Genomic DNA, 144179 nt, shown 5'->3' with positions numbered 1-144179 from the left:
GGTAACTCTTTTTGTTTAGCTCCTTGCACACGCAGAACTTAACACTTTTAAAGTGTGTCCACTGATACCGTAAAACCATCCCAGAGGTGGGACTTCCCTTTGTAATGTGACGCAGCACACCCGTCATTCCTACCCCCTTGGCGACGTGCGCCGCCTCCTCCGCGTTGTTTAATTCTGTCCCGGAGCCAGCGCTGTTATGTTATCCCTTGGCCAGGCACACTTTGCGGTGCCCGTCTTCTGACATCATTTGGTGTCAGGCTGGCTGCGCCTGTGCAGCCGCGCTGGACGAGATCCCGCCTCGCAGTGTCTTCTGATTTAATCACACTGCGGGCCTGGGAACCATGGGCATGCGCAGTGCATATCTTCACCTCCGCCTCTCACTCATCTCCCTCCACCTTCTTCAGACTGTGCGCCGTCAGCTGATCCCTAATAGCATGCCACGGCCGTGACACCGCACAGTCTGAAGAAGCCGGAGGGAGGGGAGTGAGAGGCGAGGATATGCACTGCGCATGGCCACGGATCCCAGGCCCACGGTGGGATTACATTAGACGACACTGCAAGGCGGAATCTCGGCCAGCGCGGCCGCAGAGGCGCAGCCAGCCTGACACAAAATGATGTCAGAAGACGGGCACCGCAAAGTGCACCTGGCCAAGGGATAACATAACAGCACAGGCTCCGGGACGGAATCAAGCAACGCTGAGGAGGCGGCGCATGGCACCAAGGGGGTAGGAATGACGGCTGGGTTGCTTCACATTACAAAGGAAAGTCCCACCTCCGGGATGGTTTTACGGTATCAGTGGACACACTTTAAGTGTTTAGTTCTGTGTTTGCAAGGAGCATAATGAAAAGAGCCACCTTTTCCTTTGGCATCCTTTGTGATGCAAAAGCTGGCTCTTTCAGCTACAAACGCCTTTTGGGGTGGGGGTTAAAGGTTCCCTTTCGACTTGCTCCAATCAGGCATCGGCCTAAATGGTGTTCCTCTGCTCCTCCTGCTGTCCCTGGGCTCCAACACCGCTAGTTGGTGCCTGGAAGTGCTGTCCGCACAGTCAACAGTCACTCCTCTGTTATTGGGGTTCAGTAACGTCAGCTGCTCCCCTGCTGTGTGTGCTGCAATACCTCCTATCTGCTCCTCCTGCTGTCCCTGGGCTCCAACACTGCTAGTTGGTGCCTGGAAGTGCTGTCCGCACAGTCAACAGTCGCTCCTCTGTTATTGGGGTTCAGTAACGCCAGCTGCTCCCCTGCTGTGTGTGCTGCAATACCTCCTATCTGCTCCTCCTGCTGTCCCTGGGCTCCAACACCGCTAGTTGGTGCCTGGAAGTGCTGTCCGCACAGTCAACAGTCGCTCCTCTGTTATTGGGGTTCAGTAACGTCAGCTGCTCCCCTGCTGTGTGTGCTGCAATACCTCCTATCTGCTCCTCCTGCTGTCCCTGGGCTCCAACACCACTAGTTGGTGCCTGGAAGTGCTGTCCGCACAGTCAACAGTCGCTCCTCTGTTATTGGGGTTCAGTAACGTCAGCTGCTCCCCTGCTGTGTGTGCTGCAATACCTCCTATCTGCTCCTCCTGCTGTCCCTGGGCTCCAACACCACTAGTTGGTGCCTGGAAGTGCTGTCCGCACAGTCAACAGTCGCTCCTCTGTTATTGGGGTTCAGTAACGTCAGCTGCTCCCCTGCTGTGTGTGCTGCAATACCTCCTATCTGCTCCTCCTGCTGTCCCTGGGCTCCAACACCACTAGTTGGTGCCTGGAAGTGCTGGATGCACAGTTAACACTTGCTGCCGTGTTATTGGGGTTCAGTAACGTCAGCTGCTCCCCTGCTGTGTGTGCTGCAATACCTCCTATCTGCTCCTCCTGCTGTCCCTAGGCTCCAACACCGCTAGTTGGTGCCTGGAAGTGCTGTCCACACAGTCAACAGTCGCTCCTCTGTTATTGGGGTTCAGTAATGTCAGCTGCTCCCCTGCTGTGTGTGCTGCAATACCTCCTATCTGCTCATCCTGCTGTCCCTGGGCTCCAACACCGCTCGTTGGTGCCTGGAAGTGCTGTCCGCACAGTCAACAGTCGCTCCTCTGTTATTGGGGTTCAGTAACGTCAGCTGCTCCCCTGCTGTGTGTGCTGCAATACCTCCTATCTGCTCCTCCTGCTGTCCCTGGGCTCCAACACCGCTAGTTGGTGCCTGGAAGTGCTGTCCGCACAGTCAACAGTCGCTCTTCTGTTATCGGGGTTCAGTAATGTCAGCTGTTCCCCAGCTGTGTGTGCGGCAATACCTCTAATCTGCTCCTCCTGCTGTCCCTGGGCTCTAACACCGCTAGTTGGTGCCTGGAAGTGCTGGATGCACAGTTAACACTTGCTGCCGTGTTACTGGGGTTCAGTAACGTCCGCTGCTCCCCTGCTGTGTATCCGGCAATGTGTCATGCGACCGCCACGCTGGCACAACTAACAGACATTTACATGCCTCCAGTGCAGGCTTCGGCCTACACTATGCTCCTTCGGCTGTCCCTGGGCTCCAACACTGCTGGTTGCTGCCCGGAAGTGCTGTTTGCACAGAGCCAAACATCTCGCCAATGTGTTAGTGGGGATCAGTAACGTCAGCTGCTCCCCTGCTGTGTATCCGGCAACGTGTCATGCGACCGCCATGCTGGCACAACTAACAGACATTTACATGCCTCCAGTGCAGGCTTCGGCCTGCATTCTGCTCCTCCGGCTGTCCCTGGGCTCCAACACTGCTGGTTGGTGCCTGGAAGTGCTGTCCGCACAGTCAACAGTCGCTCCTCTGTTATTGGGGTTCAGTAATGTCAGCTGTTCCCCAGCTGTGTGTGCTGCAATACCTCCTATCTGCTCCTCCTGCTGTCCCCGGGCTCCAACACCGCTAGTTGGTGCCTGGAAGTGCTGTCCGCACAGTCAACAGTCGCTCCTCTGTTATTGGGGTTCAGTAATGTCAGCTGTTCCCCAGCTGTGTGTGCGGCAATACCTCTAATCTGCTCCTCCTGCTGTCCCTGGGCTCTAACACCGCTAGTTGGTGCCTGGAAGTGCTGGATGCACAGTTAACACTTGCTGCCGTGTTACTGGGGTTCAGTAACGTCAGCTGCTCCCCTGCTGTGTATCCGGCAACGTGTCATGCGACCGCCACGCTGGCACAACTAACAGACATTTACATGCCTCCAGTGTAGGCTTCGGCCTACATTCTGCTCCTCCGGCTGTCCCTGGGCTCCAATACTGCTGGTTGCTGCCCGGAAGTGCTGTTTGCACAGAGCCAAACACCTCGCCAATATGTTAGTGGGGTTCAGTAACGTCAGCTGATCCCCTGCTGTGTATCCGGAAACGTGTCATGCGACCGCCACGCTAGCACAACTCAAATTTAAGGGAACCTGCCCACCCCCACCCCCCCAGGCGTTTGTTACTGAAAGAGCCACCTTGTGTAGCAGTAATGCTGCAGAAGGAAAAGGTGGCTCTTTTAATTATGCTCCTTTCAAAGGCTGAACTACACACTTATGAAATGTGTCTCCTCACACCGTTTAACCATCCCGGAGGTGGGACTTTCCTTTGTAATGTGACGCAGCCCAGCCGTCATTCCTACCCCCTTGGCACCGTGCGCCGCCTCCTCAGCGTTGTTTGATTCTGTCCCGGAGACTGCGCTGTTATGTTATCCCTTGGCCAGGCACACTTAGCGCTGCCCGTCTTCTGACATAATTTGGTGTCAGGCTGGCTGCGCCTGTGCAGCCGCACTGTACGAGTTCCCGCCTCGCAGTGTCTTCTGATTTAATCACACTGCGGGCCTGGGATCCATGGGCATGCGCAGTGCATATCTTCACCTCCGCCTCTCACTCATCTCCCTCCACCTTCTTCAGACAGTGCGCCGTCAGCTGATCCCTAATAGCATGCCACGGCCATGACACCGCACAGTCTGAAGAAGCCGGAGGGAGGGGAGTGAGAGGTGAGGATATGCACTGCGCATGGCCATGGATCCCAGGCCCGCGGTGGGATTACATTAGACGACACTCCGAGGCAGGATCTCGGCCAGCGCGGCCGCACAGGCGCAGCCAGCCTGGCACAAAATGATGTCAGAAGATGGGCAGCGCTAAGTGTGCCTGGCCAAGGGATAACATAACAGCGCAGGCTCTGGGACAGAATCAAACAACGCTGAGGAGGCGGCGCACGGCGCCAAGGGGGTAGGAATGACGGGTGGGCTGCGTCACATTACTAAGGAAAGTCCCCCCTCCGGGACGGTTTAACGGTGTGAGGGGACACATTTCATAAGTGTGTAGTTCAGCCTTTGAAAGGAGCATAATTAAAAGAGCCACCTTTTCCTTTTGCATCATTAGTGCTGTACAAGATGGCTCTTTCAGCAACAAACGCCTGGGGTGGGGGTTAAAGGTTCCCTTTCAACTTGCTCGAGTGCAGGCTCCGGCCTACACTCTGCGCCTCCTGCTGACCACGGGCTCTAACACCGCCAGTTGGCGCCCGGAAGTGCTAGCTGCACAGAGAAAAACACCAGCCAATGTGTCAGTGGGGTTCAGCAACGCCAGTTGTTCCCCTGCTGTGTAGCCGGCATCATGTCCTGCAAACGCCACGCAGACACAACAGACCTAAAACTGCCTCCAGTGCAGGCTTTGGCCTACACCCTGCTCCCTCTCCTCCTGCTGTCCCTGTGCTCCAACACCGCTAGTTGGTGTCTGGAAGTGCTGTCCACACAGTCAACAGTCGCTCCTCTGTTATTGGGGTTCAGTAACGTCAGCTGCTCCCCTGCTGTGTGTGCTGCTGTAAGAGGGTGAACTGTAGTCCCACTGAGAGGGCACTAGGACCCTGTGGTTTTTGCTTGCTGCAGCAGAGGACAGACCCTGCAAAACTCCCGGAGACAATGTGTGCTGGGGGGTGGGGTCTGGTGTCTCGTGTGTAAAGTGAAACAAGGAAGTGAGAGCTGAGAGAGAGAGGCGGGAAGAAAAGGCAGAAGCTGCTGTGATATCTTAAAAAGAGACTGTGTGTGGATTTACTGCGAGTGTGTTTGGAGGAAAAGAAGCTTTTGAGAGACTTTTTGTTGCTAACGTTCCCCTGGAGAAGAGCTAACCTTTTGTTTAACTCTGTGAGAGACTTTTGTTACTAACGTTTCCTGGAGAAGAGCTAACCCTTTATCTAAGAAAAGACTGAGCCTTTATTAAAAACCCAGTACGTATTTGGAAGTCTGTGGATTCCCTGTGCATTGAGTGGAGAAACAAGTCTGGACAGACTGCTGATACAGAGACGGACGGGCTGTCGTGGAAGCATTCCTAGGAGCTACAGAAGCAGAGACAACATCGTGAGACCACTAACTAAGTCCCCGGCATTTGGGCTCGGCATCGGCCGACAAGACAAGAGGAGCTTGCTGTAACTTATTGGCGCTGAAGATATGGACTGGCTGCAGCCTGTGCAGATTCCTGCCTGAGAGGAGATCTATCTCAGGATACGGTACCATAGTCCTAGATACCCGGGTATCCCTATTCAGAGTGTTGAATCGTTACTTTAGAGGTGTATTGCATATTAGATGTGTGTAAGTTATACTCAGTGTGTCATTCCAGGGGCTCCCTTGATAACACTACATTCAATTTACACTTGTTCTTGTATTAAGTTGTTCTGTTAGGTAAATTGATTATTAGCCTGTTGGAGCCTACAGTTCTCAGGAGACCTTGGAGTGGCACAGTGACTTCAGCTGCTGCTGAATTGGTGTATCTTTGGGAGTATATCTGCCCTGGTATTCTCTATATCACCTTAGTTATTTTGCCTTTGAGTAAACAACTGTTGGAGATTTCTGCCTTAGTCTTGGTTTGTGACTCACTGGATCTTATTCGGACCTCTGGTCATTACATTTTTGGCGTAGTCGGCAGGATCCAGTGTTTGTCATGGACGAGGGCGAGGGTAGAAATGACCCCGCTGTATCCGCATCCTCCTCGGGGGTTGGGGTTCCCCTGGCAGCCGCGGCGATTTCGGGAGGGTATGTGCCTGTAGGAGCTTTACTTCAGCACATGCCGAAATACGACAGGCGCAATATGGCGTTGCAAGATTGGGCTGAGAGAATCCGGAGTATTCTGCGCATGTGTAATTTGACCCCCGCGTTACGCGCTGAGCTGGCATTAAATGCACTGGAGGGCGATATTAGACGTATGGTGATGGTGCACCCAGAATCAGAGAGGGATACGTTAGAAAAGATTTTGGAATTGTTAGAGGGGAGTTTGGGGGGCCGAGCGCGTGTGGCCCAGCTTCGGTCCCTATTCTTTAATCGTCCCCAGAGAGAGTGTGAGTCCCTGATGCAGTACTCTAATATCTTGCAAGAGACGCTGAATGAGATGCAGCGACTAGACCAGGGGGCCATGGGAGCGTTCCGGGAGGTAGACCGCTTGCTCCGGGATCAATTCATCACCGGTTTAGCTAATAGACTTCTCCGGGACAAACTGTTGGAAATGGCCCGGGCTGCACCAGAATTATCCTTCTGGCAGATTTACCGAGCTGCAGTGGAAAGGGAAGAGAAATCTGCCCATGTGCCCGAGGGGTCAGTGAACAGTGCCCAGCTGGAGGAAGGTGGGTCATCAGGATCAGGGGGAGAGGGGCTGGTGAGCGTGGTACAAGCTTTGCGTGCTGAGGTGAAGGAGTTGAAGCTGAAATTGTCTCAACTGACAGTAGATCCCGCCTCTACCCCCTCACGGGGGCCTCCTGCCCCACCCCCTGAAACGGTGACCCCACAGACGGCCAGGTCGTCCTATCAGAATGAGTCAAGCCCTCGTCCACGAGGAGCAATCACCTGCTGGAAGTGTGGGCGCCAGGGACACATCTCTCGTTACTGCCGGACGCTTGCAGCCCCAGAAACCCCGTCGCCGGCTTTAAACTTCCGGCTGCTGCCATGAGAGGGCAAGCAGCAGCGGCCCCACCTACACAAAGCCCTCGACGGAATGAGCAAGATTTGTTTGCATGTAGACCAGTGATAGAAGCAGAGTTTGAAGGGCGGAAGATGAGGTGCTTGGTTGACACGGGATCCGAATGTACTATAATGCCACTAGAAGTATATGAGAGATACTTCAGTCGACTAGTGATTCCAGAGGATGGCCGAGTGATACGACTGACCGCCGCAAATAATGGTCAACTGTCAGTCAAGGGAATCGTGTGGATGCAACTAAAAATGTTTGGTCAAGAGCTGGGGCAGAAAGGGGTAGTACTGGTGGATCACCCCTCTAGAAGAGGGATGGAAGTGACGCTCGGAATGAACGTGCTGCGAGACTTGAATCACCAGATGTATGCCAGTGAAGGACCCCGATACTGGGCCCGTGCGACAAGACACCGACCCACACAGAGAATTCTACACCGTCTAGTGCTGAGTTGCGACTTGCTGAAAAGTGCGGTCCCAGGTGGCCGGGTGGGCCGGGTCCGAGTGCCATCGAGGGCCCCGATCTTGCTGGGACCAAGACAAGAGGAACTCTTAATGCTGCCTGTGGGAGCTGCACAGAGATTGAATGGGCTTGAAGTGCTACTTGAGCCCGCCCGAGAGGGTTCCTCATTTGCCAAGGTACATGTGGCCCGGTCTCTGGCGATTGTGAAGAATGGATGAGTGCCGGTCCGATGCATCAATGTTTTAGATAAATCTGTTGCAATTCCCGCTGGAACCATACTGGCTGAACTGTTCGTGCCGGCAGAAAAGGTGCCGGAAAATGCAGGATTCGAACTGCGACCAGACCAACAGTCATCCTGGACCTTTGCAGTCGAGGTAGGCCGGACTGAGCCTCCCACGGAGGAATGTAATGGTCATGTGATCATGGAGCAGATGGGAGTGGATCGGGAGAAGCTGACCCCCGTGCAGTTGGAGCAGTTGGAGAGAGTCTTGTGGGAACATCAAGAGACCTTTTCCCGACATGGAGAGGACTTCGGGTGTACCCAGACGATTGAGCATGAGATTCCAACGGGGGATACTCCACCCATTAGAGAAATATATCGTCAAATTCCTCCAGCGCTTTATCAAGAGGTGAAGAGCATGGTGGCCAGTATGCTGGACAACCAAGTGATCCGAGAGAGCCGGAGTCCCTGGGCGGCCCCTGTAGTCTTGGTCCGCAAGAAGGATGGGACACTCTGATTTTGTGTGGACTATCGAAAATTGAACGCCCACACCGTACGGGACGCATATCCTTTACCCCGTATTGAAGAATCCCTGTCGGCCCTGGGTCGGGCCAAGTATTTCTCAACGTTGGATTTGGCAAGCGGGTACTGGCAGGTCCCAATGGCTGAAAAAGATCGGGCCAAGACGGCGTTTGTCTTGCCAATGGGGCTCTTTGAGTTCAACCGGATGCCCTTGGCCTCGCTACTGCCCCGGGAACCTTCCAACGCCTGATGGAACATTGCTTGGGCGATCTAAATTTTGAATCAGTCCTGATATATCTAGATGACATTATGGTGTTCGGAACCTCATTTGAAGATCATCTGGAGAAGCTGCGTCAAGTTCTCCGGCGGCTCAAGAGCTACGGTCTGAAAATAAAGCCAAAAAAATGTCAACTGTTACGAAACCAGATTGAATATTTGGGGCATCTGGTGACCCCGGACGGGGTACTACCTTTAGACAGTAAGATCAAGGCGGTACAAGAGTGGCCACCTCCTTGTGACCTGCGAGAAGTGCGGGCCTTCCTGGGCCTAGCAGGATACTATCGGCGGTTTGTGCCTAAATTCTCACAAGTGGTGAGTCCCTTGAATGAACTTTTGAGAGGGACAGCGCTGGGTCCTCGAAATCGCCCCATTCCATGGGGGCCCCTACAGAAAAAGGCATTTGATGAAGTGAAAACCGCCCTAACGAGTGCCCCATTGCTGGCCTACGCCCGGTTTGACACCCCTTTTTTGTTGTATACCGATGGTAGTCTTCATGGGTTGGGGGCAGTACTAGCACAGGTGCAGGACGGCCGAGAGCGAGTGATTTCTTATGGCAGCAGATCTTTAAGAGACTCCGAGCGAAATTCGGCTAACTACAGCTCATTCCGGCTGGAATTGCTGGCCCTGGTGTGGGCAATGACAGAACGCTTCGCCGAGTATCTAACAGGAGCTGAGGTGCTAGTCATGACAGATAACAACCCGCTAGCTCACTTAGAGAATGCAAAACTGGGAGCGTTAGAGCAGCGATGGGTCGCCAGACTAGCCAAGTTCAATTACCGCATTAAATTTCGCTCTGGTCGAGAAAACGGCAATGCAGATGCATTGTCAAGAGTGCCCCTTGGGTCATCAGGGGAAGATGTTGACGAACAACTTGAGGACACTGAAACTCCAGCTTTGGGGCAGATACCTATCTTCCAAAGTGTGGTACACTCAAGTGGGGTGGCCACCGGGATGCCCTGTGTCCTGGGTAAAACATCCTCAGATTGGACAAGAGTCCAGGATGAGTGTCCGGACGTTGCACTTGTGCGCCGTTGGGTACAAAACAAGGCCTGGCCCAGTGCAGAGGACAAGGCTCAGTTGTCCATGGAAGGAATTAAACTCCTTCGACAATGGGATAAATTGTGTGTGGAACAAGGTCTTTTGTATCGTAAGGTGTACCTGCCATCGGAGCAGCAGCATCGGTACCAACTGATAATTCCTGTGGGGATGGGTCCAGTGGTCGCTCATGAGGCGCATGAGAAGGGAGCCCATTTTGGAAGTGAAAAGACACTTCAGTGGTTGCAGCGAGTCCTCTACTGCCCTGAGTTGGGAGGGATGGTGGCCGACGCGTGTCGGCAGTGCCGAATTTGTGGGCTCAACAAAAGCCCTGAGCAGTGGGCTCCCACACAGTCTATTAAGACTTCAGCTCCACTGGAGCTACTCATGATTGACTACGTGTTGATAGGGTACTCTACGTCAGGGTACTCCTATTGCCTGGTGATGACAGATCACTTTACCAAGTATGCTGTAGCGGTGCCGACAAGAGATCAGACGGCCAAGTCGGCGGCTGAGGCAGTGTGCCGACATTTCTTCCAAGTGTTTGGGTGTCCGCAGAGAATACATTCAGATCAAGGGGCCTGCTTTCAGGGGACGCTGATGAAAGAGTTGCACCAGCTCTATGGTATCGAGCAGTCGAGAACAACGCCTTACCACCCTCAGGGTAACGGGGCGTGTGAGCGTTTTAATCGGACCTTGTTGCAAATGTTGAGGTCCTTAGAGAGTCAGCAACAGACATGCTGGCCTGAGTATCTCCCCGAATTGATGTGGGCTTACAATAACAGGGTGCACAGTACTACTGGTTACTCACCACACATGTTGATGTTTGGTAGACCTGGCCGAGACATTGAGGATTTGAACATGCCAGATCCCTCCTCCGCCCCCCTCGGACTGCTTCCGAGTGGGTACGAGAGCATCGGCGGCGGTTGAGGGTGGTGCATCAGGTGGTGGGCGACTGCCTTCGCCAGGTGGTCCATAGGGACACGCGACCTGTACAAACAGAGCTGTTCTCTCCGGGAGACAGAGTGTTGGTGAGGACAAAACGACGGTCAGGAAAGCTGAGTGACCGATGGGAGGCGATACCGTATCTGATAAAAAAACAGGTGAACCCTGAGATTCCAGTGTACGAGGTCGAACCGGTGGGGACAGGGGGGCCAACCCGTAACTTGCATCGTAACATGTTACAACGGTGCTGGTTTGAAGATTCGGCGCCTACCCCCCTAGAGCCAGAGGCCATGTTCCAAGGGGCGGGAACTCTGAATGATCTTGAGTTTGATGGTGTACTTACTCCTGCGCCTGCTTATTTGCCCCCTGTGACCAATCTTGAGTTTGATGGTGTGCTTACTCCTGCGCCTGCTTATTTGCCCCCTGTGACCGATCTGTCCTCGGGTGATGAGAATGTTGGGGATATGGAGGATGTTGTTGAGGAGAGTGCATCAGGTCAACTGCTTGGTCCTGAAGCTGTATCACAGGACATCGAGCCGCAGGAGGGGACAACTCCACTTGCGCCCACTAACACGACCACGGAAGAGACTTTAGCTCCCTCTAAGGTTGCACCTGTTGATGTAGGACTCAGGAGAACTACACGATCTACGGCAGGAATACCGCCTCAGCGATATGCTCAAGATGAATTTGAGTGGGAAGGTATGTCGAGGACGCCAACCTCTAGTGGGTGGCATGTAAGAGGGTGAACTGTAGCCCCACTGAGAGGGCACTAGGACCCTGTGGTTTTTGCTTGCTGCAGCAGAGGACAGACCCTGCAAAACTCCCGGAGACAATGTGTGCTGGGGGGTGGGGTCTGGTGTCTCGTGTGTAAAGTGAAACAAGGAAGTGAGAGCTGAGAGAGAGAGGCGGGAAGAAAAGGCAGAAGCTGCTGTGATATCTTAAAAAGAGACTGTGTGTGGATTTACTGCGAGTGTGTTTGGAGGAAAAGAAGCTTTTGAGAGACTTTTTGTTGCTAACGTTCCCCTGGAGAAGAGCTAACCTTTTGTTTAACTCTGTGAGAGACTTTTGTTACTAACGTTTCCTGGAGAAGAACTAACCCTTTATCTAAGAAAAGACTGAGCCTTTATTAAAAACCCAGTACGTATTTGGAAGTCTGTGGATTCCCTGTGCATTGAGTGGAGAAACAAGTCTGGACAGACTGCTGATACAGAGATGGACGGGCTGTCGTGGAAGCATTCCTAGGAGCTACAGAAGCAGAGACAACATCGTGAGACCACTAACTAAGTCCCCGGAGTTTGGGCTCGGCATCGGCCGACAAGACAAGAGGAGCTTGCTGTAACTTATTGGCGCTGAAGATATGGACTGGCTGCAGCCTGTGCAGATTCCTGCCTGAGAGGAGATCTATCTCAGGATACGGTACCATAGTCCTAGATACCCGGGTATCCCTATTCAGAGTGTTGAATCGTTACTTTAGAGGTGTATTGCATATTAGATGTGTGTAAGTTATACTCAGTGTGTCATTCCAGGGGCTCCCTTGATAACACTACATTCAATTTACACTTGTTCTTGTATTAAGTTGTTCTGTTAGGTAAATTGATTATTAGCCTGTTGGAGCCTACTGTTCTCAGGAGACCTTGGAGTGGCACAGTGACTTCAGCTGCTGCTGAATTGGTGTATCTTTGGGGGTATATCTGCCCTGGTATTCTCTATATCACCTTAGTTATTTTGCCTTTGAGTAAACAACTGTTGGAGATTTCTGCCATTAGTCTTGGTTTGTGACTCACTGGATCTTATTCGGACCTCTGGTCATTACACTGCAATACCTCCTATCTGCTCCTCCTGCTGTCCCTGGGCTCAACACCACTAGTTGGTTCCTGGAAGTGCTGTCTGCACAGTCAACAGTCACTCCTCTGTTATTGGGGTTCAGTAACGTCAGCTGCTCCCCTGCTGTGTGTGCTACAATACCTCCTATCTGCTCCTCCTGCTGTCCCTGGGCTCCAACACCGCTAGTTGATGCCTGGGAGTGCTGGATGCACAGTTAACACTTGCTGCCGTGTTATTGGGGTTCAGTAACGTCAGCTGCTCCCCTGCTGTGTGTGCTGCAATACCTCCTATGTGCTCCTCCTGCTGTCCCTGGGCTCCAACACCGCTAGTTGGTGCCTGGAAGTGCTGTCCGCACAGTCAACAGTCACTCCTCTGTTATTGGGGTTCAGTAACGTCAGCTGCTCCCCTGCTGTGTGTGCTACAATACCTCCTATCTGCTCCTCCTGCTGTCCCTGGGCTCCAACACCGCTAGTTGGTGCCTGGGAGTGCTGGATGCACAGTTAACACTTGCTGCCGTGTTATTGGGGTTCAGTAACGTCAGCTGCTCCCCTGCTGTGTGTGCTGCAATACCTCCTATGTGCTCCTCCTGCTGTCCCTGGGCTCCAACACCGCTAGTTGGTGCCTGGAAGTGCTGTCCGCACAGTCAACAGTCACTCCTCTGTTATTGGGGTTCAGTAACATCAGCTGCTCCCCTGCTGTGTGTGCTGCAATACCTACTATATGCTCCTCCTGCTGACCCTGGGCTCTAACACCGCTAGTTGGCGCCCAGAAGTGCTAGCTGCACAGAGAAAAACACCAGCCAATGTGTCAGTGGGGTTCAGCAACGCCAGCTGTTCCCCTGCTGTGTAGCCGGCATCGTGTCCTGCAAACGCCATGCAGACACAAGAACTGAAATTGAAGTAAACCTGTCCCCCCCACCAGGCGTTGGCATGTATAACAGCCACCTTGTACAGCAGTAATGCTGCATTTGTACAAGGTGGCTCATTAAGTTACTCTCCTTGCACACGCCAAACGCAACACGTCTAAAATGTGTCTCCTGAGACCATTAAACCGTCCCTGAGGTGTGACTTTCCTTTGTAATGACACGCTGCACCCCCCTTGGTAGCGCTGCCCGTCTTCTGACATCATTGTTTGGCTGGCTGCGCCTCTGCGGCTGCCCTGCCCGACACAACGCCCCTCGGTGTCTTATTTATTTTGACTGCGAGGGTGTGATTGACGGGCATGAGCAGTGCATATCTTCGCCTGTCACTCATCTCCTTCAGACTGTACGGCTTCATGGCTGTGGCATGCGATAAGGGATCAGCTGATGCCACACAGTCTGTAGCAGGTGTAAGGACACGAGTGAGAGGCGAACATATGTACTGCGCAAGGCCATGAATCCCAGCCCCGCAGTGTGAAACAATGTAAAGACACTGCTGGGCTAGGATTCATGGGCATCACGAACCGCACCAGCCGATATCAAATGATGTCAGAAGAGGGACAGCGCATGGCCAAGGGATAACGCAACAGCGCAGACTCCTGTACAGCAAAATGCGATGCTCAGGAGACCGCTCCAAGCACCAAGGTGGTATTTTTGCCAGCGGTGCTGCGTCTCATTAAGAAGGGAACTCCCTCCTCCAAGACAGTTTTGACTGTATAAGGGCCTAAATGTGGTACGTGTTTCATTCAGCGTGTGCAAGGAACAAAATTAAAAGAGCAACCTTTGACTTGGGCAGCATTACTGCTGCCCAAGGTGTGGCTCTTCTAGTTTGTAACACCTGAGGGGGGGTTAAAGGTTACCTTTAAAATTGGTTCAATTAGGCTTCGGCCTACACTCTGCTCCCTCTCCTCCTGCTGTCCCTGGGCTCTAACACTGCCAGTTGGTGCCCGGAAGTGCTGGCTGCACAGAGCAAAACACCCGCCACTCTGTCAGTGGGGTTCAGCACCGCCAGCTGTTCCCCTGCTGTGTAGCCGGCAATGTGTCCTGCAAAAGCCACGCAGACACAAAGCTGCCGCCAGTGCAGGCTTCGGCCTACACTCTGCTCCCTCTCCTCCTGCTGACCCTGGGCTCTAACACTGCCAGTTGGTGCCTGGAAGTGCTGGCTGCACAGAGCAAAACACCCGCCAATGTGTCAGTGGGGTTCAGCACCGCCAGCTGTTCCCCTGCTGTGTAGCCGGCAACGTGTCCTGCAAAAGCCACACAGACACAAAGCTGTCGCCAGTGCAGGCTTTGGCCTACACTCTGCTCCCTCTCCTCCTGCTGACCCTGGGCTCTAACACCGCCAGTTGGTGCCCGGAAGTGCTAGCTGCACAGAGAAAAACACCAGCCAATGTGTCAGTGGGGTTCAGCACCGCCAGCTGTTCCCCTGCTGTGTAGCTGGCAACGTGTCCTGCAAAAGCCACGCAGACACAAGAACTGAGATTGAAGGGAACCTTTCCCCCCCCAAGCGTTTGTATGTATTACAGCCACCTTGTACAGCAGTCATGCTGCATTTGTGCAAGGTGGCTCATAAACTTATTCTCCTTGCACACGTGGAACTGAACACGTCTAAAATGTGTCCCCTGAGACCATGAAAACGTCCCTCAGGTGTGACTTTCCTTTGTAATGACATGCAGCAAGTCCGTTGGTAGCGCTGCCCGTCTTCTCACATCATTGTTTGGCTGGCTGCGCCTCTGCGGCTGCCCTGCCCGACACAATGCCCCTCGGTGTCTAATTTCTTTAGACTGCGAGGGTGTGATTGATGGGCATGACCAGTGCCTATCTTCGCCTGGCACTTATCTCCTTCCGCCTTCTTCACACTGTGCGGCCTCATGGCCGTGGCATGCCATAAGGGATCAGCTGGCACCGCACAGTCTGAAGCAGGTGCAAGGACCTGAGTGAGAGGCGAACATATGTACTGCGCAAGGCCATGAATCCCAGCCCCGCAGTGTGAAACAATGTAAAGACACTGCTGGGCTGGGATTCATGGGCATCGCGAACCGCACCAGCTGACATCAAATGATGTCAGAAGACGGACAGCGCATGGCCAAGGGATAACGCAACAGCGCAGACTCCTGTACAGCAAAATGCGATGCTCAGGAGGCCGCGCCAAGCACCAAGGTGGTATTTTTGCCAGCTGTGCTGCGTCTCATTAAGATGGGAACTCCCTCCTCCAAGACAGTTTTGACTGTATAAGGGCCTAAATGTGGTACGTGTTTCAATCAGCGTGTGCAAGGAACAAAATTAAAACAGCAACCTTTGACTTGGGCAGCATTACTGGTGTGGCTCTTCTAGTTTGTAACACCTGAGGGGGGGTTAAAGGTTACCTTTAAAATTGGTTCAATTAGGCTTCGGCCTACACTCTGCTCTCTCTCCTCCTGCTGTCCCTGGGCTCTAACACTGCCAGTTGGTGCCCGGAAGTGCTAGCTGCACAGAGAAAAACACCCGCCAATGTGTCAGTGGGGTTCAGCAACGCCAGCTGTTCCCCTGCTGTGTAGCCGGCATCGTGTCCTGCAAATGCCACGCAGACACAACAGACCTCCAAATGCCTCCAGTGCAGGCTTCGGCCTACACTCTGCTCCCCCTGCTGACCCTTTGCTCCAACACCACTAGTTGGGGCTCTAGGAAGACAAGCTTGAATAGGTCCCCATCCTGGTTCCAGTACCGTCAGCTGGTTCCGGGTAAAGCCTTTGGCTTAGGTGCCTCCTTCTGGGTATCCGAGTTCCACCAACGTCAGGTGGTCCTTGGTAGTGCTTTCAGGCACGGGTACCTCCTGCTTAGTAACCGGGTTCCAGTAACGTCAGCTGGTCCTCGGTAGTTCCATTGGCTCTTGGACCTTCGGCTACCCATCCGGGTTCCAGTACCGTCAGCTGGTTCTCGGCAGTGTCTTTTGCTCTTGTTCCTTCTGCTCCCCATCCTGGTTCCAGTACCGTCAGCTGGTTCCGGGCAGAGCCTTTGGCTTAGGTGCCTCCCTCTGGGTATCCGAGTTCCACCAACGTCAGGTGGTCCTTGGTAGTGCTTTCAGGCACGGGTACCTCCTGCTTAGTAACCGGGTTCCAGTAACGTCAGCTGGTCCTCGGTAGTTCCATTGGCTCTTGGACCTTCGGCTACCCATCCGGGTTCCAGTACCGTCAGCTGGTTCTCGGCAGTGTCTTTTGCTCTTGTACCTTCTGCTCCCCATCCTGGTTCCAGTACCGTCAGCTGGTTCCGGGCAGAGCCTTTGGCTTAGGTGCCTCCCTCTGGGTATCCGAGTTCCACCAACGTCAGGTGGTCCTTGGTAGTGCTTTCAGGCACGGGTACCTCCTGCTTAGTAACCGGGTTCCAGTAACGTCAGCTGGTCCTCGGTAGTTCCATTGGCTCTTGGACCTTCGGCTACCCATCCGGGTTCCAGTACCGTCAGCTGGTTCTCGGCAGTGTCTTTTGCTCTTGTACCTTCTGCTCCCCATCCTGGTTCCAGTACCGTCAGCTGGTTCCGGGCAGAGCCTTTGGCTTAGGTGCCTCCCTCTGGGTATCCGAGTTCCACCAACGTCAGGTGGTCCTTGGTAGTGCTTTCAGGCACGGGTACCTCCTGCTTAGTAACCGGGTTCCAGTAACGTCAGCTGGTCCTCGGTAGTTCCATTGGCTCTTGGACCTTCGGCTACCCATCCGGGTTCCAGTACCGTCAGCTGGTTCTCGGCAGTGTCTTTTGCTCTTGTTCCTTCTGCTCCCCATCCTGGTTCCAGTACCGTCAGCTGGTTCCGGGCAGAGCCTTTGGCTTAGGTGCCTCCCTCTGGGTATCCGAGTTCCACCAAAGCCAGGTGGTCCTTGGTAGTGCTTTCAGGCACGGGTACCTCCTGCTTAGTAACCGGGTTCCAGTAATGTCAGCTGGTCCTCGGTAGTTCCATTGGCTCTTGGACCTTCGGCTACCCATCCGGGTTCCAGTACTGTCAGCTGGTTCTCGGCAGTGTCTTTTGCTCTTGTACCTTCTGCTCCCCATCCTGGTTCCAGTACCGTCAGCTGGTTCCGGACAGAGCCTTTGGCTTAGGTGCCTCCCTCTGGGTATCCGAGTTCCACCAATGTCAGGTGGTCCTTGGTAGTACCTCCTGCTTAGTAACCAGGTTCCAGTAACGTCAGCTGGTCCTCGGTAGTTCCATTGGCTCTTGGACCTTCGGGTAGCCATCCGAGTTCCAGTTCCATCAGCTGTTTCTCGGCATTTTCTCAGCCTTCTTGTACCTTCTGCTACATTTCCAAGTTCAAGACCCTAAAGACGATGACCCGGAAGACCACCCCTAAGATGACGACGACACCAGAGACGACAACCACTGAGATGACGACGACCCTGGAGCCGACGATGACATGGGAGACCGAAAAGCAGAAGAACAAGAGGCTGCAGAACAAAGAGCAGAAGAACATTAAGCATAACACTAAATATCAGAGCAAAAGATATTATCTAAATTATAAGCAGAAGAAGACTAAGCAGTGTATGGGGGTGAGTCCGTTCCTCCTTATGGTGCCCCTGGATAAAGCCTGATGCTGCAGGCCAAACTGAACGCGGACAAATGTAACTCTTTTGTGACAGGCAGAACGGAAGGTGTAATCTTCAAACTTTTATAGATAACAACTACGGGAATGCCTGTCACAAATAAGAATATGATGAAGAACTTGAATATGAAGAAGAATAATAGTTAAATAAAAAGAATATGAACAATGTAACAAAAAACAATTATAGGTAGAAGATGAAGAAGATGAATAAGGTGAAGAAGAAGTTGATGTCAAAGATGCTGATGATGATGAAGAAGAAAGTGTGGGAGAAGTAAAAAAGAGGGTGAAGGGCGTGGAAGTAGTGAAACATCAATATCTGACAAAATAAAAAAAATCGTAAGATAGTCAATATCTTTGTAACTCCGAACGTCTTTAAAAAAAAATAAAATTCCTGCTATTCTATTTGATTGGGCTAAACCTCTATGCCTTTAATGTCTCCGCCACCTCTCCCAATACATCCTACATTATTCTTAGTTGTTTTCCTTAATGTAGAATGAACCTACAAGGAAAGAAAGGGTTAATTCCGATATTTTCGTCCCATTGACTTGCATTGGTATCGGGTATCGGCGAGATCCAATATTTTGCCGGTATCGGCCGATACTTTCCGATACCGATACTTTCCGATATCGGAAGGTATCGCTCAACACTATTCGTGACGCCACCTGTGGTATTCTATCAGGGTGACCGACTCTGCTTAGGGGTCCACTGGGGTGATGTTATAGCAGCTAGATGGTGTACCTTCCCACAGGTGAAGTGTATCCCCAGGGCTTCCCAGAAGTGTAGGTGGTGATGGTGGATGATATAAGGCGCAGTGAATAACGAGGACACAAGGTTCCAGTCTCTTTACCTTTACTGAAGACTTCAGCATCCACAGTCCAGGGCACCAGATCACAGGGCAGGCAGAGTCCGGCCGGTTTGGAGGCAAATCCAGGGTTCCCTTATCCAGGTGGAAATCAGTAGCCTTCCTACTAGCGCCTGTGTGTTGTAGTACCTCACTGCTGAGCTTCTCGGTAAGGTCCTCACAACTGTTGTAGATGTTCTAGATGTTATTTCTTCCTCTCTGTCCCCCAGATGGTATGGATAGGACAAACCCGTATGACTGGTGGCCTGAGGCTTTTTACAGGGACCCTAGAGATGCCCCGACTGCCACAAGTTGCCACCGTGCCTCCTCGGGCAGCCAACTTGGAATTGACTGTCCTGCCGGTCTCTGGAGCAAGGCTTGGAGACGGTTGTTTCCTCGGTGTTCCGGCCACCGGCTTCGCGCCTCAGAAGGAGGCAGCCTTTTACAGGGCAGAACTCCTTCTTATTCATACAGCGAGAAATGTGTAAAAATAGTTTTCATATTCTAAAGTAAAGGGGAGGTGTCAGCCTCTAAGTGATGTCACCACAGGGGGAGTACCTGGGTTTTGGGCTAGGAATACCTTAGTGAGACAGCATTCCTGCAGCATCTTTGTGTCCAGGGTCTAGCTGCGTACAGATGTGATATGCATCTTGATGTGTGCATCCTACAAAGCGCATGGCCAGCCATGATGATATGAAATGATCTGAACAACTTGTAAGTGTTCTTTTCAATTTTAATCCTATTTTGTATTGTACATATGATATTGTCTTCCTTATAATATCTTTTTATACCTTGTAAACACTGCCTACCATTTTTTGAGTAAAATATAAAATTAATAGCTTGCCTCTCCATGCTCTAAATGAACTGTTGTGTCCTCTGAAGTGAATTACGCTACTGATTTGGGTTGGCTCCGGACCCATTAATCCTTGGAAAATCAGAGCTGGTGGCAGCATACTTTTTCCTGTGCAATCAAGCGTCTTTGCAGCGACCAGCGGCGTTGATAATTATTGTTCCCACCTGTGAGGGAGTAGTTATATCGCCCCTGCTGTAGCGTGCCTAATAGCCAGTACATAGCAGGCAGCCTTTCTGGTGACTAATTACCCGAGGTGTAGTACCTAGTCTGACCTGAGGGTAAGGGGGTGCCAGAGAACTGCAAGCTCCAAAGCAGAACTGGGAAGTGGGATATAGATGAATCCCCTTCAGAAAGAACCAGATGCAACCAAACAACCCCGGTTCATGACAAATTGGTGTGAGTAGTGGGGAGGATAAAGGTATCTTCCCCAGGACCCCTTACATATTGGTGGGATCCGTGACATAGTGTGGGCAGCACGGTGTGAACTGTGACATAGATAAATCCCCTTCAGAAGGAACCAGGGGCAACCAAACAACCTTGGTTCGTGACAAATTGGTATGAGTGGTGGGGGTGATAACGGTATCTTCCCGGTGAACCGTGACAGATTGGTGGGATCACGGTGGCATTCCTGACAATCTTTATCTATGATTTAGATGAAGAAATTGAGGGTACAATTATTAAATTTACTGGTGACACAAAGTTAAGAAGGATAGCTAATACTAGAGAAGAGAGGATTCAAAAAGATATAAATAAACTGGAGCAGTGGGCAGCAACTAACAGAATGTTTTTGTACAAGGAAAAATTCAAAGTACTACATCTGGGCTGTCATGATATGGTATGAAATATCATATAAGTTTAGTTCTCTTGCTAGCATGCTGTGGGCTAAGCCCCCCTTCTTGGAGTGATTCTGCAGCTTGTAGCTGCAAATTCCTGACTTTCAGCTCACAAGCCCTCACCCCCTCGCCAAGGTATTTACGACCGGCATTTCCTGTAGTGGAAAGTGACCAGCTTCAACTGGATTAGAAACTTCCAGAATCATGAAAGTCTTTTGTTCTGTTGTTGTAAGATATTAGGCAAATCATTTAAGTTAAGAACACGAAAATATATATTCAATATACATCCCAAATAGGACATATTTGATCTCACTAGAATGCCAGTGATAACACGAGATGAATGCTGGGTTTGTTAGGACTATGACATGTTTTGTAGCGGAATTACAAGTCTTAGACTAATTTAGCTTACATTTAGTTAGACTGAAAAGGTAGGAGGGTCTGGGATAGCCAGCCCTTTTTTGTGATGTCACCAAGCTGAGCTATAACTGTTTTGGCCAGACTCAAGGAGTCAGTCTGCTGCCTGAAGAACATGTGAGTCTGATCTGAAGAGCCGTACCTCATGTATTGGGATTTTTGGGAGCTCCGCCCACCAGCATGGTTTTTGCCTGAACTGATATGAACTAAGAACATGTGAGTGTGATCTTTTCTCCTTTAATCCTCTTTATGTTATAATTACCTTGTACATATTTGCAATTGTCTCATTTGTAACAACTTTGTAACATATTTTGATATAAACACTGCATAAACTTTATGAGTATATTTCATACTAGTTCGTTCTTCCTGTTCTAAACGTACCCTGTCTCCTGAAGGGAATTACACTACTGTGTTGGGTTAGCTTCGGACCCGTTTAATCGGAGCTGGTGGCAGCGATAGTGTGCAGGCTTTTGGGTGATGTGTAGCGACTGCGGCGTTTATAATTATTGTTCCTGCCTGAGCAGGAGTAGTAAATCGCCTCACTGTAGCGTGCCCAATAGCCAGTACATAGCAGGCAGCCTTTCTGGCGACTAATTACCCTAGGTGCAGTACCTAATCTGACCTGAGAATAAGGGGGGCGCCAGAGAGCTGCAAGTGTTAAGTGGAACTGTAAGCAGGATACATAAGTCCCTGCAGTTTGTGGTATATAGAAGAGCAATGGGATACCTAGAATAAGCCCTTGCTGGAAACTAAGAGGTCAATAGCCTCGTGTGTGTCTTTTTATCACATTGTGGAGTGGAGGGATAACAAAGATAAGCCCCCTGCACATGTGATAGCCGTCTGTGGGCCTAAAGTCACCCCGATCCGTGACGTAGGGGTGACGGTCACGGTGTAGATCACTGACATATTGGTGGAAGCGGTCAGGGGTTCGTGACATGGGCAATAAAACTGAGAAAGCAAATACAGAATGGGAGGACTAAAGCTAAGCAACAGCAAATGTGAAAAAGACTTGGGTATACTAATAGATCATAAACTGAACATGAGTCAACAGTGTGATGCAGCAGCAAAAAAGGCAAATTCAATTCTGGGATGTATTTACAGAAGCATACAGGCTAGATCACGTGAAGTCATTATCGCCCTCTACTCCTCTTTGGTCAGACCTTATTTGGAATACTGTGACCAGTTTTAGGCACCACATTTTAAAAAAGACATCAAGAAACTGGAGGAAGTTCGGAGAACAGCGACCAGAATGGTGACCGGTCTGCAAATCATGTCCTATGAGGAACGGTTACAGGATTTGGGAATGTTTAGCTTGCAAAAAAGAAGACTGAGAGGAGACTTAATAGCTGTCTACAAATATCTCAAGGACTGTCACATTGTAGAAGGATCATCTTTATTATCATTTACACAAGGAAAGACTAGAAGCAATGCGATGAAACTGAATGGGAGGAGACACAAATTAGATATTAGAAAAAACTTTTTGACAGGGTGATCAATGGGTGAAACAGGCTGCAACGAGAGGTGGTGAGCTCTCCTTCCATGGAAGTTTTCAAACAGAGGCTGGACAGACATCTGTCTGGGATGATTTAGTGAATCCTGCTTTGAGCAGGGGGTTGGACCAGGTGACCCAGGAGGTCCCCTCCAAATCTACCATTCTGTGATTCTACTACACTTTGTCCAACCTTCCAATATAGTGGAACTACAGCGAGTACAAAGGAGGGCAATAAAATTAATAAAGGGGCTAGGGGGTACTACAATACCCAGAGAGATTAGAAAAATTAGGATTACTTAGTCTAGAAAAAAGACGACTGAGGGGCAATCTAATAACCAAGTATAAAGTATATAAGGGGACAATACAAATATCTCTCCAAGGATCTGTTTATACCAAGGAAGGTGATGGTCACAAAGGGGCATTCTCTGCGTCTGGAGCAGAGAAGGTTTTTCCACCAACATAGAAGAGGATTCTTTATTGTGCAGTGAGAATCTGGAATTCCTTGCCTGAGGAGGTGGTGATGGTGAACTCAGTCAAGGGGTTCAAGAGAGGCCTGGATGTCTTCCTGGAGCGTAGCAATATTGTACCTTACAGTTATTAGGTTCTTTAGACGGACGTAGATCTGGGGATTTATTCTGACGGAATATAAGCTGAACTGGATGCTAACTATGTTACTATGTTTTCACCGCTTCCTCAACGTCCTCATCCACTTAGACCTCTGCCTCCTGGTTCAAGATTACATTTTTTTACCCCCATTTAGGTTCCTTTTGCAGACTTCTAGTGCTCACTATGACCATTTTACAGGCATTTTAATACACCAAAGTTTCCATTGTGATGGGTTCAAATTCTGGGTCAGATTTGCGGTCAAGTTCATATAGGGAACCAAACTTTTAACTCTAGTTTGGCTAATCTCAACCATCCATGGGTCCTTTCATCCCTACTCTTTACTGAAGTCGAGCTTGTCTGAGCCTCCGACATGCTCGATTCAATTAATAAGCACTCAAGCATTTTACTGCTTGCTCATCACTAGTTATAATATCAAAGTGGGATTATAAAATTATTATTATCCATTATTTGCTCTGATTACATTTGGAGTTTTATTAAAACCTCATCTAGTAGAGACTCAGGGTTAGGGTTAGCCCACCTGAAATAGTTATTATAGAAAGGAAAAGAAATGAGGCCGTTTATGTTCTCAAATTTATTACTTTTACAATTGTGTTCATTCATTGGATTTTTAGCAATCAATCATTGAGCTTGGCTCTTTGGAATTTCTTAGCATAAAAAGGCCATTTTCAGCCTCAGGTCACACACACGGCTTCTCAATGCCCTCCGGATAGATCTCTACTTCACATAAATTGAGCATCTCTTCGCGTTCAGGGATTACAATACTGACATAACGTCCCACCATCCCAGGACAGCATACTCTGGTGACCAGTCCAGGTTCTGTCTCAGTAATAGTGCCACATCTAAAAAGAAAGACAAAACACAAATGATACCACAAATCTCAACTAAATCTGCAGTTATTACTGCTAAATAACGTGTTGTAAAGTCGTCAAAAAAATCCTATAATTCCAGATGTTCTAGCTCTTCACTCCTAGTTCTCTGTAAGGCATAAGCTTGTATGTTAGCAGCTTAGGATTTAAATTTGGCACTTCAACCCCATACATAACACGGCTTAGAGCAATGATTAACACTGACACTGGAAGGTTAACAGGTTTCTTCAATGTGAGATCTAGACTTTTATAATCAATGTCGTTGCAAGATGCCACCAATACAATGAACACAGCCCTACCTCATCAGATCACAAAACGTGAAGGATATCACAAAACAGCAGTGCAACAAAAATTCTCACAGGTACAGGGCCAGGGCACAAAAATAATCAGGCCCACATTCACCTCAGGTGTCCTGGTGCAGGCCATACCAGTTCCATGCCGTCTTAGTCCACAAAGTCTAACAATCTAGGCCACAGTTCTTACTGAGTATGGGTTCGTAAAAAACTGGACTTGAAGGCCAAATGACCTTACCACTCTGCATAAAAGCCACACTCCCTATTATTCAGTGTCTCAGGGTGTATTAAGCTCCAGAGCCACTCTACACAAAGGCCACACTCCATATCACTTTGTGTATTAGTTTCCAGTGCACTCTACACACAGGCCACACTCCATATCACTTTGTGTATTAGTTTCCAGTGCACTCTACACACAGGCCACACTCCATATCACTTTGTGTATTAGGTCCTAATGCCACTTTACACACAGGCCACACTCCATATCACTTTGTGTATTAGTTTCCAGTGCACTCTACACACAGGCCACACTCCATATCACTTTGTGTATTAGGTCCCAGTGTCACTCTACACACAGGCCACACTCCATATCACTTTGTGTATTAGTTCCCAGTGTCACTCTACACACAGGCCACACTCCATATCACTTTGTGTATTAGTTCCCAGTGTCACTCTATACACAGGCCACACTCCATATCACTTTGTGTATTAGTTCCCAGTGTCACTCTATACACAGGCCACACTCCATATCACTTTGTGTATTAGTTTCCAGTGCACTCTACACACAGGCCACACTCCATATCACTTTGTGTATTAGGTCCCAGTGTCACTCTACACACAGGCCACACTCCATATCACTTTGTGTATTAGGTCCCAGTGTCACTCTACACACAGGCCACACTCCATATCACTTTGTGTATTAGGTCCCAGTGCCATTTTACACACAGGCCACACTCCATATCACTTTGTGTATTAGTTCCCAGTGTCACTCTACACACAGGCCACACTCCATATCACTTTGTGTATTAGTTCCCAGTGTCACTCTACACAAAGGCCACACTCCATATCACTTTGTGTATTAGTTCCCAGTGTCACTCTACACAAAGGCCACACTCCATATCACTTTGTGTATTAGTTCCCAGTGTCACTCTACACACAGGCCACACTCCATATCACTTTGTGTATTAGGTCCCAGTGCCATTTTACACACAGGCCACACTCCATATCACTTTGTGTATTAGTTCCCAGTGTCACTCTACACACAGGCCACACTCCATATCACTTTGTGTATTAGTTCCCAGTGTCACTCTACACAAAGGCCACACTCCATATCACTTTGTGTATTAGTTCCCAGTGTCACTCTACACACAGGCCACACTCCATATCACTTTGTGTATTAGTTCCCAGTGCACTCTACACACAGGCCACACTCCATATCACTTTGCGTATTAGTTCCCAGTGTCACTCTACACACAGGCCACACTCCATATCACTTTGTGTACTAGGTCCCAGTGCCACTTTACACACAGGCCACACTCCATATCACTTTGTGTATTAGTTCCCAGTGTCACTCTACACAAAGGCCACACTCCATATCACTTTGTGTATTAGTTCCCAGTGCACTCTACACACAGGCCACACTCCATATCACTTTGTGTATTAGTTCCCAGTGCCACTCTACACAAAGGCCACACTCCATATCACTTTGTGTATTAGTTTCCAGTGCACTCTACACACAGGCCACACTCCATATCACTTTGTGTATTAGTTTCCAATGCACTCTACACACAGGCCACACTCCATATCACTTTGTGTATTAGGTCCCAGTGTCACTCTACACACAGGCCACACTCCATATCACTTTGTGTATTAGTTTCCAGTGCACTCTACACACAGGCCACACTCCATATCACTTTGTGTATTAGTTCCCAGTGTCACTCTACACACAGGCCACACTCCATATCACTTTGTGTATTAGTTCCCAGTGCACTCTACACACAGGCCACACTCCATATCACTTTGTGTATTAGTTTCCAGTGCACTCTACACACAGGCCACACTCCATATCACTTTGTGTATTAGGTCCCAGTGTCACTCTACACACAGGCCACACTCCATATCACTTTGTGTATTAGGTCCCAGTGCCACTTTACACACAGGCCACACTCCATATCATTTTGTGTATTAGTTCCCAGTGTCACTCTACACACAGGCCACACTCCATATCACTTTGTGTATTAGTTCCCAGTGTCACTCTACACAAAGGCCACACTCCATATCACTTTGTGTATTAGTTCCCAGTGCACTCTACACACAGGCCACACTCCATATCACTTTGTGTATTAGTTCCCAGTGTCACTCTACACACAGGCCACACTCCACATCACTTTGTGTATTAGTTCACAGTGCACTCTACACACAGGCCACACTCCATATCACTTTGTGTATTAGTTCCCAGTGCACTCTACACACAGGCCACACTCCATATCACTTTGTGTATTAAGCTCCAGAGCCACTCTACACAAAGGCCACACTCCATATCACTTTGTGTATTAGTTCCCAGTGTCACTCTACACACAGGCCACACTCCATATCACTTTGTGTATTAGTTCCCAGTGTCACTCTACACACAGGCCACACTCGATATCACTTTGTGTATTAGTTCCCAGTGTCACTCTATACACAGGCCACACTCGATATCACTTTGTGTATTAGTTCCCAGTGCCACTCTACACACAGGCCACACTCCATATCACTTTGTGTATTAGTTCCCAGTGTCACTCTACACACAGGCCACACTCCATATCACTTTGTGTATTAGGTCCCAGTGCACTCTACACACAGGCCACACTCCATATCACTTTGTGTATTAGTTCCCAGTGCCACTCTACACACAGGCCACACTCCATATCACTTTGTGTATTAGTTCCCAGTGCACTCTACACACAGGCCACACTCCATATCACTTTGTGTATTAGTTCCCAGTGCCACTCTACACACAGGCCATACTCCATATCACTTTGTGTATTAGTTCCCAGTGCACTCTACAAACAGGCCACACTCCATATCACTTTGTGTATAAGTTCCCAGTGCTCTCTACACACAGGCCACACTCCATATCACTTTGTGTATTAGTTCCCAGTGCTCTCTACACACAGGCCATACTCCATATCACTTTGTGTATTAGTTCCCAGTGCACTCTACAAACAGGCCACACTCCATATCACTTTGTGTATAAGTTCCCAGTGCTCTCTACAAACAGGCCACACTCCATATCACTTTGTGTATTGGTTCCCAGTGCTCTCTACACACAGGCCACACTCCATATCACTTTGTGTATTAGTTCCCAGTGCTCTCTACACACAGGCCACACTCGATATCACTTTGAGTATTAGTTCCCAGTGTCACTCTACACACAGGCCACATTCCATATCACTTTGTGTATTAGTTCCCAGTGCCACTCTACACACAGGCCACATTCCATATCACTTTGTGTATTAGGTCCCAGCCCCACCCTACACACAGGCCACACTCCATATCACTTTGTGTGTTAGTTTCCAGTGCACTCTACAAACAGGCCACACTCGATATCACTTTGAGTATTAGTTCCCAGTTGACTCTACACACAGGCCACACTCCATATCACTGTGTGTATTAGTTCCCAGTGCACTCTACACACAGGCCACACTCCATATCACTTTGTGTATTAGTTCCCAGTGCCGCTTTACACACAGGCCACACTCCATATCACTTTGTGTATTAGTTCTCAGTGCCACTTTACACACAGGCCACACTCCATATCACTTTGTGTATTAGGTCCCAGTGTCACTCTATACACAGGCCACACTCCATATCACTGTGTATTAGTTCCCAGTACCACACTACACACAGGCCACAGTCGATATCACTTTGTGTATTAGTTCCCAGTGCACTCTACACACAGGTCACACTCCATATCACTTTGTGTATTAGTTCCCAGTGCACTCTACACACAGGCCACACTCCATATCACTTTGTGTATTAGTTCCCAGTGCCACTCTACACACAGGCCACACTCCATATCACTTTGTGTATTAGACCATGTTGCCAATACGCACACAGGCCACACTCCATATCACTTTGTGTATTAGTTCCCAGTGCCACTCTACACACAGGCCACACTCCATATCACTTTGTGTATTAGTTCCCAGTGCACTCTACACACAGGCCACACTCCATATCACTTTGTGTATTAGTTCCCAGTGTCACTCTACACACAGGCCACACTCCATATCACTTTGTGTATTAGTTCCCAGTGCACTCTACACACAGGTCACACTCCATATCACTTTGTGTATTAGTTCCCAGTGTCACTCTACACACAGGCCACACTCGATATTACTTTGTGTATTAGTTCCCAGTGCCACTCTACACACAGGCCACACTCCATATCTCTTTGTGTGTTAGGTCCCAGTGCACTCTACACACAGGCCACACTCCATATCACTTTGTATAATAGTTCCCAGTGCACTCTACACACAGGCCACACTCCATATCACTTTGTGTATTAGTTCCCAGCCCCACCCTACACACAGGCCACACTCCATATCACTTTGTGTATTAGTTCCCAGTGTCACTCTACACACAGGCCACACTCCATATCACTTTGTGTACTAGTTCTCAGTGCCACTCTACACACAGGCCACACTCCATATCACTTTGTGTATTAGTTCCCAGTGCCATTCTACACACAGGCCACACTCCATATCACTTTGTGTATTAGTTCCCAGTGCCATTCTACACACAGGCCACACTCCATATCACTTTGTGTATTAGTTCCCAGTGCCACTCTACACACAGGCCACACTCCACATCACTTTGTGTATTAGTTCCCAGTGTCACTCTACACACAGGCCAAACTCCATATCACTTTGTGTATTAGTTCCCAGTGCCACTCTACACACAGGCCACACTCCATATCACTTTGTGTATTAGTTCCCAGTGCCACTCTACACACAGGCCACACTCCATATCACTTTGTGTATTAGTTCCCAGTGCACTCTACACACAGGCCACACTCCATATCACTTTGTTTATTAGTTCCCAGTGCCACTCTACAAACAGGCTACACTCCATATCACTTTGTGTATTAGACCATGTTGCCAATACGCACACAGGCCACACTCCATATCACTTTGTGTATTAGTTCCCAGTGCCACTCTACACACAGGCCACACTCCATATCACTTTGTTTATTAGGTCCCAGTGCACTCTACACACAGGCCACACTCCATATCACTTTGTGTATTAGTTCCCAGTGCACTCTACACACAGGCCACACTCCATATCACTTTGTGTATTAGTTCCCAGTGCCACTCTACACACAGGCCACACTCCATATCATTTTGTGTATTAGTTCCCAGTGCACTCTACACAAAGGCTACACTCCATATCACTTTGTGTATTAGTTCCCAGTGCCACTCTACACACAGGCCACACTCCATATCACTTTGTGTATTAGTTTCCAGTGCACTCTACACACAGGCAACACTCCATATCACTTTGTGTATTAGTTTCCAGTGCACTCTACACACAGGCCACACTCCATATCACTTTGTGTATTAGGTCCCAGTGTCACTCTACACACAGGCCACACTCCATATCACTTTGTGTATTAGGTCCCAGTGCCACTCTACACACAGGCCACACTCCATATCACTTTGTGTATTAGTTCCCAGTGCACTCTACACACAGGTCACACTCCATATCACTTTGTGTATTAGTTCCCAGTGTCACTCTACACACAGGCCACACTCGATATTACTTTGTGTATTAGTTCCCAGTGCCACTCTACACACAGGCCACACTCCATATCTCTTTGTGTGTTAGGTCCCAGTGCACTCTACACACAGGCCACACTCCATATCACTTTGTATAATAGTTCCCAGTGCACTCTACACACAGGCCACACTCCATATCACTTTGTGTATTAGTTCCCAGCCCCACCCTACACACAGGCCACACTCCATATCACTTTGTGTATTAGTTCCCAGTGTCACTCTACACACAGGCCACACTCCATATCACTTTGTGTACTAGTTCTCAGTGCCACTCTACACACAGGCCACACTCCATATCACTTTGTGTATTAGTTCCCAGTGCCATTCTACACACAGGCCACACTCCATATCACTTTGTGTATTAGTTCCCAGTGCCATTCTACACACAGGCCACACTCCATATCACTTTGTGTATTAGTTCCCAGTGCCACTCTACACACAGGCCACACTCCACATCACTTTGTGTATTAGTTCCCAGTGTCACTCTACACACAGGCCAAACTCCATATCACTTTGTGTATTAGTTCCCAGTGCCACTCTACACACAGGCCACACTCCATATCACTTTGTGTATTAGTTCCAAGTGCCACTCTACACACAGGCCACACTCCATATCACTTTGTGTATTAGTTCCCAGTGCACTCTACACACAGGCCACACTCCATATCACTTTGTTTATTAGTTCCCAGTGCCACTCTACAAACAGGCTACACTCCATATCACTTTGTGTATTAGACCATGTTGCCAATACGCACACAGGCCACACTCCATATCACTTTGTGTATTAGTTCCCAGTGCCACTCTACACACAGGCCACACTCCATATCACTTTGTTTATTAGGTCCCAGTGCACTCTACACACAGGCCACACTCCATATCACTTTGTGTATTAGTTCCCAGTGCACTCTACACACAGGCCACACTCCATATCACTTTGTGTATTAGTTCCCAGTGCCACTCTACACACAGGCCACACTCCATATCATTTTGTGTATTAGTTCCCAGTGCACTCTACACAAAGGCTACACTCCATATCACTTTGTGTATTAGTTCCCAGTGCCACTCTACACACAGGCCACACTCCATATCACTTTGTGTATTAGTTTCCAGTGCACTCTACACACAGGCAACACTCCATATCACTTTGTGTATTAGTTTCCAGTGCACTCTACACACAGGCCACACTCCATATCACTTTGTGTATTAGGTCCCAGTGTCACTCTACACACAGGCCACACTCCATATCACTTTGTGTATTAGGTCCCAGTGCCACTCTACACACAGGCCACACTCCATATCACTTTGTGTATTAGTTCCCAGTGTCACTCTATACACAGGCCACACTCCATATCACTTTGTGTATTAGTTCCCAGTGCCACTCTACACACAGGCCACACTCCATATCTCTTTGTGTGTTAGGTCCCAGTGCACTCTACACACAGGCCTCACTCCATATCACTTTGTATAATAGTTCCCAGTGCACTCTACACACAGGCCACACTCCATATCACTTTGTGTATTAGTTCCCAGCCCCACCCTACACACAGGCCACACTCCATATCACTTTGTGTATTAGTTCCCAGTGTCACTCTACACACAGGCCACACTCCATATCACTTTGTGTACTAGTTCTCAGTGCCACTCTACACACAGGCCACACTCCATATCACTTTGTGTATTAGTTCCCAGTGCCATTCTACACACAGGCCACACTCCATATCACTTTGTGTATTAGTTCCCAGTGCCATTCTACACACAGGCCACACTCCATATCACTTTGTGTATTAGTTCCCAGTGCCACTCTACACACAGGCCACACTCCATATCACTTTGTGTATTAGTTCCCAGTGCCACTCTACACACAGGCCACACTCCATATCTCTTTGTGTGTTAGGTCCCAGTGCACTCTACACACAGGCCACACTCCATATCACTTTGTGTATTAGTTCCCAGCCCCACCCTACACACAGGCCACACTCCATATCACTTTGTGTATTAGTTCCCAGTGCCACTCTACACACAGGCCACACTCCATATCACTTTGTGTATTAGTTCCCAGTGCCATTCTACACACAGGCCACACTCCATATCACTTTGTGTATTAGTTCCCAGTGCCATTCTACACACAGGCCACACTCCATATCACTTTGTGTATTAGTTCCCAGTGCCACTCTACACACAGGCCACACTCCACATCACTTTGTGTATTAGTTCCCAGTGTCACTCTACACACAGGCCAAACTCCATATCACTTTGTGTATTAGTTCCCAGTGCCACTCTACACACAGGCCACACTCCATATCACTTTGTGTATTAGTTCCCAGTGCCACTCTACACACAGGCCACACTCCATATCACTTTGTGTATTAGTTCCCAGTGCACTCTACACACAGGCCACACTCCATATCACTTTGTTTATTAGTTCCCAGTGCCACTCTACAAACAGGCTACACTCCATATCACTTTGTGTATTAGACCATGTTGCCAATACGCACACAGGCCACACTCCATATCACTTTGTGTATTAGTTCCCAGTGCCACTCTACACACAGGCCACACTCCATATCACTTTGTTTATTAGGTCCCAGTGCACTCTACACACAGGCCACACTCCATATCACTTTGTGTATTAGTTCCCAGTGCACTCTACACACAGGCCACACTCCATATCACTTTGTGTATTAGTTCCCAGTGCCACTCTACACACAGGCCACACTCCATATCATTTTGTGTATTAGTTCCCAGTGCACTCTACACAAAGGCTACACTCCATATCACTTTGTGTATTAGTTCCCAGTGCCACTCTACACACAGGCCACACTCCATATCACTTTGTGTATTAGTTTCCAGTGCACTCTACACACAGGCAACACTCCATATCACTTTGTGTATTAGTTTCCAGTGCACTCTACACACAGGCCACACTCCATATCACTTTGTGTATTAGGTCCCAGTGTCACTCTACACACAGGCCACACTCCATATCACTTTGTGTATTAGGTCCCAGTGCCACTCTACACACAGGCCACACTCCATATCACTTTGTGTATTAGTTCCCAGTGTCACTCTACACACAGGCCACACTCCATATCACTTTGTGTATTAGGTCCCAGTGCCACTCTATACACAGGCCACACTCCATATCACTTTGTGTATTAGTTCCCAGTGCCACTCTACACACAGGCCACACTCCATATCTCTTTGTGTGTTAGGTCCCAGTGCACTCTACACACAGGCCTCACTCCATATCACTTTGTATAATAGTTCCCAGTGCACTCTACACACAGGCCACACTCCATATCACTTTGTGTATTAGTTCCCAGCCCCACCCTACACACAGGCCACACTCCATATCACTTTGTGTATTAGTTCCCAGTGTCACTCTACACACAGGCCACACTCCATATCACTTTGTGTACTAGTTCTCAGTGCCACTCTACACACAGGCCACACTCCATATCACTTTGTGTATTAGTTCCCAGTGCCATTCTACACACAGGCCACACTCCATATCACTTTGTGTATTAGTTCCCAGTGCCATTCTACACACAGGCCACACTCCATATCACTTTGTGTATTAGTTGCCAGTGCCACTCTACACACAGGCCACACTCCATATCACTTTGTGTATTAGTTCCCAGTGCCACTCTACACACAGGCCACACTCCATATCACTTTGTGTATTAGTTCCCAGTGCACTCTACACACAGGCCACACTCCATATCACTTTGTTTATTAGTTCCCAGTGCCACTCTACAAACAGGCTACACTCCATATCACTTTGTGTATTAGACCATGTTGCCAATACGCACACAGGCCACACTCCATATCACTTTGTGTATTAGTTCCCAGTGCCACTCTACACACAGGCCACACTCCATATCACTTTGTTTATTAGGTCCCAGTGCACTCTACACACAGGCCACACTCCATATCACTTTGTGTATTAGTTCCCAGTGCACTCTACACACAGGCCACACTCCATATCACTTTGTGTATTAGTTCCCAGTGCCACTCTACACACAGGCCACACTCCATATCATTTTGTGTATTAGTTCCCAGTGCACTCTACACACAGGCCACACTCCATATCACTTTGTGTATTAGTTCCCAGTGCACTCTACACACAGGCCACACTCCATATCACTTTGTGTATTAGTTCCCAGTGCCACTCTACACACAGGCCACACTCCATATCATTTTGTGTATTAGTTCCCAGTGCACTCTACACAAAGGCTACACTCCATATCACTTTGTGTATTAGTTCCCAGTGCCACTCTACACACAGGCCACACTCCATATCACTTTGTGTATTAGTTTCCAGTGCACTCTACACACAGGCCACACTCCATATCACTTTGTGTATTAGTTTCCAGTGCACTCTACACACAGGCCACACTCCATATCACTTTGTGTATTAGTTTCCAGTGCACTCTACACACAGGCCACACTCCATATCACTTTGTGTATTAGTTTCCAGTGCACTCTACACACAGGCCACACTCCATATCACTTTGTGTATTAGGTCCCAGTGTCACTCTACACACAGGCCACACTCCATATCACTTTGTGTATTAGTTCCCAGTGCCACTCTACACACAGGCCACACTCCATATCACTTTGTGTATTAGTTTCCAGTGCACTCTACACACAGGCCACACTCCATATCACTTTGTGTATTAGTTTCCAGTGCACTCTACACACAGGCCACACTCCATATCACTTTGTGTATTAGGTCCCAGTGCCACTTTACACACAGGCCACACTCCATATCACTTTGTGTATTAGTTCCCAGTGTCACTCTACACAAAGGCCACACTCCATATCACTTTGTGTATTAGTTCCCAGTGCACTCTACACACAGGCCACACTCCATATCACTTTGTGTATTAGTTCCCAGTGTCACTCTACACACAGGCCACACTCCACATCACTTTGTGTATTAGGTCCCAGTGCAACTCTACACACAGGCCACACTCCATATCACTTTGTGTATTAAGCTCCTGAGCCACTCTACACACAGGCCACACTCCATATCACTTTGTGTATTAGTTCCCAGTGTCACTCTACACACAGGCCACACTCCATATCACTTTGTGTATTAAGCTCCAGAGCCACTCTACACAAAGGCCACACTCCATATCACTTTGTGTATTAGTTCCCAGTGTCACTCTACACACAGGCCACACTCCATATCACTTTGTGTATTAGTTCCCAGTGTCACTCTATACACAGGCCACACTCGATATCACTTTGTGTATTAGTTCCCAGGGTCACTCTATACACAGGCCACACTCGATATCACTTTGTGTATTAGTTCCCAGTGCCACTCTACACACAGGCCACACTCCATATCACTTTGTGTATTAGTTCCCAGTGTCACTCTACACACAGGCCACACTCCATATCACTTTGTGTATTAGGTCCCAGTGCACTCTACACACAGGCCACACTCCATATCACTTTGTGTATTAGTTCCCAGTGCCACTCTACACACAGGCCACACTCCATATCACTTTGTGTATTAGTTCCCAGTGCACTCTACACACAGGCCACACTCCATATCACTTTGTGTATTAGTTCCCAGTGCTCTCTACACACAGGCCACACTCCATATCACTTTGTGTATTAGTTCCCAGTGCTCTCTACACACAGGCCATACTCCATATCACTTTGTGTATTAGTTCCCAGTGAACTCTACAAACAGGCCACACTCCATATCACTTTGTGTATTGGTTCCCAGTGCTCTCTACACACAGGCCACACTCCATATCACTTTGTGTATTAGTTCCCAGTGCTCTCTACACACAGGCCACACTCGATATCACTTTGAGTATTAGTTCCCAGTGCCACTCTACACACAGGCCACATTCCATATCACTTTGTGTATTAGGTCCCAGCCCCACCCTACACACAGGCCACACTCCATATCACTTTGTGTGTTAGTTTCCAGTGCACTCTACAAACAGGCCACACTCGATATCACTTTGAGTATTAGTTCCCAGTTGACTCTACACACAGGCCACACTCCATATCACTTTGTGTATTAGTTCCCAGTGCCGCTTTACACACAGGCCACACTCCATATCACTTTGTGTATTAGTTCTCAGTGCCACTTTACACACAGGCCACACTCCATATCACTTTGTGTATTAGGTCCCAGTGTCACTCTATACACAGGCCACACTCCATATCACTTTGTGTATTAGTTCCCAGTACCACACTACACACAGGCCACAGTCGATATCACTTTGTGTATTAGTTCCCAGTGCACTCTACACACAGGTCACACTCCATATCACTTTGTGTATTAGTTCCCAGTGTCACTCTACACACAGGCCACACTCGATATTACTTTGTGTATTAGTTCCCAGTGCCAATCTACACACAGGCCACACTCCATATCTCTTTGTGTGTTAGGTCCCAGTGCACTCTACACACAGGCCACACTCCATATCACTTTGTATAATAGTTCCCAGTGCACTCTACACACAGGCCACACTCCATATCACTTTGTGTATTAGTTCCCAGCCCCACCCTACACACAGGCCACACTCCATATCACTTTGTGTATTAGTTCCCAGTGTCACTCTACACACAGACCACACTCCATATCACTTTGTGTACTAGTTCTCAGTGCCACTCTACACACAGGCCACACTCCATATCACTTTGTGTATTAGTTCCCAGTGCCATTCTACACACAGGCCACACTCCATATCACTTTGTGTATTAGTTCCCAGTGCCACTCTACACACAGGCCACACTCCACATCACTTTGTGTATTAGTTCCCAGTGTCACTCTACACACAGGCCAAACTCCATATCACTTTGTGTATTAGTTCCCAGTGCCATTCTACACACAGGCCACACTCCATATCACTTTGTGTATTAGTTCCCAGTGCCATTCTACACACAGGCCACACTCCATATCACTTTGTGTATTAGTTCCCAGTGTCACTCTACACACAGGCCAAACTCCATATCACTTTGTGTATTAGTTCCCAGTGCCATTCTACACACAGGCCACACTCCATATCACTTTGTGTATTAGTTCCCAGTGCCATTCTACACACAGGCCACACTCCATATCACTTTGTGTATTAGTTCCCAGTGCCACTCTACACACAGGCCACACTCCACATCACTTTGTGTATTAGTTCCCAGTGTCACTCTACACACAGGCCAAACTCCATATCACTTTGTGTATTAGTTCCCAGTGCCACTCTACACACAGGCCACACTCCATATCACTTTGTGTATTAGTTCCCAGTGCACTCTACACACAGGCCACACTCCATATCACTTTGTGTATTAGTTCCCAGTGCCACTCTACAAACAGGCTACACTCCATATCACTTTGTGTATTAGACCATGTTGCCAATATGCACACAGGCCACACTCCATATCACTTTGTGTATTAGTTCCCAGTGCCACTCTACACACAGGCCACACTCCATATCACTTTGTTTATTAGGTCCCAGTGCACTCTACACACAGGCCACACTCCATATCACTTTGTGTATTAGTTCCCAGTGCACTCTACACACAGGCCACACTCCATATCACTTTGTGTATTAGTTCCCAGTGCCACTCTACACACAGGCCACACTCCATATCACTTTGTGTATTAGTTCCCAGTGCACTCTACACAAAGGCTACACTCCATATCACTTTGTGTATTAGTTCCCAGTACCACTCTACACACAGGCCACACTCCATATCACTTTGTGTATTAGGTCCCAGTGCCACTCTACACACAGGCCACACTCCATATCACTTTGTGTATTAGTTCCCAGTGTCACTCTATACACAGGCCACACTCCATATCACTTTGTGTATTAGTTCCCAGTGCCACTCTACACACAGGCCACACTCCATATCACTTTGTGTATTAGTTCCCAGTGCACTCTACACAAAGGCTACACTCCATATCACTTTGTGTATTAGTTCCCAGTGCCACTCTACACACAGGCCACACTCCATATCACTTTGTGTATTAGTTCCCAGTGCACTCTACACACAGGCCACACTCCATATCACTTTGTGTATTAGTTCCCAGTGCACTCTACACACAGGCCGCACTCCATATCACTTTGTGTATTAGTTCCCAGTGCACTCTACACACAGGCCACATTCCATATCACTTTGTGTATTAGGTCCCAGCCCCACCCTACACACAGGCCACACTCCATATCACTTTGTGTGTTAGTTTCCAGTGCACTCTACAAACAGGCCACACTCGATATCACTTTGAGTATTAGTTCCCAGTTGACTCTACACACAGGCCACACTCCATATCACTTTGTGTATTAGTTCCCAGTGCCACTTTACACACAGGCCACACTCCATATCACTTTGTGTATTAGTTCTCAGAGCCACTTTACACACAGGCCACACTCCATATCACTTTGTGTATTAGGTCCCAGTGCCACTCTACACACAGGCCACACTCCATATCACTTTGTGTATTAGTTCCCAGTGTCACTCTATACACAGGCCACACTCCATATCACTTTGTGTACTAGTTCTCAGTGCCACTCTATACACAGGCCACACTCCATATCACTTTGTGTATTAGTTCCCAGTACCACACTACACACAGGCCACAGTCGATATCACTTTGTGTATTAGTTCCCAGTGCACTCTACACACAGGCCACACTCCATATCACTTTGTGTATTAGGTCCCAGTGCCACTCTACACACAGGCCACACTCCACATCACTTTGTGTATTAGTTCCCAGTGCACTCTACACACAGGCCACATTCCATATCACTTTGTGTACTAGTTCTCAGTGCCACTCTATACACAGGCCACACTCCATATCACTTTGTGTATTAGTTCCCAGTACCACACTACACACAGGCCACAGTCGATATCACTTTGTGTATTAGTTCCCAGTGCACTCTACACACAGGCCACACTCCATATCACTTTGTGTATTAGTTCCCAGTGTCACTCTACACACAGGCCACACTCCATATCACTTTGTGTATTAGTTCCCAGTGCCACTCTACACACAGGCCACACTCCACATCACTTTGTGTATTAGTTCCCAGTGTCACTCTACACACAGGCCAAACTCCATATCACTTTGTGTATTAGTTCCCAGTGCCACTCTACACACAGGCCACACTCCATATCACTTTGTGTATTAGTTCCCAGTGCCACTCTACACACAGGCCACACTCCATATCACTTTGTGTATTAGTTCCCAGTGCCACTCTACACACAGGCCACACTCCATATCACTTTGTGTATTAGTTCCCAGTGTCACTCTATACACAGGCCACACTCCATATCACTTTGTGTACTAGTTCTCAGTGCCACTCTATACACAGGCCACACTCCATATCACTTTGTGTATTAGTTCCCAGTACCACACTACACACAGGCCACAGTCGATATCACTTTGTGTATTAGTTCCCAGTGCACTCTACACACAGGCCACACTCCATATCACTTTGTGTATTAGGTCCCAGTGCCACTCTACACACAGGCCACACTCCACATCACTTTGTGTATTAGTTCCCAGTGCACTCTACACACAGGCCACATTCCATATCACTTTGTGTACTAGTTCTCAGTGCCACTCTATACACAGGCCACACTCCATATCACTTTGTGTATTAGTTCCCAGTACCACACTACACACAGGCCACAGTCGATATCACTTTGTGTATTAGTTCCCAGTGCACTCTACACACAGGCCACACTCCATATCACTTTGTGTATTAGTTCCCAGTGTCACTCTACACACAGGCCACACTCCATATCACTTTGTGTATTAGTTCCCAGTGCCACTCTACACACAGGCCACACTCCATATCACTTTGTGTATTAGTTCCCAGTGCCACTCTACACACAGGCCACACTCCATATCACTTTGTGTATTAGTTCCCAGTGCACTCTACACACAGTTCACACTCCATATCACTTTGTGTATTAGTTCCCAGTGCCACTCTACAAACAGGCTACACTCCATATCACTTTGTGTATTAGACCATGTTGCCAATACGCACACAGGCCACACTCCATATCACTTTGTGTATTAGTTCCCAGTGCCACTCTACACACAGGCCACACTCCATATCACTTTGTTTATTAGGTCCCAGTGCACTCTACACACAGGCCACACTCCATATCACTTTGTGTATTAGTTCCCAGTGCACTCTACACACAGGCCACACTCCATATCACTTTGTGTATTAGTTCCCAGTGCCACTCTACACACAGGCCACACTCCATATCACTTTGTGTATTAGTTCCCAGTGCACTCTACACAAAGGCCACACTCCATATCACTTTGTGTATTAGTTCCCAGTGCCAGTCTACACACAGGCCACACTCCATATCACTTTGTGTATTAGTTCCCAGTGCACTCTACACACAGGCCACACTCCATATCACTTTGTGTATTAGTTCCCAGTGCACTCTACACACAGGCCACACTCCATATCACTTTGTGTATTATTTCCCAGTGCCACTCTACACACAGGCCACACTCCATATCACTTTGTGTATTAGTTCCCAGTGCCACTCTACACACAGGCCACACTCCATATCACTTTGTGTATTAGTTCCCAGTGTCACTCTACACACAGGCCACACTCCATATCACTTTGTGTATTAGTTCCCAGTGTCACTCTACACAAAGGCCACACTCCATATCACTTTGTGTATTAGTTCCCAGTGCCACTCTACACACAGGCCACACTCCATATCACTTTGTGTATTAGTTCCCAGTGCCACTCTACACACAGGCCACACTCCATATCACTTTGTGTATTAGGTCCCAGCCCCACCCTACACACAGGCCACACTCCATATCACTTTGTGTGTTAGTTTCCAGTGCACTCTACAAACAGGCCACACTCGATATCACTTTGAGTATTAGTTCCCAGTTGACTCTACACACAGGCCACACTCCATATCACTTTGTGTATTAGTTCCCAGTGCCACTTTACACACAGGCCACACTCCATATCACTTTGTGTATTAGTTCTCAGTGCCACTTTACACACAGGCCACACTCCATATCACTTTGTGTATTAGGTCCCAGTGTCACTCTACACACAGGCCACACTGTTATGACCCCAATGGCGAGGGTCTCAGAGATATTAGCAAGTCTGCAAAGTACAAAAATCCAGCTCATAGGGCAGTGGTAACTGGGTTGACCATATATCTACTCCTAACGCCAACCCTAGAAGTAGCCGGGGAACATGCCTACGTTGGTCGCTAGATGTCTCGCGCCAGCCGGAGAGCTAACTACCCCTAGAAGAGGAAAACAAAGACCTCTCTTGCCTCCAGAGAAAGGACCCCAAAAGTAGGATACAAGCCCCCCACAAATAATAACGGTGAGGTAAGAGGAAATGACAAACACAGAGATGAACTAGGTTTAGCACAGAGAGGCCCACTTACTAATAGCAGAATATAGTAAGATAACTTATATGGTCAACAAAAACCCTATCAAAAATCCACGCTGGAGATTCAAGAACCCCCGAACCGTCTAACGGCCCGGGGGGAGAACACCAGCCGCCCTAGAGCTTCCAGCAAGGTCAGGATACAGATAATATACAAGCTGGACAAAAAATGCAAACAAAAATGAATTGCAAAAAGCAAAAAAGCAGACTTAGCTTAATCAAGCAGGAACCAGGATCAGTAGACAAGAGCACTACAGATTAGCTCTGATATCAACGTTGCCAGGCATTGAACTGAAGGTCCAGGGAGCTTATATAGCAACACCCCTGACCTAACGACCCAGGTGAGCATAAAAGGAATGACTGACAACCCCAGAGTCAAATTACTAGTAGCCACTAGAGGGAGCCAAAAAGTAAATTCACAACAGTACCCCCCCCTTAGTGAGGGGTCACCGAACCCTCACCAAGACCACCAGGGCGATCAGGATGAGCGGCGTGAAAGGCACGAACTAAATCGGCCGCATGCACATCAGAGGCGACCACCCAGGAATTATCCTCCTGACCATAGCCCTTCCACTTGACCAGGTACTGAAGCCTCCGCCTGGAGAGACGAGAATCTAAGATCTTCTCCACCACGTACTCCAACTCGCCCTCAACCAACACCGGAGCAGGAGGCTCAGCAGAAGGAACCACAGGCACAACGTACCGCCGCAACAAGGACCTATGAAATACGTTGTGAATGGCAAACGACACCGGAAGATCCAGGCGAAAGGATACAGGATTAAGGATCTCCAATATCTTGTAAGGACCAATGAATCGAGGCTTAAATTTGGGAGAGGAGACCTTCATAGGAAAAAATCGAGAAGACAGCCATACCAAATCCCCAACACAAAGTCGGGGACCCACACCGCGGCGGCGGTTGGCAAAACGCTGAGCCTTCTCCTGTGACAACTTCAAGTTGTCCACCACATGATTCCAGATCCGCTGCAACCTATCCACCACAGAATCCACCCCAGGACAGTCAGAAGGCTCCACATGTCCCGAGGAAAAACGAGGGTGGAAACCAGAGTTGCAGAAAAATGGCGAAACCAAGGTGGCAGAACTAGCCCGATTATTAAGGGCAAATTCAGCCAACGGCAAGAAGGTCACCCAATCATCCTGATCAGAAGAGACAAAACACCTCAAATACGCCTCCAGAGTCTGATTAGTTCGTTCCGTTTGTCCGTTAGTCTGTGGATGAAAAGCGGACGAAAACGACAAATCTATGCCCATCCTACCACAAAAGGATCGCCAGAACCTGGAAACAAACTGGGATCCTCTGTCCGACACAATATTCTCAGGAATGCCGTGCAAACGAACCACGTTCTGGAAGAACACAGGAACCAGATCAGAAGAGGAAGGCAGTTTGGGCAAAGGAACCAGATGGACCATCTTGGAGAAACGATCACATATCACCCAGATGACAGACATGCCCTGAGACACCGGAAGATCCGAAATGAAATCCATAGAGATGTGTGTCCAAGGTCTCTTCGGGACAGGCAAGGGCAAGAGCAACCCGCTGGCACGAGAACAGCAAGGCTTAGCTCGAGCACAAGTACCACAGGACTGCACAAATGACCGCACATCTCTTGACAAGGAAGGCCACCAAAAGGACCTGGCCACCCGATCTCTGGTGCCAAAAATTCCCGGGTGCCCTGCCAACACTGAGGAATGAACCTCGGAAATGACTCTGCTGGTCCATTTAGCAGGCACAAACAATCTGTCAGGTGGACAAGAGTCAGGCCTACCAGCCTGAAATCTCTGCAACATACGTCGCAGATCTGGAGAAATAGCTGACAGGATAACTCCTTCCTTAAGAATACCCACAGGTTCAGCGACTCCAGGAGCATCAGGCACAAAGCTCCTAGACAGAGCATCGGCCTTCACATTCTTAGAACCTGGTAAATACGAAACCACAAAGTCAAAACGGGAGAAAAACAATGACCAGCGGGCCTGTCTAGGATTCAGGCGTTTAGCAGACTCGAGGTACATCAGATTTTTGTGATCAGTCAAGACCACCACACGATGTTTAGCACCCTCGAGCCAATGACGCCACTCCTCAAATGCCCACTTCATGGCCAACAACTCCCGATTGCCCACATCATAATTTCGCTCTGCCGGCGAAAACTTCCTAGAGAAAAAGGCACAAGGTCTCATAGTAGAGCAACCAGGGCCTCTCTGCGACAAAACGGCCCCTGCCCCAATCTCCGAAGCATCCACTTCAACCTGAAAGGGAAGTGAGACATCAGGCTGGCACAAAACAGGCGCTGAAGTAAACCGGCGCTTCAACTCCTGGAAAGCCTCCACGGCAGCAGGAGCCCAGTTAGCCACATCGGAGCCTTTCTTGGTCATATCCGTCAACGGTTTAACAACGCTAGAAAAATTAGCGATAAAACGACGGTAGAAGTTAGCAAAACCCAAGAACTTCTGAAGACTCTTAACTGACGAGGGTTGAGTCCAATCATGAATAGCTCGAACCTTGACTGGGTCCATCTCCACAGCAGAAGGGGAAAAAATGAACCCTAAAAAGGGAACCTTCTGTACACCAAAGAGACACTTTGAGCCTTTAACAAACAAAGAATTTTCACGCAAAATCTTGAAAACCATCCTGACCTGTTCCACATGCGAGTCCCAATCATCAGAAAAAAACAGAATATCATCCAGATAAACGATCAAAAATTTATCCAGATACTTCCGGAAAATGTCATGCATAAAGGACTGAAAAACTGAAGGTGCATTAGAGAGCCCAAATGGCATCACCAAGTACTCAAAATGACCTTCGGGCGTATTGAATGCGGTTTTCCATTCATCTCCTTGCTTAATGCGCACAAGGTTGTATGCACCGCGAAGGTCTATCTTGGTGAACCACCTGGCACCTTTAATCCGGGCAAACAAGTCTGACAACAACGGCAAAGGATACTGAAATTTGACAGTGATCTTATTCAAAAGCCGATAGTCAATACAAGGCCTCAAAGATCCGTCCTTTTTAGCCACAAAAAAGAATCCCGCACCAAGAGGGGAAGAAGAAGGACGGATATGCCCCTTCTCCAGAGACTCCTTGATATATGAACGCATCACGGTATGTTCAGGTACCGACAGATTAAACAGTCTTCCCTTAGGAAACTTACTGCCTGGAATCAAATATATTGCACAGTCACATTCCCTATGAGGAGGCAATGCACTTGACCTAGACTCGCTGAAGACATCCTGATAATCAGACAAATACGCCGGAACTTCCGAAGGCGTAGAAGTAGCAATAGACACGGGCAGGGAATCTCCATGAATTCCATGACAGCCCCAACTTGACACTGACATTGCCTTCCAGTCCAAGACTGGATTATGGGTCTGTAACCATGGCAACCCCAAAACAACCAAATCATGCATCTTATGCAGAACAAGAAAACGTATCACCTCCCGATGTTCAGGAGTCATGCACATGGTAACCTGTGTCCAAAACTGCGGCTTATTTTCTGCCAATGGCGTAGCGTCAATACCCCTAAGAGGGATAGGATTTTCTAATGGCTCAAGAACAAAACCGCAACGCTTAGCAAATGACAGATCCATAAGACTCAGGGCAACACCTGAATCTACAAACGCCACGACAGGATACGATGACAGTGAGCAAATCAAAGTTACAGATAGAATGAACTTAGGTTGCAAATTACCAATGGCGACAGGACTAACAACCTTAGTAAGACGCTTAGAGCATGCTGAGATAACATGTGCAGAATCACCACAGTAGTAACACAAGCCATTCTGGCGTCTATGAATTTTCCGCTCATTTCTAGTCAGGATTCTATCACATTGCATTAAATCAGGTGCCTGTTCAGATAACACCATGAGGGAATTTGCGGTTTTGCGCTCCCGCAACCGCCGGTCAATTTGAATCGCCAGGGCCATGGAATCATTCAGACCTGTGGGAATGGGAAAACCCACCATCACATTCTTAATGGCTTCAGAAAGGCCATTTCTAAAATTTGCAGCCAATGCACACTCGTTCCACTGGGTCAGCACGGACCATTTCCGAAATTTTTGGCAATACACCTCAGCCTCGTCCTGGCCCTGAGACATAGCCAGCAAGGCTTTTTCTGCCTGAATCTCAAGATTGGGTTCCTCATAAAGCAAACCGAGCGCCAGAAAAAACGCATCAATATCAGCCAATGCCGGATCTCCTGGCGCCAGCGAGAAAGCCCAATCCTGAGGGTCGCCCCGTAAAAAAGAAATAACAATTTTCACTTGCTGAGCGGAGTCTCCAGAGGAACAGGGTCTCAGGGACAAAAACAATTTACAATTATTCCTGAAATTTCTAAACTTAAATCGGTCTCCGGAAAACAGTTCAGGAATCGGTATCTTAGGTTCTGACATAGGATTTCTGGTAACATAATCTTGTATGCCCTGCACACGAGCAGCAAGCTGGTCCACACTTGTAATCAAGGTCTGGACATTCATGTCTGCAGCAATCACAAGCCACTCAAAGGTAAAGGGGAAAAGAAAAAAAAATGAGAGAGAAAAAAAACTCAGAACTTTCTTTCTTATAATCCCACTTCTGCAATGCATTTAACATTTAGTACTGGCCTGGCAAACTGTTATGACCCCAATGGCGAGGGTCTCAGAGATATCAGCAAGTCTGCAAAGTACAAAAATCCAGCTCATAGGGCAGTGGTAACTGGGTTGACCATATATCTACTCCTAACGCCAACCCTAGAAGTAGCCGGGGAACATGCCTACGTTGGTCGCTAGATGTCTCGCGCCAGCCGGAGAGTTAACTACCCCTAGAAGAGGAAAACAAAGACCTCTCTTGCCTCCAGAGAAAGGACCCCAAAAGTAGGATACAAGCCCCCCACAAATAATAACGGTGAGGTAAGAGGAAATGACAAACACAGAGATGAACTAGGTTTAGCACAGAGAGGCCCACTTACTAATAGCAGAATATAGTAAGATAACTTATATGGTCAACAAAAACCCTATCAAAAATCCACGCTGGAGATTCAAGAACCCCCGAACCGTCTAACGGCCCGGGGGGAGAACACCAGCCGCCCTAGAGCTTCCAGCAAGGTCAGGATACAGATAATATACAAGCTGGACAAAAAATGCAAACAAAAACGAATTGCAAAAAGCAAAAAAGCAGACTTAGCTTAATCAAGCAGGAACCAGGATCAGTAGACAAGAGCACTACAGATTAGCTCTGATATCAACGTTGCCAGGCATTGAACTGAAGGTCCAGGGAGCTTATATAGCAACACCCCTGACCTAACGACCCAGGTGAGCATAAAAGGAATGACTGACAACCCCAGAGTCAAATCACTAGTAGCCACTAGAGGGAGCCAAAAAGTAAATTCACAACACCACACTCCATATCACTTTGTGTATTAGTTCCCAGTGTCACTCTATACACAGGCCACACTCGATATCACTTTGTGTATTAGTTCCCAGTGCCACTCTACACACAGGCCACACTCCATATCACTTTGTGTATTAGGTCCCAGTGCCACTTTACACACAGGCCACACTCCATATCACTTTGTGTATTAGTTCCCAGTACCACACTACACACAGGCCACAGTCGATATCACATTGTGTATTAGTTCCCAGTGCACTCTACACACAGGCCACACTCCATATCACTTTGTGTATTAGTTCCCAGTGCCACTCTACACACAGGCCACACTCCATATCACTTTGTGTATTAGGTCCCAGCCCCACCTTACACACAGGCCACACTCCATATCACTTTGTGTGTTAGTTTCCAGTGCACTCTACAAACAGGCCACACTCGATATCACTTTGAGTATTAGTTCCCAGTTGACTCTACACACAGGCCACACTCCATATCACTTTGTGTATTAGTTCTCAGTGCCACTTTACACACAGGCCACACTCCATATCACTTTGTGTATTAGGTCCCAGTGCCACTTTACACACAGGCCACACTCCATATCACTTTGTGTATTAGTTCCCAGTGTCACTCTATACACAGGCCACACTCGATATCACTTTGTGTATTAGTTCCCAGTGCCACTCTACACACAGGCCACACTCCATATCACTTTGTGTATTAGGTCCCAGTGCCACTTTACACACAGGCCACACTCCATATCACTTTGTGTATTAGTTCCCAGTACCACACTACACACAGGCCACAGTCGATATCACTTTGTGTATTAGTTCCCAGTGCACTCTACACACAGGCCACACTCCATATCACTTTGTGTATTAGTTCCCAGTGCCACTCTACACACAGGCCACACTCCATATCACTTTGTGTATTAGGTCCCAGCCCCACCTTACACACAGGCCACACTCCATATCACTTTGTGTGTTAGTTTCCAGTGCACTCTACAAACAGGCCACACTCGATATCACTTTGAGTATTAGTTCCCAGTTGACTCTACACACAGGCCACACTCCATATCACTTTGTGTATTAGTTCTCAGTGCCACTTTACACACAGGCCACACTCCATATCACTTTGTGTATTAGGTCCCAGTGCCACTTTACACACAGGCCACACTCCATATCACTTTGTGTATTAGTTCCCAGTGCCACTTTACACACAGGCCACACTCCATATCACTTTGTGTATTAGTTCCCAGTACCACACTACACACAGGCCACAGTCGATATCACTTTGTGTATTAGTTCCCAGTGCACTCTACACACAGGCCACACTCCATATCACTTTGTGTATTAGTTCCCAGTGCCACTCTACACACAGGCCACACTCCATATCACTTTGTGTGTTAGGTCCCAGTGCACTCTACACACAGGCCACACTCCATATCACTTTGTATAATAGTTCCCAGTGCACTCTACACACAGGCCACACTCCATATCACTTTGTGTATTAGTTCCCAGTGCTCTCTACACACAGGCCATACTCCATATCACTTTGTGTATTAGTTCCCAGCCCCACCCTACACACAGGCCACACTCCATATCACTTTGTGTATTAGTTCCCAGTGTCACTCTACACACAGGCCACACTCCATATCACTTTGTGTACTAGTTCTCAGTGCCACTCTACACACAGGCCACACTCCATATCACTTTGTGTATTAGTTCCCAGTGCCACTCTACACACAGGCCACACTCCATATCACTTTGTGTATTAGTTCCCAGTGCCACTCTACACACAGGCCACACTCCACATCACTTTGTGTGTTAGTTCCCAGTGTCTCTCTACACACAGGCCAAACTCCATATCACTTTGTTTATTAGTTCCCAGTGCCACTCTACACACAGGCCACACTCCACATCACTTTGTGTGTTAGTTCCCAGTGTCTCTCTATACACAGGCCACACTCCATATCACTTTGTTTATTAGTTCCCAGTGCCACTCTACACACAGGCCACACTCCATATCACTTTGTGTATTAGTTCCCAGTGCCACTCTACACACAGGCCACACTCCATATCACTTTGTGTATTAGTTCCCAGTGCCACTCTACACACAGGCCACACTCCATATCACTTTGTGTATTAGACCATGTTGCCAATACGCACACAGGCCACACTCCATATCACTTTGTGTATTAGTTCCCAGTTCCACTCTACACACAGGCCACACTCCATATCACTTTGTGTATTAGTTCCCAGTGCACTCTACACACAGGCCACACTCCATATCACTTTGTGTATTAGGTCCCAGTGCCACTCTACACACAGGCCACACTCCATATCACTTTGTGTATTAGTTCCCAGTGTCACTCTACACACAGGCCACACTCCATATCACTTTGTGTATTAGTTCCCAGTGCACTCTACACACAGGCCACACTCCATATCACTTTTTGTATTAGTTCCCAGTGCCACTCTACACACAGGCCACACTCCATATCACTTTGTGTATTAGTTCCCAGTGCACTCTACACAAAGGCCACACTCCATATCACTTTGTGTATTAGTTCCCAGTGCACTCTACACACAGGCCACACTCCATATCACTTTGTGTATTAGGTCCCAGTGTCACTCTACACACAGGCCACACTCCATATCACTTTGTGTATTAGTTCCCAGTGCCACTCTACACACAGGCCACACTCCATATCACTTTGTGTATTAGTTCCCAGTGCACTCTACACACAGGCCACACTCCATATCACTTTGTGTATTAGTTCCCAGTGCACTCTACACACAGGCCACACTCCATATCACTTTGTGTATTAGTTCCCAGTGCACTCTACACACAGGCCACACTCCATATCACTTTGTGCATTAGTTCCCAGTGCACTCTACACACAGGCCACACTCCATATCACTTTGTGTTTTAGTTCCCAGTGCCACTCTACACACAGGCCACACACCATATCACTTTGTGTATTAGTTCCCAGTGCACTCTACACAAAGGCCACACTCCATATCACTTTGTGTATTAGTTCCCAGTGCACTCTACACACAGGCCACACTCCATATCACTTTGTGTATTAGTTCCCAGTGCACTCTACACAAAGGCCACACTCCATATCACTTTGTGTATTAGTTCCCAGTGCACTCTACACACAGGCCACACTCCATATCACTTTGTGTATTAGTTCCCAGTGCCACTCTACACACAGGCCACACTCCATATCACTTTGTGTATTAGTTCCCAGTGCCACTCTACACACAGGCCACACTCCATATCACTTTGTGCATTAGTTCCCAGTGCACTCTACACAAAGGCCACACTCCATATCACTTTGTGTATTAGTTCCCAGTGCACTCTACACACAGGCCACACTCCATATCACTTTGTGTATTAGTTCCCAGTGCCACTCTACACACAGGCCACACTCCATATCACTTTGTGTATTAGTTCCCAGTGCCACTCTACACACAGGCCACACTCCATATCACTTTGTGTATTAGTTCCCAGTGCACTCTACACAAAGGCCACACTGCATATCACTTTGTGTATTAGTTCCCAGTGCACTCTACACACAGGCCACACTCCATATCACTTTGTGTATTAGTTCCCAGTGCCACTCTACACACAGGCCACACTCCATATCACTTTGTGTATTAGTTCCCAGTGCACTCTACACACAGGCCACACTCCATATCACTTTGTGCATTAGTTCCCAGTGCACTCTACACACAGGCCACACTCCATATCACTTTGTGTTTTAGTTCCCAGTGCCACTCTACACACAGGCCACACACCATATCACTTTGTGTATTAGTTCCCAGTGCACTCTACACAAAGGCCACACTCCATATCACTTTGTGTATTAGTTCCCAGTGCACTCTACACACAGGCCACACTCCATATCACTTTGTGTATTAGTTCCCAGTGCACTCTACACAAAGGCCACACTCCATATCACTTTGTGTATTAGTTCCCAGTGCACTCTACACACAGGCCACACTCCATATCACTTTGTGTATTAGTTCCCAGTGCCACTCTACACACAGGCCACACTCCATATCACTTTGTGTATTAGTTCCCAGTGCCACTCTACACACAGGCCACACTCCATATCACTTTGTGCATTAGTTCCCAGTGCACTCTACACAAAGGCCACACTCCATATCACTTTGTGTATTAGTTCCCAGTGCACTCTACACACAGGCCACACTCCATATCACTTTGTGTATTAGTTCCCAGTGCCACTCTACACACAGGCCACACTCCATATCACTTTGTGTATTAGTTCCCAGTGCCACTCTACACACAGGCCACACTCCATATCACTTTGTGTATTAGTTCCCAGTGCACTCTACACAAAGGCCACACTGCATATCACTTTGTGTATTAGTTCCCAGTGCACTCTACACACAGGCCACACTCCATATCACTTTGTGTATTAGTTCCCAGTGCCACTCTACACACAGACTGTAGTCTGTATCACTTCATGTATTAGACCATAATGCCAATACGCACACAGGCCACACTCCATATCACCTTTTTTACATTTGGCATTGAGAAAGAAGTATTTGATCCCTCTGTACATTGTATCTGGTCATTTCATAGTCAGGTATGCATTTACACTATAACCCCTGGTCACTTAGTGGTCATGTGTACACTTACACTAACTTAATGGTAATATCTAAACTTACACTGTATTTAGTCGTTTAGTGGTTATGTGTATGCTTACATTTTAGAAAAACCAAAAGAACTTTGTATCCTATGGCATCACCTTTAAGATAAAACTTAGTATTTATTTATTCACTTAAAAACATTATACCATGCTATCAACATGCAGACAACCGTGCTAAACTGAATCTACCCCTCACACTGTTAATAATAATAGAACCTGCCTGACAGTGGAGGTTGGCAACCTACAGTATTCACGAGATAGGCGCCCCCGCTCCACGGCGGCTGTCCCTGAAACTTCTATCTGTCAACTATGAATAGTGTGATACCAAATAAGCCACCATTCAGACATGACAGGAAAATGAAATGAACATAATGATAAACGGCAATCATTAGACGGTGTGAGAGAGAGTGAATGACATGATAACACAAAGTGAAAAATTGCATAATTATCACATGGTACCTCACTACTAGAGAAAGCGCCTCTTAAACATCAGAAATGATGAGTACCCCGTTTTTACATGTTATCTTTTTGATGCAAAATGAGACCACACTCTTATATCGGTACTCTGTAGTTATTTGCTTTAATTGTATTCATCCTGTCCGGGACTAGCTACTATGACCACCATGTTTGGGCCTAATTGGTTACACCCTTTTCTATATTAGCTTATCCGTATGGTTTTTATTAGGGTGAGCCATCGAGGAGTAGGGTGCCAACCTCCGCAGCTAAGCAGGCTGACAATATCAGCAGGGAACAGCTGTAGTGAGGTACTATGTGACTATTATGCACTTCTTCACTTTGTGTTATCATGTCATTCACTCTCTCTCACACTGTCTAATGATTGCCGTTTATCATTATGTCCATTTCATTTTCCTGTCATGTCTGAAGGGTGGCTTATATGGTATCACACTATTCATAGTTGAAAGATAGGAGTTTCAGAGACAGCCGCCGTGGAGCGGGGGCGCCTATCTCGTGAATATTGTAGGGTGCCAACCTCCACTGTCAGGCAGGTTTAGTTAGTTTTAGGCCATGTGCACACGTTCAGGATTTTTTGCGTTTTTTTCGTGTTTTTTCGCTGTAAAAACGTGATAAAAACGCGAAAAAAACGCTAACATATGCCTCCCATTATTTTCAGTGTATTCCGCATTTTTTGTGCAAATGTAGCCTTTTTTTCCGCGAAAAAATCGCATCGCGGAAAAAAAAGCAACATGTTCATTAAAATGCGGAATTGCGGGGATTCCGCACACCTAGGAGTCCATTGATCTGCTTACTTCCCACACGGGGCTGTGCACACCATGCGGGAAGTAAGCAGATTATGTGCGGTTGGTACCCAGGGTGGAGGAGAGGAGACTCTCCTCCACGGACTGGGCACCATATAATTGGTCAAAAAAAAAAGAATTAAAATAAAAAATAGTCCAATACTCACCTTCGATGTCTTCCCGCCTCTCCACTGCACGCTGTCGCTTCGGTTCCTGTAGCTGGTGTGCGGTGAAGGACCTGCCGATGACGTCGCCGTCTTGTGATTGGTCGAGACCGGTCATGTGACCGCTCACGTGACCGCGACGTCATGGAAGGTCCTGCGCGCACACACCAGCTATACGGAACGGACGCCGGTGAGGAGATCAGCTGTCTGTGGGTGAGTATAAGCATTTTTTTTATTTTTTTTATTATTTTTAAACATTCTATCTTTTACTATAGATGCTGCAAAAGCAGCATCTATAGTAAAAAGTTGGTCACACTTGTCAAACGCTATGTTTGACAAGTGTGACCAACCTGTCAGTCAGTTTTCCAAGCGATGCTACAGATCGCTTGGAAAACTTTAGCATTCTGCAAGCTAATTACGCTTGCAGAATGCTAAAAAAACCGCGAAAAAAACGGAAAAAAAACGCAAAAAAAAAATATGCGGATTTCTTGCAGAAAATTTCCGGTTTTCTTCAGGAAATTTCTGCAAGAAATCCGGACGTGTGCACATACTGTTAACAGTGTGAGGGGTAGATTCAGATTAGCACAGTTGTTTGCATGTTGATTGCATGGTATAATGTTTTTTAAGTGAATAAATAAATACTAAGTTTTATCTTAAAGGTGAAGCAATAGGATGCAAGGTTCTTTTGGTTTTTCTTTGTTTTTTGATCCTTGGTTACTCATTCTTCTTTGTTTTTTTGATATGCTTACATTTTACCCTTGGTCATGAGAGCAAATATTTTCCCAGTATAGTACTTACACTGGATTTTGGTTCCTGGTGGCATTTCCAATTCGAACCTCAGCCCCTTTCAGACGATCCCAACAGCAGTCCTTTCTGTTCACAACAACCACAGCTCCAATTCTCTGTGGCTCATAAAGATCGACTCTCCACCATGGAGAAGTATCACTTTTGGTTAAGATACAGGATTTCATTCGGTAAGCTCCATCGCGATTACCATCAATAGCATTGATAGCATTCCCATTGGGATGATAGACAGAGATCTGACTCGCCTTGCCCTCCAGAGCAATGTTTTTTCCTGCGGAAGGAAAAGTTTAGCCTTAAATATAAAACATCACAAAAACGTTATCCTCATATAGGAAGACTATATCCCTGATTTAAGAAGAGATCGTAACCCTGATACATGAGACATAACCATAGATGATCTAATCAATCCGCAAAGCATCTCCTTTGAGTCAAATTTACTGAAATTCACAGGTCTCCATGAACTCAAAGACTCTGTGATTTGATGCATGTGGATGAGCTATGGGAGATGCGTTCCATAAGTGGAATGGGAAGAAAAGGCTTGCCCATCAGGAGGTGAAAAGAAAACATGGAAGGAGTGCTTAAGTATGGTGTAAGTATGGCCCAAATGTAGAGACTGAGTAACGGTAAGCGAACATCCACCATCTGCTGGACCAAACTGAAAGTGAAAATAAAAAAGATAAAGTTGTGTTAGCAGGAACCAAATTGTGCTGGGAGATTTGCAGGGGGAGTGAATTTGTCTGCTGAACCTGATCAGGTGACAAAACAAGGACTTCCTTAAAATACAGTGGGTACGGAAAGTACTCAGACCCCTTTACATTTTTCATTTTTTGATTCATTGCAGCCATTTAGTAAATTCAAAAAAGTTATTTTTTTCTCATTAATGTTCACTCTCCACTCCATTTTGACTGAAAAAAAAAACAGAAAAACAGAAATGTAGAAATGTTTGCAAATTTATAAAAAAATAATAACTGAAATATCACATGGTCATAAGTATTGGCTCTGTACTGAGTAGAAGCACCCTTTTGAGCTAGTACAGCCATGAGTCTTCTTGTGAATGATGCAACCAGTTTTTCACCAATGGATTTGGGGATCCTCGGCCATTTTTCCTTGCAGATCCTCTCCAGTTCCGTCAGGTTGGATGGTGAACGTTGTGGACAGCCATTTTCAGGTCTCTCCAGAGATGCTCAATTGGGTTTAGGTCAGGGCTCTGGCTGGGCCGGTCAGGAATGGTCACAGAGTTGTTCTGAAGCCACTCACTTGATATTTAGCTGTGTGCTTAGGGCCATTGTCTTGTTAGAAGGTGAACCTTCAGCCAAGTCTGAGGTCCAGAGCACTCTGGAAGAGGTTTTCATCCAGGATATCTCTGTAATTGGCTGCATTCATGTTCCTTCAATAACAACCAGTCGTCCTGTCCCTGCAGCTGAAAAACATCCCCACAGCATGATGCTGCCACCACCATCTTTCACTATTGAGATTTTATTGGGCAGGTGATGACCAGTACCTGGTTTTCTCCACACATATCTCTTAGAAATATCACCAAATAGGTCTATCTTCATCTCATCAGACCAGAGAATTTTATTTCTCACAGTCTGGAAGTCCTTCATGTGTTTTTTTCGCAAACTCTATGCTGGCTTTTTTGACACCCCAGGAGTCACGTTGCCACAGTGGCATTGCCTCCCTCACAGGGGGTGATGACATGCCTGGAAGCAAGGAGGGTTTCCCTGACTAGATAACAGTTACATCCAACATCCTTCCTGTGACGGGGTATGCGACAGAGCAGAAAGAGACACCAAACAAGATTTATTGGAACAGGGAACTGGGACAACGCAAATGAAAGTAATTCTGCAGTGTCCACAATGAGTCCACAATGAGTCCACAGAAAGGCAGTAGATCCAGGGGTGCCACCTGGCAATCTGATGCCAGGGAAATAGCAATAGTCTTTGAGTGAATTCAATAGATCCAGCAGATGAGGGGTACAACACAGTCCCACATGGCAGCTTCCAACAATACACACGGTCACAGGGACAGCCTAAGATCCCAGCCCTTCGCTAGTCACCACACAATTGAATCAGCCAACACATGAGTTTATTGTTCTGTGTCCTGGGATCGACCCCTCCATGGGGGAGGGCTCCCCCCTACTGGTTGTTGACTCCAGCCTGATTACATGGCAGTCCAGGGACACAGGTGGGGGAGGGACAAGCTGTTACACTTCCTACTTCAGACCAGAAGGGGGAGCTCTAACACCTGATTTCAGTGGAGCTTCCTGATATAAGTTCTGGCCTGGAGGTGGAGTTAGTCTGAAGAAGGCAGAGAGGAGAGAAGAAGTCAAGGAAGAACCTGAGGAGTGGAGCTGTAGATAAGCTCACCTCAGGGCCAAGTGCTAGAGACTGGATGTCGGAGTCCGTGGTTGTGCGGGTACTGAAGTCCCAGCAGCTAAATCCGGAGGGCAGGAGACTGCAGGTCTACTGGCCCATCACAACACCTGAAGGCACAGCAGCAAATGAGAGCACGGAGTCACCACGAAGGAGTGACACCTGTAATAGGCTCATGCTGCCTGCCATACAGGCACGTACTACAGACCAATAAGGAACAGATGACTGAGCATAGCTTTAGGCAGCAAGGACTTCAGAGGATAGAGCAGTAAGGAGGCCTCAAAACCCATCTGGCTAGCGGATATTAAGTTGCTTTCAGGCTCCCTGGACCTCCATTGTCATCTGTAACTAGTGCCCCAGCCTGCACTTCAAACTGTGAGTAAAATGTGGAAACTGCACCCTGCTGTGTCCTCTGTGTCTGCTGGGCCACCTGCCCTGCATCAACGCATTCACCATCATTGACTTTAACACCGTAATTGCCCTGGGACTAAACTCTACCTGTGGAGAGCTGTAACAACTCTACTGCATCACCATCAGCCCCAGCGGTCTCTTTAAGCAGCGTTGGCCATCCCTAGCCGAGTACCATAGGTGGTGTCACAAACTATTGCCCATAAACTTTATTTTCCCTTTATTTCACTTTTATTGGACACCCTGGGCCATGGACTGGGTCACTGCTGCCGTGACACATTTCCCTTTAAGAACTGTCTGACCCAGCCCGAGTACTCCACGGCCCTGGCGGGTGCTCCATTTTGGCGTCACGAACAGGATTTCAGAGCCTGACATTGCCGGGTACTGTGCGCCAGAGATATTGTTAAATTGTGAAGGCGCCACTATTACTGTGTCACACGGCGTGCAGGAAGAAAGGGGCATGTCGTCGTGGGCAGAACCAAAAGATGAGGCACGAAGTAAAAGCGAGGGCCGCGCTCTGTGATCAGTGGCAGGAAGGCAGTCTGGAAAAACCGGAAGGAGCACCATCCAGACCACCGGCGGAGCAGCTGCTTGCAACGGTAACACGCTCAAGGCCTGGCTGAGGTTCACTGGGGGGGAAAACAAATGTCCAATCCGGGTGGAGACCCAGTGGTGGCCGCAGCCGAAGCCCCGTGATACAGAAAGATCAAGCGGCAGCCGCAGCCCCCATGGTTCAAACAGATCAAGCGGCGGCTGCAGCCCCCATGATATAGTCAGATCAAGCAGCGGCCGCAGCCCCCACGATGCTGCCAGACCCAGCGGTGGCCGCATCCCCCATGATGCTGCCAGACCCAGTGGTGGTCGCAGCCCCCATAATGCAGCCAGATCCACTGCCCCTATAAACTGGCTGGATTCAGCGACAGTCGCTGCTACAGCCTCCATAATGCCGCTATCAATGCCGTACATACCAGGAGCGGCCTGGTTACCGCAGTACTCAGGGGAGTCACACACCATTAGTGATTTCAAGGAGAGACTATGTAGTTGGTTTAAAGTGTACCCCCTGTCTAAAAGTCAAAAAGTCAGCATCCTTACTGGCCAGTTAACCGATGCGGCCCAGAGGGAAGTAAAGTCGTGGCCAGGCACTAATAAAAGGACTGTCAAACAAATCTTGGCCAGGCTGAAGGACCCCTTTGACACCCGCACTGCAGCAGAGATAAAAATGAGATTATTTGGGTGCAAACAAAGGGTACAGGACAGTATACGGGACTATGCTCTTAATCTTCAGGAAGCGCTACGGGCTGTAAAGCAGGTTGACCCAGACAGCGTGCAAGATGAGGATAGATTGCTAACTGAGCAGTTTGTTGAGGGACTCCTGTCTAACACTCAAAGGACACAGATGCGCATAATGGCCCTACAAAATACTAACCAGGATGTCAGGGATCACAGGGAGGGTATCTTTATCATCCCCACCGCTCACACCAATATGTCATGAATCGGGGTTCTTTGGTTGCCCAGTTCTTTTCTGAAGGGGATTTATCTATATCCCACTTCCCAGTTCTGGTTTGGAGCTTGTAGCTCTCTGGCACCCCCCCTTACCCTCAGGTCAGACAGGGTACTGCACCTAGGATTATTAGTCGCCACAAAGGCTGCCTTACTTTGTACTGGCTAATTGGCACATTGCAGCGAGGGTGATATAACTACTCCCACTCGGGGGAACAATAATTATCAATGCAGTCCGTTGCTACAAAGTCTCCCAAACACACAGGACAAATCCACTGCCACCAGCTCTGATTTCTTAATTAATAATGAGTCCGGAGCCAGCCCAAAATAGTAGAGTAATTCACTTCAGAGGATGTGACAGTACGTTATAGAGCAAGGAGAAACTAAGCTAGAAATTTTATATATTTTACTCCAAAAAGGTAGGCAGTGTTTACAAAATGGTAACAGGATATTATAAAAGAAGACGAATATCATACGTGCAGACAATTACAAATGAAAAGGAATTAAAGTTGAAAAAACACTTACAGTTCCTTATGTCATTTCAGCTCATGGCAGACCACGTGGCTCAGGGAAGGGCGATACATCAATATGCATTACAGAGCGTCTCTCAGCTAGCTTCCTGGTCAAAGGCTAGTGAAAACTGAGCTCTCATGGTTTTATACCCCTTGGTCATGACATCACTGATTGGGTAGAGCTATGGAATGCACTCCTACTTTCTCAGAGGGACTCAGAGTTATGGAATATTCATATCCCCCGTAGCTCCAGGATGCAACCTCGTATAGCGATTACGAAACTATCTTTCTTCCGGGCATGAGCTGGGTGTTAATTTGAGCCCAAACACTACATGGTTATGAGCCCCTGTTATCAGCAATCCATTTCTCCGTCTCCGCTAGGCGCTGCGCCTAGAAAATGCACTTTGTGATGGCCCAGCCAACACAGAGGCCAAAAATGTATTTGTCCTGCTTCCAGACCTAAGCTGCACAATTATGTATCAGTTTAAGAGAACAAAGGGAATGCCCCCCTCCCCCAGACCATGTTTTGTTCCTCTTTACTTTTGGCTTCACAGTAGTAAACAAAGACATTCCTGAGGGAGGGGGAAAAGAGTGGCTTAGAATTTCACTGTGCTAGCAGGCAGAGAGAAGATGGGGGGTCAGAGCTCACAGCGTGTGCCTGGAACGATGGCACCTTCTGAAAAATTACTCCGAACATGGCATTTTTTTTCATTATCTTGGCACTGGACTTTGCGCACTTTAAGGATAGGGCCATCCGGGTGCTGCGTGAATCAAATCCTAGTGACAAAGGGCCCTCTAGGCGCCCAGCCATTACATATCAGCAGGAGGCAGCATCCTTTTCCTGGTCCCCTGTGGGGGCTGACACATTAAGCCAAGATAATGATCCTTCTGCAGACCTACGTTTCCAGCTCCAGGAGCTGACCAAAAGTGTGGCTGCATTAACTAAAGCCCTGCAGTCCATGTAAGAGGCAGCAAAGAAGAAGATTCAGCTGGCCTCCAGTCCAGATGTTGTCCCATAGCGACGGCAGAGGAGAATTCCACCGACCAGAGGGAGAGACAACGACCGCTATGACCAGGACGGACAACCCGTCTGTCGCCGCTGCAACAAGGTGGGACACATCGCAAGATTCTGCAATTTAAAACAACCCCTGGAGCAGAGGGCCAACCCCCAGGAGTAAAATGTCTAGTCCCCCACAGTTGGCGAGACAAGTACGTGATTGATGGCATCCCGACGAACGCTTTACTGGACATCGGCTCCCAGGTGACGACTATGCCATATATTCTTTACAAAGGGTACTGAGCTGACTCTGATATTACCCACGGCCCAGATAATGATCTGACAATAGGCCCAGTATCCTGACAGCCAGGGGGGTGGTCGATGTCCGCAAGGGGAGAGTACCGATACGCATCCAGAATCGTGGGGGAAAAGAGGTCCATTTATCCCAATATGCCACCCTTGCTAACTTGATTCATAACTGGCTTAGTGATCGGACCCAAAGAGTGTTCGTAAATGGCTGTACATCCAGTTGGAGAATGTCTGAAGTGGGGTACCACAGGGTTCTTTCCTGGGCCCTGTATTGTTCAACATCTTTATCAATAATTTAGATGAAGGAATTGAGGATACACTGATTAAATTTACTGATGACACAAATCTAGGAGGGATAGCTAATACTAGAGAAGAGAGAGAGAGGATTCAAAAAAATAAACTGGAGCAGTGGACAGCAACTAACAGAATAGTTTTTAACAAGGAAAAATGCAAAGTACTATATCTGGGCAATAAAAATGAAAAAAGCATATACAGAATGGGAGGAATAGGGCTAAGCAACAGCCCATGTGAAAAAGACTTGGGTATACTAATAGATCATAAACTGAATATGAATCAACAGTGTGATGCAGTAGCAAAAAGGGCAAATACAATTCTGGGATGTATTAACAGAAGCATACAGTCTAGATCACATGAGGTCATTATTGCCCTCTACTCCTCTTTGGTCAGACCTCATCTGGAATACTGTGTCCAGTTTTGGGCACCACATTTAAAAAAAGACATCAACAAACTGGAGCAAGTTCAGAGAAGAGCGACCAGAATGGTGACCGGTCTGCAAACCATGTCCTATGAGGAACGGTTACAGGATTTGGGAATGTTTAGTTTGCAAAAAACAAGACTGATAGGAGATTTAATAGCTGTCTACAAATATCTCAAGGGCTGTCACATTGTAGAAGGATCATCTTTATTCTCATATGCACAAGGAAAGACTAGAAGCAATGGGAGGAAACTGAATGGGAGGAGACACAGATTAGATATTAGGAAACACTTTTTGACAGTTAGGGTGATCAATGAGTGGAACAGGCTGCCATGAGACGTGGTTAGTTCTCTTCCATGGAAGTTTTCAAACAGACGCTGGACAGACATCTGTCTGGGATGATTTAGTGAATCCTGCTTTGAGCAGGGGGTTGGACCAGATGACCCAGGAGGTCCCTTCCAACTCTACCATTCTATGATTTTATGATTCTATGACAATAGTCACCAGCTATGGTAAGCTTTTGTCACAAGTAGGTGCAGCGCCCCAGAGTCCTGGTCGTTGCAGTACTGTTGCTCCGCCACTAAGGGGGGCTATGGTACGTCTGATGGCACTGAAGGAGTTCATCTGACCAGGTATCACAGACACCAATACATTTCACAGTCTGGCCTCCAGGGGGAGCTAAGGGCACTATGCATTAGGCCACTCCTCACAGTCTGGTAAAACTGGGGGTTGGATAGGAAGTTAGATCAGAAAGCTGACTGGGTTGGAACCAGGCAACACCTTGTGGCAGAGGGTGTTGTAGGGGAAGATTCAGAGGGGTCCCTGTCAGGGGTGGGATCCTGACAGAGGCCTAGCGAACAGAGAGAACGTTATGGGACCGCGCCTGCACCTGATTGCGGCGGTACCCTAAGAAAGGACAAGAAGCGAGGTATATTGTGCTGAGTGAGAAACGAGATCAACGCAACAAGGAGAAATACCAGTGGGAGTCGTGCTGTAAGATCGAGGCAACATCCTACTGAGGCGCGTAGCCGGTGGCCGGAACGCCGAGGAAGTATCAGGCTCCAAGCAATACTTCAAACCTACGGCAGGACAGTCAGCTATAGGCGGGGCTGTCTCACACCAATCACCTATGAAGACATGGGGGGCACACTAGGAGAAGGGCGACACTAGAGTCCAGGAAGAGCTCCGAGCCTACCCGTCATACGGGTGCGTCCTAGCCATATCATCTGGGGGACGAAGAAGAACATCAGAATCCAGTTTTCCAAAGCGTTTGATACCGTGCCGCACAAGAGGTTGGTACACAAAATGAGAATGCTTGGTCTGGGGGAAAATGTGTGTAAATGGGTTAGTAACTGGCTTAGTGATAGAAAGCAGAGGGTGGTTATAAATGGTATAGTCTCTAACTGGGTCGCTGTGACCAGTGGGGTACCGCAGGGTTCGGTATTGGGACCTGTTCTCTTCAACATATTCATTAATGATCTGGTAGAAGGTTTACACAGTAAAATATTGATATTTGCAGATGATACAAAACTATGTAAAGCAGTTAATACAAGAGAAGATAGTATTCTGCTACAGATGGATCTGGATAAGTTGGAAACTTGGGCTGAAAGGTGGCAGATGAGGTTTAACAATGATAAATGTAAGGTTATACACATGGGAAGAAGGAATCAATATCACCATTACACACTGAACGGGAAACCACTGGGTAAATCTGACAGGGAGAAGGACTTGGGGATCCTAGTTAATGATAAACTTACCTGGAGCAGCCAGTGCCAGGCAGCAGCTGCCAAGGCAAACAGGATCATGGGGTGCATTAAAAGAGGTCTGGATACACATGATGAGAGCATTATACTGCCTCTGTACAAATCCCTAGTTAGACCGCACATGGAGTACTGTGTCCAGTTTTGGGCACCGGTGCTCAGGAAGGATATAATGGAACTAGAGAGAGTACAAAGGAGGGCAACAAAGTTAATAAAGGGGATGGGAGAACTACAATACCCAGATAGATTAGCGAAATTAGGATTATTTAGTCTAGAAAAAAGACGACTGAGGGGCGATCTAATAACAATGTATAAGTATATAAGGGGACAATACAAATATCTCGCTGAGGATCTGTTTATACCAAGGAAGGTGACGGGCACAAGGGGGCATTCTTTGCATCTGGAGGAGAGAAGGTTTTTCCACCAACATAGAAGAGGATTCTTTACTGTTAGGGCAGTGAGAATCTGGAATTGCTTGCCTGAGGAGGTGGTGATGGCGAACTCAGTCGAGGGGTTCAAGAGAGGCCTGGATGTCTTCCTGGAGCAGAACAATATTGTATCATACAATTATTAGGTTCTGTAGAAGAATGTAGATCTGGGGATTTATTATGATGGAATATAGGAATATAGGCTGAACTGGATGGACAAATGTCTTTTTTCGGCCTTACTAACTATGTTACTATGTTACTATGTTACAGTTGTGAGGGAACACGAGAAACAGACACAACAGTTGTGTGGACTATCCCGTGAGCACAGCAGGGGAGGACCGCAACACACAAGCGCTAGAAGGTAGGCACAGATTTCCACCTGCAAAGGGAACTCTGGAGGTGCCATCGGACCGGCCGGACTTGCGCAGCCTGGTTAACCGTATTCCGGACTGAGGATCCTGAAGCCTTCAGTAAAGAGGTAAAGAGACTGCAACCTGGTGTCCTCGTTATTTACCGCGACCGGCACTTCACCGCACCATAACGACATCCCATACCTCCACCTTCATTGTACGCCCCTCAGCAGGGTCACGGACCGGGTCTAGCCACCGTGACAATCCCAAAGCAGAGACTCAGAGGCCCGGTACCGGGTACCCCTCGGCCCTGCGGCAGTGGGGGCGCTACAACTTGGCGTCACGAACAGGATCTACTTAAGCCTGAAGAATCAGGTCATGTGTGCCTTGGAACTGTGATTTATTATACTTGGACTGTGACTTATCACAAAGACTGTGTATTGCCACTTGCCGCCAAAAGTTCCCACCAAAACCCGCCGCCATTGCAGCACCACAGGGAGCGCAGAGGAAGAAGGAGGGCGTGCCATGGGAGGAGACCACCACAGCGGCGCCAAAAGTAGCGACCGCCCCCTCCGACTTCTGCTGCGAGATGACGACCTGCCCAGCAGCAGAGGAGAACCGCCCCCTGATTTGCAACGGCGGGAACGAGGTGAAGAGGGAGCTCGACCTCGGAGAAATGGCGGAGCCAGGTGCATGCGTTGCCGCCGAATGCTGGACAGCGATGATGAACAGCAAGTGCCCGAGCGACAGCGAAGCGATTCCGGCTTGCCCTCACCCGCCAGAGGCGGATCCACTTCCACCACAGCGGAAGGGTCTGAACTCCTTGGAACTGCCGGCGGAGGAGCCGAGCATACCTATCCCGACCACGGAGCCAGCAGGTGCGGAGCCATGGAGAGCAGAGCCACATCGAGAGGCCATCCTGGAGGAGCCGCGGTCCGGGCTGCAGCCGATTCCAGTGTCCTTGTCAATGGAACGGATCGACATCGGTGGAATCATATCAGGTGCAGGTATGGAAGGCGCCCCTACTCCCCCAGCCGATTCTGCTCCCCCGACCGATCCTGCTTCCCTGACCGCTCCCGCGACCGCTCCTCACCCCAACAATAACTGTCTCCTCTCGGCGGGGTTGGCGGTGCTCACCCCCGACACGATGGGGAGGCTGGTACCTCCACTACCGACCAAGATGGGAGCACCCATAGACGTGAGCCCAGACGGGGTGGTCCTCCGGTGGGACACCCCCTGGATCAGGCCAGATGGAGCTCGGGAGGAGGGCCTCACCCTTGCTGTGCTCACTTGGGAACAATATAGACAATGTCTGATCCTACATTGGAAAAACCGAAAGGAGACCGAACCGACTGATCCGCTAACAGTACGACACCCAAAACCTGCGCACGGCAGGAAAGACGTGGTAAAGCGGGGAACTGTGCTGGCCTTTCACCCAAAGCGGGGTTGGGGCTCCATACAGGAACCGGGACTACCGACTGACGTCTTCGTTACTAGTTACAATGTGAAAACTCCCTGCTGCAACCAATATGGCGACCCATTGCAAAGGGGGGATCAGGTGATCTACACCCGCCACCGGAGTGCGCAAGGATGGTGCGCTCGGAACGTCCAACGCTGTGAGCCTGAAGGGGCGTCACCTGTTGCCCCGACCATGACTGATCCAGGCTTGACAGATCTTGTTACTATCACCACCGTCCGCCTTGTAGCGGCTACCGAACTTGCAAACAGGGTTAGCCTTCAAATCCAGACACCGGGTGATCTGACGGCACCTGAGAGATCAACCACCGGTACTGACATTGCAGCGGCCGGGGACCAAGGATCGAAGCTGCCAGAAACTGAGTAAGCAAGAATGCTTCATCATTTGTATATAGTTAACTGTTTGTCCTTCTGATGTTTTTGCTGCTACAACCCGATCAGGGTTAACTCTTAAAGGGATCCCTTTGTTTACCCGGGATCCCTTCTTCTGCTTTTTGTTTTTGTTTCATGTTTTATCGTTGTGAAAGAACTGCTGGATCATGAACAATGCATGATTACAAACTTATTGTACATAGTTTGCACCTTCTTAAAGGTGCTCTCTACTGGTTTTACACAAGGAAAGGACTCTTTGTGAAGACACTGGTCTTGGAACCAGCACCGGAGTCCTTACTGCGAACAGACTTGCAGCTTGAGAAGTTGCACTACCTCATAGAGACTTGGTCCCCTCTTAAAGGGGATGTTCACATATTGCACTTACGAACAGTGTTGCCTTAAGATGGTTAAATGGCAATAATGTCTTGAAAGAAGAAGTTAAATGTAGCTAACTAGTTGATTGTGAGAAATGTTTAATGATGTTGATAGAAGAATGAGGACAGAAAGTGAACCCGTACGGGGTTAGTCAGTGAGTCCTCCTAGGAGCCATACAGAGATGGCTCAGTAATCCTGAACTGAAAGATGGATGATAAGTTCTATACCGTGTATAGTAGTAGAAAGGCAGTAGGCCCGGGCAGAAAGGGGCGGTCCTGTAACAGAAAGGAGAGGCAGTAGGCCTGGAGCAGATAGGACAGGTGGTCCTGCAGATGTAAAGAAGGAGAATGCAGAAAAGTTGATTAGCCTTATAATGTTTTATAAGAAGGTCTTTAGTGGATTCAGCGAGTACGTCCTTAATGGCAAAGTTAAATTATTGTTCAAAAATTTGCACTTAGTAGAATACCCGGTTGGGTAAAAGAAGTTATTTATAGTATGTTACTTAAATATTTAACCATGTTTGTAACGTTCAAGTGTCCTCACCTCCCATAAAGGGAAGCTCTGTTAAAGTTTACTTGTTATTGCATTTCAAAAATTGTATGTCTTTTTGCTGACATGTATTGTTGTTTTCTTCCCAGTCCAGGAGTACTGGATTTAACCGGGGGGGGGGGGGGAGTGCAGCGCCCCAGAGTCCTGGTCATTGCAGTACTGTTGCTCCGCCACTAAGGGGGGCTATGGTACGTCTGATGGCACTGAAGGAGTTCATCTGACCAGGTATCACAGACACCAATACATTTCACAGTCTGGCCTCCAGGGGGAGCTAAGGGCACTATGCATTAGGCCACTCTTCACAGTCTGGTAAAACTAGGGGTTGGATAGGAAGTTAGATCAGAAAGCTGACTGGGTTGGAACCAGGCAACACCTTGTGGCAGAGGGTGTTGTAGGGGAAGATTCAGAGGGGTCCCTGTCAGGGGTGGGATCCTGACAGAGGCCTAGCGAACAGAGAGAACGTTACGGGACCGCGCCTGCACCTGATTGCGGCGGTACCCTAAGAAAGGACAAGAAGCGAGGTATATTGTGCTGAGTGAGAAACGAGATCAACGCAACAAGGAGAAATACCAGTGGGAGTCGTGCTGTAAGATCGAGGCAACATCCTACTGAGGCGCGTAGCCGGTGGCCGGAACGCCGAGGAAGTATCAGGCTCCAAGCAATACTTCAAACCTACGGCAGGACAGTCAGCTATAGGCGGGCTGTCTCACACCAATCACCTATGAAGACATGGGGGGCACACTAGGAGAAGGGCGACACTAGGGTCCAGGAAGAGCTCCGAGCCTACCCGTCATACGGGTGCGTCCTAGCCATATCATCTGGGGGACGAAGAAGAACATCAGAATCCAGTTGTGAGGGAACACGAGAAACAGACACAACAGTTGTGGGGACTATCCCGTGAGCACAGCAGGGGAGGACCGCAACACACAAGCGCTAGAAGGTAGGCACAGATTTCCACCTGCAAAGGGAACTCTGGAGGTGCCATCGGACAGGCCGGACTTGCGCAGCCTGGTTAACCGTATTCCGGACTGAGGATCCTGAAGCCTTCAGTAAAGAGGTAAAGAGACTGCAACCTGGTGTCCTCGTTATTTACCGCGACCGGCACTTCACCACACCATAACGACATCCCATACCTCCACCTTTATTGTACGCCCCTCAGCAGGGTCACGGACCGGGTCTAGCCACCGTGACAATCCCAGAGCAGAGACTCAGAGGCCCGGTACCGGGTACCCCTCGGCCCTGCGGCAGTGGGGGCACTACTTAGGGTATAAAGAGGTGACCATTAAGATTGACCAAATAGAATTGCAGTCACAAGGTTTGATTGTAGTTGATATTGACAAAGGAGAATGCCATCCTATGATCACTTTAGCTACCAATGTAATACAACATTGTCTTGAAGAAACTATTGTTTTGTTGCAACAGGTAGCTGAGACCACCAGTTCCAAACAGCAACGAGTTCTGCAAAAGGAGATCAAAGCACTGATGCAGAGACAACAGGTGGAGTTGTCTAGTGGAGAAGTAGGCAGTGTCAGAGTGAGTGATCCGTTCCCTATTGCAGTACCCCCAAGGAGTGAAATGTTAATTTGGTGTCGGGCAGCCATAGGCCTCAGGGGTAAAGATTACCAGGCCTTGGTAGAACCAGTGTACTCTGATAGTAGGCCCAGTATCCTGACAGCCAGGGGGTGGTAGATGTTCCCAAGGGGAGAGTACCGATAAGCATCCAGAATTGTGGGGAAAAAGAGGTCCATTTACACCGATATGCCACCCTTGCTAAGCTGTTCACTGTAAGTAACAATGCAATAGAGACAGCAGAACCCTTGCTTCCATTTGACCAGGTGAAGGACTATGGCTCTTAAGGGCAGCTGGAGGATTGGTGTCAACAGCTACATGTAGGCACTGACTCCACTCCTTTGCACCAAAAACATGGGGCTTACCGGGTGGCTCGAGAGTATGAGCGGGTCTTTAGCAAACATCCTCTAGACTTTGGGCAGGTAAAAGGGGTCCAACACCATATCCCTACTGGAGATCATCCGCTTATTAAAGAAAGGTACCGGCCTGTACCCCTAGCACACTATCAATGTGCCAAGGATATGTTGCGCAAGATGAAGGAGGCTGGGGTAATCAGAGATAGTTGTAGCCCCTGGGCAGCTCCGTTAGTCCTCGTTAAAGAGAAAGATGGCACCATGAGAATGTGTGTTGACTACAGGCGATTTTACAGCATTACACACAAGGATGCCTACCCGTTACCTAGAATTGAGGAATCATTAGCTGCACTGAAATCTGCTATTTCTCCACCTTAGATCTCGCCACTGGGTACTAGCAGGTTCCTGTGGCAGAGGCGGATAGAGAGAAGACAGCGTTTATGACACCAATGGGCCTCTGTGAGTACAACTACATGCCATTCGGGCTTTGCAAGGCACCGGGGACGTTCCAAAGGAAGAAGGAGTGTTGCCTCGGGCACAAGAACTTTGAAACCGTTCTGTTGTACCCGGATGCCATCATCGTCTTCTCCAAGGTCTATGAAGACCACTTGAAGCACTTGGCCAAGGTGTTCGAAGCCCTGTCCAACCTTGGCCTGAAAGTGAAGCCATCCAAATGCCTCCTGCTGGATCCCAAGGTGCAGTACCTAGGTCACGTGGTAAGTAGGGTTGAGCGAAACGGATCAGACAAATTAAAAAATCGCCGACTTTCGGCAAAGTCGGGTTTCATGAAACCCGACCCGATCCCAGTGTGGGATCGGCCATGAGGTCGGCGATCTTCGCGCCAAAGTCGCGTTTCATATGACGCTTTCAGCGCCATTTCTCAGCCAATGAAGGAGGACACAGAGTGTGGGCAGCGTGATGACATAGGTCTCGGTCCCTACCATCTTAGAGAAGGGCATGACACTGATTGGCTTGCTTTCTGCGGCGTCACAGGGGCTATAAAGGGGCGTGCACGCCGACCGCCATCTTATTTCTGCCGATCTTAGCATAGGGAGAGGTTGCTGCAGCTTCATCAGAAGCAGGGATATAGTTAGGGAGGGAAGATTAACCCCCAAACCGCTTGTGCTGTAGCGATTTCTACTGTCCAACACCACCTTTGTTTTGCAGGGACAGTGGAGGCTATATCTTTCTGCATCAGCTCTGTAGCTTATAAGGCTCCCTGATAGCTGCATTGCTGTTTGCACCGCTGCTGTGCATACCAACTGCTTTTTATAAGCAAAAATCCTGTTGCTCCTTTCTCCAGTTATCTTGTTTATTTGTCCACACTTTTGTGCGCAGCAGTCCTTTTTGTTGCTGCCATACTTGTCCTGAGATCATTGTAGGGAGATTGAAATTGTACTACAGTCCTTGGATTTTTTCAGATATCGTCCAGCCACTTTCTGCCGCTTACATTGTGGTGTGTTTAGGGTTGAGCGACTTTACCTTTTTTAGGATCAAGCCGGGTTTCGCAAAACCCAACCTTGTCAAAAGTCGAGTCGAGTCAAATCGTCCGATTATCGCACAAAGTCGGGGATCGACCAAAACACGAAACACAATGTAATGTAAGTCAATGGGGGAGCAAATTCTCTCTCTCTCTCTCTCACTCTCTCTCTCTCTCCTCCGTCACTGCATAGGTTGTGTTGCACTGTGAAAACCGCTACATCCCAAACGGTAATATGGCGGTTTTACCCCCTGTGACGCCGCAGAAAAAGCCGGAACCTATGTCATCACGCTGCCCACACTCCTTCATTGGCTGAAAAAATGGCGGGGAAAGCGTCATATGAAACGCGACTTTGGCGCGAAGATCGCCGACCGCATGGCCGATCCCACAGTGGGATCGGGTCGGGTTTCATGAAACCCGACTTTGCTGAAAGTCGGCGGCTTTTGAAAATGTCCGATCCGTTTCGCTCAACCCTAGTTGTGTTACACACTGGGCCTGAGTTGTGGTGCTTAGGGTTGAGCGAAAAGGATCGGACAAATTCAAAAATCGACGACTTTCGGCAAAGTCGGGTTTCATGAAACCCGACCCGATCCCAGTGTGGGATCGGCCATGCTGTTGGCGATCTTCGTGCCAAAGTCGCGTTTCGTATGACGCTTTTAGCGCCATTTCTCAGCCAATGAAGGAGGACGCAGAGTGTGGGCAGCGTGATGACATAGGTCTCAGTCCCCACCATCTTAGATAAGGGCATGACAGTGATTGGCTTGCTTTCTGCGGCGTCACAGGGGCTATAAAGGGGCATGCACGCCGACCGCCATCTTACTGCTGCTGATCTGAGCATAGGGAGAGGTTGCTACAGCTTCATCAGAAGAAGGGATATAGTTAGGGAGGGAAGATTAACCCCCAAACCGCTTGTGCTGTAGCGATTTCCACTGTCTAACACCACCTTTTCTTTGCAGGGACAGTGGAGGCTAGATTTCTGTGCATCAACTCTGTAGCTTATAAGGCCCCTGATAGCTGCATTGCTGTTTGTACGCCGCTGTGCAAACCAACTGCTTTTTTAAAAGTAAAAACCCTGTTGCTCCTTTCTGCACAGTTCTATTGTTTATTTGTCCACACTTTTGTGTGCAGCAGTCCTTTTTATTGCTGTCTGCCATATTTGTCCTGAGATCATTGTAGGGAGATTGAAATTGTAGTACAGTCCCTTTTTTATATATCTTCCAGCCACATTCTGCCACTTACATTGTGTAGTGTAATACACAGGGCCTGTTTTTTGCTCCAGTCTCCCCCCCCCAAAAAAGGGAGATTTAAATTGGCAACAAGTTTATATACGTCAGTTCTGTTTGTCGTATATCTGCCAGCCACTTTCTGCCTTTTAAATTGTGTAGTGTAATACACAGGGCCTGTTTTTTGCTGCAGTCTCCCTCCCCAAAAAAGGAAGATTTAAATTGCCAACAAGTTTATATACGTCAGTTCTGTTTGTCGTATATCTGCCAGCCACGTTCTGCCTTTTACATTGTGTAGTGTAATACACAGGGCCTGTTTTTTGCTGCAGTCTCCCCCCCCCAAAAAGGAAGATTTAAATTGCCAACAAGTTTATATACGTCAGTTCTGTTTGTCGTATATCTGCCAGCCACATTCTGCCACTTACATTGTATAGTGTAATACACAGGGCCTGTTTTTTGCTCCAGTCCCCCCCCCAAAAAAAAGGGCCCCCCAACGTCAGACACACCTTCGTAATATGAGGGCAGGGCCGGCGTTAGGGGAAGGCAGACCAGGCAGCTGCCTGGGGCCCCCGCTCCTCCAGGGGCCCCCAGCTAGCGGCAAGTCACGCAGCCGCTATGGGGCCCCTGTGTGGCAGGGGGGCCCGCCTGCCGCCAGCGCTGACTCCCCCGCCGCATTGAACTATACCGGCGTCTGCCAGTACAGTTCAAAGCAATGATGGAGGAGAGAGTGTCACCTGATGCTCCCTCTCCCATCATTCCCCACTCTGCCTCTGACACAGCAGGTGCGCGTCATCGCGTACTAACTGTGTGCCAGGCAGTGCAGCGGCAGCTGCCGACACTGGAGCAGGGAGCAGCGCGGGCTCGGGGAGAGGTAAGGAGCTTGTGTTTTTTTTGTTTTTTCTTACTGGACCGTGCGGCCATTCTGGGGAGGAGAGAGGCGGGGAGGGAAGGGGGATGTGGGCAGTGCTGTATACTACTGTGGGCTTTGCTGTATACTGCTGTGGGCAGTGCTGTATACTCCTGTGGGCTGTGCTGTATACTACTGTGGGCTCTGCTGTATACTACTGTGGGCAGTGCTGTATACTCCTGTGGGCAGTGCTCTATACTACTGTGGGCTCTGCTGTATACTACTGTGGGCAGTGCTGTATACTCCTGTGGGCTGTGCTGTATACTCCTGTGGGCTGTGCTGTATACTACTGTTGGCTGTGCTGTATGCTACTGTGGGCAGTGCTGTATACTACTGTTGGCTCTGCTGTATACTATTGTGGGCAGTGCTCTATACTCCTGTAGGCAGTGCTGTATACTACTGTGGGCTCTGCTGTATACTACTGTGGGCAGTGCTGTATACTCCTGTGGGCTGTGCTATATACTTTTGTGGGCTGTGCTGTATACTACTGTGGGCAGTGCTGTATACTACTGTGGGCTCTGCTGTATACTACTGTGGGCAGTGCTGTATACTACTGTGGGCTCTGCTGTATACTACTGTGGGCAGTGCTGTATACTCCTGTGGGCAGTGCTGTATACTTCTGTGGGCTGTGCTGTATACTACTGTGGGATGTGCTGTATACTACTGTGGGCAGTGCTGTATACTACTGTGGGCTGTGCTGTATATTACTGTGGGCTGTGCTGTATACTCCTGTGGGCAGTGCTGTATACTCCTGTGGGCTCTGCTGTATACTACTGTATGGGCAGTGCTGTATACTATTGTGGGCAGTGCTGTATACTACTGTGGGCTCTGCTGTATACTACTGTATGGGCAGTGCTGTATACTACTGTGGGCAGTGCTGTATACTACTGTGGGCAGTGCTGTATACTACTGTGGGCAGTGCTGTATACTACTGTGTGGGCAGTGCTGTATACTACTGTGGGCAGTGCTGTATACTCCTGTCGGCAGTGCTGTATACTACTGTGGGCAGTGCTGTATACTACTGTGGGCAGTGCTGTATACTACTGTGGGCAGTTCTGTATACCACTGTGTGGGCTGTTCTATAAACTACTGTGTGGGCTGTGCTATATACTAAGTGGCTGTGCTATATACTACTATGTGGGCTGTGCTATATACTATGGGGGTATATTATATTCTATGGGGGAGGCTGTGTTATATACTATGTGGCTGTGTTATATATTTGGGGGGTACATTATACATTATATTCTATGGAGGAGGTTGTGTTATATACTATGGAGGGCGGCATTATATTCTGTGGGGGGCTTTATTAGATTTTATGAGGGATGATTGCATCATACCCTTTGATGGGGCTACATTATATTCTATGGGGATGTGGGCTGTATTATATCTTGTTCGGGGCTACATTATATTCTATGGGGGGGCTGTATTATATTTATATTATAATAATAATAATAATGTTATTTATATAGCGCCAACATATTCCGCAGCGCTTTACAAGTTATAGAGGGGACTTGTACAGACAATAGACATTACAGCATAACAGAAATCACAGTTCAAAACAGATACCAGGAGGAATGAGGGCCCTGCTCGCAAGCTTACAACCTATGAGGAAAAGGGGAGACACGAGAGGTGGATGGTAACAATTGCTTTAGTTATTTGGACCAGCCATAGTGTAAGGCTCGGGTGTTCATGTAAAGCTGCATGAACCAGTTAACAGCCTAAGTATGTAGCAGTACAGACACAGAGGCTAATGAATGCATAAAGTGTATGAGAACACGATGTGAGGAACCTGATTGTTCTTTTTTTTTTTTTTTATTAGGCCACACAGGGATAGTTAGGTTAATGCGTTGAGGCGGTAGGCCAGTCTGAACAAATGCGTTTTTAGGGCACGCTTAAAACTGTGGGGATTGGGGATTAATCGTATTAACCTAGGTAGTGCATTCCAAAGAAACGGCGCAGCACGTGTAAAGTCTTGGAGACGGGAGTGGGAGGTTCTGATTATCGAGGATGCTAACCTGAGGTCATTAGCGGAGCGGAGGGCACGGGTAGGGTGGTAGACTGAGACCAGAGAGGAGATGTAGGGTGGTGCTGAGCCATGGAGTGCTTTGTGGATGAGGGTAGTAGTTTTGTACTGGATTCTGGAGTGGATGGGTAGCCAGTGTAATGACTGGCACAAGGTAGAGGCATCGGTGTAACGGTTGGTGAGGAATATGATCCTGGCAGCAGCATTCAGGACAGATTGGAGCGGGGAGAGTTTGGTAAGAGGGAGGCCGATTAGTAGAGAGTTACAATAGTCCAGACGAGAATGAATAAGTGAGACAGTAAGAGTTTTTGCAGAGTCGAGAGTAAGAAAAGGGCGAATTCTAGAAATATTTTTGAGATGCAGATAAGAAGAGCGAGCCAGTGATCGGATGTGGGGGGTGAATGAAAGCTCGGAATCAAGGATGACCCCAAGGCAGCGGGCATGTTGCTTTGGAGTAATGGTGGAACCGCACACGGAGATGGCAATGTCAGGCAAAGGTAGGTGATTCCTTGATGGGTGATTGCATCTTACTCTACGAGGGGGCTACATTATACTATATGGGGGGCTGCATTATATTCTATGGGGAGGTTACATTATACTCTGTGGGGGGGTTACATTATACTCTGGGGTGGCTGCATTATACTCTGTGGGGTGGTGGCTGCATTATACTATATGTGGGCTGAATTATACTGTGTCGAGGACTATGGGGAATACATTATGCTATATGAAGAACTATGGGGTGCATTATACTATAGGAAGTGAATTGTACTACATGGATGACTATAGCGGTGCATTATACTATATGGAGCACTGTGAGGAGTGTATTATGCTATATGGAGGACTGAGGAGTATATTTTAATATATGGAGGACTATGAGGAGTGTATTATACTATATGGAGGACTATGGGAAGTGTATAATACTATATGGAGGACTATGGGAAGTGTATAATACTATATGGAGGATTATGAGGAGTGTATTATACTATATGGAGGACTATGGGGTACATTATATTATATGGAGGACTATAGGGTGTGCATTTTACAATATGGAGGACTGTGGTGCACATTATAATATATGGAGGACTATGGGGTGTATTATACTAAACAAGCAAAATGCTGCATATTGATTGGGTGATTGGATTGTTTATGCCGGAATAAAAATCCTTGTTCTCAGCAGCACATCGCCGGTGTAAACTGTAGATGTGCTGCTGATAGCATGATAATGTATGGTGATCTGTTAGTGATCTATTAGTGATCGTTCTGTCCCCTTCATTCTTTCTCAGACGGTGGAAAGAGGCCGGGAAACAAGCGTCCAACGACTTCAGTATTGTAGATCACACTCGTTTAGCGGCCTGAGATCAGCGCATGTAAATACAACCGAAATGCTTCTGTATGATGTGCAATATGTTAGCATTTGGGGCCCCATTTTAAACTTTGCCTAGGGCCCCACTTTGCCTAAAACCGGCCCTGTTTGAGGGGCCCTGTGCCAGTACCGCAGCCCACAAGAGAGTGTTCCCCCCAGCTCGAACAGTGCTCTACCACTTGCAATACTTACCTCTCCCTGCTCCACCACTGTGTAGTCTGTGCTGTTAAATCCTTCAATGGCACTGCCAATCCAAATTTGTTGAAATTATAGATGATAGTTAAAATATACAGGGGCCCTGGTCTCCATTTAGACCAGTTAATACGTTGCGCCTACTACCACTGTCTGCTACTCAGCAGAGGAGCCCACCCCTGTACCTAGCTATGCCACCAGGTTATTTCTGAAAAAATTTTTTGCACACATTTAGCCTACTTTATTATTAGGGCCTACTCACTGTGTCAGCCACTCCTTACAATTGTCCTCCGCTGAACCAAGCAATGCCACCTGGTTATTCCTGTTACCAATTTTGAACTGCATTTAGCCTACTTACTTATTTGGGCCTACTCACTGAGTCAGCCACTCCTTACAATTGTCCTCCGCTGAACCAAGCAATGCCGCCTGGTTATTCCTGTTACCAATTTTGAACTTAATTTAGCCTACTTACTTATTTGGGCCTACTCACTGTGTCAGCCACTCCTTACAATTGTCCTCCACTGAACCAAGCAATGCCGCCTGGTTATTCCTGTTACCAATTTTGAACTGCATTTAGCCTACTTACTTATTTGGGCCTACTCACTGTGTCAGCCACTCCTTACAATTGTCCTCTGCTGAACCAAGCAATGCCGCCTGGTTATTACTGTTACCAATTTTGAACTGCATTTAGCCTACTTACTTATTTGGGCCTACTAACTGTGTCTGCCACTCCTTACAATTGTCCTCCGCTGAACAAAGCTATGCTGCCAGTTTACTCCTGTTACCAATTTTGAACTGATTTTAGCATACTTACATTTTTGGGCCTACTGTTATGATCCCTAGTGGCTGAGGATCACAAATAGACCAGCAAGTGATTAAACTAAGGACGAGCTCTAGGGAGATGGTAACTGGACTGATCGCAAATCTGAACCTATCCAACACAACTAGAGGTAGCCGGTGAACGTGCCTAAAAAATTCCTAGACGTGTCGAGCCAGCCTGAGGAACTAGCTACCCCTAAAGAGAAAGAAGGACCTCGCTTGCCTCCAGAGAAATAATCCCCAAAGATATAGAAGCCCCCAACAAATATTAACGGTGAAGTAAGAAGAAGGCACATACATAGGGATGAAATCAGATTCAGCAAAAGAGGCCCACTAGTACTAGAAAGCAGAAAATAGAGCAGGGGTCTATGCGATCAATAAAAAACCCTTACAAAATATCCATCCTGAGATTTCAAGAACCCACACACCAACTAACGGTGTGTGGGGAGAAACAAGCGAGGGAATTACATTTTAGCAAGCTGGAACAGAAAACATGATAAACACTGCAGATCAAAAAATGAGCAAACAAAACTTAGCTTGTCCTGGATGGACTGGGAGCAAGGTAGTCAGAAGGAATCTGAGTAGCACTGATTACATCGACAGCCGGCAACAAGTGGAAGTAAAACAGAGCTATATAGGAACCTCCCAGAGGATAACGAACCAGCTGATAGCCAGAGACCAGCAGGATAACAGACAAAGCCACCAGGGGGAGCCCAAAGCAAAAGTCACACCATACCACCAGTGACCACAAGAGGGAGCCTGAACACAGAGTTCACAACAGTACCCCCCCCTTGAGGAGGGGTCACCGAACCCTCATGAAAACCACCAGGGCGATCAGGATGAGCCACATGGAAGGCACGAACCAAATCAGCTGCATGAACATCAGAGGCGACAACCCAAGAATTATCCTCCTGACCATAGCCCTTCCATTTAACCAAATACTGGAGCCTCCATCTAGAAATACGAGAATCCAAGATCTTCTCCACCACGTATTCCAATTCTCCCTCAACCAGCACACGGGGCAGGAGGCTCAACCGGAGGAACCACAGGCACCACATACCTCCGCAACAACGAGCGATGGAACACATTATGAATAGCAAATGATGCTGGGAGGTCCAGACGAAATGACACAGGGCCAAGGACTTCCAGAATCTTATAAGGACCGATAAGCTGAGGCTTGAACTTAGGAGAGGAGATCTTCATAGGAACAAAGCGAGAAGACAACCACACCAAGTCCCCAACGCGAAGTCGGGGACCCACACAGCGACGGCGGTTGGCAAAGAGCTGAGCCTTCTCTTGAGACAGCTTCAAATTGTCCACCACATGATTCCAAATCTGATACAACCTATCAACCACAACATCCACTCCAGGACAGTCAGAAGGCTCCACCTGACCCGAGGAAAAACGAGGATGAAACCCCGAATTACAAAAGAAAGGAGAAACCAAAGTAGCAGAACTAGCCCGATTGTTAAGGGCAAACTCGGCCAACGGATAAAAAAGTAACCCAGTCGTCCTGATCAGCAGAAACAAAACATCTTAAATAAGTCTCCAAGGTCTGATTAGTTCGCTCGGTTTGGCCATTCATCTGAGGATGGAAGGCCGACGAAAAAGACAAATCAATGCCCAATTTAGCACAAAAGGTCAGCCAAAATCAAGACACAAACTGGGATCCTCTGTCAGAAACAATGTTCTCAGGAATCCCGTGCAAACAAACCACATTTTGAAAAAACAGTGGAACCAACTCGGAGGAGGAAGGCAACTTAGTCAAGGGCACCAAATGGACCATCTTAGAAAAACGATCACACACCACCCAGATGACAGAAATTCTCTGAGAGACAGGGAGATCTGAAATAAAATCGATGGAAATGTGCGTCCAAGGCCTCTTCGGCACAGGCAAAGGTAACAGCAAACCACTGGCTCGAGAACAGCAAGGCTTAGTCCGAGCACAAATTCCACAAGACTGCACAAAGGAACGCACATCCCGCGACAAGGAAGGCCACCAAAAAGACCTGGCCACCAAGTCTCTGGTACCAAATATTCCAGGATGGCCCGCCAACACCGAAGAATGAACCTCGGAGATGACTCTGTTGGTCCATCTATCCGGGACAAACAGTCTCTCCGGTGGACAGCGATCAGGTCTATCCGCCTGAAACTCTTGCAGCACACGTCGCAAATCTGGGGAGATGGCAGACAAAATCACTCCTTCTCTAAGAATACCAGCCGGCTCTGAATCTCCAGGAGAGTCAGGCACAAAACTCCTAGAAAGAGCATCAGCCTTCACATTCTTCGAACCAGGCAGGTACGAAACCACAAAATCAAAATGAGAGAAAAACAACGACCAACGAGCCTGTCTGGGATTCAGCCGCTTGGCCGACTCGAGATAAATCAAATTCTAGTGATCAGTCAAGACCATAACACGATGCTTAGCTCCCTCGAGCCAATGTCGCCACTCCTCAAATGCCCACTTCATAGCCAACAACTCGCGATTACCGACATCATAATTCCGCTCGGCAGGCGAAAACTTTCTTGAAAAGAAAGCACATGGCTTCATCACAGAGTCATTGGAGCTTCTCTGTGACAAAACAGCCCCCGCTCCAATCTCGGAAGCATCAACCTCCACCTGGAAGGGAAGTGAGACATCTGGCTGACATAAGACCGGAGCCGAAGAAAACCGGCACTTCAGCTCCCGAAAGGCCTCCACAGCCGCAGAGGACCAATTAGTCACATCAGAACCTTTCTTGGTCAAATCCGTCAAAGGCTTAACAACACCAGAAAAATTAGCTATGAAGCGACGGTAAAAATTAGCAAAACCCAAGAACTTCTGAAGACTCTTAACAGATGTAGGCTGCGTCCAGTCATGAATAGCCTGAACCTTGACTGGGTCCATCTCAATAGTAGAAGGAGAAAAAATGAAACCCAAAAAAGAAATCTTCTGGACTCCAAAAAGACATTTTGAGCCCTTCACAAATAAAGCATTGTCATGCAGGACCTGAAAGACCATCCTGACCTGCCTAACATGAGACTCCCAATCATCCGAAAAAACCAGAATATCATCCAGATACACAATCATAAACTTATCCAGATATTCACGGAAGATGTCGTGCATAAAGGACTGAAAGACTGAAGGAGCATTAGAAAGTCCAAAAGGCATCACCAGGTACTCAAAATGGCCTTCAGGCGTATTAAATGCAGTTTTCCATTCATCACCCTGTTTTATACGCACAAGGTTATACGCACCACGAAGATCTATCTTGGTGAACCAACTAGACCCCCTAATGCGAGCAAACAAATCAGTTAACAATGGCAAAGGATACTGAAATTTGACCGTGATTTTATTCAAAAGGCGATAATCAATACAAGGTCTCAGGGAACCATCCTTCTTAGCCACAAAAAAGAATCCCGCACCAAGAGGGGAAGAGGACGGGCGAATATGTCCCTTCTCCAAAGACTCCTTTATATAATTCCGCATGGCAGCATGCTCCGGCACAGATAAATTGAAAAGTCGTCCCTTAGGAAACTTACTACCAGGAATCAAATTTATAGCACAATCACAGTCCCTATGAGGAGGTAGAGAATTGAGTTTGGGCTCCTCAAATACATCCTGGTAGTCTGACAAAAACGTAGGGACTTCAGAAGGAGTGGACGAAGCAATTGACACCACAGGAGCGTCACCATGAATTCCCTGACAACCCCAACTTGACACAGACATAGCTTTCCAATCCAGGACTGGATTATGAGTCTGCAACCATGGTAGACCCAACACGACAACATCATTCAAATTATGTAATACAAGAAAGCGAATCACCTCCTGATGAACAGGAGTCATGCACATGGTCACTTGTGTCCAGTACTGAGGTCTATTCGTAGCCAATGGCGTAGAGTCAATTCCCCTTAGTGGAAACGGGAATTTTAAAGGCTCCAAATCAAAACCACAGCGCCTGGCAAATGACCAATCCATCAGACTCAGGGCAGCACCTGAATCTACAAAGGCATTAACTGGGTAAGATGACAGGGAACAAATCATGGTAACAGACAAAATGAACTTAGGCTGTAAAGTACCAATGGTGACAGATTTATCAACCTTTTTTTTGCGCTTAGAGCATGCTGACATAACATGAGCTGAGTCACCACAGTAAAAGCACAACCCATTTTGCCGTCTATAATTTTGCCGTTAACTTCTGGTCAGAATTCTGTCACATTGCATAGATTCAGGTGTCTGTTCAGAAGACACCGCCAAATGATGCACAGGTTTGCGCTCCCGCAACCGCCGATCAATCTGAATGGCCAGAGTCATTGACTCATTCAGACCTGCAGGCGTAGGGAACCCCACCATGACATTCTTAATGGCTTCAGAAAGACCTTCTCTGAAATTTGCAGCCAGGGCACACTCATTCCACTGAGTAAGCACCGACCATTTCTGAAATTTCTGGCAGTACACCTCTGCTTCATCTTGCCCCTGCGAGAGGGCCAATAACGCTTTTTCAGCCTGGTTCTCAAGATTAGATTCCTCATAGAGCAATCCAAGGGCCAGAAAAAACGCATCCACACTGAGCAATGCAGGATCCCCTGGCGCCAATGCGAAGGCCCAATCTTGAGGGTCACCACGCAAAAAGGAAATGATAATATTAACTTGCTGAACGGCATCACCAGAGGAACAAGGTTTCAAAGAAAGAAACAACTTACAATTGTTCTTAAAATTCAGGAACCTAGATCTATCTCCAGAAAACAACTCCGGAATAGGTATCCTATGCTCAGACATAGGACTGTGAACAACAAAATCCTGAATACTTTGAACTCTAGCAGCAAGATGATCCAGACTGGAAGCCAAGCTCTGGACATCCATGTCAGCAGCTGAACTCAGAGCCACACCAAGATTAAGAGGAGGAGAGAAGCTAGCACAGCAGCTAGACACACGACAAAAAAAAAAAAATTCTCAAGGCTTCTTTTCTCCTGCTTCTGCCATGCAATTAACACTTTGTTGGCCGGCTGTACTGTTATGATCCCTAGTGGCTGAGGATCACAAATAGACCAGCAAGTGATTAAACTAAGGACGAGCTCTAGGGAGATGGTAACTGGACTGATCGCAAATCTGAACCTATCCAACACAACTAGAGGTAGCCGGTGAACGTGCCTAAAAAATTCCTAGACGTCTCGAGCCAGCCTGAGGAACTAGCTACCCCTAGAGAGAAAGAAGGACCTCGCTTGCCTCCAGAGAAATAATCCCCAAAGATATAGAAGCCCCCAACAAATATTAATGGTGAAGTAAGAAGAAGGCACATACATAGGGATGAAATCAGATTCAGCAAAAGAGGCCCACTAGTACTAGAAAGCAGAAAATAGAGCAGGGGTCTATGCGATCAATAAAAAACCCTTACAAAATATCCATCCTGAGATTTCAAGAACCCACACACCAACTAACGGTGTGTGGGGAGAAACTCAGCCCACTAGAGCAACCAGCAAGCGAGGGAATTACATTATAGCAAGCTGGAACAGAAAACATGATAAACACTGCAGATCAAAAAATGAGCAAACAAAACTTAGCTTGTCCTGGATGGACTGGGAGCAAGGTAGTCAGAAGGAATCTGAGTAGCACTGATTACATCGACAGCCGGCAACAAGTGGAAGTAAAACAGAGCTATATAGGAACCTCCCAGAGGATAACGAACCAGCTGATAGCCAGAGACCAGCAGGCTAACAGACAAAGCCACCAGGGGGAGCCCAAAGCAAAAGTCACACCATACCACCAGTGACCACAAGAGGGAGCCTGAACACAGAGTTCACAACAGCCTACTAACTGTGTCTGCCCCTCATTACAATTGTCCTCCGCTGAACAAAGCTATGCTGCCAGTTTACTCCTGTTACCAATTTTGAACTACATTTAGCCTACTTATTTAGGCCTACTAACTGTGTCTGCCTCCCATTACAGTTGTCCTCCACTGCACAAAGCTATGCCGCCTGTTTAGTCCTTTTACCAGTTTTGAACTGCATTTAGCCTACTTAGTTAGGCCTACTAACTGTGTCTGCCTCCCATTACAGTTGTCCTCCACTGCACAAAGCTATGCCGCCTGTTTAGTCCTTTTACCAGTTTTGAACTGCATTTAGCCTACTTATTTAGGCCTACTAACTGTGTCTGCCTCCCATTACAGTTGTCCTCCACTGCACAAAGCTATGCCGCCAGTTTAGTCCTTTTACCAGTTTTGAACTACATTTAGCCTACTTATTTAGGCCTACTAACTGTGTCTGCCTCCCATTACAGTTGTCCTCCACTGCACAAAGCTATGCCGCCAGTTTAGTCCTTTTACCAGTTTTGAACTGCATTTAGCCTACTTAGTTAGGCCTACTAACTGTGTCTGCCTCCCATTACAGTTGTCCTCCTCTGCACAAAGCTATGCCGCCTGTTTAGTCCTTTTACCAGTTTTGAACTGCATTTAGCCTACTTATTTAGGCCTACTAACTGTGTCTGCCTCCCATTACAGTTGTCCTCCACTGCACAAAGCTATGCCGCCAGTTTAGTCCTTTTACCAGTTTTGAACTGTATTTAGCCTACTTATTTAGGCCTACTTACTGTGTCAGCCTCTCCTTACAATTGTCCTCCACTGAAAAAAGCAATGCCGCCAGTTTAGTCCTGTTACCAATTTTGAACTGCTTTTAGCCTACTTACTTATTTGGGCCTACTCACTGTGTCAGCCTCTCCTTACAATTGTCCTCTGCTGAACAAAGCAATGCTGCCAGTTTAGTTCTGTTACCATTTTTGAACTGCATTTAGCCTACTTACTTATTTGGGCCTACTCACTGTGTCAGCCACTCCTTACAATTGTCCTCTGCTGAACAAAGCAATGCCTGATGTTTAGTCCTGTTACCAATTTTGAACTGCTTTTAGCCTACTTACTTATTTGGGCCTACTCACTGTGTCAGCCTCTCCTTACAATTGTCCTCCGCTGAACAAAGCAACGCTGGCAGTTTAGTACTGTTACCAATTTTGAACTGCTTTTAGTCAATTTGCTTATTTGGGCCTACTCACTGTGTCAGCCACTCCTTACAATTGTCCTCCGCTGAACAAAGCAATGCCGGGCGTTTAGTCCTGTTACCAATTTTGAACTGCATTTAGCCTACTTACTTTTTTGGGCCTACTAGCTGTGTCAGCCTCTCATTACAGTTGTCCTCCGCTGAACAAAGCAATGCCGCCTGGTTAGTCCTGTTACCAATTTTGAACTGCATTTAGCCAACTTTATTATTTGGGCCTATATCTGTGTTTCCTCCTCATCCTGCCCATTGCCCAGCCACTGCTAGATGAGTCTGCTGGTACATTGACCCAGACCACTACATTCCCCTTGCACTCTACACAGCCAGAATCTGACCCTGCTGAAAGTCAGGTTCCCCTTCCCGCATACTATACCACCTTACATGGGGACAAAGGGGAAGGTGCAGATGAAAGTGCAGGTTCCTTCATCAGGTGGGGGGGCATACTCGTTGGTGACGTCACTGGCACAGGGCCCCTCATAGTACACAAAAGTGTCTCTGCCGGTGGGAGGAGCCACCCGCCGTCAAACACACTGCCGTACTATGAGGGGCCCTGTGACAGTGCCAATGCCAACGAGTGGGCCCCCACTGCTTGCTCAGGATCACAGCACTTCCAAAGTTGAATTACTTACCTCTCCCTGCTCCACCGCCGTGACGTATTGTGCGTTTCCTGGGCCCACGAAAATCTTGAGCCAGCCCTACCCCCCCACAACTTTAGCCAAATGACCCCCAGTTTTCAATGCCTAACTATTATTATAAAGTAAAATAAGATTCACAAGCTTCAGTAATAAGAATTGATGTTTTTGGCATTAAAATTGGCACTGTAGGTGTTTTCCTGTCCTCCACTCTCTGCTGACTTTGATTCCCCATTGACTTGCATTGGGTTTCGTGTTTCAGTCGGCCCCCGATTTTACACAATAATCGGCCGATTTCACCCGACCCAACTTTTGACAAAGTCGAGTTTCGCGAAACCCGACTCGATCCTAAAAACGTAAAAGCCGCTCAACTCTACAGTCCACAAAGGTGGCACCCAAATTCCCCCTTGCTTCCCCCCGCATTCCAACTATCCAACCGTTCAACTGACTGTATGAAACCACAGAAGCGTGAGTCTGAAGAGCTGTTCACACATTCTATGCCATGTTCATCAGAAGTGTACTCAAAAGCTTTGCAGCGTCAAGAGAAGGAAATCTGCACCAATGCCGACATTTTTTTTTAGCTTGGATCCGTGGCAGGACAAAGTACGGTGTTGACAGCAACCTAACCATCGTCATCAGGCATTAACCCCTGGGCGAGGTGATCCTGATGAGACTCAGATATCTGAGGCTCACACGGACTGTACTGTGGTGTCAGGGTAAGAAGAGGAGGAGGGTGACTCCAAGGGCAAGGAATGTGATAACACAGAAGATGATGATGAGGTGTTATATCCCAGTTGGCGTGAACAAGGAGGCACACAGCTGATTACGATGAGTGATGCATCCACAGCCACAACTGTGCTTGTGACCAGCAGTGTCCGTGGGTCTGCAGCTCAAACGGGTGGCAAGGGTAGCCTAGCCTGGGCCTTTTTTGACACTGCAAAGGATGAGCCAACTCACATAATCTGCCAACTTTGCAAAAAAAACTGAGTTGAGGTAAAAAGTGCAATAATTTGACTACTACATGTATGAACCTTCACATGCGCAATCAACATACTTTACTGTGGGAATCCCACTGTGCAAAAATGTGGGCCAGCTTCTTCCTCCTCCTTCTTCCTCCTCCTCTGTTACCGTGTCAACTGAATGAGAGGCTGCCTTCTGCTGTAACGGATGCGGACATGCCTGCTGTTTTTGACTAATGTAAGAGAACGAGCACACCACAAGTTTCTCAATCACCCATAACATCTCTGCCTGCACCTCTCTCATGGTCCAGCAGTTTGTCTGGTTCACCTTACTCCACCCTCTCTCAGCACAGAAGCCAGCACATGGTTCTGCAGTTGTGGTCACGTAAAACATTGTTTCCTCCTACACATGACAAAGCTAAGAGGTTGAACTCCACCATCTCCAATCTATTGGCCACGGAAATGCTGCCTTTCTGCCTGGTAGATGCAAACGGTTTCCAAAATCGCAGTTCCAATTACCCATTCGCCATTACTTTTCTAAGAAAGCTGTGCCTGCGCTACACCAGCATGTCGCAGACAACATCACCCGTTCCTTGACAAAATCTCTGTCTGCCAGGGTGCATTTCACACTTGGACGAGTAAGCCTGGCCAAGGGCGTTACATCTCACTGACTAGGCACTGGGTGACTCTGGTGGCTGTGGGGACAGGCGTTGCTCTACAAGTCTTGGAATCCCCAAGGCTTGCAGGGCAAACCTCTACATTTAACACTTCCTCTACTGTTTCTGCCTCCTCTATCTCCTCTAGGGCCTCCACCTGCGCCCTCAAGTTCTGCCTTAAATAGACACGTGTTCCAACAGTGCAGAGCGAACCCCCATCAGCTCTGTACTGCAGAGCCAGGGCTCACTGCAATCAGGCAGTATTAGAAGAGTTGTGGACAGCTCTCCAGGCTGAGTTTGATCAGTGGCTGTCTCCACTGAACCTGCATCCAGGGAAGGCCATGTCTGGTAATGGTGCAAACCTGGTGGTGGCCCTATGGCGAGGCAAGCTTACACACGTGTCTTGCATGGCTCATGTCCTCAACCTGGTGGTACAGAGTTTTCTCTGCCACTATCCTGGCCTGGGTGAGCGGCTCCAGAAAGCACCTAAGCTTTGTGTTCATTACAACCATTCACACCGCAATTGTCATTGACTTGCATCGATTCAGAGGTCTTTGTCCATGCCAGTTAACAGGTTGATTTGCGATGTGCTGACACAGTGGAATTCCACTCTGCCCTTGTTGCAGTGACTGTGGCAGCAGCAACAAGCCCTGACACAGTATGTCATGTACTATAGCTTGGGCCAACGGAGTATGGATGTGGCACATATCACATTTAAAGAGTGGGCACAAATTAAGGACCTCTGCACCCTTCTGTACAGTTTCGAAATGGGTACTAAGATGGTTAGCACTGACGCCGCCGCCATCATCAGCATCACTATTCAGGTCATCCATATGCTGGAGCAGACTTTGATTAACCTGCGGGATGAGATGGTAGAAGAAGAAGCCAGATTATGTCTTAGTTATCCAGACGACTATGTTTTGCAAAGCAAGAAGAACTGACTTTTTATCTGTATGTTGGCTTTTGGATTTAAGTGTTGATTTCTGGTGGGTCAAAAAATACTACTTGATCTCATCAGTGATGAGATCAAGTAGTATTTTTTGACCCACCAGAAATCAACACTTAAATCCAAAAGCCAACATACAGATAAAAAGTCATCACCATTGTTTTCCTTTATCTTGATGCTGGACTGAAGTACACTGTGTAAATCTAAAAATAGATTACATGCCTCTGTATAAAGAGACTCAGAGACAGAGAGACTGAGAGAGCGACACAGACGGACATTCTGCAAAACACCCAATGGATGAGAGACAAGACTGCAGCCATTTCATCATGGCACCATCATGAGGGACATGGATCTATCATTCTATAGGAAACAACCTAGGGTTTTTTGGCTCCGGTTGGAAGGATACAGATCTGCTCCAATGACCATCACTGAACCATGGATATGTTTGGAGAAAGCCAGGATTGGGACCCGCTGGTCACTTGGCTCCATGGAGATGTTAGGATAAGCCAGGTGGTGACTCTCGTGTCAACTAGCCTTGTACCTCATATGGACTCAATGGACTGTCATCTTCCTACGCTTGTCATTACCTCCTCTCTGTGTGTGTCCCACAGGTGGGGTAGCCGACCCTGGGAGGTCTGACGTAACATCTGCAAGTATCCCAGTGGGTCAGCAGAAAGGTGAGACTCTGTAATGTGCACCATCTTGGGGAATTTTGCTGGGACTGTTCTATGTGTTATTTGCCTGTTTTGTGGTTCAATAAAGCATTGCCACACTGTTTTACCCTCACCCTGCATTGTCTAAGTAGCATTATGCCCTTGGCAGCCAGCCACACGAACACTTCCACCCTCAAAACGATACCACAACATTTTAAAAATCTACATAATTGTGATAGCACCCTGTTGAGGGTACGTGGTATCGACTCCTTGAAAATTAACATCAGAGGTGGAGGTCTATCTGGGCGACTGGCAAGGTTGGAGACAAGGTGGATTTGGACGTTGAACACGGTCCACCCGTTTGGTCTTAATGAGTGCCTGTCGTTTGCCCCATTTCTGGGGTCCCCCGGGTGATGTGCACTGTTGAGTGCAGATTCTTCCATGTACTTTGTTTTAAATGTTTTTAATTGTTGTCTTTTTCTTCTATTTGCATTTCAGTGACAATTTTTCATCTACCGTATATGTTACGTATTCTATGGGAAAGGAGTGGCCCAAGTGATGTCTCTGTTTGTATCCTATGCGTCTAGGACTTTGTCGTTGCGGCTTTTGGACCTTTTCTCACATGTTGTCCAACTTCCACAATAAATGTGTTTTTGGTATTATGTTTTGTTGTGATGTTTCTGCATTTGTCTATGTAGCTTTTATGATATGTATGTCAATTATATGTATGTATTATAATTATTGATACTTTGCATTGTAATCACCTTATTATTATTATATTATTATTATTATTATGTTATGTTATTGGGGTGGTTGCATGCCATTAGTGTCTGTATTTGCGTATTTTCTGTGGTGCGTTATAATTTGGTTTTTATTCTGTCATGTATTTTTTTCTTGTTGTATACATACTGCTTTATTGTTAATGCCAAATACTGTGTTCGATGTACGTTGGTTGTGGGGCGCTGCCTGCCGCACTATTTGGCCCCGCCCACTTCTTGACGTGTTGGTCACATATCCTATGTGTCCTGGCGTCCGTGGTGGTGGCGGCGCCTTTGGGTGGGTGACATGCGCCTGTCGGACACCGGATGTTGACACTGTACCACAACTGTGTGTGTATATATTTATATACTTTTTCCTATTATTAAACAATGCTGGATACAGTCAGGGCTTTTGCCCAACACTAATATGGCTGCCTGTGTATGCTGCTCGATTGGGTGTTGCCCCGCCTTATCCCTGGCTCCGCCTGCTGTCTGACATCTTGGTCACATGGGGCCCTGTTGTGAATTAGACTTTTTTGGCTCCCTCTTGTGGTCACTAGTGATATGACTCTGGGATTGTCTTTCCTCAGTTTGGCACCCACCTGGGTCGTTAGTCCAGGGGTGTTGCTATATAAACTTCCTGGTTTCTCAGTCGAGTGCCTGGCATCGTTGTAATCAGTTCCTTTCTGTTTGCTCCTGTCTGCTGGTCTTGGATCTTGCAAAATTAAGCTAAGTCCTGCTTCCTTGTTTTTTGGTTATTTGCTTTGCTCTTATTTTTTGTCCAGCTTGTACTAAATGTGATTCCTGATTTTGCTGGAAGCTCTAGGGGGCTGGTGTTCTCCCCCCGGGCCGTTAGACGGTTCGGGGGTTCTTGAATATCCAGCGTGGAAATTTTGATAGGGTTTTTGCTGACCATATAAGTCATCTTACTATATTCTACTATTAGTCAGTGGGCCTCTCTTTGCTAAATACCTAGTTCATTCTTACGTTTGTCTTTTCTCCTTACCTCACCGTTATTATTTGTTGGGGGCTTGTATCCAACTTTTGGGGTCTTTTCTCTGGAGGCAAGAAAGGTCTATCTTTTCCCTTCTAGGGTTAGTTAGTTCTCCGGCTGGCGCGAGACGTTTAGAACCAACGTAGGCACGTTCCCCGGCTGCTGCTATTTGTGGTGCTAGGATTAGATATATGGTCAGCCCAGTTACCAGCCCTATGAGCTGTTTTTTTGTGTTTGCAGACTTGGTATGTACTTTTGAGACCCTCTGCCATTGGGGTCATAACAGAATGCCAGGCCAAGGTTGAATGTTTAATGCATTGCAGAAGTGGGATTACAAGAAAGGAAAGTCTGAGTTTTTTTTTTTTTTCTTTCCTCTCTTTTTTCCTCCCCTTTACCTCTGAGTGGCTTGTGCTTGCTGCAGACATGAATGTCCAGACTTTGATTACAAGTGTGGATCAGCTTGCTGCTCGTGTGCAGGGTATACAAGATTTTGTTACCAGTAGTCCAATGTCTGAACCTAAAATACCTATTCCTGAACTGTTCTCTGGAGACCGATTTAAGTTTAGGAATTTCAGGAATAATTGTAAATTGTTTCTATCTCTGAGACCCCATTCCTCTGGAGACTCAGCTCAGCAAGTTAAAATTGTTATCTCTTTCTTGCGGGGCGACCCTCAGGATTGGGCTTTCTCGCTAGCGCCAGGAGATCCGGCATTGGCGAATATTGATGCGTTTTTTCTGGCGCTCGGATTGCTTTACGAGGAACCCAATCTTGAAATTCAGGCAGAAAAAGCCTTGCTGGCTATTTTTCAGGGCCAGGATGAAGCTGAGGTGTATTGCCAAAAATTTCGGAAATGGTCCGTGCTTACTCAGTGGAATGAGTGTGCTCCGGCCGCAAATTTCAGAAATGGCCTTTCTGAAGCCATTAAGAATGTGATGGTGGGTTTCTCCATTCCTACAGGTCTGAATGATTCCATGGCGCTGGCTATTCAAATTGACCGGCGTTTGCAGGAGCGCAAAGCCGCAAATCCTCTGGTGGTGTTGTCTGAACAAACACCTGATTTAATGCAATGTGGTAGAATTCAGACTAGAAATGAACGGAAAAATCATAGACGTCAGAATGGGTTGTGTTTTTACTGTGGTGATTCTACACATGTTATATCAGCATGCTCTAAACGCCTAACTAGGGTTGTTAGTCCTGTCGCCATTGGTAATTTGCAACCTAAATTTATTTTGTCTGTGACTTTAATTTGCTCATTGTCCTCCTACCCTGTTATGGCGTTTGTGGATTCAGGTGCTGCCCTGAGTCTTATGGATCTGTCGTTTGCCAAGCGCTGTGGTTTTGTTCTTGAGCCGTTGGTAAATCCTATCCCTCTTAGAGGTATTGATGCTACGCCATTGGCGGAAAATAAACCGCAGTTTTGGACACAGGTAACCATGTGCATGACTCCTGAACATCGGGAGGTGATTCGTTTTCTTGTTCTGCATAAAATGCATGATTTGGTCGTTTTGGGTCTGCCATGGTTACAGACCCATAATCCAGTCTTGGATTGGAAGGCAATGTCTGTGTCAAGTTGGGGCTGTCAGGGAATTCATGGTGATTCCCCGCCGGTGTCTATTGCTTCCTCTACTCCTTCGGAAGTTCCTGAGTATTTGTCTGATTACCAGGATGTATTCAGCGAGTCCAGGTCCAGTGCTCTTCCTCCTCATAGGGACTGTGACTGCGCTATAGATTTGATTCCAGGTAGTAAATTTCCTAAGGGAAGATTATTTAATCTGTCTGTACCTGAGCATACCGCAATGCGTTCGTATATCAAGGAATCTCTGGAGAAGGGGCATATCCGTCCATCCTCTTCCCCTCTTGGTGCGGGATTCTTTTTTGTGGCCAAGAAGGACGGATCTTTGAGACCTTGTATTGACTATCGGCTTCTGAATAAAATCACTGTTAAATTTCAGTATCCTTTGCCTCTGTTGTCGGACTTGTTTGCCCGGATTAAGGGTGCCAAGTGGTTCACCAAGATAGATCTTCGTGGTGCCTACAACCTTGTGCGCATTAAGCAAGGAGATGAATGGAAAACTGCATTTAATACGCCCGAAGGTCATTTTGAGTACTTGGTGATGCCTTTCGGGCTCTCTAATGCTCCTTCAGTGTTTCAGTCCTTTATGCATGATATTTTCCGGAAGTATCTGGATAAATTTATGATTGTTTATCTGGATGATATTCTGTTTTTTTCTGATGATTGGGACTCGCATGTAGAGCAGGTCAGGATGGTGTTTCAGGTTTTGCGTGAGAATGCTTTGTTAAGGGCTCAAAGTGTCTCTTTGGAGTACAGAAGGTTCCCTTTTTGGGTTTTATTTTTTCCCCTTCTGCGGTGGAGATGGACCAGTCAAGGTCCGAGCTATTCATGATTGGACTCAACCCACGTCAGTTAAGAGTCTTCAGAAGTTCTTGGGTTTTGCTAACTTCTACCGTCGTTTTATCGCTAATTTTTCTAGCGTTGTTAAACCTTTGACGGATATGACCAAGAAAGGTTCTGATGTTGCTAACTGGGCTCCTGCAGCCGAGGAAGCCTTTCAAGAGTTGAAGCGCCGGTTTACTTCGGCGCCTGTTTTGTGCCAGCCTGATGTCTCACTTCCCTTTCAGGTTGAAGTGGATGCTTCTGAGATTGGGGCAGGGGCCGTTTTGTCGCAGAGAGGCCCTGGTTGCTCTGTAATGAGACCATGTGCTTTTTTCTCTAGGAAGTTTTCGCCTGCTGAGCGGAATTATGATGTTGGCAATCGGGAGTTGTTAGCCATGAAGTGGGCATTTGAGGAGTGGCGTCATTGGCTCGAGGGTGCTAAGCATCGTGTGGTGGTCTTGACTGATCACAAAAATCTGATGTATCTCGAGTCTGCTAAACGCCTGAATCCTAGACAGGCCCGCTGGTCATTGTTTTTCTCCCGTTTTGACTTTGTGGTCTCGTATTTACCAGGTTCAAAGAATGTGAAGGCTGATGCTCTTTCAAGGAGCTTTGTGCCTGACTCTCCTGGAGTCGCAGAACCAGTTGGTATTCTCAAAGAGCGGCGCCGATTCTTTGGAATGCACTACCTAGGTTAATACAATTAATCCCCAATCCCCACAGTTTTAAGCGTGCACTAAAAACTCATTTGTTCAGATTGGCCTACCGCCTCAACGCATTAACCTAATTATCCCTGTGTGGCCTATTAATAAAAAACAACAACATAATCACGTTCCTCCATCATGTTCTCATACACTTTATGCAGTTAATAGCCTCTGTGTCTGTACTGTTACATACTTAGGCAGTTAACTGGTTCATGCAGCTTTACATGAACACCCGAGCCTTACACTATGGCTGGTCCAAATAACTAAAGCAATTGTTACCATCCACCTCTTGTGTCTCCCCTTTTCCTCATAGATTGTAAGCTTGCGAGCAGGGCCCTCATTCCTCCTGGTATCTGTTTTGAACTGTGATTTCTGTTATGCTGTAATGTCTGTTGTCTGTATAAGTCCCCTCTATAAGTTGTAAAGCGCTGCGGAATATGTTGGCGCTATATAAATAAAATTATTATTATTATTATTATTATTATTATCCTGTCAGCCATTTCTCCGGATTTGCGACGTGTGTTGCAGAGATTTCAGGCTGGTAGACCTGACTCTTGTCCACCTGACAGACTGTTTGTTCCTGATAAGTGGACCAGCAGAGTCATTTCCGAGGTTCATTCCTCGGTGTTGGCAGGGCATCCGGGAATTTTGTGGCACCAGAGATCTGGTGGCTAGGTCCTTTTGGTGGCCTTCCTTGTCACGGGATGTGCGGTCATTTGTGCAGTCCTGTGGGACTTGTGCTCGAGCTAAGCCTTGCTGTTCTCGTGCCAGCGGGTTGCTCTTGCCCTTGCCTGTCCCGAAGATGCCTTGGACACACATTTCCATGGATTTCATTTCAGATCTTCCGGTGTCTCAGGGCATGTCTGTCATCTGGGTGGTATGTGATCGCTTTTCCAAGATGGTCCATTTGGTATCTTTGCCTAAGCTGCCTTCCTCTTCCGATCTGGTTCCTTTGTTCTTTCAGAATGTGGTTCGTTTACACGGCATTCCTGAGAATATTGTGTCTGACAGAGGATCCCAGTTTGTTTCCAGGTTCTGGCGATCCTTTTGTGCTAAGATGGGCATTGATTTGTCGTTTTCGTCTGCCTTTCATCCTCAGACTAATGGACAAACGGAGCGAACTAATCAGACTCTGGAGGCTTATTTGAGGTGTTTTGTTTCTGCAGATCAGGATGATTGGGTGACCTTCTTGCCGTTGGCTGAGTTTGCCCTTAATAATAGGGCTAGTTCCGCTACTTTGGTTTCGCCATTTTTTTTGCAACTCTGGTTTCCATCCTCGTTTTTCCTCGGGACATGTGGAGCCTTCTGACTGTCCTGGGGTACATTCCGTGGTGGATAGGTTGCAGCGGATCGGGAATCATGTGGTGGACAACTTGAAGTTGTCACAGGAGAAGGCTCAGCGTTTTGCCAACCGCCGCCGCGGTGTGGGTCCCCGACTTCGTGTTGGGGATTTGGTATGGCTGTCTTCTCGATTTGTTCCTATGAAGGTCTCCTCTCCTAAATTTAAGCCTCGCTTCATCGGTCCTTACAAGATATTGGAAATCCTTAATCCTGTGTCCTTTCGCTTGGATCTTCCGGTGTCGTTTGCCATTCACAACGTGTTCCATAGGTCTTTGTTGCGGCGGTACGTTGTACCTGTGGTTCCTTCTGTTGAGCCTCCTGCTCCGGTGTTGGTTGAGGGCGAGTTGGAGTACGTGGTGGAGAAGATCTTGGATTCTCGTCTCTCCAGACGGAGGCTTCAGTATCTGGTCAAGTGGAAGGGCTATGGTCAGGAGGATAATTCCTGGGTGGTTGCCTCTGAGGTGCATGCAGCCGATTTAGTTCGTGCCTTTCACGCTGCTCATCCTGATCGCCCTGGTGGTCTTGGTGAGGGTTCGGTGACCCCTCCTTAAAGGGGGGGTACTGTTGTGAATTAGACTTTTTTGGCTCCCTCTTGTGGTCACTAGTGATATGACTCTGGGATTGTCTTTCCTCAGTTTGGCACCCACCTGGGTCGTTAGTCCAGGGGTGTTGCTATATAAACTTCCTGGTTTCTCAGTCGAGTGCCTGGCATCGTTGTAATCAGTTCCTTTCTGTTTGCTCCTGTCTGCTGGTCTTGGATCTTGCAAAATTAAGCTAAGTCCTGCTTCCTTGTTTTTTGGTTATTTGCTTTGCTCTTATTTTTTGTCCAGCTTGTACTAAATGTGATTCCTGATTTTGCTGGAAGCTCTAGGGGGCTGGTGTTCTCCCCCCGGGCCGTTAGACGGTTCGGGGGTTCTTGAATATCCAGCGTGGAAATTTTGATAGGGTTTTTGCTGACCATATAAGTCATCTTACTATATTCTGCTATTAGTCAGTGGGCCTCTCTTTGCTAAATACCTAGTTCATTCTTACGTTTGTCTTTTCTCCTTACCTCACCGTTATTATTTGTTGGGGGCTTGTATCCAACTTTTGGGGTCTTTTCTCTGGAGGCAAGAAAGGTCTATCTTTTCCCTTCTAGGGTTAGTTAGTTCTCCGGCTGGCGCGAGACGTCTAGAACCAACGTAGGCACGTTCCCCGGCTGCTGCTATTTGTGGTGCTAGGATTAGATATATGGTCAGCCCAGTTACCACTGCCCTATGAGCTGGTTTTTTGTGTTTGCAGACTTGGTATGTACTTTTGAGACCCTCTGCCATTGGGGTCATAACAGGGCCCCATGTGATCTGACGTCGGCTGCATTGCACGGCGCCTGCGGAGGGGCGGTGCTTCCCCTGTCGGCCGGCGTACACTTCCGGCCCGGCGCTGTATTTATCTGTGCCTGTGGCCCCTTTCCCATACCTCCTGAGGAAGGAAGTTCTTACTTCCGAAACGCGCGTTGGGGAGAGCGGGCGAGTGAGCGTTTGTGTCCCTGTGCCACCAGGTATGTGATTGGAGACGTTGCCACTGTGTACTTATGGCTTTTCTACTAATGCTTGTAACTTAGTGTTGTCTCCCAGGGCGGTCACATGCTCCCTTACCGCTGCTTTTGGTATAATCTGTCACTTTTAGCCATGTTTCTGCCATCTATCTTTTGTAACCATTAATAAATATTTTTTCCAATATATTTTTAGTCTTTGGACTTTATTACACTGATTAGTGTTGTGGTGTTTTTCCATGGTAGAAGAAGAAGCCAGATTATGTCTTAGTTATCCAGACGACTATGTTTTGCAAAGCAAGAAGAACTGACTTTTTATCTGTATGTTGGCTTTTGGATTTAAGTGTTGATTTCTGGTGGGTCAAAAAATACTACTTGATCTCATCACCATTGTTTTCCTTTATCTTGATGCTGGACTGAAGTACACTGTGTAAATCTAAAAATAGATTACATGCCTCTGTATAAAGAGACTCAGAGACAGAGAGACTGAGAGAGCGACACAGACGGACATTCTGCAAAACACCCAATGGACGAGAGACAAGACTGCAGCCATTTCATCATGGCACCATCATGAGGTACATGGATCTATCATTCTATAGGAAACAACCTAGGGTTTTTTGGCTCCGGTTGGAAGGATACAGATCTGCTCCAATGACCATCACTGAACCATGGATATGTTTGGAGAAAGCCAGGATTGGGACCCGCTGGTCACTTGGCTCCATGGAGATGTTAGGATAAGCCAGGTGGTGACTCTCGTGTCAACTGGCCTTGTACCTCATATGGACTCAATGGACTGTCATCTTCCTACGCTTGTCATTACCTCCTCTCTGTGTGTGTCCCACAGGTGGGGTAGCCGACCCTAGGAGGTCTGACGTAACATCTGCAAGTATCCCAGTGGGTCAGCAGAAAGGTGAGACTCTGTAATGTGCACCATCTTGGGGAATTTTGCTGGGACTGTTCTATGTGTTATTTGCCTGTTTTGTGGTTCAATAAAGCATTGCCACACTGTTTTACCCTCACCCTGCATTGTCTAAGTAGCATTATGCCCTTGTTAAGAGCGGGCGTTAGGCGGGACGATCCCTGGTCCATGCCGTTTCGGTTAGTGGACTTGGGCGCCCACCGACCCCCAATCTCCCCACAAGTTGCTTTAAGGAGTGCTTCCTTCTGCTAAAATCTGCTAAAATCTGAGCCATTTCGGTGAAACAGGTTTAGTACTTTTCTTTTGTTATCCCTTATATTTTATGCAATTGTATATACCGTATTGTTTTATTCCCATTTTGTAAAATTTGTGTATATTTTTTTTATAAACACTGCCTACTTTTCCGGATTAAATACATAAAATCTAATAGCTTTGATCCTTTTGCTCTGTAAACAGCACCGCTGAAGCAATATGCTATCTCAATGGATGTTCAATTGGCCTGTATAAACGATTGGTGGTGGCAGCTAGCTCCTTTTCTTATTGTGGAGTTGGCAGTGACCTTACTGGGGTATATATATATATTCCATGTGTTTGAATCAGAGATGTATATACCATACACTTACTGTGATAGTAGTAGAAGCAGCTGCAGCCTTGTAAATCACTGGTCAGATAATTGCGGAATTGTCCTGACAGTTGGAGGCATTGGAGTTGCATCCCCTGACAGTGGGCGATTCAAGTGTTTTCATTTTTTACTTTTTTTTGTTTCTTCAGGAGACTTGAACTTGCAATCATTTGATTTCTTATATTTTGCTACAGCAGCATCTACGTGGTTAATCATAGCACTGTAGCTATGGCAGATGCTGACTATTTGACATAGAAAATCATATAAGCGCTCCTCCATATTACTCATGAATCAGACAAGCATATATAAGCAATAAATATTTTATTGAAATATACACCTACCCAAAAACAATTTAAAAAATCGATAATTAAAATCAAGAAACACTGACAGTAAGGGAAGACCAACAAGGAACACAAACTAATGAAGATAATAAACAAAAATGACAGAATAAAAGATGTTATTTCCGACACATGTTTCAACCCTACTTCTTCTGGGGGTTTTGACCTCTTTTTTTTTTTGCATGAGTTTGGACTCCCAGACGAAGTATGCTTGAAACGCACATCCAGGTCTGAGAAGATCTAGGCCTATGGGGTGATACATTTTTACTTACGGATATATTTCTTACTATTATGCCTCTAAAATTCCTCACAATTGATTCAAATTTGTTTATAACATTCCACTACTTGTGTGCATGTCATTTCACTAATCATTATAGGTTTCATTTTTTTAATTATATTGCTATATATTCTGTGGCTAGTTGCATATGCATTTTTCATATAGTGTTCATTTTAGATTTTGAGCCCCATCAGGGACAGCGATGATACTGTGTACAAACTGTAAAGCGCTGCGGAATATGTTGGTGTTGTATAAATAAAATATTATTATTATTATACCTGTGATCATCACTCTATGGTATTCTGCCATCTGGTGGTTTCTGTATTATCTTCTTTATTTTGTGTCTCTCATCAGCCTTTCCTTAATTTCATTGTTTCTTGATTTAAGTTATCATTTAAAATAAAATTGTATAGTTGTGTATAAATATTTATCGTGTATATACACTTGTCTGATTCATGGTTTTTATGGAGTAACACTTTGGAATTACGTTTCGGATTATAGACTTCTTTTCGAGTTTGTAACACAGCCAAAATCTGCTCATTATGGTGCAAGCTCAGCTCCTGATCCCGCACCATACATGCTATTACATCTTATGCCAAAAAGGGAATACACAAGTGTTAACAAAAACAGTAAGGGCTTGTTCACACTATCCTTTTTTTGCTGCGGATTTTTCAGGTCCTGATTTGGAAAATCGGCAGTGCAAAACCGCGGTGGTTTTCCCTGCGGTTTTTTGTGCGGTTTCTCCTGCGGATTCCACTGCGGGTTTCCAACTGCACTTTCCTATTGGTGCAGGTGGAAAACCGTTGCGGAATCCGCAGAAAGAATTGACATGCTACTTCTTTTTTTCCGCAGAAAATCCGCGTTGATTTTCATGCGGAAAAACGCAAAGTGGGCACAGCGGATTTGGGCTTCCATAGGGTAACATTGTACTGTACCCTGCATGGAAAACGTCTGCGGATCCGCAGCTGCAAATCCGCTGCGGATCTGCAGCAAAAACCGCAGCGTGTGAACATAGCCTTATTTGTAACAAGTAGACTTTGCAATGCAGTCACAGAGCTAAATATGTTATTTTTTTCTTTCAGCAATATTGACGGCCTGATTCAAATAGATGCAATAAACTGTGATTGACTAGCGTTGACCATTATATCCACACTGATCACACACAAACTCGCCTCTCCTCTCTATCTCCCTAGGAATTTCATTTGTATTATTCTCTTTTCCACACACTAATCTTCTTTGCTGCCTTGCTGTCACACAAGATCTGTACATTTTCTTCATTATTTTGTGGCTCTCTCCCTATAGCGGTGGAAACGGGCCACCTTACCTCTTGGGCCCTTGTGCGGCTTCACACATTGGACCAATGATATGTCCACTAGGGTTGAGCGACTTTCATTTTTTTAAGATCGAGTCGGGTTTTGTGAAACCCGACTTTGTCCAGAGTCGAGTCGAGTGCAGTCGGCCGATTATCGCTAAAAGTCGGGGATCGACCGAAAAACGAAACCCAATGCAAGTCAATGGGGAAGCATAGTCGGCAGTGAGTGGAGGCCAGGAAAACACCTACAGTGCCCATTTTAATGCCAAAAACATCCATTCTTGTTTCTGAAGCTTGTCAATCTTAATTAACTTTATAATAATAGTTGGGCATTGGAACTTGGGGGTCATTTGGCAAAAGTTGTGGGGGGTAGGGCTGGTTCAAGGTTTTAGTGGGCCCAGGAAACGTGGACTACGTCACGGCGGTGGAGCAGGGAGAGGTAAGTATTTCAACGTTGCAAGTGCTGTGATCCTGAGCAAGCAGGGGGGGCCCACTCGTTTGCATTGGCACTGGCATAGGGCCCCCTCAAAGTACAGCGGTGTGTTTGCACGGTGGGGGCGCCTCCCACCAGCAGTGACGTCGCCAACGAGTATGCTCCCCCACCTGATGAAGGAACCTGCACTTTCATCCGCACCTTCCTCTTTGTCCCTGTGTAAGGTGGTATAACATGCGGGAAGGGGAACCTTACTTTCAGCAGGGTCAGATTCTGGCTGTGTAGAGTGCAAGGGGAATGTAGTGGTCTAGGTCAATGTACCAGCAGACTCATCTAGCAGTGGCTGGGCAATGGGCAGGATGAGGAGGAAAGAGATATAGGAAAAAAGAATAAAGTAGGCTAAATGCAGTTCAAAATTGGTAACAGGACTAAACAGGCGGCATTGCTTTGTTCAGTGGAGTAGTAAACCCAGGAGCAGCAGACACTGTTTTAAGGGCCCAACCGCACTAGTAGGCCAAATGCAGTTTAATATCTGCTACTGTAGGCCAAAAGCCAGAAGGTTGAAGCTCAGCTTTATTCAGTTGAGGAAAAACACCAGGGAGGGGCAGACACCGTTAGTAGGCCGTAACCAAAGTTGAAGGCCAAATGCAGTTTAATATCTGATACTATAGGCCGAAAGCCAGAAGGTTTAAGCTCAGATTTATTCAGTTGAGGAAAAACACCAGGGAGGGGCAGACACCGTTAGTAGGCCGTAACCAAAGTTGAAGGCCAAATGCAGTTTAATATCTGATACTATAGGCCGAAAGCCAGAAGGTTGAAGCTCAGCTTTATTCAGTTGAGGAAAAACACCAGGGAGGGGCAGACACCGTTAGTAGGCCGTAACCAAAGTTGAAGGCCAAATGCAGTTTAATATCTGATACTATAGGCCGAAAGCCAGAAGGTTGAAGTTCAGCTTTATTCAGTTGAGGAAAAACACCAGGGAGGGGCACACACCGTTAGTAGGCCCTAACCACCAATTTTTTAAAAAACAGCACTTAATGAGAGCCAGAAGGTTGAAGCTCAGCTTTATTCAGTTGAGGGAAAACACCAGGGAGAGGCAGACACCGTTAGTAGGCCCTAAACACCAATTTTTTAAAAAACAGCACTTAATGAGAGCCAGAAGGTTAAAGCTCAGCTTTATTCAGTTGAGGGAAAACACCAGGGAGGGGCAGACACCGTTAGTAGGCCGTAACCAAAGTTGAAGGCCAAATGCAGTTTAATATCTGATACTATAGGCCGAAAGCCAGAAGGTTGAAGCTCAGCTTTATTCAGTTGAGGGAAAACACCAGTTAGGGGCAGACACCGTTAGTAGGCCGTAACCAAAGTTGAAGGCCAAATGCAGTTTAATATCTGATACTATAGGCCGAAAGCCAGAAGGTTGAAGCTCAGCTTTATTCAGTTGAGGGAAAACACCAGGGAGGGGCAGACACCGTTAGTAGGCCCTAAACACCAATTTTTTTAAAAAACAGCACTTAATGAGAGCCAGAAGGTTGAAGCTCAGCTTTATTTAGTTGAGGAAAAACACCAGGGAGGGGCAGACACCGTTAGTAGGCCCTAAACACCAATTTTTAAAAAAACAGCACTTAATGAGAGCCAGAAGGTTGAAGCTCAGCTTTATTCAGTTGAGGGAAAACACCAGGGAGGGGCAGACACCGTTAGTAGGCCGTAACCAAAGTTGAAGGCCAAATGCAGTTTAATATCTGATACTATAGGCCGAAAGCCAGAAGGTTGAAGCTCAGCTTTATTCAGTTGAGGAAAAACACCAGGGAGGGGCAGACACCGTTAGTAGGCCCCAACCACCAATTTTTGGTTAAAAAAGCACTTAATGAGAGCCTGAAGGTTGAAGCTCAGATTTAGACAGTGGAGGACAATTTGAATTAGGGACTGCAGACAGACTTAGTAGGCTGTCCCCTGTGGACCATGCATCCACCACATTAACCCATTGCGCCGTAATGGACACGTAACCTTCCGTGGCCATGCCTACAGGTCCATGCGTCTGTTGTCAGGTGCACCTTTGTACTCACAGATTGCCAGAGTGCATGGACAATGCGGTCTTTTACATGCTGGTGGAGGGTTGGGATGGCTTTTCTAGAAAAGAAGTGCCGACTGGGTAGTTCGTAGCGTGGTACAGCGTAGTTCATCATGGCTTTATTAATATTAAATAAAATATATAAATAGGCTCTATGAACTTTTAAATAGGTTCCAGGGGTACACGGGCAGCATTGGTGTGGTCAGTGGAGGAGTATTGCAAGGAGTGACTGCAGACAGGCTAACGAAGGCCTAACATAACAAAAAATAGGCTCATGGCAGTTTTAAATCGGTTACATGGATACACAGGCAGCATTGTGGTCAGCGGAGGAGTATTGCAAGGAGTGACCACAGACAGGCTAACGAAGGCCTAACATAACAAAAAATAGGCTCATGGCAGTTTTAAATCGGTTACATGGATACACAGGCAGCATTGTGGTCAGCGGAGGAGTATTGCAAGGAGTGACCGCAGACAGGCTAACGAAGGCCTAACATAACAAAAAATAGGCTCATGGCAGTTTTAAATCGGTTACATGGATACACAGGCAGCATTGTGGTCAGCGGAGGAGTATTGCAAGGAGTGACCGCAGACAGGCTAACGAAGGCCTAACATAACAAAAAATAGGCTCATGGCAGTTTTAAATCGGTTACATGGATACACAGGCAGCATTGTGGTCAGCGGAGGAGTATTGCAAGGAGTGACCGCAGACAGGCTAACGAAGGCCTAACATAACAAAAAATAGGCTCATGGCAGTTTTAAATCGGTTACATGGATACACAGGCAGCATTGTGGTCAGCGGAGGAGTATTGCAAGGAGTGACCGCAGACAGGCTAACGAAGGCCTAACATAACAAAAAATAGGCTCATGGCAGTTTTAAATCGGTTACATGGATACACAGGCAGCATTGTGGTCAGCGGAGGAGTATTGCAAGGAGTGACCGCAGACAGGCTAACGAAGGCCTAACATAACAAAAAATAGGCTCATGGCAGTTTTAAATCGGTTACATGGATACACAGGCAGCATTGTGGTCAGCGGAGGAGTATTGCAAGGAGTGACCGCAGACAGGCTAACGAAGGCCTAACATAACAAAAAATAGGCTCATGGCAGTTTTAAATCGGTTACATGGATACACAGGCAGCATTGTGGTCAGCGGAGGAGTATTGCAAGGAGTGACCGCAGACAGGCTAACGAAGGCCTAAAATAACAAAAAATAGGCTCATGGCAGTTTTAAATCGGTTACATGGATACACAGGCAGCATTGTGGTCAGCGGAGGAGTATTGCAAGGAGTGACCGCAGACAGGCTAACGAAGGCCTAAAATAACAAAAAATAGGCTCATGGCAGTTTTAAATTGGTTACATGGATACACAGGCAGCATTGTGGTCAGCGGAGGAGGATTGCAAGGAGTGTCTGACACAGTTAGTACTCACAAAAAATAAATAGATGTTAATGTCTCGCAAAACAACAACAACAAAAAAAAAGGTGGCATACTTAGGTACAGGGGTGGGCTCATCTGCTGAGTTTCTGACAAAGTAATTTGGCAGTAACTTAGTATTTACTGGTGTCAATATAGGACACTGACCCAGACTACTTTAACCCCTTAGTGACAGAGCCAATTTGGTACTTAATGACCGAGCCAATTTTTACAATTCTGACCAGTGTCACTTTATGAGGTTATAACTCTGGAACGCTTTATCGGATCCCGCTGATTCTGAGATTGTTTTTTCGTGACATGTTGTACTTCAAGTTAGTGGTAACATTTCTTCGATATTACTTGCGATTATTTATGAAAAAAATGGAAATATGGCGAAAATTTTTAAAATTTTGCAATTTTCAAACTTTGTATTTTTATGCCCTTAAATCAGAGAGATATGTCACAAAAAATAGTTAATAAATAACATTTCTCACATGTCTACTTTACATCAGCACAATTTTGGAAACAATTTTTTTTTTTGTTAGGGAGTTATAAGGGTTAAAAGTTGACCAGCAATTTCTCATTTTTACAACACCATGTTTTTTTTAGGGACCACATCACCTTTGAAGTGATTTTGAGGGGTCTATATGATAGAAAATAACCAAGTGTGACACCATTCTAAAAACTGCACCCCTCAAGCTGCTCAAAACCACATTCAAGAAGTTTATTAACCCTTTACGTACTTCACAGGAACTAAAACAATGTGGAAGAAAAAAATTAACATTTTACTTTTTTTTGCAAACATTTTACTTCAGAACCATTTTTTTTAATTTTCACAAGTGTAAAAACAGAAATTTAACCACAAATTTTGTTGTGCAATTTTTCCTGAGTACGCCGATACCCCATATGTGGAGGTAAACCACTGTTTGGGCGCACCGCAGAGCTTGGAAGTGAAGGAGCACCGTTTGACTGTTTCAATGCAGAATTGGCTGGAATTGAGATCGGACGCCATGTCGCGTTTGGAGAGCCCCTAATGTGCCTAAACAGTGGAAACCCCCCACAAGTGACACCATTTTGGAAACTAGACCCCCCAAGGAACTTATCTAGATGTGTGGTGAGCACTTTGAACCCCCAAATGCTTCACAGAAGTTTATAACGTAGAGCCGTGAAAATAAAAAATCGCATTTGTTTTCACAAAAATGATTTTTTCGCCCACAAATTCTTATTTTCACAAGGGTAACAGGAGAAATTAGACCACAAAAGTTGTTGTGCAATTTCTCCTGAGTACGTCGATACCCCATATGTGGAGGTAAACCACTGTTTGGGCGCACCGCAGAGCTTGGAAGTGAAGGAGCACCGTTTGACTTTTTCAATGCAGAATTGGCTGGAATTGAGATCGGATGCCATGTCGCGTTTGGAGAGTCCCTGATGTGCCTAAACAGTGGAAACCCCCCACAAGTGATACCATTTTGGAAACTAGACCCCCCAAGGAACTTATCTAGATGTGTGGTGAGCACTTTGAACCCCCAAGTGCTTCACAGAAGTTTATAACGTAGAGCCGTGAAAATAAAAAATCTCATTTTTTCTACAAAAATGATCTTTTTGCCCCCAAATTTTTATTTTCACAAGGGTAACAGGAGAAATTAGACCACAAAAGTTGTTGTGCAATTTCTCCTGAGTACGTCAATACCCCATATGTGGAGGTAAACCAATGTTTGGGCGCACCGCAGAGCTTGGAAGTGAAGGAGCACCGTTTGACTTTTTCAATGCAGAATTGGCTGGAATTGAGATCGGATGCCATGTCGCGTTTGGAGAGTCCCTGATGTGCCTAAACAGTGGAAACCCCCCACAAGTGATACCATTTTGGAAACTAGACCCCCCAAGGAACTTATCTAGATGTGTGGTGAGCACTTTGAACCCCCAAGTGCTTCACAGAAGTTTATAACGTAGAGCCGTGAAAATAAAAAATCTCATTTTTTCTACAAAAATGATCTTTTTGCCCCCAAATTTTTATTTTCACAAGGGTAACAGGAGAAATTAGACCACAAAAGTTGTTGTGCAATTTCTCCTGAGTACGTCGATACCCCATATATGGGGGTAAACCACTGTTTGGGCGCACCGCAGAGCTTGGAAGAGAAGGAGTGTCGTTTTACTTTTTCAATGTAGAATTGGCTGGAATTGAGATCGGACGCCATGTCACGTTTGGAGAGCCGCTGATGTGCCTAAACAGTAGAGACCCCCCACATATGACACCATTTTGGAAACTAGACCCCTTAAGGAACTTATCTAGATGTGTGGTGAGCACTTTAAACCCCCAGGTGCTTCACAGAAGTTTATAACGTAGAGCCGTGAAAATAAAAAAATCGCATTTTTTCTACAAAAATGATCTTTTTGCCTCCAAATTTTTATTTTACCAAGGGTAACAGGAGAAAATGGACCCCAGAAGCTGTTGTACAATTTGTCTTGAGTACGCCGACACCCCATATGTGGGGGTAAACCACTGTTTGGGCGCATGGCTGAGCTCGGAAGCAAAGGAGCGCCATTTGACTTTTCAATGCAAAATTGACTGGAATTGAGATCGGACGCCATGTCGCGTTTGGAGAGCCCCTGATGTGCCTAAACAGTAGAAACCCCCCAAAAGTGACCCCATTTTGGAAACTAGACCCCCCATGGAACTTATCTAGATGTGTAGTGAGAACTTTGAATGCCCAAGTGCATCACAGAAGTTTATAATGCAGAGTCGTGAAAATAAAAAATATATATTTTTTAACAATAAAGATTTTTTAGCCCCCAAGTTTTTATTTTCACAAGGGTAACAAGAGAAATTGGACCCCAAAAGTTGTTGTCCAATTTGTCCTGAGTATGCTGGTACCCCATATGTGGGGGTAAACCACTGTTTGGGCGCATGGCAGAGCTCGGAAGGGAAGGAGTGCCATTTTGGAATGCAGACTTTGATAGAATTGTCTGCGGGCGTTATGTTGCCTTTGCAGACCCCTAATGTAACAAAACAGTAGAAACCCCCAACAAGTGACCCCATTTTGGAAAATAGACCCCCCCAAGGAACTTATCTAGATATGTGGTGAGAACTTTGAATGCCCAAGTGCTTCACAGAAGTTTATAATGCAGAGTAGTGAAAATAAAAAATATTTTTTTTCCCACAAAAAAGATTTTTTTAGCCCCCAAATTTTTATTTTCACAAGGGGAACAAGAGAAATTGGACCCCAAAAGTTGTTGTCCAATTTGTCCTGAGTATGCTGGTACCCCATATGTGGGGGTAAACCACTGTTTGGGCGCATGGCAGAGCTCGGAAGGGAAGGAGTGCCATTTTGGAATGCAGACTTTGATAGAATTGTCTGCGGGCGTTATGTTGCCTTTGCAGACCCCTAATGTAACAAAACAGTAGAAACCCCCAACAAGTGACCCCATTTTGGAAAATAGACCCCCCAAGGAACTTATCTAGATATGTGGTGAGAACTTTGAATGCCCAAGTGCTTCACAGAAGTTTATAATGCAGAGTAGTGAAAATAAAAAATATTTTTTTTCCCACAAAAAAGATTTTTTTAGCCCCCAAATTTTTATTTTCACAAGGGTAACAAGAGAAATTGGACCCCAAAAGTTGTTGTCCAATTTGTCCTGAGTATGCTGGTACCCCATATGTGGGGGTAAACCACTGTTTGGGCGCACGGCAGAGCTCGGAAGGGAAGGAGCGCCATTTTGCAATGCAGACTTTGATAGAATTGTCTGCGGGCGTTATGTTGCGTTTGCAGACCCCTAATGTACCTAAACAGTAGAAACCCCCACAAGTGACCAAATTTTGGAAACTAGACCCCCTAAGGAACTTATCTAGATATGTGGTGAGAACTTTGAAAGCTCAAGTGCTTCACAGAAATTTATAATGCAGAGTAGTGAAAATAAAAAAATATATTTTTTTCCAACAAAAAAGATTTTTAGCCCCCAAGTTTTTATTTTCACAAGGGTAACAGGAGAAATTGGACCCCAAAAGTTGTTGTCCAATTTATCCCGAGTACGCTGATGCCCCATATGTGGGGGTAAACCACTGTTTGGGCGCACGGCAGAGCTCAGAAGGGAGGGAGTACCATTTGACTTTTTTAGCGCAAAATTGGCTGTCGTGTTTGGAGACCCCCTGATGTACCTAAACAGTGGAAACCCCCCAATTCTAACTCCAACCCTAACCCCAACACAGCCCTAACCCTAATCTCAACCCGATCCATAATCCTAATCACAACCCTAACGATAATCACAACCCTAACCCCAAAACAGCCCTAATCTCAACCCTAACCATAACCCTAATCAAAACCCTAAATCCAACACACCCCTAACCCTAATCCCAACCCTAACCCTAATCCCAACCCTAATCCCAAACGTAACACTAATCCCAACCCTAATCCAAACCCTAACCCTAATCCCAACTCTAACCCTAACTTTAGCCCCAACCCTAACTTTAGCCCCAACCCTAACCATAACTTTAGCCCCCGTCGTCACAAAAAAAGTTCAATGTAACCTTTTTTTTGTACGTCGCGTCCGCCATTTCCGCGGATGCGTGGCCGTAACTCTGCCCCCTCCTCCCCAGGACATAGACTGGGCAGCGGATGCGTTGAAAAACTGCATCCGCTGCCCACGTTGTGCACAATTTTCACAACGTGCGTCGGTACATCGGGCCGACGCATTGCAACCGCCCCGTACCGACGCAAGTGTGAAAGAAGCCTTAGGCTACTTTCAGACATAGCGCATTTTTGAGCGCTATTTTGCGGGCGCTTTTCAAAAATGCGCAATGTCATTTTCGTCTGCCGGCAAAGTGAATGAGAAATTCACTTTGCCGTTCAGACACACCGCAAAAAAACGCGGCGCTTTTGTCTGCAAACACGCCGGCGTAAAAAGAATTGACATGTCAATTCTTTACGCAGCGGCGTGTCTGCGTATCCCCCTAGGGCCCCATATTACCTTCCACACACAGCGCCTTTGTCCTGGGTGTCGGCGTCTTTGTACGGAGGGGTTGACACCCAGGACCGGACGTGACGTCGGACAGGAAGAGGGAAGCCCCCGCCCCCCAGTGAAGCAGCATGGAGTCCTTCTGTGTGTGTGCGTGTGTGTGCGTGTGTGTGCGTGTGTGTGTCCCCATGCGACGCTAGTGCCACCATTGTGCTAAGTCGCCGTATGGGACTAGTACTCCCATCCGGTATTAGGATGGGAGAGTTGTCCCTGTGTCCGGCGACTTAGCACAATTGTAAAGTTACACAAAACACCTACACACAATACACATACATGACACACAGTACATACAACATATAACACAGAGTATATACTCACCAACAGCACACTTGTAGGCGAAGCCCTCGATCCTCCAGGAAAAAATCCAAAAATAATAAACCAAATTCATACTCCCTGTCCGCAGAATCCATAAAACGAGTGTCCCACGCCGATCGGCTGCTCTCCGGCGATACACTGCCAGGAGCGAAGCTCCTAGCAGTGTATCGCGTACTGTTCCGGAGTTCAATGACTCCGGCGTCTCGGTTAACAGCAGTACAGCTGCGTTGAACTTTCCCACGCAGCACTGCCGTTAAGCGAGAGTGCCGGGGTCAATGACCGCCGGTAAACTCGCTCGCGCATGCGCAGTGACACACCGACAGGAACTATGGCTCCTGTCAGTGTGTTGCTGCAGCCGTGGAGAGCAGACATATCTCTGGATGTGTCTGTTCTCCATGGAAAATCTTGATACGTGGCACTTAAATATGTGGCAATTAAATACGTGACACGTGGCACTTATACGTGATACGTGTCACTTAAATACGTGGCACTGAAATACGTGATACGTGGCACTTTGATACGTGGCACGTGTCACTTAAATACGTGGCACTGAAATATGTGGCACGTGGCACTTTGATACGTGGCACGTGTCTCTTAAATACGTGGCACGTGGCACTGAAAGATGTGGCACGTGGCACTTTGATACGTGGCACGTGGCACTTTGATACGTGGCACTGAAATATGTGGCACGTGGCACTTTGATACGTGGCACGTGTCACTTAAATACGTGGCACGTGGCACTGAAATATGTGGCACGTGGCACTTTGATACGTGGCACGTGGCACTTTGATACGTGGCACGTGGCACTTTGATACGTGGCACGTGGCACTGAAATATGTGGCACGTGGCACTTTGATACGTGGCACGTGGCACTTTGATACGTGGCACGTGGCACTTTGATACGTGGCACGTGGCACTTTGATACGTGGCACGTGGCACTTTGATACGTGGCACGTGGCACTTTGATACGTGGCACTGAAATATGTGGCACGTGGCACTTTGATACGTGGCACGTGTCACTTAAATACGTGGCACGTAGCACTGAAATATGTAGGACACGTCGCACAAAAAAGTTACATGTAGTTTTTTTTGTGTCGACGGTCTGCCGAAGCACGACGCATCCGTCGCACGACGGATGCGACATGTGGCAATCCGTCGCAATGCGTCGCTAATGCAAGCCAATGGAGAAAAAACGCATCCTGCAAGCACTTTTGCAGGATGCGTTTTTTCTCCAACGACGCATTGCGACGGAAGCCAAAAAACGCTAGTGTGAAAGTAGCCTAACCCTAACCCTAGCCCTAACCCTAAATTTAGCCCCAACCCTAACCCTAACTCTAACCCCCTAACCCTAACTCTAACCCTAACCCTAATTTTAGCCCCAACTTGTCTTCTCCTGCCGGCCGGCAGATGGCAGCAGATGGCGGGCGCACTGCGCATGCGCCCGCCATGATGAAAAAGCCGGCTGGCAGGAGAAGACAGAAGAGGACCCAGGGACCCCGGGTGAGTATGATAGGGTCCCCGAATCCCCCTATTTCTCTGTCCTCTGATGTGCGATCACATCAGAGGACAGAGAAATAACTGATCGCTTTTTTTTTTTTTTTTTTTTTGCGGTCGCCGGTAAACTGTTAATTACCGGCGATCGCAAAGCAGGGGTCGGTGCAAATCGACCCCGATCATGTTCTTTGGGGTCTCGGCTACCCCCGGCAGCCGAGACCCCAAAGAACATCCGGGTGCCGGGCGGCGGGCGTACTGCGCGTGCGCCCGCCATTTTTTCCCGGAAAAAAGATGGCGGCGCCCATGGGGAGACACGAGGAGCACCGGGGGAGGTAGGTAAGTATTGGGGGGCTATTGGGGGCCATCGGGGACCACATTTCTCTGTCCTCCGATGTGCGATCACATCGGAGGACAGAGAAGTTAAACGGCAAATCGCGTTTTTTTTTTTTTGTTGCGACCGCCGGTAAACGGTTAATTACCGGCGATCGCAACTCGGGGGTCGGTAAAAACCCCCCGAATCATGTTCTCTGGGGTCTCGGCTACCCTCGGCAACCGAGACCCCAGAGAAAATCCGACTCTGGGGGGCGCTATTCACTTTTTCCACAGCGCCGTTAATTAACGGCGCTGTGGTTTAAGTACCCTTAGCGGCCGCCGTTAAAAGGCGTATCGGCGGTCGTTAAGGGGTTAACTAGCATCATAGATGTCAACAAATTGGTATTGTCAGTGCCAGGCATTGAATGATGTCAGCGCATAGACTAAACATTGGTGGAGCTGTGCGAGATAATTTTGCACGTGGTAGAGCACAGTTTGAGCTGGGGGGGGGACTCTCTTGTGGCCGGCGGTACCGCCCGAGGGCCCCTCATGTTACAACGGTGTGTCTGGCGTTGGGTGCGCACCACCACCGCCAGAGACACTACATTGTACTATGAGGGACCCAGTGGCAGTGCCGTCGACCAAAAGCGGGCACACCCACCTCTTCAGACAAACGGCACTCTAACGGGTGCTTGCGACAAGTGGCGAGACCACGGCCCCGTGGGGGGAGTTTTCCCATTGAGGGAGGTGTAAACATGTCGTATGCTGGACAAACAGCTGCTGCAAATTAAGAGATTGGAACACTCAGTAAGACCAGTCCACAAGCAAGACCTTTTTATAGGAAAGCTAGGTGTCAGCCGGGAAAGGTGGGGCAAAATAATTTGAAATCCAGGAGTGGTTCATTTTAATGAAGGTGAGATCATCCACATTTTGGGTAGCCAGACGAGTCCTTTTTTCGGTCAGTATTGAACCAGCAGCACTGAATACTCTTTCTGATAGCACACTAGCTGCTGGGCAAGCAAGCTCCTGCAATGCATATTCTGCCAATTCAGGCCAGGTGTCTAATTTGGATGCCCAGTAATCAAATGGGAATGACGCTTGAGGGAGAACATCGATAAGGGATGAAAAATAATTAGTAACCATACTGGACAAATGTTGTCTCCTGTCACTTTGAATAGATGTAGGTACTAAATAATCGCGATGCGAATACAGTGGCCCGCGCTCAGGGGTGTGTGTATTATAGTAATAGACTGTAGGCGGCTAACACAAGTATACAATGAATGGTACTTGGATTGTTACAATGGTATACAATAAGTGGTGTTTAAATCACCAATTAAATGCTTAGACCTGTTATAGAAAGCATATGAGTCACTATATCATAAATGTATATATGCCCGTATCGGCTATGCTGCAGTTGCTTACTGTGATTGCTGCGCTGTGTCCAGCGTCCTGAGTATATCCCGGCCTGGAGTCCGCTGTGAGATACGATGCGGCGTCTATGCAGGGCGGGGGGGGGGGGGGGTTTTGGTGGAGAAGGAGTCGGCAGCTGCGGCGGTGCCTGGGAGCCCCGGCCGAGGCGTCCCTGGCAACCGCGAGGAGAAAAAAATGGCCGCTAGCGCCGGCTCGCTGGTGCCTGCAGAGTGACGTCACTAGGTACGGAGCGGCGCTGGAGCCAAAAAAGGTGGCGGTAAACCAACGCGTTTCGAAGGTGCTCGGCCTTCTTCGTCAGGGTTACCGCAAGTCAATCTCTAGGCTCCTTTTATGCGCTGCAGATAAGATAGATCCCCGCCCACGGTCCGCCTCCACATACAAATATCTCTGACAGCTAGAGTATGTTCGTGAACTAATGCTCAGGAAAACTAAAGTGTGTACACAGGATGATGCGAAAGGCAAGGCTCGGTGTATGTATGTATACCTATATATGCCTGTTCATATTTATTTATATTTACTGCATCTGGGGTATGGCTTGTACAGGACCATATTAAAACTTTTTGAAACCACCTTGATAAGTGGGTGCTATTAAAAAACTACTTTATTAGAAATACATGCTAAAAACGAATAACACCTTTTGTAAAAACATGACGCTCGGGTACTTGTAAAAACTCGCTATTTAAAACTAGCTTTTAAAACCAAGAAGAAGCGGCTTGCTCAAAGTAAAATATGTATACCTATATAAATATATAAATATGTAAGGGAGGGTACTACTGTGGCTATGCGAGGGCAACTGTGACTAGGGTATATCCCTGTTGTAGGACTGGGATGAGGTGGTGACTCGTGAATTTGATGTACATCCTTACTGCAGGGATGAATGGGGATGAACCACATGAATACCACATGAATACCCTCGCAATTATAGGTGAAGAACAAGGGGGGGGGGGGGGGGGATTTATTAGAGAGGGGATAAAACGCTGGTGTAGGGGTAGGTGAACCGCTGTAAGGGCATAGTTCCCCTGAGCTAGAATTTGTAAAAACTTGATTAAAAACATAAATTTCAAAAAGCATATAATTCTAACTCGTGATTAAGACCCCTCGGAGCTAGGCTTTCCAGAGCAAAAATCCAATGGGATTCAATTCTTGACATCTGTTTAAGGAAGTCCCCTTTTCTGGCATTCGGCCGGATTTTCTGGATGCCACAGAAGAATACGTCTTTTATTTTCTTCCCATGATGCTCCACAAAGTGCCGTGACAAGGGGTGTCCCATGTATCCCTTCTGGATATTGGTAAGGTGCTCCTTAATCCGTACCCTGAGTTCCCGCTTGGTTCGACCAACATACAGTTTCTTACAAGGGCACACAATAATATATATAACCCCCGTTGAGAAACAGGAAATTTTACTTTTGATCTTGAAGGTCTTTGTGTTACTACTATCCATGAACTGGATTTGGCGGGTTTTCTTGAATGTTGTATTGATGCAGTTGAAACACCTACCGCAAGGTGTGAACCCCACATCCGCACCTGGGGGAGCTCCAGTATTCTGTGTTGGCTTGTTAAAGGCTAATTTGCTTGTTGGGGCGAGAAGATTGCCCAAGTTTTGGGCTTTTTTGAACACGAACCTGGGGTGCGGTGGTAGAAACTCCCCTACCACTTTATCCCTTGACAGGATCGCCCAATGTTTGCGTATGATGTTCTGGAACCTCCTGTAGCCTGTGTGAAATTGAGTCACGATTGGTAGATCCTTTATTTGTTCAGAAATACTGGCCACCTCTCCCACTGTGGGTTTATTCCCGCCTATTATTGTATCTCTTGGTGTGTCCCTTATTTCAGTTACGCCCAGTTTTGCAAACATATATGTAGCGGAGTGGGAGGCATCCCATATATACGAGAACGGACGTCTACATGAGGGCTTGATACTATGGCGTAGGTTCATAGACGACGTAATAATTATCTGGGACGGTTCATGTGAGTCGCTGGAAACCTTTTTGTCTAACCTCAATAACAATGACTTCGGTCTTGAATTTACGCCTACTATAAGCTCCAGCAGTATTAATTTCCTGGACCTCACCATATACATCGAAGAAGGCCAATTGCATACTAAATGCTATCGCAAGGAGGTCGACGCGAATAGTTACATCCATCTAACTAGTTGTCACCTGCCAGTCTGGCTCAATAACATCCCCAAGGGCCAGTTCACCAGAGTCCGACGAAACTGTACGAACATAAAGGACTACGAGTGCGAATCAGAATACCTGAAACAACAATTCATAGAGAAAGGGTATTCCCCAACTGCCCTGGAGAGGGCTAGAACTGAAATAAGGGACACACCAAGAGATACAATAATAGGCGGGAATAAACCCACAGTGGGAGAGGTGGCCAGTATTTCTGAACAAATAAAGGATCTACCAATCGTGACTCAATTTCACACAGGCTACAGGAGGTTCCAGAACATCATACGCAAACATTGGGCGATCCTGTCAAGGGATAAAGTGGTAGGGGAGTTTCTACCACCGCACCCCAGGTTCGTGTTCAAAAAAGCCCAAAACTTGGGCAATCTTCTCGCCCCAACAAGCAAATTAGCCTTTAACAAGCCAACACAGAATACTGGAGCTCCCCCAGGTGCGGATGTGGGGTTCACACCTTGCGGTAGGTGTTTCAACTGCATCAATACAACATTCAAGAAAACCCGCCAAATCCAGTTCATGGATAGTAGTAACACAAAGACCTTCAAGATCAAAAGTAAAATTTCCTGTTTCTCAACGGGGGTTATATATATTATTGTGTGCCCTTGTAAGAAACTGTATGTTGGTCGAACCAAGCGGGAACTCAGGGTACGGATTAAGGAGCACCTTACCAATATCCAGAAGGGATACATGGGACACCCCTTGTCACGGCACTTTGTGGAGCATCATGGGAAGAAAATAAAAGACGTATTCTTCTGTGGCATCCAGAAAATCCGGCCGAATGCCAGAAAAGGGGACTTCCTTAAACAGATGTCAAGAATTGAATCCCATTGGATTTTTGCTCTGGAAAGCCTAGCTCCGAGGGGTCTTAATCACGAGTTAGAATTATATGCTTTTTGAAATTTATGTTTTTAATCAAGTTTTTACAAATTCTAGCTCAGGGGAACTATGCCCTTACAGCGGTTCACCTACCCCTACACCAGCGTTTTATCCCCTCTCTAATAAATCCCCCCCCCCCCCCCCCCTTGTTCTTCACCTATAATTGCGAGGGTATTCATGTGGTATTCATGTGGTTCATCCCCATTCATCCCTGCAGTAAGGATGTACATCAAATTCACGAGTCACCACCTCATCCCAGTCCTACAACAGGGATATACCCTAGTCACAGTTGCCCTCGCATAGCCACAGTAGTACCCTCCCTTACATATTTATATATTTATATAGGTATACATATTTTACTTTGAGCAAGCCGCTTCTTCTTGGTTTTAAAAGCTAGTTTTAAATAGCGAGTTTTTACAAGTACCCGAGCGTCATGTTTTTACAAAAGGTGTTATTCGTTTTTAGCATGTATTTCTAATAAAGTAGTTTTTTAATAGCACCCACTTATCAAGGTGGTTTCAAAAAGTTTTAATATGGTCCTGTACAAGCCATACCCCAGATGCAGTAAATATAAATAAATATGAACAGGCATATATAGGTATACATACATACACCGAGCCTTGCCTTTCGCATCATCCTGTGTACACACTTTAGTTTTCCTGAGCATTAGTTCACGAACATACTCTAGCTGTCAGAGATATTTGTATGTGGAGGCGGACCGTGGGCGGGGATCTATCTTATCTGCAGCGCATAAAAGGAGCCTAGAGATTGACTTGCGGTAACCCTGACGAAGAAGGCCGAGCACCTTCGAAACGCGTTGGTTTACCGCCACCTTTTTTGGCTCCAGCGCCGCTCCGTACCTAGTGACGTCACTCTGCAGGCACCAGCGAGCCGGCGCTAGCGGCCATTTTTTTCTCCTCGCGGTTGCCAGGGACGCCTCGGCCGGGGCTCCCAGGCACCGCCGCAGCTGCCGACTCCTTCTCCACCAAAACACCCCCCCCCCCCGCCCTGCATAGACGCCGCATCGTATCTCACAGCGGACTCCAGGCCGGGATATACTCAGGACGCTGGACACAGCGCAGCAATCACAGTAAGCAACTGCAGCATAGCCGATACGGGCATATATACATTTATGATATAGTGACTCATATGCTTTCTATAACAGGTCTAAGCATTTAATTGGTGATTTAAACACCACTTATTGTATACCATTGTAACAATCCAAGTACCATTCATTGTATACTTGTGTTAGCCGCCTACAGTCTATTACTATAATACACACACCCCTGAGCGCGGGCCACTGTATTCGCATCGCGATTATTTAGTACCTACATTTCAATCCCAGGATAGGCACAGATCCTGTGTGGTTCCAGCAGCTAGGGGGGTCTTTTCATTCTATTCCACTCCACTGCCCACTCTTCCTGTCTCCCTGGTGGCGAGCGCCATAGTGTGCGTTATTCTCTCTCGCTTTTAGATTACATATTTCTGTGCCTCCACACTGCCAGGCAGCCCCACAATGGTATTCCAGACATTATTGGAAGACAGGAACTCACGTTTACGTTTCATTAAAGAACGCTTTAGCACCAACACCTCCACTGTTCCCACACACAAAGCAGCTATTAGTCTCCTTAAAACTCTGGAGAAATTACTCCATACTGAGATGAGGGACATGTGGGAGGTAGCCTCCTTAGAAAAATACCTACAATGCCGAATCATTCCCAGGGGTTTAATTATCCATAAGACCCTCACAGGGGATTTTGGGGATCCGGCCACCAAGCAAGAATGGGAATACATGTTTGAGGAATTCTCTTTCAAAGCACTACAGTTTATTATTGACAAAAGAATGCGTAATTTGAAGAAAATAGGTAATGAGATCAGGGATACGTTCACGCAGCTGAAAACATGTACCATAACTGAGGAAGCACAGGAATTGGCGGACAATATAATGCATAGGTTGAGAGATAGAGAAACCGATATTATGAGTAAGAAAGTGAGAAAATTTCAACGCGATCATGTCCCCGAGCAGATGTACATGGATCATTCTGCTGTATATAGGGGGGCAGATAGATCAAGCAGCTCACAGATCAACACGAGCGAACTAGTTATTCTGGATGAGTATAATTCTGCGGACATACAAGAGGAGAGGGACATCTCAATCAACCTCTCGTGCACCAACTCTAACTCTACACAATATACGCCAGTACGCAGAAGGGACCAACCCCACTCTACTCATCTATTGGACTATGAAACATCCGATGTGGGCGGGGCACACAAACTACACAGTCCAGATAGAACCTTGGAGTTCTCGGTATATTTGGATACACCATCTGAGGCACATTCAAGCCCTCACGTGGGCAGAAGCATTCCAATCTCCGTATCCACTCAAGATAGCAATAGATATTCCCCCCTTATGAGATGTGGAGAGTTGGACCAGGAAGAAGGGACACCAGTATGTTCAAATATCACCCCAGTACCTACAATTCTCCACACAAAAAGGATGAATAAGGGAACACAGAGGAATATTAAGACCTTCCTCCCGGCTAGGATTCCAACTCCAGCAGTAAGTAAAACTGATAGTAACACAGACCGCAATATGACCAATAAGAGCAAAAGCATTATCAGCAACAACAGTAAGAAAATTTCAGGCCCAGCTCAGAAGAGAAAAACAAATAATCCAACCACACTCCTGAATCGGGATTTTTTTCGGGTAGGAAACAACAAAAAACCAAAAGAGGCAAGAGAGGCAGGCAACTCTCCAAAAAGAAAATGAATTCATCCAGAGAGACCCAGGAAATCCACAACCTTAGTTCATACCAGTTGACGGACGCAGAAACTGCCCTGTTGCAAAGAGGATTGAAATTTGCCCCTACAAACTCGGCCAAACCATTCAATCTATTCGTAAGCACGAAAAAATACTTACGTAATTTAGCGTTAAAAAAGTTTTTTATGAAAAAAGAACAGGCCGGAAGTAGGAATAATACCCAGGCTCCATCCAAGTTCGTTCACACATCACTGGCTAACCCCTCTACATTTAACCCGGTACAGGAATACTCCAATGCGTTCCACACATTTGAAACGCTGGTAACAGCAGATATTAGAAAATTACATCACAAGAAGCAAGGGTCCGGGCATGCCTCTCACAATCTGAATCAAAAAGAGAGGAAGTCCTTAAAGATGCTCCAGACCAATAATGACATCATTGTTCGCCCAGCGGACAAAGGAGGTGGGATTGTGGTCCTCAATCGCACAATGTACCAGGAGGAAGCTGAGAGAATCCTGAGTGACGGAACGACTTATAAGAAACTACTAGGAGACCCGACCCTACACTATGTCAGTAAACTTAAAGTTTTATGCATGAGAGGAAAAGCCCAGGGTATCCTTAACAAAAAAGAATACCAGTTTGTGTACAGGGAGAACCCAAGTATAGCCGTGTTCTACCATATACCAAAGCTACACAAGAACAAAACGAAACCACCGGGAAGACCAATTATTTCCGGGATAGATAGCCTGACGGCAAATCTATCCCGATATGTGGATACTCATTTGCAGAAATGCATGCCGCTCATCCCAACATATTTGAAGGACACAGGACACGTGCTACAGGTTCTAAACACAATTACTTGGAAACCACAATACATGCTAGCAACCCTGGACATAAAATCCCTATACACGGTGATTAACCAAGAAAAAGGATGTCTAGCAGCGGGTGTTCTCCTCCAGAAACTGGGAATCTATCAAGAAAAGCAGATACGGTTCATCCAAGAAGGGATCACCTTCATTACTAAACACAACTACTTCATGTACGAGGATGGTTTCTTTCTGCAAACATGGGGGACCGCGATGGGCACGCGGTTTGCGCCCAGTTTTGCAAACATATATGTAGCGGAGTGGGAGGCATCCCATATATACGAGAACGGACGTCTACATGAGGGCTTGATACTATGGCGTAGGTTCATAGACGACGTAATAATTATCTGGGACGGTTCATGTGAGTCGCTGGAAACCTTTTTGTCTAACCTCAATAACAATGACTTCGGTCTTGAATTTACGCCTACTATAAGCTCCAGCAGTATTAATTTCCTGGACCTCACCATATACATCGAAGAAGGCCAATTGCATACTAAATGCTATCGCAAGGAGGTCGACGCGAATAGTTACATCCATCTAACTAGTTGTCACCTGCCAGTCTGGCTCAATAACATCCCCAAGGGCCAGTTCACCAGAGTCCGACGAAACTGTACGAACATAAAGGACTACGAGTGCGAATCAGAATACCTGAAACAACAATTCATAGAGAAAGGGTATTCCCCAACTGCCCTGGAGAGGGCTAGAACTGAAATAAGGGACACACCAAGAGATACAATAATAGGCGGGAATAAACCCACAGTGGGAGAGGTGGCCAGTATTTCTGAACAAATAAAGGATCTACCAATCGTGACTCAATTTCACACAGGCTACAGGAGGTTCCAGAACATCATACGCAAACATTGGGCGATCCTGTCAAGGGATAAAGTGGTAGGGGAGTTTCTACCACCGCACCCCAGGTTCGTGTTCAAAAAAGCCCAAAACTTGGGCAATCTTCTCGCCCCAACAAGCAAATTAGCCTTTAACAAGCCAACACAGAATACTGGAGCTCCCCCAGGTGCGGATGTGGGGTTCACACCTTGCGGTAGGTGTTTCAACTGCATCAATACAACATTCAAGAAAACCCGCCAAATCCAGTTCATGGATAGTAGTAACACAAAGACCTTCAAGATCAAAAGTAAAATTTCCTGTTTCTCAACGGGGGTTATATATATTATTGTGTGCCCTTGTAAGAAACTGTATGTTGGTCGAACCAAGCGGGAACTCAGGGTACGGATTAAGGAGCACCTTACCAATATCCAGAAGGGATACATGGGACACCCCTTGTCACGGCACTTTGTGGAGCATCATGGGAAGAAAATAAAAGACGTATTCTTCTGTGGCATCCAGAAAATCCGGCCGAATGCCAGAAAAGGGGACTTCCTTAAACAGATGTCAAGAATTGAATCCCATTGGATTTTTGCTCTGGAAAGCCTAGCTCCGAGGGGTCTTAATCACGAGTTAGAATTATATGCTTTTTGAAATTTATGTTTTTAATCAAGTTTTTACAAATTCTAGCTCAGGGGAACTATGCCCTTACAGCGGTTCACCTACCCCTACACCAGCGTTTTATCCCCTCTCTAATAAATCCCCCCCCCCCCCCCCCCCTTGTTCTTCACCTATAATTGCGAGGGTATTCATGTGGTATTCATGTGGTTCATCCCCATTCATCCCTGCAGTAAGGATGTACATCAAATTCACGAGTCACCACCTCATCCCAGTCCTACAACAGGGATATACCCTAGTCACAGTTGCCCTCGCATAGCCACAGTAGTACCCTCCCTTACATATTTATATATTTATATAGGTATACATATTTTACTTTGAGCAAGCCGCTTCTTCTTGGTTTTAAAAGCTAGTTTTAAATAGCGAGTTTTTACAAGTACCCGAGCGTCATGTTTTTACAAAAGGTGTTATTCGTTTTTAGCATGTATTTCTAATAAAGTAGTTTTTTAATAGCACCCACTTATCAAGGTGGTTTCAAAAAGTTTTAATATGGTCCTGTACAAGCCATACCCCAGATGCAGTAAATATAAATAAATATGAACAGGCATATATAGGTATACATACATACACCGAGCCTTGCCTTTCGCATCATCCTGTGTACACACTTTAGTTTTCCTGAGCATTAGTTCACGAACATACTCTAGCTGTCAGAGATATTTGTATGTGGAGGCGGACCGTGGGCGGGGATCTATCTTATCTGCAGCGCATAAAAGGAGCCTAGAGATTGACTTGCGGTAACCCTGACGAAGAAGGCCGAGCACCTTCGAAACGCGTTGGTTTACCGCCACCTTTTTTGGCTCCAGCGCCGCTCCGTACCTAGTGACGTCACTCTGCAGGCACCAGCGAGCCGGCGCTAGCGGCCATTTTTTTCTCCTCGCGGTTGCCAGGGACGCCTCGGCCGGGGCTCCCAGGCACCGCCGCAGCTGCCGACTCCTTCTCCACCAAAACCCCCCCCCCCCCCGCCCTGCATAGACGCCGCATCGTATCTCACAGCGGACTCCAGGCCGGGATATACTCAGGACGCTGGACACAGCGCAGCAATCACAGTAAGCAACTGCAGCATAGCCGATACGGGCATATATACATTTATGATATAGTGACTCATATGCTTTCTATAACAGGTCTAAGCATTTAATTGGTGATTTAAACACCACTTATTGTATACCATTGTAACAATCCAAGTACCATTCATTGTATACTTGTGTTAGCCGCCTACAGTCTATTACTATAATACACACACCCCTGAGCGCGGGCCACTGTATTCGCATCGCGATTATTTAGTACCTACATTTCAATCCCAGGATAGGCACAGATCCTGTGTGGTTCCAGCAGCTAGGGGGGTCTTTTCATTCTATTCCACTCCACTGCCCACTCTTCCTGTCTCCCTGGTGGCGAGCGCCATAGTGTGCGTTATTCTCTCTCACTTTGAATAGATGCTGCAGTACCTGTCCTGTCTGCGGTCATTGCGAAATCACTCCACAACCTGGTCAGAAAACCCCTCTGTCCAACGCCACTTCTGATCTGTGCACCTCTAACACCTCTGCCCTGTAGCCCCCTGCAGCTTGTGTGAGAACCATCACCGGCGCTGTGTGCTGGGAATGCCTGAATCAAACGGTCTACAAGAGTAGCTTGTTTGGTTGCTAATATTTGTTCGAGGTTCTCATGTGGCATAATATTTTGCAATTTGCCTTTATAGCGAGGGTCAAGGATGCAGGCCAACCAGTAATCGTCATCGCTCATCATTTTAATAATGCGTGTGTCCTTTTTGAGGATACGTAAGGCATAATCCGCCATGTGGGCCAAAGTTCCAGTTGTCTAATCTGCGGTTGTGCTGGTTTGAGGGGCAGTTACAGGCAAATCTACGTCACTTGTCTCCCTTAAAAAAACAGAACCTGGCCTTGCAACGCCACTAATTTCTGTTGGCCCAGGAGAAGCTTCCTCATTAAAAAAGTACTCATCCCCATCATCCTCCTCATCCTCCTCGTCCTCCTCCTCTTCGCCCGCTACCGCGTCCTCTACACAGCCCTGACCAGACAATGGCTGACTGTCATCAAGGCTTTCCTCTTCCTCGGCTGCAGACGCCTGCTCCTTTATGTGCGTCAAACTTTGCATCTGCAGACGCATTAGGGGGATGCTCATGCTTATTATGGCGTTGTCTGCACTAACCAGCCGTGTGCATTCCTCAAAACACTGAAGGACTTGACACAGGTCTTGTAGCTTCGACCACTGCACACCTGACAACTCCATGTCTGCCATCCAACTGCCTGCCCGTGTATCCTCCCACAAATACATAACAGCACGCCTCTGTTCGCACACTCTCTGAAGCATGTGCAGTGTGGAGTTCCACCTTGTTGCAACGTCGATGATTAGGCGATGCTGAGGAAGGTTCAAAGAACGCTGATAGTTCTGCATACGGCTGGAGTGTACGGGCGAACGGCGGATATGCGAGCAAAGTCTGCGCACTTTGAGGAGCAGGTCGGGTAACCCCGGATAACTTTTCAGGAAGCACTGCACCACCAGGTTTAAGGTGTGAGCCAGGCAAGGAATGTGTTTCAGTTGGGAAAGGGCTATGGCAGCCATGAAATTCCTTCCGTTATCACTCACTACCTTGCCTGCCTCAAGATGTACAGTGCCCAGCCATGACTGAGTTTCTTGGTGCAAGAACTTGGACAGAACTTCCGCGGTGTGTCTGTTGTCGCCCAAACACTTCTTTGCCAATACAGCCTGCTGACGCTTGCCACTAGCTGTCCCATAATGGCACACCTGGTGTGCAACAGTGGCAGCTGCGGATGGAGTGGATGTGCGACTGCGGTCTGTGGACGAGCTCTCGCTTCTGCAGGAGGAGGAGGAAGAGGAGCAGGGGGGGCGAACGCCTACAGCCAACTCTTTCCTTGACCGTGGGCTAGGCAGAACTGTCCCAATATTGCTGTCCCCTGTGGACACTGCATCCACCACATTCACCCAGTGTGCCGTGATGGACACGTAACATCCCTGGCCATGCCTACTGGTCCATGCATCTGTTGTCAGGTGCACCTTTGCAGTCACAGACTGCCTGAGTGCATGGACGATGCGGTCTTTAACATGCTGTTGGAGGGCTGGGATGGCTTTTCTAGAAAAGAAGTGCCGACTGGGTAGCTCGTAGCGTGGTACAGCGTAGTCCATCAGCGCTTTGAAAGCTTCGCTTTCACCTAACCGGTAGGGCATCATCTCTAATGAGATTAGTCTAGCAATGTGGGCATTCAAACCCTGTGTATGCGGATGCGCGGATGAGTACTTCCTTTTCCTAACCAGAGTCTCATGTAGGGTGAGCTGGACTGGAGAGCTGGAGATCGTGGAACTAGTGGTGGTGCCGGTGGACATGGGTGAGTGACAGGGTTGGAGATGTTATTCTTGCCGGTGCCCTACATGCAGTGTTTCCTACTGCAAACCTGGTGATTCCCTGACTGCTTTGGCCTGGCGATGAAAGCTGCACACATACTGCAGGTGGTGTGGGAAATGGTGGGTTTACAGTGAGGGAAGGGATGTAGCGTTGCTGACTAGCTTCATTGGCCGAGGGTGCTGCAACCTTTAGGGATGTTTGGTCGTTAGTCCAGGCTTGCAAATGCATGGTGGATAAATGTCTATGCATGCAACTTGTATTTAGACTTTTAAGATTCTGACCTCTGCTTAAGGTAGTTGAACATTTTTGACAGATGACTTTGCGCTGATCATTTGGATGTTGTTTAAAAAAATGCCAGACTGCACTCTTTCTACTATCGGATACCTTTTCAGGCATTGCAGACTGAGCTTCTTTAACCGGATGGCCACGCTGTCCTCCAACAGGTTTTGGTTTTGCCACGCGTTTTTGGCCAGATACGGGCCCGGTAGATGGAACCTGTTGTGATGTTGATGCCTGCTGCAGCTCCTCCTCCTCCGCTTCAGAACTACTGCCGCCTGCACCCTGTTCCCCCAATGGCTGCCAATCGGGGTCAACAACTGGGTCATCTATGACCTCTTCTTCTATGTCGTGTGCAACTTCGTCTGTGTCACCGTGTAAGCCGGTGGTATAGCGTTCGTGACGGGGCACCATAGTCTCCGCTAGGCTTGATTCTGCCTCAGTACACTGCGAGGGCAATGTTCTGGTCTGAGTCAAAGGAACAGCATAGTAATCTGGCTGTGGCTGTGCATCTGTGCACTCCATGTCCGATTCAACTTCTAATGGGCATGGCCTGTTAACTGTTTCACTGTCTAACCCAGGAACGGTATGTGTAAAGAGCTCCATGGAGTAACCTGTTGTGTCGACTGACGCATCCTTCACTGTTGTTCTGGGTGAAGGACACAAGGAAGCGACTTGTTCCCGACCGGGAGCATCCACTGACGATGCACTGCTCTGACATTTGGCACTTTCCGAGGAGGAGGCGAAAGAGCTAGAGGCAGAGGCAGCTATGAAAGCCAATACTTGTTCCTCCTGCTCCGGCTTCAAAAGTGGTTTTCCTACTCCCAGAAAAGAGAGCGTCCGAGGCCTTGTGTAGCCAGACAACGAACCTGGCTCAACAACTCGAGACTTAGGTAATGTACTGCTTTTACCACGACCACCTGATGCTCCACCACCACTACCATCATTACCAGCTGACAATGACCGCCCACGGCCACGACCTCTTCCACTAGACTTCCTCATTGTTTGCAAAACGTAACCAAAGTAACGGTATTTGTTACTGTAAAACAACTTATCAGGTGAACTCAAACTTCTGTAGGATTTATATATACCTTTACAGGTGCCTGACACTGAAAGGAAAATCAGGCCCAATGTTACACACTTGGTTTTCTGTGCCCCAATAATTTGAGACAGATGGCACACACAGGACCGGCACGCAAGCAGAAATGCCAATCTTAATCTCCCACTATTTTTTTTTTTCAGGGAGAATTTAAAAAAAAATAAAAAAAAATGGCCAAGTATTACACAGTGGTTTTCGGTGGCACACAATGAGAGACAGATGCCACACACAGCAATGGCACAGAGGCAGACTTGCCAATATTTATCTCCCACTAATTATTTTTTTTTGAAAAGGGAGAATTTACCCCCCCCAAAAAATGGCCAAGTATTACACAGTGGTTTTCGGTGGCACACAATGAGAGACAGATGCCACACACAGCAATGGCACAGAGGCAGACTTGCCAATATTTATCTCCCACTAATTATTTTTTTTTGAAAAGGGAGAATTTACCCCCCCCCAAAAAAAAATGGCCAAGTATTACACAGTGGTTTTCGGTGGCACACAATGAGAGACAGATGCCACACACAGCAATGGCAGAGAGGCAGACTTGCCAATATTTATCTCCCACTAATTATTTTTTTTTGAAAAGGGAGAATTTACCCCCCCCAAAAAAGGCCAAGTATTACACAGTGGTTTTCAGTGGCACACAATGAGAGACAGATGCCACACACAGCAATGGCACAGAGGCAGACTTGCCAATATTTATCTCCCACTAATTTTTTTTTTTTTTGAAAAGGGAGAATTTGTAAAAAAAAAAAAAAAAAAATGGCCAAGTATTACACAGTGGTTTTCGGTGGCACACAATGAGAGACAGATGCCACACACAGCAATGGCACAGAGGCAGACTTGCCAATATTTATCTCCCACTAATTATTTTTTTGGGAAAAGGGAGAATTTGTAAAAAAAAAAAAAAAAAGGCCAAGTATTACACAGTGGTTTTCGGTGGCACACAATGAGAGACAGATGCCACACACAGCAATGGCACAGAGGCAGACTTGCCAATATTTATCTCCCACTAATTATTTTTTTTTGAAAAGGGAGAATTTACCCCCCCCCAAAAAAAAATGGCCAAGTATTACACAGTGGTTTTCGGTGGCACACAATGAGAGACAGATGCCACACACAGCAATGGCACAGAGGCAGACTTGCCAATATTTATCTCCCACTAATTATTTTTTTTTGAAAAGGGAGAATTTACCCCCCCAAAAAAAGGCCAAGTATTACACAGTGGTTTTCAGTGGCACACAATGAGAGACAGATGCCACACACAGCAATGGCACAGAGGCAGACTTGCCAATATTTATCTCCCACTAATTATTTTTTTGGGAAAAGGGAGAATTTGTAAAAAAAAAAAAAAAATGGCCAAGTATTACACAGTGGTTTTCAGTGGCACACAATGAGAGACAGATGCCACACACAGGACTGGCACAGAGGCAGACTTGCCAATATTTATCTCCCTGCAGTAATGGCAGAAAAGTATGGCAGGCAGCTATAAAAAGGACTGCTGCACACAAAAGTGTGGACAAACACACAAGATAGCTGTGCAGAAAGGAAGGAAAAACAGGATTTGTGCTTTGAAAAAGCAGTTGGTTTGCACAGTGGCGTACACACAAAGCAACGCAGCTATCAGGGAGCCTTCTAGGGCAGCCCAATGAGCTACAGCGCTGAGGGAAAAAAAATGTAGCTTCCACTGTCCCTGCAAACAAAAGGTGGTGTTGGACAGTGGAAATCGCTACAGCACAAGCGGTTTGGGGGTGAATGTACCCTGCCTATCACTATCCCTGCTTCCGAAGAAGCTGCAGCATCCTCTCCCTACGCTCAGATCAGCAGCAGTAAGATGGCGGTCGGCGGGAACGCCCCTTTATAGCCCCTGTGACGCCGCAGAAAGCAAGCCGATCACTGCAATGCCCTTCTCTAAGATGGTGGGGACTGAGATCTATGTCATCACGCTGCCCACACTCTGCGTCCACCTTCATTGGCTGAGAAATGGCGCTTTTAGCGTCATTGAAACGCGACTTTGGCGCGAAAGTCGCGTACCGCATGGCAGACCCCACACAGGGATCGGCTCAGTTTCATGAGACGCCGACTTTGCCAAAAGTCGGCGACTTATGAAAATGAACGATCCGTTTCGCTCAACCCTAATGTCCACCCCTGGTCCCTCCATAGGAAATGAACTTTATGATTATAATCCTACAAGCATGAGGAAGCAAACGCCAGAACTGTTGTGAAAATATTTTTACATTCTTTATTAAACATATAGTAAACAAATAAATGTAAAAGATTGGGGTTACAAATACAAAAATAACTGCATACACAGGGGGTATATACAGCTCTGGCAAAAATTAAGAGACCACCGCAAAATGTTCAGTTTGTCTGATTTTTCTCTTTATAGGTATATTTGTGAGTAAAATGTAAATTTTTCTATTAGTCTATAAACTTGTGACAACATGTCTCAATTTCCAAACAATAAACTTTGTATTTTATTTCTGACAAAGAAAAATGGTCAAAATTAACTCCTTCATGACCCCAGCTTTTTTCGGCTTTGCGTTTCGTTTTTCGTTTCCTTCCTTCCCACAGCCATAACTTTTTTTTTTCCGTCAATATGGCCATGTGAGGGCTTATTGTTTGCGGGACGAGTTGTACTTTTGAACAACATCATTGGTTTTAGCATGTCGAGTAACAGAAACCGGGAAAAAAATTCCAAGTGCGGTGCAATTGCAAAAAAAGGGCAATCCCACACTTGTTTTTTGTTTGGCTTTTTTGCTAGGTTCACTACATGCTAAAACTGAGCTGCCATTATGATTCTCAAGGTCAGTATGAGTTCATACGCACCAAACATGTCTAGGTTATTGTTTATTTAAATGGTAAAAAAAAATTCCAGACAATGCGCAATTTTCCGATACCCGTAGCGTCTCCATTTTTCGTGATCTCGGGTCGGGTGAGGGCTTATTTTTTGCCTGCTGAGCTGACGTTTTTAGTGATACCATTTTGGTGCAGATACGTTCTTTTGATAGCCCGTTATTGCATTTTAATGCAATGTCACGGCAACCAAAAGAGGTAATTTTGGTGTTTTGGGGCAAAAGGGGGGTCTTTTAAACTTTTATATTTTTTTTATTTCTTCATATTTTTTAAAACTTTTTTTTTTTAATTTTGCCATGCTTCAATAGCCTCCATGGGAGGCTAGAAGCTGGCACAACTCGATCGGCACTGCTACATAGAAGCAAAGCATAGATCGCTCCTATGTAGCTGAATTACTGCATTGCTATGAGCGCCAACCACAGGGTGGCGCTCACGGCAGTCCGGCATCAACAACCATAGAGGTCTTCAATAGATGCATCGTTGACCCCCGATCACGTGACAGGGGTCAGCGATGCGCTCATTTCCGGCCTGATGGCCAGAAGCGCTAGTTAAATGCCGCTGTCTGCGTTTGACAGTGGCATTTGACTAGTTAATAGCGGCGGGTGGATCGCGATTCTACCTGCCGCTATTGCGGGCACATGTCAGCTGTTCAAAACACCTGACATGTCCCAGCTTTAATGCAGGCTCACCGCCGGAGCCCGCATCAAGGCGGGGATTCTGAACTCAGACGTACTATCCCGTCCGAGGTCAGAAAAGGGTTAAAAAAACAGGGCTTTCAGACCTCAAATTAATGCAAAGAAAACAAGTTCATAATTTTTTAGAAACAACCATACTAATGTTTTACCTCCGGAAGAGGTCAGAAATCAGTATTGTGTGGAATAACCATGATTGTTAATCCCAGCTTTCCTGCGTCTTGGCAGCTTTCCACCAGTCTCTCACTCTGCTCCTGGGTGACCTTATACCACTCCTGGTACAATAATGTCAGCAGCTCTTCTTTGATGGCTTGTGACTATCCATCTTCCTCCTGATTACATTCCAGAGGTTTTAAATGGGGTTCAGGTCTGGAGATTGGGCGGCCATGACAGGGATCTGATGCGCTGGTCTCTTAATTTTTGCCAGAGCTGTATGTTATCTCTTATCAATTGGTTCTTGTATAACATTTTTATTCCGTTGGAGAGAATTGACCCATGTTTACAAAAAAACTTTCATGGCTAATGCATGTGCAAATATACAGGTAGCAAGGAGGGGGAAGGAAAACTCAGAGAAATAAGATATACATGACCTGGGGATGCAGCAGGGAGCCTCAACGTGCGTTTTGCATTAGCTTCTTCCTGGGGGGTTTTCCCCCACTCCTTGCTACCTACATATTTGCACATGCATTATTGCTCAATTCCTAGCCATGAAATCTGATCTACATTAAGCACTTTGCACTTTATTATGTCTGGGATAACTAATAAGTCACTGAACTAGCTAAGCATGATTATGTTAATATAACATCTTACAGGAAGGCAAACTGCTATGCACAGGAACTCCTATGGGATCAACTCATAGTAATTATTAATCACAAATAGGCTGGACTAGCCTTTCTATATCTCCCATAGGACTCCCTGATCATCTTTTGTGACTCCTTCATCATTTTTTTTTACTATCTAATTTATTTGTAAGTATGGGTCAATTCTTTCTAATGGAATAAAAATGTTATACATGAACCAATTGATATGAGATAACATACAGTATATACCCCCTGTGTATGCAGTTATTTTTGCATTTGCATCCCCAATCTTTTACATTTAATTGTTTTCTATATGTTTAAAGGGAATCTGTCACCTACTTTTTCGTATATAAGCTGCGTCAAAACGACGTATGCGGAAGCATCCGCATACTGCGGCACGACCTGCGTACCTAATGTTAAATATAGGAACACAGGCCGCATGCCGACCGCATGCAGAAATAGGCGGAGCTAGCGGCGGAGGGCAGGGCTTCACGGAGGAAGTCCGTAGCCCTCCGCAGCTGCTACAAACGCAAGTGTGAAACCGGCCTTAGTCTGTGAGTCATAAAAATCCGCTAAAAAACCCGCTTTAAAAGTAAATTAAACCCCCCTTCATCACCACCTTAGTTAGGGAAAAATAAAAAAATAAAAAAAATGTATTTATTTCCATTTTCCCATTAGGGTTAGGGCTAGGGTTAGGGTTAGGGTTAGGGTTAGGGCTAAGGGTAGGGCTAGGGTTTGGGTTAGGGTTCGGATTACATTTACGGTTGGGATTAGGGTTAGGGGTGTGTCAGGGTTAGGGGTGTGGTTAGGGTTATGGTTGGGGTTAGGGGTGTGTTTGGGTTAGGGTTTCAGTTAGAATTGGGGGTTTCCACTATTTAGGCACATCAGGGGCTCTCCAAACGCAACATGGTGTCCGATCTCAATTCCAGCCAATTGTGCGTTGAAAAAGTAAAACAGTGCTCCTTCCCTTCCGAGCTCTCCGGTGCGCCCAAACAGGGGTTTACCCCAACATATGGGGTATCAGCGTACTCAAGACAAATTGGCCAACAACTTCTGTGGTCCAATTTCTCTTGTTAACCTTGGGATAATAAAAATTTATGGGGCTAAAAAAAAATTTTGCAGGAAAAAAAATGATTTTTTATTTTCACGGCTCTGCGTTATAAACTGTAGTGAAACACTTGGGGGTTCAAAGTTCTCACAAGACATCTAGATAAATTCCTTGGGGGGTCTAGGTTCCAATATGCAGTCACCTGTGGGGGGTTTCTACTGTTTGGGTACATCAGGGGCTCTGCAAATGCAACGTGATGCCTGCAGACCAATCCATCTAAGTCTGCATTCCAAATGGCGCTCCTTCCCTTCCGAGCTCTGCCATGCGCCCAAAAGGTGGTTTCCCCCCACATATGGGGTATCAGCGTACTCAGGACAAATTGCACAACAACTTTTGGGGTACAATTTCTTCTCTTACCATTGGTAAAATAAAACAAACTGTAGGTGAAGTAAATTTTTTGTGAAAAAAATTTAAATGTTCTTTTTTTTAAACATTCCAAAAATTCCTGTGAAGCACCAGAAGGGTTAATAAACTTTTTGAATGTGGTTTTGAGCACCTTGAGGGGTGCAGTTTTTAGAATGGTGTCACACTTGGTTATTTTCTATCATATAGACCCCTCAAAATGACTTTAAATGTGATGTGGTCCCTAAAAACAAATGGTGTTGTAAAAATAAGAAATTGCTGGTCAACTTTTAACCCTTATAACTCCCTAACAAAAAAAAATTTGTTTCCAAAATTGTGCTGATGTAAAGTAGACATGAGGGAAATGTTACTTATTAGGTATTTTGTGTGACATATCTCACTGTGATTTAAGGGCATAAAAATTAAAAGTTGGAAAATTGCAAAATTTTCGCCAAATTTCCTTTTTTTCACAAATAAACGCAGGTAATATCAAAGAAATTTTACCACTACCATGAAGTACAATATGTCTCGATAAAACTATCTCAGAATCACTGGGATCCATTGAAGCCTTCCAGAGTTATAACCTCATAACCTCATAAAGGGACAGTGGTCAGAATTGTAAAAATTGGCCCGGTCATTAACGTGCAAAACACCCTGGGGGGTAAGGGCTTAACCCTTTTGCGACATGCGCCGTACATGTACTGCGCATGTCGGGTCCCCTGCTTTGATGTGCGCTCCGGCGGTGAGCGCACATCAAAGTCGCGACATGTCAGCTGTTTTGTACAGCTGACATGTGCGCGCAATAGCGGTGGGTGAAATCGCTATTCACCCGCCGCTATTAACCTGTTAAATGCCGCTGTCAAATGCAGACAGCGGCATTTAACTACCGCATCCGGCCGGGCGGACGGAAATGACGTCATCGCCGACCCCCGTCACATGATCGGGGGTCGGCGATGCATCAGGATGGTAACCATAGAGGTCCTTGAGACCTCTATGGTTACTGATGCCGGCCTGCTGTGAGCGCCCCCCTGTGGTCGGCGCTCACAGCACACCTGCATTTCAGCTACATAACAGCGATCTGATGATCGCTGTTATGTAGCAGAGCTGATCTGGCTGTGCCTGCTTCTAGCCTCCCTTGGAGGCTATTGAAGCATGGCAAAAGTGAAAAAAAAAAGTTTTTAAAAATGTGAAAAAAATATTAAAAATATAAAAGTTTAAATCACCCCCCTTTCTCCCCATCCTAAATAAAACAATTAAAAAAAACCCAAACCTACACATATTTGGTATCGCCGCGTTCAGAATCGCCCAATCTATCAATTAAAAAAAAGCATTAACCTGATCGCTAAACAGCGTAGCGAAAAAAAATCCGAAACGCCAGAATTACGTTTTTTTGGTCGCCGCGACATTGCGTTAAAATGCAATAACGGGCGATCAAAAGAACGCATCTGCGCCAAAATGGTATAATTAAAAACATCAGCTCGGCACGCAAAAAATAAGCCTTCACCCGACCCCAGATCACGAAAATTGGAGACGCTACGGGTATCGGAAAATGGCACTTTTTTTTTTTTTTTTTAAGCAAAGTTTGGATTTTTTTTTCACCACTTGGATAAAAAATAACCTAGACATTTTAGGTGTCTATGAACTCGTAATGACCTAGAGAATCATAATTGCAGGTTAGTTTTAGCATTTAGTGAACCTAGCAAAAAAGCCAAACAAAAAACAAGGGTGGGATTGCACTTTTTTTGCAATTTCACCGCACTTGGAATTTTTTCCCGTTTTCTAGTACACGACATGGTAAAACCAATGATGTCGTTCAAAAGTACAACTCGTCCCACAAAAATAAGCCCTCACATGGCCATATTGACGGAAAAATAAAAAAGTTATGGCTCTGGGAAGGAGGGGAGCGAAAAACGAAAACACAAAAACGAAAAAGGGCCGCGGCATGAAGGGCTTAATAAAGAATGTAAACAATTTTTCACAATACTTCTGGCATTTGCTTACTCATGCTTGTAGGATTTTATATAATTTTGGAAGGCCAATAATCATTTTTGCATGAACTTGATGATGTAGACTTAAAAAGAGTCTGCCACCCCAAAAACCCAAATTGAACTATTTAGACCTTCAAGTAGGGAATTTAGCCCTTATAATAGTATACTTTTTATTAGATATGTAAATGGGAGGCCTCTGGGCCACCCTTGGTATAGCCAAGAGCTACAGTGACATTGTGTGTGTTCTCATCTCCCTCTGCTGTCTGCTGCTTTGTGATCCTGTGTGCAGCGAGTGGCCACTACACACTGGAGAGAAAGATGAGAATGCACCTGCATGCACTGATATCGTGTGCTCTCGGCCCGTGTAGTGTCAGTACGTGCAAGACTGGAGATTTCAACCAGGCAGCACTTCAATGTGAGCATTGTCACTCGCCATATGTATATAGAATCACAGAATGGTAGAGTTGGAGGGGACCTCCTGGGTCATCTGGTCCAACCCCCTGCTCAAAGCAGGAGTCACTAAATCATCCCAGACAGATGTCTGTCCAGCCTCTGTTTGAAGACTTCCATTGAAGAACTCACCACCTCTCATGGCAGCCTGTTCCACTCATTGATCACCCTTACTGTCAAAAAGTTTTTTTTAATATCTAATCTGTGTCTCCTCTCATTCAGTTTCCTCCCATTGCTTCTAGTCTTTCCTTGTGCAAATGAGAATAAAGATGATCCTTCTACAATGTGACAGCCCTTCAGATATTTGTACACAGCTATTAAATCTCCTCTCAGTCTTTATTGCAAACTAAAGATTCCCAAATCCTGTAACCGTTCCTCATAGGACATGATTTGCAGACCGGTCACCATTCTGGCCACTCTTCTCTGAACTTGCTCCAGTTTGTTGATGTCTTTTTAAAAATGTGGAGCCCAGAACTAGACACAGTATTCCAGATGAGGTCTGACCAAAGAGGAGTAGAGGGCAATAATGACTTCACGTGATCTAGACTGTATGCTTCTGTTAATACTTCCCAGAATTGTATTTGCCCTTTTTGCTGCTATATTACTTATAGCGGGTGACAGACTGCCTTTAAGTAATTGACATCAATGTAAATACTCCTATTATATAAGAATTAACAGACATATTTAGTAAAGATTTGCACTTTTTTCTAGTATGGGGTTGTCTATTGGTAATATACAATTTTATACAGGTCATGAATACACTTTAATGAAGTATATAAGGATGGTGATTAAACATCTCCTCATCCTATAGATTTCTTATCACTTAGATTATTTCATTGCTTTCTACAGGGAAAATATGTCTTTATATATGCATAGAGAAGACATCAAATTAGGCTTGAAAGCTTCTACTTGTTAAAATCTTTCAGTTAGCCATTAAAGATATCAACCACTGAGGAAGCGCAGAATTTAATATTTGTGTCATTGGTGGAGAAAGACTCAAAGATCAGAGGCATGCACACATTTATCTTTCCTTAGAGATAAATAGATAATTAGATAACAGATAGATAGATATATAGATAATAGATAGAACATAGATAGATAGATAGATAGATAGATAGATAGATAGATAATTGATATATAATAGATAGATAATAGATTGATAGATGTATAGATAGATAGAAAACAGATAGCTAGATAGATAGGTAGATAGATGATAGATAATAATTGATAGATAATAGATCGATAATATATAGACAATAGATAGATAGGTAATAGATTGATAGATAATAGACAGATAATATATAGACAATAGATAGATAGATAGATAATAGATAGATAAATAGATAGATAATTGATATAAAGATAATAGATAGATAGATAGATAGATAGATAGATAGATAGATAGATAGATAGATAGATAGATAGATAGAAAGATGATAGATAATAGGTAGATAATAGATAGATAGATAGATAGATAGATAGATAGATAGATAGATAGATAGATAGATAGATAGATAGATAGATGATAGAAAGATAATAGATAGATAATAGGTTAATAATAGGCAAATGATAGATAGATAATTGATATATAATAGATAGATAATAGATTGATAGATATATAGATAATATATAGATAGATAATAGATAGCTAGATAGATGATAGATAAATAGATAATAGAAAGATGATAGATAATAGGTAGATGATAGAAAGATAATAGATAGACAATAGGTAAATAATAGGTAATAGCTAGATAGATAGATAAGATGTAACCTGTATGCCCACACCCAAATAATAGATTTAACTCCAATAGACAGATAGATGGGCAGGGTTATATATAACATATTGATTGCATTGTTTCCACACTCGGGTGTCTTCAGTGTGCACAGGGCAGAGCGCATTACCTTTTTCCACACAGTAAGAGTTCACCCGTGCAGCGCCGAGTGCTCCCAGAAAGAGCAGAGAGGCAAGGAAGTGTCCCATCATGTTCACAAACCTGTCAAATTTGAGCCAAACATGAGCGAGGAGTCCGATTTTTAGCTCTTTCTTAAGATGTTAAAGTCAGTGAGATTAGAAGAAGTAAGAATTGTATTGTTGGTGACAGTTGGGAAAAGGTTAGCAGATCCCAGGGTTAGTATGAAGGAGGCTGGGCTCATATGTTTAGAAAGAGTAGGATTAATAAGGGTTAGGGTTAGGGTTAGATTTAGGGCTTACAGAAGTGGTTGAGGGTTGTTAGGGTTAGATTTAGGGGTACAGAAGTGGTAGAGATAGAGTCTGTACCTTCATAGCTCATATGGTTTTTAGGAGTTACAGTGTTAGTAAAGTTATCTCTTATACTGTCAGAAGGGATAGGGTTTGCAATAGTATGGCTCATAGGGTTAAAAGGGGTATACTTAGGGTTTGGAGGGTGAGTGCTTATAAGGTTCGTACAGGTAATATTTGAGTTCATGGAGTTAGAACCCATACGGTTTGGAAGTTAGAGTAAATAGGGTTAGGAATTTTTAGGCTAGTATGATTAGTTAGGACTTACAAGGTGGGTAGCAGTAAAATAAATAAGGCAAGGATTAGTAAATTGGGTTTATAACATTAGCAGGGGTTAGATTAGCAAGATTAGGGTTATTAGGTATAGAACATATACAAAAAGTAGGGGTAGGAGTAGTAATTTTAGGGTTATTAGGAGCAGAACTTATAAATAAAATAAATTAAGAAGTCATATGGTTAGTAACATTAGGGTTATTAAGGTTAGGGATTATAAAGTAAATTGGTGTGAATACTTTTCTGCCCAATGATGACAAAAGTATTCTAGGAGTGATACCTTTATTGGCTAACCAGAAAATAATACTTTTTCAAGCTTTCAGAGCACAGTAGCTACTTCTTCAGGCAAGATTACAAATAGATTAATAAGAAAAAAGCACAACATTTAAGGAATACTACAGTAGGACATTTGTTCAGGGGGTAGTATTCCTTAAATGTTGTGCTTTTTTCTTATTAATCTATTTGTAATCCTGCCTGAAGAAGGAGCCACTGTGTTCTGAAAGCTTGCAAAAGTATTATTATGTTCTGGTTAGTCAATAAATGTTTCACTCCTACAATACTTTTGTCATCATTGCGCAGAAAAGTATTCACATCAATTTTTCTGGCTAACACGGTACCACAATACAATTTGTTATTGTACATCAAAGTAAATTGGTGAAAGGTTTAATGAGGTTCGGCTAGGGTTATAGCATAGCATTAGTATTTTTGGGTTAGGGATTTTATGATAAATGGAGAGATAGTAAGATTAGGGATTATAATGCAAGTAGAGTTAGTATATTTTGGTTAGTGGGATAGGGATTATATCTTAGTCAGGGGTACATTTAATAGCATTAGCATTATTGGGTTAAGGATTGTACAGTAAGTCAGGGTATTAGAAACTGTAATAGAAGTAGTGTTGGGGTTAGGGTTGATGTGTCAGTAGGGTTAGGGTTCAGAGAAACAATTCTTCTGTAAAGAGAACCCACCTGTGTCCTGTCGAGGATCAGCTCTGATACTTCTCGATCTCTTCCCAATATTTATATCTTGTAGGCTGCACCCAGAATGTCCTCACTGTTTACTGAGCAGGCTTCTCACAGAGGTCACTGGCCGCGGCTTCAGGCTCCAGCTCCGTTCTGGCCACTTGAATTCTCCCCACTAATCCACATGCGGTAATGCTGCATTACAGCCATTGTGTAGCCACACAAATGAAATGACATGTTGTGTGATAAATTCTCCTTCTGTACTGCCAAGTACAACAGATCTTCATCCAGAATCTTCCATTGAACCTGTTCTCACACTTACGCTTCTGACCTGTTATTAGCACACGTGTAATAATGCAGCTACGGATATGGCTCCTGCAACTGTCAGGAAAGGATCACGTACACTGTCTACACAATTATTAGACAATTTGTACTTCTGATGATTAATTTTATTATTGGACTATTATAATGCTGTAGGTCAATCCAAAAGATTAAGAAACCTGAATGTGTAAGTGAGTCACCCGCCAGGGCTGTGGGGTACCCGGCACTGGGTCCGGTGTTCACAGGGGGATGTCACGGTGGCGACCCGGTCCATGGCCCTGGGTGCCCATGTAAAAGGTGCATTGTCTACAGTTTGTGTTTGTGACGCCACCTGTGGTATTCAGTCAGAAGGGACCGACGCTGCTTTAAGGGGTCCACTGCTGTGATGTTATGGCAGGCACAGGTGAAGTATATCCCCAGGGCTCCAAGTGTTTAGATGGAAAATGGTGAATAGTGCAGTAAAGAACGAGGACACAGGTTTGCAGTCTCTCTACCTGGTTTACTGAAGGCTTCAGGCACCCACAGTCCAGGGTACCAGATCACAGGACAGGCAGAGTCCGGCCGGCTTGGAAGCGGATTCAGAGTCCCCTTTACCAGGTGGAGTTAAAAGCCTTCCTAATAGTGCGGTGGTGTTGTATTCCCTTACTGCCTATGGCTTCTGATAAGGTCCTCACAGTTCTCTCTGTCCTCCATAAAGGTGGGACATAAACCCATATGGCAGGTGACTTGAGGCTTTTTACAGGAACTGTATCATGACCCGGGCAGTATGTGTCACTGTGCCTACTGGGTGGACAGGTGATATGTAATCCAGCTGTCCTGCCAGTTTCTGCTGTCAGTTTTAGAGTCCCTCACAAGCTCGGTGCTCCGGCTACCGGTATTCTGCGCCAGCCAGGGAGGTAGCTAATTAACTGCTCCACTGGTGTTCCTTCTCCTGTGCTTCGCTCTCCCACACGCTCACTACAATCTGTTCAGCTCTCAGTATTATCAGTATTATCTCTGTCCAGGAGCTGCAGCACTTTCTCAGGGCTGCACGGCTCCTCATACGTTCTTCCTGCCTCAGACTGCTCCAGTCTGCTCTCCGGCACTATCTGACTAACTTTCCCTCCAAACCACAATATATCTCTATATACAGGGGAGTTACCTAGAAATAGGATCACAAGCTCCCCCTTGTGGCCTGGAGTGTGAACATGTTGCATGTTTGTGTTACCTGGTGAGAGTTATCCTTCTTTGCTTCCAAGCATGACATCACTCTTCCCATGAGGAAAGCAATGCCACTGTGATGACCAGGACCCTTTGGCATCACATAAGAAATTAAGTTGAATATGGAATATTAAGTGGAATATGGCTGCACTGGAGGATAATGGGTCCTGGTAGCTTCCCCTTCAATTCTTCTAGTATCTTCGGCAGTTTTTTTGCAGCTTTTATTCTCTCATGTCTTTTGCCCCCAGTGACTATTTGCAACAAAAGGTTTGCTGTTCTGTGATCACCCCAATATCTGACAATTTCAGGAATTGCGTCCTCTGTAAGATTTCACAATTTTTCTCTATTCAGAGTTGGTTAAATCTCTTTTTGGTTTATTTTGCCTGAGGAAAACAAGCTGTCTATTAATTCTGTACACCTTGAAAAGGATGTTGTATCCTTAGGGTCTCACCGCTCATTGCAGAAATACAGATCACGTGATCTGCTTCATCCAATAAGCTCTCCTACATCCATGACTTACTTTCTGATTCTCTTAACCTTCTGACTCTTACCAAAACCTGGATCCAGCAGTCAGACCCCACCGCTGCTGCTCTTTCATATGGTGGACTACACTTCTCTCATACTCCAAGATTGGAGAACAGAGCAGGTGGAAGCGTTGGTCTGCTCCTATCACCCAAATGTACCTTTCAGATTATCCCCCAAGTACCCTCACTTGTCTTCCCTTCTTTTGAGGTTCATGCTGCCAGACTTTACATCCCCTTCTCCATGCAAGTGGCGGTTGTGTATCTTCCTCCAGGTCCTTCCCAACAGTTCCTGGATCTCTTTGCCACCTGGCTTCCACATTTTCTCTCCTGTGAAATCCCCACCCTCATCTTGGGAGATTTTAACATCCCCATTGCTTTTCCCCTCTCCCCATCTGCCACTCACCTTTTATCTATAACCTCCTCCTTCAGCTTTTTGCAGCTTACTAACTCTCCTACACATGAATATGGAAACTCCCTCGACCTAATCGTCTCCCGGCTTTGCTCAGTGCATGATTTTACTCACTCCCCTCTCCCGCTCTCTGACCTCAACCTTCTTTCATTCTCTGTCAATAACTGTCATCCCACTCAGGACATCCCCACTTTCCACACTTACAGAAATATGCAGGCCATTAGCACCCAGAAACTTATGAAGAATTTGCAGTCATCATTGGCCTCAATCTCCTCCCTCTCATGTCCTGACTCTGCACTGAAACATTATAACGAAACACTGCAAAGTGCCCTGGATAAAGCTGCACCTCATATACATAGAACAACTTGGCAAAGACAGCGACAACCATGGCACACGCTGCAAATACCTTTCCTATAACGTTGCTCCAGGTGCATCGAACGTCTGTGGAGAAAATCCAATCTGCCCGAAGATTTCATCCACTATAATTTTATGCTTAAAACATACAACTCTTCCCTTCACCTCTGCAAACAAACCTATTTCAAAACCCTCATCACCTCACTATCCAATAATCCTAAATGTCTCTGACACTTTTCATTCCCTACTCAACCAAAGAGTGCAGTCTCCAACCACGGATCTCTGCGCTGATGATTTGGCCTACTATTTCAAAGAAAAAATTGACCATATCTGACAGGAAATTTACTCCCACTCCCCTCATACAATGCACTGTCTTCCCTCCTCTGCTGCATTCAGCTCACTCTCTGACTTTGAACAAGTCACAGAAGAAGTGATCAGACTCCTTGCATCCTCTTGCCCTACTACCTGCACCAGTGACCCTATTCTTTCACATCTCTTCTAGTTCCTTTCCCCTGCTGTCACCACTCTTCCGGTATCTTTTCCTCCTCATTTAAGCATGCCATCATACATCCATTACTTTAAAAACCATCTCTGGGCCAAAACTGTACTGCTAACTATAGGCCTGTCTCTAATCTTCCCGTCATCTCTAAACTCCTGGAACACTTGGTCCACTCCTGTCTAATCCACTATCTCTCAGATAACTCTCTTCTAGACCCTCTTCAGTCCAGTTTCCGCTCTTTACACTCTACTGAAACTGCCCTCCCTAAAGTCTCTAATGATCTACTAACAGCTAAATGGTCACTGCTCCATGCTGATTCTCCTGGATCTCTCTGCAGCATTTGACACTGTGGATCATCAGCACCTCCTCACTATGCTCCGCACCATCAGCCTCAAGGACACGGTTCTCTCCTAGATTATCATGTTGGACGCTATTCACTCTAGGGCGTCCGACAGACAGCGGTAATTCCGCATTCGTCCACTATGCGCTCAGTGGCGCCGGCTAGATTTTGTCTAGGTTGTCCTGGGTTAATCTAGCTGGTACTTGGATTGGAGGCTGGGTCACGCCCACTGCCTTTAAATAGTTCTGCTTTGGGCGTCGCCGATTATAGCTTGTGTCTTGTGCCTGGTGATCTCGGTCTGGAGTGGTGGTCTAGGAGAAGAAATATCGTATCTGGTGGTGTATTATCCTTTGTCATATTTCTCCTTCCTATATTTGTGTTTGTTTTGCCCTGTGCACATTATAGTGTTTTCCTGTGTGTCTGCGGCGTGGTGGGTTTTTTCAGTTTTCCCTGTCTGTGCTTTCTGTGGGGATTGGTGTCTGGTCTCTTCACTGGGTGGTGGGTAGTGGTTTCAGCTTAGGGCTGAAACAGGAGTCAGGGTCAGGCCTGGCGGCCCAGACAAGCACACCATCAGTGCAAATTCTGGGAGAGGGACAGACAGGGTTTTCCCTAGTCTGAGGGATATCGCAGGGGCCTGGGTAATCAGCTGTAGTCTACCCAGTACCCCCCCCCCCCGTGACAGGTTCTCCTACTACCTCTCTGACCGCTCTATCACTGTATCTTTTGCTGGCTCCTCCTTTTCTCATCTTCCCCGTACTGTTGGGGTTCCTGTTGTGAATTCCGTTCTTGGGCTCGCTCCAGTGGTTGTAAATGGCACTTTTGTGAGTTCTGCCCTTGGGCTCCCTCCGGTGGTTTTGAGTGGAACTGCTGCTCCTTGGGTTTAGCATTGCAGCTGCTTCCACTGATCGTCTCTCCTGGCTCTGCTATTTAGCCTGGCTCTAGTCTTCAGCCAGTGCCAGCTGTCAATGTTTCTTGGTTGGATTCAGATCTCTCCTTGGATTTCTCTGAAAGCCTGTCCATTTCAGCAAAGATAAGTCATTGCTTTTCTTTTGGTTGTCCACTTGCTGTGGACTTAATCGTTCAGCTCATGTTGTGTTTTTTCTTGTCCATCTTGTCTGTATGATATATTAAGCTTAGCTGGAAGCTCTGGGGAAGCAGATTTGCCCCTCCACACCGTGAGTCGGTGTGGAGATTTTTTGTAAACTCTGCGTGGATTTTTAGCTTTTAATACTGACCGCACAGTATCCTTTTCTATCCTGTCTATCTAGGTAGTTTTGGCCTCCTTAGCTAAATCCTGTTTTCATTCTGTGTATGTCATTTCCCTCTCCACTCACAGTCAATATTTGTGGGGGGCTATCTTTCCTTTGGGGTTTTCTCTGAGGCAAGATAGCTTTCTGTTTCCATCTTTAGGGGTAGTTAGTTCTCAGGCTGTGACGAGGTGTCTAGGGAGTGACAGGAACATCCCACGGCTACTTCTAGTGTTGGTATTAGGATTAGGAACTGCAGTCAGTACAGATACCACCTCCTCAGAGCTCGTCCCATGTTCCTCCTTAACCACCAGGTCATAACAGTACAGCTGGCCGGCAATGTGTTGAATGCATCTCAAAAGAGGGGAAAAAAAGTTCTGAGCCATTTTTTTTTTCTTTGCAGCCTGTTTTGTCTTTTTTTTCCCCCTTACCTCTGGGTGGCTCAGTGGTTAGGTGCATGGATATTCAGGGATTGACGTCTCGTGTGGATCATCTTGCTGCTAGAGTACAGGGTATTTCGGATTATATCATTCAGACTCCTGTTTTAGAGCCTAGAATTCCTACTCCTGATTTGTTTTTTGGGGATAGATCCACATTTTTGAACTTTAAAAATAACTGCAGATTGTTTTTTGCTTTGAGACCCCGTTCCTCTGGTGACCCCATTCAGCAGGTGAAGATTGTCATTTCTCTTCTGCGTGGAGACCCTCAGGACTGGGCATTCTCCCTTGAGTCAGGGGATCCTGCATTACTCAATGTAGACGCATTTTTTCAAGCACTCGGATTGCTGTATGACGAACCTAATTCTGTGGATCAGGCAGAAAAAACCTTGCTGGCTCTGTGTCAGGGTCAGGAAGCGGCAGAAGTATACTGCCAGAAATTTAGAAAGTGGTCTGTGCTCACAAAATGGAATGAGTATGCCCTGGCAGCAATTTTCAGAAAGGGTCTTTCTGAAGCCCTTAAAGATGTTATGGTGGGGTTCCCCACGCCTGCTGGTTTGAACGAATCAATGTCTCTGGCCATTCAGATTGATCGGCGCCTGCGCAAGCGCAAGGTGGTGCACCATATGGCAGTGTCCTCTGAGCAGAGTCCTGAGCCTATGCAATGTGATAGGATTTTGACTAGAGCAGAACGGCAGGAATTCAGACGTCAGAATAGGCTTTGTTTTTACTGTGGTGATTCTGCTCATGCTATTTCTGAGTGCCCTAAGCGTACTAAGAGGGTCCCTAGGTCTGTTACCATTAGTACTGTACAGCCTAAATTTCTCTTGTCTGTTACCCTGATTTGCTCATTATCATCCTTTTCTGTTATGGCATTTGTGGATTCAGGCGCTGCCCTGAACTTAATGGACTTAGAGTTCGCCAGACGCTGTGGTTTTTCCTTGCAGCCTTTGCAGAGCCCTATTCCCTTAAGGGGGATTGATGCTACACCATTGGCCAAGAATAAACCTCAGTACTGGACACAGTTGACCATGTACATGGCTCCAGCACATCAGGAAGATTGTCGTTTTCTGGTGTTGCATAATTTGCATGATGTTGTTGTGCTGGGTTTTCCATGGTTACAGGTGCATAATCCGGTGCTGGATTGGAAATCTATGTCTGTGACTAGTTGGGGTTGTCAAGGGATACATAGTGATGTTCCTTTAATGTCAATTTCCTCTTCCCCCTCTTCTGAAGTTCCTGAGTTTTTGTCGGATTTCCAGGATGTATTTGATGAGCCCAAGTCCAGCTGCCTTCCTCCTCATAGGGACTGCGATTGTGCTATTAACTTGATTCCTGGCTGTAAGTTCCCTAAGGGCCGACTTTTCAATCTTTCTATGCCAGAGCATGCAGCCATGCGGAGTTATGTAAAGGAGTCTTTGGAGAAGGGGCATATTCGTCCGTCTTCGTCACCGTTGGGAGCTGGATTCTTCTTTGTTGCCAAGAAGGATGGCTCCTTGAGACCCTGTATAGATTATCGCCTTCTCAATAAGATCACGGTCAAATTCCAATACCCTTTACCTTTGCTTTCTGATTTGTTTGCTCGGATTAAGGGGGCTAGTTGGTTTACTAAGATTGACCTTCAAGGGGCGTATAACCTTGTTCGTATTAAACAGGGTGACGAATGGAAAACAGCATTTAATACGCCCGAAGGCCATTTTGAATACCTTGTGATGCCATTCGGGCTCTCTAATGCTCCATCTGTGTTTCAGTCCTTTATGCATGATATCTTCCGGAATTATCTTGATAAATTCATGATTGTATATTTGGATGATATTTTGGTTTTTTCCGATGATTGGGAGTCTCATGTGAAACAGGTCAGGATGGTATTTCAGATCCTTCGTGCTAATGCTTTGTTTGTGAAGGGGTCTAAGTGCCTTTTTGGAGTTCAGAAGGTTTCTTTTTTGGGTTTCATTTTTTCTCCCTCGGCTATAGAAATGGATCCTGTTAAGGTCCAGGCCATTCATGATTGGATTCAACCCACATCTGTGAAGAGCCTTCAGAAATTTTTGGGCTTTGCTAATTTTTATCGTCGTTTCATTGCTAACTTTTCCAGTGTGGTTAAGCCCCTGACCGATTTGACGAAGAAAGGCGCTGATGTGATGAATTGGTCCTCTGCGGCTGTTGAGGCCTTTCAGGAACTTAAACGTCGTTTTACTTCTGCCCCTGTATTGCGTCAGCCGGATGTTTCTCTTCCTTTTCAGGTTGAGGTTGACGCTTCTGAGATTGGGGCAGGGGCCGTTTTGTCTCAGAGAAGTTCTGATGGTTCTTTGATGAAACCGTGTGCCTTCTTCTCCAGAAAGTTTTCGCCTCCTGAGCGTAATTATGATGTCGGCAATCGGGAGTTGTTGGCTATGAAGTGGGCATTTGAGGAGTGGCGACATTGGCTTGAGGGAGCCAAGCACTGTGTTGTGGTCTTGACCGATCATAAGAATCTGATTTACCTCGAGTCTGCCAAGCGGTTGAACCCTAGACAAGCTCGATGGTCCCTGTTTTTCTCCCGTTTTGATTTTGTGGTCTCGTATCTTCCGGGATCTAAGAATGTGAAGGCTGATGCCCTCTCTAGGAGTTTTTTGCCTGATTCTCCGGGAGTCCTTGAGCCGATTGGTATTCTTAAGGAGGGGGTGATTCTTTCTGCCATCTCCCCTGATTTACAGCAGGTGCTTCGGGAGTTTCAGGCTGATAAACCTGACCGCTGTCCAGTGAGGAAACTGTCTGTTCCTGATAGATGGACTAGTAAGGTAATTTCTGAGGTTCATTGTTCGATGTTGGCTGGTCATCCTGGGATCTTTGGTACCAGAGATTTGGTTGCTAGGTCCTTTTGGTGGCCTTCCTTGTCGCGGGATGTGCGTTCTTTTGTGCAGTCCTGTGGGACTTGTGCCCAGGCCAAGCCTTGCTGTTCCCATGCTAGTGGGTTGCTTTTGCCTTTGCCGGTCCCTGAGAGGCCCTGGACGCATATTTCCATGGATTTTATTTCGGATCTTCCTGTTTCCCAGAAGATGTCTGTTATCTGGGTGGTTTGTGACCGGTTTTCTAAGATGGTCCATTTGGTACCTTTGCCTAAGTTGCCTTCCTCCTCTGATTTGGTTCCATTGTTTTTTCAGCATGTGGTTCGTTTGCATGGCATTCCGGAGAATATTGTGTCTGACAGAGGTTCCCAGTTTGTTTCTAGGTTTTGGCGGTCCTTTTGTGCTAGAATGGGCATTGATTTGTCTTTTTCTTCAGCATTTCATCCTCAGACAAATGGCCAAACTGAGCGAACCAATCAGACCTTGGAAACCTATTTGAGATGCTTTGTGTCTGCTGATCAGGATGATTGGGTGACCTTCTTGCCGTTGGCCGAGTTTGCCCTTAATAATCGGGCTAGTTCGGCTACCTTGGTTTCGCCTTTTTTTTTGTTATTTTGGTTTTCATCCTCGTTTTTCTTCAGGGCAGGTTGAGCCTTCTGACTGTCCTGGTGTGGATTCTGTGGTGGACAGGTTACAGCAGATTTGGACTCATGTGGTGGACAATTTGACGTTGTCTCAGGAAAAGGCTCAACGTTTTGCTAACCGTCGTCGGTGTGTTGGTCCCCGGCTTCGTGTTGGGGATTTAGTCTGGTTATCTTCTCGTCATGTTCCTATGAAGGTTTCTTCCCCTAAGTTCAAGCCTCGCTTTATTGGTCCTTATAAGATTTCTGAAATTATCAATCCGGTATCTTTTCGTTTGGCCCTTCCAGCTTCTTTTTCCATCCATAATGTTTTCCATAGATCTTTGTTGCGGAGATATGTGGTGCCCGTGGTTCCCTCTGTTGATCCTCCTGCTCCGGTGTTGGTTGAGGAGGAGTTGGAATATGTGGTGGAGAAGATATTGGATTCTCGTTTTTCGAGGCAGAAGCTTCAGTATCTGGTCAAGTGGAAGGGTTACGGCCAGGAGGATAATTCTTGGGTTGTTGCCTCCGATGTCCATGCTGCCAATTTGGTTCATGCTTTTCACTTGGCTCGTCCTGATCGGCCTGGGGGCTCTGGTGAGGGTTCGGTGACCCCTCCTCAAGGGGGGGGTACTGTTGTGAATTCCGTTCTTGGGCTCCCTCCGGTGGTTGTAAATGGCACTTTTGCGAGTTCTGCCCTTGGGCTCCCTCCGGTGGTTTTGAGTGGAACTGCTGCTCC

General features: G+C 46.6%; 1 protein-coding gene across 1 annotated transcript; it reads right to left on the bottom strand.

Annotated features, from left to right (window-relative positions):
* Nucleotides 1-23268: 23268 nt before the first annotated feature.
* LOC143781727 (fucolectin-like) lies at nucleotides 23269-134694 on the bottom strand. The gene is made up of 4 exons (XM_077268474.1): nucleotides 134668-134694; nucleotides 133072-133163; nucleotides 53387-53663; nucleotides 23269-23548 (listed from the first exon to the last, which is right to left on the bottom strand). Exons 2-4 carry the CDS (start codon nucleotides 133151-133153, stop codon nucleotides 23386-23388), a joined length of 522 nt encoding a protein of 173 aa, XP_077124589.1. The 5' UTR covers nucleotides 133154-133163; nucleotides 134668-134694; the 3' UTR covers nucleotides 23269-23385.
* Nucleotides 134695-144179: the final 9485 nt, after the last annotated feature.

Source organism: Ranitomeya variabilis, chromosome 6, assembly GCF_051348905.1.
Source record: "Ranitomeya variabilis isolate aRanVar5 chromosome 6, aRanVar5.hap1, whole genome shotgun sequence".
Taxonomy (NCBI): Eukaryota; Metazoa; Chordata; class Amphibia; order Anura; family Dendrobatidae; genus Ranitomeya; species Ranitomeya variabilis.
The sequence above is the reverse complement of the archived record's forward strand: the minus strand, read 5'-3'. Positions and strand labels throughout refer to the sequence as shown.

Coding starts and splice junctions, on each gene's coding strand:
- LOC143781727 (XM_077268474.1), bottom strand. CDS start 133,153: ATGATGGGACACTTCCTTGCCTCTCTGCTCTTTCTGGGAGCACTCGGC. Junction 53,664..133,071: donor CTCTTACTGTGTGGAAAAAG/GTAATGCGCTCT, acceptor TTCCTTCCGCAG/GAAAAAACATTGCTCTGGAG. Junction 23,549..53,386: donor ACCAGGAACCAAAATCCAGT/GTAAGTACTATA, acceptor CTTTCTTTTTAG/ATGTGGCACTATTACTGAGA.